This window comes from Mastacembelus armatus, chromosome 15 (assembly GCF_900324485.2).
Source record: "Mastacembelus armatus chromosome 15, fMasArm1.2, whole genome shotgun sequence".
In the NCBI taxonomy this organism is placed as follows: Eukaryota; Metazoa; Chordata; class Actinopteri; order Synbranchiformes; family Mastacembelidae; genus Mastacembelus; species Mastacembelus armatus.
In genome coordinates this window covers 17875000-17997479 of record NC_046647.1, presented here as the reverse complement: position 1 = coordinate 17997479, position 122480 = coordinate 17875000, and the positions used below count along the sequence as shown (strand labels likewise).

General features: G+C 41.2%; 3 protein-coding genes across 9 annotated transcripts; 2 read left to right on the top strand and 1 right to left on the bottom strand.

Annotated features, from left to right (window-relative positions):
- Nucleotides 1-1266: 1266 nt before the first annotated feature.
- On the top strand, nucleotides 1267-39717 carry sdccag8 (SHH signaling and ciliogenesis regulator sdccag8). Of its 2 annotated transcripts, XM_026309424.2 has the most exons (19): nucleotides 1267-1432; nucleotides 2103-2264; nucleotides 2416-2501; nucleotides 2614-2727; nucleotides 3713-3838; nucleotides 4035-4130; nucleotides 4408-4472; nucleotides 4622-4822; nucleotides 4926-5064; nucleotides 5255-5407; nucleotides 5503-5637; nucleotides 6379-6495; nucleotides 6888-7030; nucleotides 7892-8059; nucleotides 20545-20672; nucleotides 24887-24995; nucleotides 26378-26509; nucleotides 38731-38857; nucleotides 39144-39717. In XM_026309424.2, exons 1-19 carry the CDS (start codon nucleotides 1366-1368, stop codon nucleotides 39180-39182), a joined length of 2307 nt encoding a protein of 768 aa, XP_026165209.1. In that variant the 5' UTR covers nucleotides 1267-1365; the 3' UTR covers nucleotides 39183-39717. The 2 variants fall into 2 exon arrangements, with proteins under 2 accessions (XP_026165209.1, XP_026165210.1); XM_026309425.2 differs by lacking the exon at nucleotides 7892-8059.
- Nucleotides 39698-87696, bottom strand: akt3a (v-akt murine thymoma viral oncogene homolog 3a). Of its 4 annotated transcripts, XM_026309426.2 has the most exons (15): nucleotides 87441-87696; nucleotides 82891-83316; nucleotides 65056-65181; nucleotides 61923-61982; nucleotides 61688-61799; nucleotides 58480-58624; nucleotides 57783-57914; nucleotides 57546-57611; nucleotides 55285-55353; nucleotides 53252-53374; nucleotides 52363-52491; nucleotides 47141-47355; nucleotides 46518-46605; nucleotides 45319-45421; nucleotides 39698-44483 (listed from the first exon to the last, which is right to left on the bottom strand). In XM_026309426.2, the coding sequence occupies exons 2-15, from the start codon at nucleotides 82934-82936 to the stop codon at nucleotides 44398-44400; spliced, it is 1500 nt and encodes a 499-aa protein (XP_026165211.1). In that variant the 5' UTR covers nucleotides 82937-83316; nucleotides 87441-87696; the 3' UTR covers nucleotides 39698-44397. The 4 variants fall into 4 exon arrangements, with proteins under 4 accessions (XP_026165211.1, XP_026165212.1, XP_026165214.1 ...); XM_026309427.2 differs by lacking the exon at nucleotides 61923-61982; XM_026309429.2 differs by lacking the exons at nucleotides 82891-83316; nucleotides 87441-87696 and adding an exon at nucleotides 64822-64918 and having other exon boundaries at nucleotides 65056-65114.
- Nucleotides 87697-106904: 19208 nt separating this feature from the next.
- zbtb18 (zinc finger and BTB domain containing 18) lies at nucleotides 106905-116815 on the top strand. 3 transcript variants are annotated; one of them, XM_026308534.1, is made up of 3 exons: nucleotides 106905-107351; nucleotides 109471-109596; nucleotides 112317-116815. In XM_026308534.1, exons 2-3 carry the CDS (start codon nucleotides 109581-109583, stop codon nucleotides 114029-114031), a joined length of 1731 nt encoding a protein of 576 aa, XP_026164319.1. In that variant the 5' UTR covers nucleotides 106905-107351; nucleotides 109471-109580; the 3' UTR covers nucleotides 114032-116815. The 3 variants fall into 3 exon arrangements, with proteins under 3 accessions (XP_026164319.1, XP_026164320.1, XP_026164321.1); XM_026308535.1 differs by lacking the exon at nucleotides 109471-109596; XM_026308536.1 differs by lacking the exon at nucleotides 109471-109596 and having other exon boundaries at nucleotides 106905-107408.
- Nucleotides 116816-122480: the final 5665 nt, after the last annotated feature.

The following is a 122480-nucleotide window of genomic DNA, read 5'->3' as shown; positions in this document are numbered from 1 at the left end:
TTATCATGTCTTCTGTGGTGTGGTTATGGTCATTTGATATCCTGTTTTCCCATTAGAAAACCATTGTTGTTTTCTCTATGCTGTGTGATGGAGAGGTTTTTCTACAAGTAATACTTTACAATCCATACAGTAAAAAGAAATGCATATAACATATTACATAAATACAATAAATAATATTATTTTTTAATTAACATAATTCAAACGATCACAACTGTTACATGCTGACAATGTATCCTTATGTATCATTAGAATTATATTATAGTGTGCAATAAGCTATTTATTATTAATATTCTGCCTAGAAATGCAAATAGGGAGATTTAAATTAAAGTTTTATAAATTTCGACCCATGTGAAATGTCCACAATTTCACAATCCAATGGCTTATTTATGATTTAAAACTAGCTCTGAGTAATTCGAAGGTTTTTCACCAGTATTTTACAGTGATTTACTGGACTACCATGATAAGATAAGAAAAGTGAAAATGATGTAGGGCAAAAGCACAGCACATATGTGCTGAACACAATAAAACAGGACATCTGATGTAACCTTTCAACCTTTTACCTAACACTCTTTGTTTGTAGTCCTGTTCACAAACTATACGAGCCAGTTAAACTGCATAAATATCTCTCTTGGTGTATATATACTTGCAAGTATTGCATTCCTTGTGGCACAGCAAATTTTCCATAAAACTGTATAGTTGAGTGAAAATACTACTACCTTCTCTTTTTTCAATATTTTTCTTAAACCAGTAGTGGGACATTTATTACCACTAGGGGGCAGAGAAATGCGCTTAAATACAAACATGCAGTCTGAGATACAGTCTGTACTAACACTGAGGTTAGATACCCACTTTCCAGTTGACTCATAACTTGCACATCTAGCAGCCACATGAGCATAGAATAGTTTCTGATGAGCACATGACGGTAAGTCCAACATTCAGTGGGTTTTATAGCTTCAAGCCATTAAAGCATATAGACCTACCTATCACATTAATACGTATTGTATTATAATTATTTGATTTTATTGCAGCTCAAAAAATCTAATGGTATTTTGATCAGCATACGTTTTGAATCTAATAATTATAATTTGAAAGGTAAAATTTGAAGGTAAAATAAAAAATACTTCAAAACTGTACTTCATCACATAACTTCACCGAATACACTCATCTCTAGGGCGGTGCTTCAGCTCCTTTAATATACGACTCGAGATCACCGCCCTCCGGGTACGGAGGTGTATCAAAACAAACACACCAAACGTTAGCCTGACCGTTATGACGTATGAGATGTGATGGCTGCGTGTCGATGTTGTATTTAGCTTAGCATGTTTAGTTAGCACCACAGCGTGAATTAACGTGGGTTTTACAACAATGAAGCCAATAGACTCAGACGAGGAGGAGGAAGAGCAGCTAAATGCTTATCAGAAGTTACTGAGGCGTAAGTTAAAGGTTTACTGTGCTAAATTTGCTAACGACGTAACTTCGCAGCTAAGTAGAGAGGCGTTACGTTATATGGCTAGAGTTAGCCGACTTACAGCAGCCTAACGTTATATCTGTGTGTCTTAGACGGATTTGCTTTCACGTTTGTTATATCCGTGTCTGTGTAATTATTTATGCCACTGACACCAGGATAGAGTCGTATTACTGGCACTTGTTGCTGGTTTTCCAGTCCAGTTGATGAATGAGTAATTATAATAGGTAAACATCTTGGAAGACAGGTTAGTTAACTGGTTTAGCTAATGCTGCATTTCCAGAAATTATCTGGCATGCTCTAATTCTCCAGATGCATTAAAATATTAAAAAGAGGGTCTAAAAGTAATGAAACTGCTCAATCACAAATTCCTTTTAGGCTTCATGTTATGCATTGTGTAATCAAAAGTCCAAAACCTGAAGATAATCCCTTGCTGTCATACAAGAAAACAAAGTTTTCAGCACAGTTAAAGAATAATTCTCTCTCTTTCTCTCTTAATTAATCAGCTAGTGCAGCTCTAGAATGAACTATAAGGTTCATTTTGGTGTAAAAGCATGGCATCATCATTTCAGTGCTCTGATAATTACTGCTTATGATGTCTGTGGAACTAGTTTCTGTGTGTGTCTGTTGGTTTCAGAGCGGGCCAACCAGAGCATTCAGCAGCTGAGCAGTGCTCTGGAACAGCTGCACCCTGATGGAGATGAGGTGGATGAAGTCAGAGGCAGGGCTAGCAGCCCCTTCCCGACCATGGCAGAAGAGGACAACGCAGCGTGGAGTCAAAAGTCACAGAGCGAAGCAGGTGACTTAGTGAATATATGTTTGATGACTGTCTGACATTACAGTGCATCACCTGGATCTTTACCTGCTTGTAAGCTTGTTGAAAGATGATGGATACAAAATAATATGTATTGTGTGTGTATATTTTTACATTTGTTTTACTGTTATTGCAGTTATTCGGATGAGGAACCTTCTGCTGAAGCAGTGCAGAGAAACCCTCACTCCTCTCTCTCCTTCAAAGAAGCAGTCTCCATCCAAGGTATAGTACACAGCTTTGTTACTAAGAAAAGCTTAATACATAATCTTTCTATAATGTGAATGTTTCGCTGCATTTTGTCTCATGTTTGATTGTTACTGTATTCCCCTGTTAGAGAGGGCAGCAGGAGGGAAGGTCAAGTTTACCTGCCTTTCAGGATTTGGTCCCAATGATTCACAACCAGCCAGAGTACATCCAGCACCTGGAAGCTGAAGTTAAATTCTGCAAGGTATGGGCACAAGTGTGTGTGTGTGTGTGCGCGCGCGATGGTGTGTATTAATATTTTCAGTACTTTTTACTAGAGGTGGACCGATCGATCGGCCGAGCCGATTAATTGGCCGTTTTTTTTACACATTTTAATTAATCGGCATCTGCCCATTTCACTGCACATTAGGCCGATTTATAGGCATGCACATCTGTGACCAGCTAAGCTGATGTCCCCGTCTGCTGAAAAGTGTCCAAAAACGGTAGGAAAGTACTTAGCTTTCGTTTTTTATTTAGCCTTATACGTTTCATTGGTTAAATATGAAGCTACTTTTGGAGAACGATTGCGAGTAACTTTTTGGGTCTGTATTGTTAGCGAACTGTAGCTGTAGGCATGGGCCCCAAAACATGCTAACAAGCCATCCATCCATCCATTTTCTATACCCGCTTATTCCTTAACCAGGGTCCCTGGTTAGCCTAGCGGCTAAATTATTATAGTAGCATGCATTGTATGGATAAACTCATATGTTATTAATTCTGTTTCTGTACCGGAGAGTTTCTCTCCCTGCGCGTGAGAGACGGAGCAACGCACACACTGTACCCTGTTTACATTTTACACACACGGCTTCAGCTAATGATGGCAGGGGAAAACCATTCGTTTCGAACGCGTAATTACATTGTAGCGTATTAGAATTGATGCTGATCATGCTTATCATGTGTGCAACAAATCTGAAAGTAGAAACACGTGCAATTCAGACATATGTTCTTGCTAAAACACGCAGGATAACTTTCCTCAATAAATGTGTCTGTGTGTCCGACACACAGGAAAGAGATGAAGGGGGGAAATTAAAATCGGCCATAAGAATCGGCATCATATATCGGCCATCGGCTGCCCTGATTTCTAAATGTCGGCATCGGCCAGAGAAAACCCATATTGGTCAACCTCTACTTTTTACTGCTGTCCTGGTTTGGATGGGTTGGGACTCATTTCTCTTTGTATATAATTTCAGGAAGAGCTGGAGGGGATGAAACAGCGGATCAGAGTAGTAGTGGTGGAGAATGAGAAGCTGCATTCAGAGCTTAAATCTAAAGCTGTGGACGAATCTCTGAAAGATTTTACAATCCGCAACTCTATGGTAGCTTGTGTGAAAATTGTGATTTTATGTTTGTAATATTAATTTAAAAAGTATATTATATTGCCACAGTTTATATATGCTATGTGAGATATTGGAGCTACCTGTTGTTTAGTCATTACATTTAGTATGCATTGTATACTATATAACATAATAGAAATAAACTAACAGACAGCGTCTTCCATGACGTGTTCCTCAGGTGAATGACAGTATGACAGACAACATCTACAGAGCCTCTAATACAGACCACAGCATGCTGCCGAGAGCAGAAGACATCACGTGGAAGAAAGAGCTGGTAGGGATAGATCTGCTTTCTCCTTTCTTCCACTTTCCTCTATTTCTGCGTTTTTGTAGTTTTTTTTTTTTTTTTTTTTTTGTCTGTTTCAAAACAGTCTTTTGGAAATGAATCAAAGCAAAAACAACAATATATTTCTGAAGCTCAAACAAGATAAATATTTACTTGTAAGTTTATATCATCCTATTCTATCCAGTTTAATACCACCTGTGTTTCAAAGGTAAACACATAATCTGCTCATCTTAAAGATTCCTTCTATCTGCTTTTTATTTATCAGGAACAGTTAAAAGTGATCTATCAAGCCCAGATTGAAAGCTTGGAGGCTCAAGTCATCTCCCTCAGGTCAGTTTATACTCTAGCTGTGTAGCCATTAGCTGTAGTAGCCTTTCTCTTATTTTTTTTAAATGAAGTGTTTAAAACAGCAACACCCATTCTCTTTCCTGCCCCCTTTCTCTCTTTCTCCAAATCTCATCTTTTGCTTCCATCATTAGGAGGGATCTGTCTGTCAGTCAGAAGGAGTGTGAGGAGATGAAGGTTCGTCTGAGACACAGGGAGAAGCAGGCTGCAAATGCATTAAGGGCTGATGGAGCTCCCCATGTGGCAGGGTTGTGTCTGAAGTGTGCACAGCATGAAGCTGTATTGGCTGGGACTCACACAAATTTGCATGTCCAGGCTATTGACAGGCTCACCAAGTTAGTTTCACCCAAATAGTTTCTGTGAATCAGTCACTAGAGGACTACAGCAGGACTACTCATACTCTGTAGATTAAAGTTTAAGTGTCTGTTGATCTTATAGGGAGCGTGATGAGTTACTGGTGGCTCTGCGTGCCGTGCGGGCTAGTCAGCAGGAGGCGCAACAGAGGGAATGGTCTGCCTGTCTCCAGGTGAAACAGGCTGTGGAGATGGCGGAAGAAGCAAATCTGCACAAAGCTAGGGTCAGAGAATCCTATGTAATTTTCCATTATTTGTGTTGTCATGCACACACCATTCCAATTCTCTCGTGTGAAACAGCATTTTTTATTAGCAAACTAACGGAGCTAAAAAAATTGCTTTTTTTGGTCCTCTGAATCTGTGTTACCTCAGTCTACTTTAGCTGATAAACCTTGCCTATCTGCATGCATGCAGGTGGAAGTGCAGTTTGAGCAGTTGTCCAAAGAGCTGGTTCGACAGAGGGAACAGTTGCAACAAGAAGCACAGTCGTTGCAGAAGAGATTGGCTGAGGCCAGAGAGGAGGGCCGGGCTGAAGCCCGCTACAAAAAGGATGAGTTGGCACATACAGTAAGTCCTATTTTCAATTTATTATTGAAAATAAATTTGCTGTAAGAGCAGACACTATTTTTAATGAAATTTCATTTTAAAAATGTGTGTACCAGGTGTCCAGTCTCTCCCAGCATGTTGCTGAGTTGGAAGGGCAGCTGGACAAAGCTCACAGAGATAAGAATTCACTGACCAATCAGCTGGAGGACACTCTTTGCAAACTTACCACTCAGGAGCAAGACAATACAAAGGTATACTGGGTGCTTTGTGCAAGATGATATTAATTCAACATGTGCTGTATGTATTGTTACTTTTCATTCTTGCATGTTCAGCTCACAGTGTGAACTGAGCTGTTTGAATCAGATAACTAGTAAGGCTGTTTGAGCTTTAGAAAAATACAGCTGCAGTGTTAAAATGAATAATCAAAATGCACTTTTGCTGCTAGTCCAGCACCTTAAAATATTGTTTGAAAGAAAAACTAGAGATAAAGAAATAGTCCTGATACTCAGATGCAGTTTACTTGTAATGCTTTTTTAAATCCACTGGTTGGCAGCAGAGGTTTATTTATTTTAGTATATATTTTCTGTCTACGGGGAAGAGCAATTTCAAAGTGAATGCATAAATAAACTCAAGGTAAATAATGTAAAAAAAAAAAAAAAAAAAGAACTAAAACATAACAGTAGCTTTTAGTGTAGTAATTTTAAACATGCAAAATGTAGGAACAGTAGACAGAACTGAATGTGATTTTATTCCCCTATATGTGTGCTTTTAGGAGGAGAGATAAGTGAAATAGAACAGTATTATACAGTACTGAGGTTAGGTTCTGTGGCAGGGTCTCACGATTAAATTGAATAACCTTCCAAGATATGAATAGGTTAAATTGGTAAAAGGAAAATCAATAATTGGCACCTGATGAAGAAATTACCATGAACTCAGACGTAATATTTTAATCACATCATGGACCTTGTTTTTAATGAGTTCTTGTCACTTAGGTATGTGTGGATCTGCGATATCAGCTCAACCAGGCCCAGCTGAAGAAAGAGGAGGCAGAGAGAGAGCTCAGAGAGCTCAACAGCAAGAGCAGCAGACAGATGGAAAAGGCCACACAGGTATGTCTGATCATCACTTCATTAGTTTTCATTACATGAATTAGAATAGGTTAGTAGTCATTAAGTCAGGCAATAGTCAGTGTACTTTAAAATTCAGTAAGCACTGATCATGTTTTGAGGAAGCTGTTTTGAAGTGTAAGTGGCAAAATTAAGAATTCCTCAAATATTTGTATGAATTTCCATTCTTTTTTTTTTTTTTTTTTTTTTTTGAATCCTAAATCATTAGTAAAAGCAACAGCTATCCATAATACCTAATGGAAGTAACGATCAAGTATACCGTGCAACCTTAAACAACCTTAAACATTGTGTTTGTTTTAGGGGCATAAGGTGGGTTATTGTAAAAAAATTTCCTCACCTCCTCTTTCCTCTTTCCTTCCATCTCTGCGGGACAGGAAGTGGAAAGGCTGAGCTCAGAGCTGGTTGGCTGTCGGCAGCATCTGGAGGCAGTCCAAAAGGATGGGAGCCAATGGCAGGCCGAAGCCCTGAGCCTAGCAGAACAGCTGGCAAATGCCCAGCGCCAACTGCACCTCACCAGGTAGTACCTAATCCTATTATACATGCCACCACACTCACACACACACATACACACAGCACTCCCCTCTGCCCAGCTCCTGCCCAGCTCCTGCCTAACTTGCCCATGCCCAGCCCAGCCCAGTCCAGTTCAGACCAGCACACCAACTGTACCACACCAGGTAACAGTTAATCCTATTATACAAACCACACACACATAAACACACATACTTGCTGCTGTGCCATGGTCCCGGTACCAACTGGACCTCACCAGGTCACCTCTAATCCTGTTAAGCATGCCACAACATAATGCATCACACACACATATGCATACATACGCATGCACATGCACACAGACAAACACACTACTCACTCTGTGCTACCAGGCCAGTGTCCAGCCCAGCAACAGCTCCTGCAGAGCCAAAATGGCACCCAAACCTTTCTTCTGTCCATGGTGTTTACGCACACACACCACACACATACACACACACACACACACACACACACACACACAAAACACAAACAAACATGCGGCTGATGGTCACTGGACAGCCTGGCCTTAGTGCCACCTGCCAGTGCCCTGCACCCGTTCTCACGACAGGCGCTACCGGCTCCCCTCCCTCACCTCATCTTCTGTCTTTCCCTCTTTCTGCATATTTCTGTCCAATCTTTCTTGCCTCTCTGTATCATTTCCTCTGCTGTTCTTATATCCATTTATGCACCTATCCACCCATACAATACCTGCCAGTACACCAATTGGCATCTATCCTTTTTCTACATCAAGCTGTTTTGTCATAGCTGTTCTTACTTGCCACCCTCTATACCTCACCTTATCTCTTTTATCATCCTCCCTTTCTACTTATTTTCTTTTCATCCATCCCTCCAGTCATACTCCTGCTGCTGTTCCCTTCCACTCCATCCACTGCCAGGACCATGCCAGCCCATGCCAGCCGCCCAGGGCACTTTCTCACCCCTGCTGCCCACAGCCGAGGTGTCTGAGATGGGCACAGATGTGGCGGTGGTGCCCTGTGGTGCTGGAGGCTGAGAGATACAAGTTTGTGTAATCTGTGTTGTGTGTGTGCGCGCGCGTGTGTGTTCCCGTGTGTGTGTGTCTGTGTGTCCGTGTGTGTCCACTGCTGCTCCTGGCTCTGATCTGTGTTTAAGTGTGTTCGTCTGTCAGCTGGCCAGTGCTAACACACTGGCTGCATAGCTGGCTGTCATGTGTTTAAAGAATGAGGCAAAGAGTGTGTGTGTTCATTTTGCAGCCAGCTGTGGCGAATGACATGCATATTAATGTGACAACATTATGACTTTGACCCGTACTTGACGAGCCACTGGACTAAACCATTTTATTGCCATGTGTGTGGGTGTATGTGCATGAGAGAGTTTATAGTTTTATCTATCCGCAGATGCATACTAGATGTTTGACAGCTGTTGCCTTGGCTGAGCATGTAGCCATTCAAATTCAATTTTGGTCATTAGCTCTGAAAGCCACTCTTGATACAGTTTTAATGTGGAATAATTTTTTTTCCTGAAGTATGTGAGATTTGGATTACGTTATATAGGAGGAATATTATCAGATGAAACCCATCACAGATATGACATATATACCCATGATACAGATTATTTACATCTAGTGTTTAAACGTGTGTATAGATGTATAGATATGCAGTATTTTTGAAATATGTGTTAGATGTAGGGGTGTGGGGGCAAAATGGCATTATGTTGGACTAAGGACTATAGAGGACTGAGAGTGTGAACTATTTACATCCACATAGAAGAAGACTGCACTTATAAGCCTTATATGAAATCAGTAACACTAAATTGCATGGAGGCATCTTTTATAAGAGTAAAATGGGGGGGATGAGAATATGAGGTCAAGCTGACCCAGTATAAAAAGGCCTGTGATGGATGGTAGGATGTTGTGGAGACAAAGCCCAGGAGAGTTGGTAGGAGATGGAACTAAGATAAATTTGAAATAGAGCAGTCACATTGGGGAAAATGAGTGAAAAGGTTTTAGTATGACATTATATGCCCTAATTGTGGATGGAAAAGTTCTATGAGCAGCAATATGAGTATGAGTAATATGAGGGGGGATGCATGCAGTTTGTGGTGTCAAGACTCAAGAGGAAAAAAAAAAAAACACTAAAAGGATATCTAACAAAGAAAGCTGGAAACTTTTCAGATACAGCTCCACAGACATTCACTTGTCACATACACACCAGGTGAAATTTGGTTACACTTCAGGCCTGCCCTGTATTTTCCCCTTTTGTCTTTTTCTCTTTTTTTCACCACTTGTCATGTCCTCTATTGTTTTGGTTTTTTTCATGCTCTTCCAAAGTACACAAATAAACCTCAAGCAATTGTATCCGTCCTCTCGCTGTCTGTACCTCTGTATTTTTCTGTTTCTGTCCATCTGTGGGCCTTCTAGCCTTGTGCTTGCCCTTTCTTGTTGTTCACTACACAGCCATGCTTGAGTCTTTGTAGCTGGTTGGTGCATCTGTCTTTGTGTGTGTTGGTAGAGAATAAGTGTGAGATTTACAGTAGCAAGGCTCAAAGATATTTGTATGACCACCCCTCAAATGTAGCTCTTTCAATCTCTCTCTTTGCAACTCCCTGTTTTCATTCTGTCATCCTCTCATGGCCTAAATGATCACAGCCCATCTTCAAACTTGGGACATGAAGCACAGACAGCCTGTTTTGATTTTTGATAGCAGTACCTTTCTTTCTCATAAACATATATGTATTTGTACAACTGCATGTCTGAAAAAGCGCATGCTGATACGCACATCAGTTCAATCCACATGCCTATACACACACACACACACAGATGCATGCACGCATCCACAAGTCTCAAGGCGACTGGTGCGCTGTGCTGCGCTCCAGGATTGGATCATCAGCCAGCTGTGCGTTGGACAGCCCAGGATCTGTCCTAATCCCCGCCACTCTGTTCACATCGCCTCACATATACACACACACACACTCCAGTCTCAGCCCCAGCCCAGCAGAGGGCTTTGTGAAGTTTGTTTTGTTTGTTTGCTCCTGTCTTTCTTCACTTTTTTTCCTTTATTTTTTCCTTGTCTCAATCCAGCCTTCTCTCTCCCTGTGTTGTGAACGCAGATCCCAAAGGCTGTAGTGAAAACTGCCCAGCATAACTTCTGTTTCCACAGATAGGCATGAATAGATAGCTGTGTGTTTGCATGTGATAGTCTGTCCTTGGGTAGTTGAGACCTGCGTGTCTGCTTTGTTTTGGATGAGTCAAATGTCTGCAAGGCCCCAAATCTTCCACCAGTTTTGTTATCCCCATGAAATCAAGCATTCATGTTCATGAGGGTGCTTGCTTAGGACTGTAAATGGGCCTGAAACCAAAAAGACTTCAGGAAGTTTATTTGCCAACACTTTATCACCTTAAACTTTGAACTGTGGATTCTTGGGCCAAAAGAATGTCCAGACATGCCTGTTCATATAATTTGATCTGCATTTGTATGTCATGAACATGAAATGTCCTGCTGGTGAATTTCATCAGTAGTTGGTGAGGCTGGCAGACAGATCTGGAGTGAAGGTCACCTGAGAACGTCTTAAACTCCCACTTGTGGGGAAAAAAGTATCTTGCCTCTTTTCCTTAGTATGTATCTTGACATTTGGGGACATTCTCATAGCCTCCCATACTAGCAGTTGCTGAGAGTTACAACTGGAAGGTCATGCCTGCTTGCAGTGGCAGCAACCCAAGAACTCATTGGTGGAAAGCAGGAGTGGAGGAAGCTGTGAGCTCAAAGGGGGCTTTCTGCTTTTTGGATAGCACATGAAACTGAAGTGTCTGGCCTTTGAAGCAAAACTCGGGATATAAGAGGAGTTTGGCGTGGGCATGGGGAAGTACGTTTAGTTTTCCACAAACTGTATGTTGAAACTGTCAGGTGATTCATTGCTCAGAGATTATTGGTGAGAGATGTTTTTGGATTTGCTCATTCGATCCGACTTAGTAATCGTTTCCTGGGATGGTCAATGCTTTTGTTTGTGTAAAGATTTGTCTGTGTTTGGTTTTGTTCTTTTGTAGTTAAACTATGCAAATGAATATTGTAAGAAGCCTTGTGAGGCTTCTGATTACAGTTAACTACATTTCCCCCTGGCTCATGTGTGACAGAATAAATTAATAAAAGTAGCTTGTTGATATGGGTGTGGATTGTTCTTAGCGAGGAGAAGAACTACTGTCTATGCATTACTTTTTTTTTTTTTTTTAGCTGGTAAACCACTTCATGAACAATGTGAAGACTCCGGGCTTACTCTGCCAATCTCTGATACTCAGAAAACTCAGAAATTGTGTTTGTAAAGTAAAGGACAAAATGAGGCACTTGGGTGCCACTGGTTCATCAAAACAAAAAGTTCTAGGTCAAGTGGTATGGTCAGAATGCTTTTCTTTTGGAAATATTCAGAAAATATTCAGCAGGGAGGTGTATACTTACAAAGTAGTTGCTGAAACAGACATGCAAAGCTAGAAAGAGATAGGTGTAGACACAGATATTGTTTCTGTTTTAAGGCCACAGTCTCCTTTCTGTGACCCTGAAATCAGAGCATGGATGCTGAGAGGAGACTTGCAGACCAACTGCTGTGACTCTTCTACACAAAGTTCTGCAAACTCTATTAAACATGTCACGCTGCTGCTCTTGCTGTACCTCTTTCTAGTTGTCTTTTTTTTTTTTTTTTTTCTCCCTTCACTTGTACATCGTGATAGCAAGGTCTGGAAAGGCGGTGAACAGAACTGTATGTGTGTGAGGGCGGAGAAGTGTAAATGAGGAAGGTGAGGCAGCAGATGCCATGTCCCGCCAGAGGCTCGCTTCGAGCAGCGAGTGAAATCTGGGCACGACAAAACTGCTGCAAACCAACTCGGCAGGAGGCCCTTGTCCAATCACAACCCGGAATAAAAAGGCCGGGGCGCTACGCGGTTTGCAGTCGCTCAGGAGAGGTGGGGGCCATAATGAACCCTCAAGCGCTGCCAGCGAGCACACACACACACACTTGAGCACAGCATCTTTCTTTTTACCTGGCAATAACAATGCCTAACCACTGTCAGCACACACATGCAGGCTCACAACCTTTACAGCAACTGTGTGCAGGAACACGTGCTTGAAATATCCTTGTTTCGTGGTGTGTGTTGACTTGTCTGTGAGCATGCAATTAGATGAGTCTGTGTGCATGCCTTTGTGCAAATGTTAAGTGTTGATACCTTTGGGCTACACCTGTGTCTGTGAAGTTTGATGTGTCTCTGTGTGACAGCAGTGGGGCAGTGCCAGGTATGAAGCTTGCTGTGTGTTCTTGTGTGTTTGTGTGCGTGTGTGTACGTGTGCCTCTCTGGTCGGCAGCCATGTTGTTGGGTAGCAGATGGCACCATGGTTGGCAGGGGAGGGGCTGCTTAGCACAACTAATCAGACAGTTACGGATAGGGCAGCTGGGAGGGCCGTCGGCCAGCCGTGTGTGCGTGTGTGTGTACCACAGAGTGTCATGATGTTGACAGTGGTGGGCCCGTTGGCCTGGTGACGAGACCTTGCTGCGTTCTTCTCTCCTCACTGTCGGACTGCCCTATCTGCCATCCTGCCTTCTCACCTCTCTTTCCTGCGCTCTCTGTCTCTTGCTCAGTCTGTTGAGACCTACTTGGTCTTTTATCTTTCAGTTTCTTCACTCTTCATCTCCTTTTGTTTTTCTGTTACACCCTCTTACTTTCTGCCGCTGCTTCTTTTCTCTGGGTTGTAAGAGTTACGATAATCTGTGTTCATTCACTTAATGTGACAGAAATTACGACTGAATGTGTGTTTTTGTCAATGTGGATACTAATAAATGACAATGTTAACTATTTAATTTTGTAAGATTAGTACCAGACTTGTAAAAAATTGCCCTTGAACAAGAACATTTCATCTTTCCGAACCTTAAACCTATCCTTTTCTGAAAAATTCCAAAACCTTTCCATATTGTACAGATTATTGCCTTCTGAGCTGGGGTAGGCTTTTTCTCAGCTTTCTTTCTTGTGAGTCATTCCACTTCTTCATGATTTTTTTCTTATCTCTAGCATTATTTTCTCTGCTACTCACTCTCCTAGGAGGCATATCTCTGCTTCTACACAGCTCAATCTATTATCAATCTTTCATCCATAGGGTAAATCATACCAGGAGACCCTGTAAGCAGGACCAACTAACTCTAACTCTGTAACTGCATCAACTTATGTGCACTAGGAATATCAACACTGAGTTATAACTATTAGAAATTGAGCAGTGAAAAACCACACATTATAAGTATCAGGATTATTAAGCAGAGCTGTAATCTGTCCATCCTGCGGGGCTGGGAATCGGTACAATAGACAGATCGCTGACTGAGAGACCTCAGGCAAGATGGAGGCAAATCTGTCGGCTACAACTGTTGTCACCCCAGCCAAGTGTGCCCTGGGACACTGGCCTACATACACACGCTACTGCTGGAGGACAGAGAACGAAAGGGAGTGCACCAGTCCTCTGCCATCCATCCACCATCCAGTCTTCACCTCATTCTGTCTTCTCTTGCCTACCCTCTGATGCAGCGATACATAAAAACAACCACTTCAAATTATGGATTTATATGATTTTTTTAATAGAATATCTTGAAAGGGCCTGAAAAAAATAATCCCTAGGTATGCGTTTGCTAAAAAGGGCGTAGGTGGTGTGTGCGTCCTGAACAAATTTTATGTTGCGTACATGTGTGTTTGTCATCTGGTCAACATTGAGCCTTCACATACCCCTACTGTGAGGGTGGCACCAGCAGTGACTCTACACGGTGCCTGCTGCCCAGTAGGCATCACTTTCATCCAACATGACAGAACCTCTCTGCTCTTCTTTTCCGCTTATTTCTCTCTTTCCCCTCTGTCACTCTCTTTCACCTGATTGATCGACCGTTTTATCTTTTCATCCTCTTCATTTTTATCCTTCATATCGCTGCTTTGTTCTCTTTTCCTTCTGCCTTCAATCTAGCCCTGTTATCCTTTGTGGGCACACATGTGCAAAGTAGTCAGGCATGTGTAGTCAGGCAGTGCCCCCCCCCCCCCCGCAGATTGTCACAAAGACAGGAGCAAGAGATAGGAGAGAAGAGAAGTGGAAAAGACTGTAGAAAGGTAGCAGCTGAGTGGAGATATTCTGGGAGATACAAGAGAAGGGATACTGGCAGAGAATACAGTGGCAATGAGTTATGAGGGTGTAGTTAAAAGGAAGCAGCAGAAAGGATGATGCTTCTGCAAACACATCTGGCGCTGGATGTGAGACACTGCCTTCAACCATAGGAGGAACGTCTTTGTTGAAATCAATTAAGGCTGTTTCACTGTTAGGGCCACCTTCATGCTGCACCTGAAAAAAGCCTCTAAACTAAATGAATAATTGCAGACAGAGATCAAGTTTTAGGTGGCAGGCATATATATATATGTGTCCCTACATAAGCCAATAAAATGTTAATTAATGTTTTTTGTTTTTTTTCCCAGTGACATGATTGATATAAACAATGATAAAATGGGGGCAATCCACGTAGGTCGTTGCTGTGTTTCTACTTTGTTTGTTTAATATTCATGCACATTGTGAAATATGCCAAAAATACCAAAGCCATATTTATGTTTATTATTGTACTCCCCATTGCAAACAAAGAATTTGTGAGCCAGGTTGAAAACCCCTTTGACACGACCCTGATGATTAAACTGTTTAGTGCAGTCTGTTAGTAATGAGAAATCGAAACACTGGATTAAAAATGCAAAAGATGACACTGGCAACGGGGCTGGAAATAAAGAGTAAATAAAGGTAGTTTTGGATGAGAATGAAAAAATATAGCAGATATGGAATTTGAGTGGAGAAGAGAGTTAAGTAGTGTGTTTATCATGGTGGGCAAAAGCCCCCCTACAGTGCCATCTCCAACCCTAGTCCCCCCACTGAGTTTAGAAAAAAGCTCTGTTTGTTTTCCACCTCAATGGCCACTGCTTCCTCACTAGGCATCTGATCTAATGAACCAGGGTTATAGAAAGGAGAGAAGTTTGTAGAAGGAGTGAGAGAATAGAGATGAGGAACTGAAGAATTGAATAGAAAAAAAAAAAAGAGTTAACTGAGGAGAGTCAGGTGGCGTATGTTTCTTCCTGCCAGTTGCCCCCAAGCTTATAACCAGGTGGAAGTAAAGGCAGGAGGGTGAGGGGTGTTTGAAACGACATCAGGTATGTCTCAGGTGTGAAGTGAATTCCAACATAGGTAGATTGTACTCACACCGGGAGAAGACACCCCATGTGGTACAAACCTTTAGTTTGCACATCTTTGTCTCTCACTGTTGTTTTTTTTAAATTTGTAACTCTTGTTAATGTTCTTTACCATCACAATTTTTTTTGAAAGATCCCTTATATAGAGGTTTAATAGTGAACATCAGTTGAAAAAAATACACACATAAACCAGTTCAACTTTATCTTAATATATTTATATAGCACTCTTATAATGTAGCATGTATTATAGATAACAAATATCTAATGAGAAGTATCTTGAAGACGATGCCCTTATTGAAATAATTAATTTTAGGCAATCATTTACCATCTCAACTGAAATTGATTTGACCCTCAGTCCTACCACATATGCTACCCACAACTATTTCTTTAGGGCACAGATTTGACACTGACGTTGAGTCCTTGGTTTCTGGATTGGGTCAGTATGGGAGCATATTGTACGTATGCTGTGTGTTTATTTTTAAAAATCACAGATGCCTGCGCTGCCAGTCCGCTCTTCCTGTGTTAAGACCACCAGTCATCTGTGCCAATTAGGACTTTTAAACTTCTCTCGCTCTGTTTTGTGAGCAGATAAATGATGACAGAGGCCAATCAGCAGCTAATTGCTTCAGTCTAGAGCTGTTTTTTTTTTTTTTTTCCTCTGAGGGAATGTTTACTGTAACAACAAATGTTTGTTTCATTGAGGATGATGTGTATTTTTGCTTGTATGTGTCTGTATGAACGCATTTATTCTTAGGCACAAGAAAGTGAAATACAGTGGATACAAGAGGTGCATAATTTAATGGTTGACAGTTATTGTCTGCTTATGTACATATGTCTGTTGGAAGGCATATTTAATTTTTTTTTTTTTTTGGCTAATTTCACAGTTGCCGTTTTCTGTTTTTTCGGGCACGTTTGGCTCGCCACTGACCTTGGTGGTGGTGGTGGGGCTTTAGCACTCCTTGAAGAAGAAAAGAGGCTTGGGCCGCCCGCTGTAAACAAAGTTGACTTGCCGACAGATGGATTGAATGACAGAGAGGCTAACCGAGCCAGGAACAGGCCTGGCAGCATTGCGCTGAGCAGAGAGAGAGAAAGAGAGGGAGGGAGAGAGAGAAAGAGAGGGAGGGAGAGAGAGAAAGAGAGGGAGGGAGAAGGAGGGAGGAGGGAGGGAGGGAGGGAGGGAGGTAGAAGAGAGAAGAGGTGGCCAACAGGAGAGGAGGTGTGAACAGGTGCAGGGCCGCTGAAGGAAGAACCAGCAGATGGAGAGAGACACAGCCAGTTTAGTTACAGGAAAAAAAGGGTGGGAGGGAAAAGAGGAGGGAGAGATAGAAACAGCAGAAAAAAGAATCGGAGCAGAGATGAGAATGCTCTGGACGGAGAGATGGACAGATAGAATTTAGGGATGGGCACAGAGTGAATGAAGGTGAGAGTGCATTAATCTGCTTCTGTGTTTGGTGTTTTGTTTCTTAAAGTAGAACAGTGAGATGAAGGGACGGGTGTCAGAAGGAAAATATTGGAGCAGAGTGATTGACTTACATCACCCCAAGGTTTAATGAAAATGTGCTAAAACACATTGAGGTGTGTGATTTAAAAAAAATTGTGTGACACTGTGTGTCATCTGCTACAGTACACAAAACAATTCAGATGTTTATTGTATGCAGCATCATCGATTAGCAGCACAGCAAATGCTCAATATGTCACTTTATTTTCTCTGGGGTGCTCTCATCCATTGTTGGCAGTATCCATTAGAAAGGCCTACACAAGGCCTCTGTTTCACGTCTGTGTCACACATATAAACAAGCATGCCCGCACATAAGCAGAAATCATCTTTGTACTTCTGCATATCACACTGTTGAATATTAATGTAGTCTGATTGATGGAGTCTATCATAAATAGCTGTGGATTCACTGGACTTCCTCCAGCACGTGAATCATCATAAGTGTCACCATTTTGAGATGCTGGGATATGAGCAAATAGTTAACAGTTGTAAATTTATAGTACAGTATCAGTTCATTTCAGTAAAATCAAATCAAGTCTCAGGTAACTGAAGCACTGGGCGCTTTAGTTGAAAGAACTGATTTGAACATTTATGTATCTTGGTGTATATTTCAAACTCAAACTCTTTAATGACCACCAATTCCTTGCAACAGACATTCTTTGTTACTAACAAAATGTGTGTGTTTGCAGATTTGTGCTATAGGCAGAGCTCACAATCTGTTCACCTGTATGTGAGTTTCACACCTGTTATTTTGCCACAGAGGAGCATCGAAGAGCATAAATATGAATATACCCCAATTTGAGGAATTGCCCTCTTTAGTTTTCCATTAGTTTATATATATATTTAATATACATTATTTGTCCTTACCCTCCCAAAAAATAGCTTCATCTATCATGTCAGTTTTTAACATATCACAATACAGTCATATTTTGCATATTATACATATACACAATGATTTTGATGCTTACTCATACTGGAACAATATATGTGTGTAACTTCAATTTGTAGTTATGTGTATCTGAGTGACATTGTGTTTACTGGGAGAAAATATAGTTTTTTGTTTTTTTTTTTTTGCTTTAGTCCAAACAGCGGCCAGTGGTGTCTGGCGTTGGCGAATTTTTCCAATTCCTCCAAGTCCACCGTCTGACTCCAATTTGAGCTTGTTCTCTGATAAACCGCGGCATTTGGTGGTCCTGGCATGGGATGCCAGCTGCACCATGGGGTGCTGCAAACTCTGCGCTTGGTCAGGCCCTGGCACCCCACATCTAATGGGCAACAGCTTGAATAGTGCCCACTTAGGCAGACAGTGTGGACTGGGCCCCCTCTTCTTCCTCGCCACTCCAGCCAGCTAGCCGGCCAGCCACCGCCTCTGCCACCTCCCACTTACCCAGCAGCCACTGTACCTGGCTGCAGCCCCAGAGCCATTCCAGCCTACCTTAGGCCCCTGGCCCAAGCAGCTCTCGCCATACTTATCAAGCTGTCCTACAGTGCATCAGGCCAGGCATATACAAACAGGCCCAGCTATCCACTAACTGAACATTCAGTCTGTTGCCTCCTAGGCCCAAACACGAGTCCCTGCCACAGGCAGAATCCCAGAGCCCATTCACCAATTAGCTGGAAGGCAGATTATTGTCCAGGGAGAATTCTCCAGCTCCAGTACCACATATTCAGCCTCTGCTCTAGCCATTGCCCTTAACGCTTGCTCCAGGGCTTGGCTCTCTACTGATTCCTTTCTTTGCTTTCTGTTTTTTATGCTTTAATTTGACAGTGCTCATCAGCAGCCATTTTGTGAAAGCACTTTGTAAATAAACATGCATTTGATTGGGGTACAAAATGGCGTAGGGGAAGGAATGTCATAACTCAGAGCGATTTGCCAGCTTTAACTTAATCGTTGATGGGGCTTTCAGGCCTTTGTCTCTGGGATATGAATTCTCAGCTCTGCAAACTTCTCATTCTTCCCATTCTTAAGGTTGCTGTACTCCCAAGCCGAAGTTTGAAGTTCTGAGTCTACTTTTGTGTGCATGTTCATTAGGTGTGACTTGTAAAATGTTCGTTCAGTAGATCAGAAAGCCAAGTGTGTATCTGTGTCTGTTTGCTTAGCTATGTTTTTTTTGTTTGTTTTTTTAAAATCACCCTCCTCTTCCTCACCACTCTTTTGCTGACTGCTGGAACTTTTTGGCGGTCTGTCTGATGCTAATTGGTCGGTAAACAGGTCTGGTGCGAGTACCCCCCCCCCTTCCTCCGGTCGCACACAAACACACAGACACATAGACATACAGAAATATACACGGCCCCCTGGAACCTCTTGCAGGACCAAATGGCTGGCAACGCCTGCCCGCCATCTCCCGCTGAGCCCTGGTGTGCGCTTTGGTGGCTCAGGCTGCTGTTCAAGCCCAGCGGGGGTTCATTCACTCACACACACTTTCTCTCACTCACACACACTCATACGCATACAGACACACAGTCTCCTTGTGTCCCCTGCACACCCGCCACCCGCTTTCACACCCCAGACAGCAGGACAGCAGGAGAACACACACACACACAGGCAGGAACAGACAGACGCGGTCACTTTAGAGATGCAGGCCAAACGCTGTAGGGGAGAAAAGTTTTCACTTAAACTGGAGAATTCTCTCTTCATTAGCGCCTTTGGACTTCAGGAAGAGTTCTGCTTATTTGTTCGTTTTTTTTTTTTTCTGTCTTTGTAGTTTTTCTTTTCTTTCCTTCTTTGTCTGTCACTCTGTTGTATTGCTACATTTGGGCTTAGTTGAGTTGGAAAGTTTGGTTCAAACAGGAATAAATGCAGCGTTTGTTCAAAGTACCTTCGTACCTGCTCATGTTTTGATATTGAGACAAATGAAAGTGGGAATTAAAGTGATTTGATCACTACAAAATATGTTGGTGCTGCAGTGTGTACTATGGAGTCACTCATTTATTTCTCTGTAGACCTTGTGTAAGTACAGTTCTCTTGTGAAAGTAAAATAAAATTAATCATCTGCTACCTAAGAAAAGATACTATATATTTTATTAATCCCTAAAGGCCAATTTAAGACCTTGTGTGCTGATAGTTATGTGTTTTCTTCATTAGTGAGGCTAGACTGAGTTACATTGATTGAAGTTGTACAGGAAATGCAAAGGATGACAAGCAGCACACATCACAGAGGAGATCAGTCTTTTCTTTAACATTTGTGTGGTCTTGTTCAGAACTTCATCACTTTTATCCAGTCAGAGGATAAAGCTTTTATTCTGTTTTATTCTGTCTTCTATCAGTCTTTTATTTTCCACATCATTGTTCACCTGCACACCAGTAGAGAGGTCAGTGCTTCCTTTTCCTCTCTTGTATCAGAAACATTTGTCAATTAATTTATTAGGAATGCACTGATCCTAAACAATACATTCTGAACAGAACACTGGTATTTGCCAGATAACTGACCCTGATAAAGGTGAAGACATACATTAGTGAAAACTACATTAGAGATTTTCTAATAGCCTGTATACTTGTACATCACTTGAAGACACATCTGTGATGCGAAAGTAGAGAAAAGCTGAGACCAGAAGACTGAAACCTGAACACTGCTTGACATGTCTATCAATGCATTGAGTACTAATTAATGTAAGGTTATTCCCATCAGTACTGCTGGTAAAATTTAAATAAAAAATTAAATAAATTTAAAAAAGGATGGAGTTGTAGCCTACGTTATGTTTTAATGTGTCAGTTATGAGTCATCTCAGTTCATTCCTTCTATCCATAATATATAGGACTATTGTTTAAATATTTTTCTAACATCCCACTTCTTTTCTCTAGACAGGACAAAGAGAGTGCAGAACGGGCTCATGAGGAGAAACTGGCATCTGTGACACTTTTAGTGCGAGAAAGGGAGCGGGAGACGGCCGTGCTACTGGAGCAAACAGAGGCTCAACACGAACGGAGAGGTCAGTGCTTCCACCCGCAGCAGCAGCAACCCTGGACCTAACAAAAAATATCTGTCTCCTTCCTGCTTCTCTGACTTTATCAAATGCATCTGAACTAGTTCCAAGATACCCCTGCAAAATCCCATCTTTCCTTTACATTCTATATTGTATTCATAAAATAACATCTTCAATGTAAGTTGTATGCGGTGGAGCCACATTCTAAATGTCCAATGGTTGTGATGGCATGCTTTGTTATTCTATGCGGTAGTTCAGATGTTAACAGGAAGTATTTCAGAGGCAGATCGTCTTCAAGTAGTCCGTCTTTCACATTTTGTTTAGAGTTGCTTTGCCCATATTGAATACACATTTACTGCTTATTCATGATCACCATAGCAATTTATAAGCCACTACATATTAAACATCTGTGAGTAAAATATCAGTCAATCTTCACTATACTGGGATGCTTCATTTATGCATCTGGTAACCATTGGGTGCACCAGCTACAATGGCAATACCTATGATAGGGCCACGTCAGGACACTAGGTGGCAGTTTTCTCAGCTCTCAGCATTGAAAGCGAGAACATCTTTAAAGGAGCTACACAACAGCAAATACTGAAATTTTCAATGTCAGCAGGTTTACTGTACTGTAGGTCATTGCAGTACACAGGCATACTTACTGTTTTACAGAGGGGTGATGTGAGCAGCAAAGACCTGAACAGGAATGAATAGTGTGAGACAGAATCCAGAACTGCAACAAGCAGGCAGCAGAGTTGGTCAGGGTCAGCTACAGAATCATAGCCCTTCAGCTGGTTTCACTCTCTTTCTCAAGGATGCTTTAGCAGCTTTGCTGGAACAAATTTTGCATCTTCCAGTTGAAGGATGGTTTTCCTTGATTTTGTGCCACCTTGCTCCCCTCTAGCACAGCAGGGCCAAAGTGGGAATGGATGAATAGGGACAGAGATCATTTGAGCAGAACAACACTGATCTTAAGTGACCTCAGAGGAGCAGAAAAGACCAAAAAGAGCAAATCAGAAGCCATAAGAAGAGAAGAGAGAATAGCAGGGCAGAGCAAAGGAAAGGTGATGGAAGCAGTGCAGAGAGACCCAGCTCCCTTTCTGTCTGCACAGCAGAGCTGCTGCTGCTAGCACATCTGTTGCACCATCTGGATCTGTCCCCCCCAACCCTCCACCCACCCTCAACCACTCTCTCTCGCTCCCTACACTTCTTCCATCTTTTTATTTACCTGTGGTTCCCTTCAACAACCAGGGAGCCTGCTGGTACGCAGAACAAAGATGGAGGGTATAGAGGGAGGAAGGGATGGAGGGGGGGGGGTAAACAAAGGGTTTGTTTCTGGCGCGTGTCGGCAGCACACATGTTGTCTAAAGAGAGCTGACATCAGAGCACAGCAGGAAACTGTGGAAGGGGAGGGGATGGAGGGGTGGACGTCCTTTAGTAGCTCGCATCACTTCCTCTCCCTGTGCAACCCAACAGACGAGCTGGATAATTAGCTTTCTTGCTCTCCAAATCCCGCCTCTATGTCCATCCGTTTGTCCTTCCATCCATCCATTCCCCTCTCCCTTCATCTCCACTCCCTCCCACCTTTTTTCAGATTTTTTTTTCATGTTTCTTTTTTGAGTAAATGCGTACAGAGCAGCCTCTAGATGATATCAGATATTTGTTTCTCTCTGTCCCTCCCTCCCTGCCACGCTTCTTCCCTCCATTCCTCCCTCCCTCATTTTTCCTCTGTTTGTTTCCAGTGCCAGTTCTGCTGTGTTTCTGTGTCCCAGGGTTCTTTTTGGCCTACGCATGGCCAGACGCATTCAAAGCCTGTTCAGCTAATTAGCATTCTTCATACAACTTTTCAGCATTGACCAAACTTTGAGTGTACGTGTGTGTGCATGTCTGTGAGTTTGTGTAGTTTAGTTTCATGCTCTGTAGCATCCAATTTTTGCCCCCCATGTCTTACAGTATCTATGGCAGTGATTTGATAACAGAGACTGTAGGACTGTATAGAGTAGACTAAAAAAAGTCAGTGGTAACTCATTTTAGATGCACACTGTGCAGTGTGCAGCCAGTAAAAAGTGAATCAGACATGAGAGAATATTGGACTTTGTATCTCTCTGAGTCATGAATTTCTCTTTTCTGTTTTAATTACATTTCTGTAGCACAATGAGAGAAGAGAGAGATGACAAAAGTGTAGAGTCAAATTTCAGGATGCAGGTAAATGTATGCATCATAGTACAGAGATCTACCATCATGCTCTTTCATTACTTTTTTTCTATCTTTCTTTTCTCCACATTATCTACTACTGTATGAAAAGAAAAAAACTCCTCACAAGTCTGAGCTAGTTTTCAAAGACTGAGAGTCCTTGGTGTTTTTGGTTTTCGTTGACTGTAACAGAATGCTGGAGCAGGTGGATCATTCTCTCAATCCAAACGGCAGCCATTGTTATTTTAAAAGAGCAGACATATGTTGGAGAGCGGAACGTGGATCATTTCAAAGCAATGATGAAAGCCCAGTGTTGGATTGTTCAGAAAGAGGCCCCCATGAGCGGATGAGGACGTGGCAGAAAGGGTAGAAAGGAGAAAGAAAGCGCTTTCAAACAATCCCCTCTCTTTCTCTTTCCCATTTTACCCTCTCACATACTTTATATTTCCCTTCTCTATGCTCTGTATGTCTGTTTCTCTCTACATCTCCTGTTGTTTGAATAGTTTTGATTCTAATGTGAATGTCGACAAAAGCTTTTTTGGGAATACATTCAAAGAGACATATGTATTTTGCTGCTACAGTATTTATTAGAATATATTTGATGTGCTCAGTGTAGATGTTTTCTTCTATTGTGCCGGGCTGTTTTGATGACCTGGTCTTAGAAATATGTTGTATGTTCTAATTTAGAAGTAGTCATGATGCGAGTTAACCCCATGGATTTTTAAACTTGGATTTCTTCAGTGTTGTATTGTTGTAATGTATTGTTGCTTAAATTAAATAAAAGCATAATCAAAATGAAATCCTCATTTCAGTCAGCTCAGTGAGGTAGCTTACTTACTCTTGTGAAACTTACTCTTAAAATTTTGAGCTTTATTTAGTAATTTAAAATAATCTTATCCTTAAACTTACATTCATCTTGCAACTTGATTAGATGTGTGAATTTGAAACAATCATAGCTCAACAGTTTATTCTAGAAACTATGTAGGATCAGTCAAATCTGAGCCAAAGCTTTGGTCTTCCCATTGTGACAAAGAAACTCTTCTGGCACTTTGTTACAGTCCTGTGGTATACTCCAACTGCTAACACCTTTGTGTCATGTCAGTTTTTTTTTATAGCTGCTATTTCACTGTGTGGGTCTTGTCAGCTACCAGTATTTTTTGTCCACATTTACACTTTATTTGACTTGGTTTTCTTATAACGCAACTTTCTAGATTTTATGAGGGGAAAAAATGAGAGAATATTATACACATATACTGGACTTGATGATTTCTTCTCTCATGTTAATGCCATTTACAGGGTCTGTTTTGCTACTCACTATTCCTAGCACTTTGTTTATTCCTTCAGACTTAACTCCAGTCTTAAGAAATTCTAGTTTGAATCCCCTAGACTTGGAACTCACGTTTATTATGAAGGCTTAATATGTTTTTATCAGAGCTTTTGTTTTATCATCATTTCATAATGCCAGGTTTGAGCTAGCACTTATCACTCAGTGTCTTCTTAATGAAGTTGTTTTTCGGGTGGAACAGCATTTAATTTTAAAAATACATTCATTACTGATTAGGTGAGAAGAAGCCATAGCTAACAAATGCCACCACAGTTTAAGCTCAGAAAGATTAAAATGGTGCTCAAAGGTGTTTAGAAATAGTTTGTTTACTTAGGGCTTGACCTTGTGTTTTGGGTCAGGGTGAAGAATTACTGGGGACAGAAGAATATAGATACACATATTTGTTTTATACTATACTATGTAATACGCATGTAGCATTCATCTGATTTAACAAATATATTCATTTGTGCTAGTGAACCATATGCTAAGAGCAACTGTGTATATTGTAACCATAGCTTTTTTATTAGAGAAGGGTGCTGTTGTCCAGTGACTAGGCAGCTTTTTGAGTTTGCCGTCTGAACTGTGTCTGCATGTACTGCTTGAACGTCTGTCTCTATGCAGCTCGGATATGTGAAGAACACATGAAATCTTTTATGATGGTTGACCTCACTGTAACTGATAGCTTTCTCATGATTGATTGCAGCTGAAGAGTTGGATGGTCTACTCAGTTCCCAGAATTCCCTGATCAGGAAGCTGAAGGAGGAGTGCTGCAAACTGGGGGTGAAACTGGGAGAGCTAACAGAGAACAGCAGGTCATTCTTTGACTCTTTTCTGATATTTACACTGTTTGAACACCCACTATGATTTCATTTACTTTCATCCTATTATTTGTTTGCTTTTTACTGTAACTAAATGGGCTTCATCCCAACTATTCATTTATATATTTTTCCCATGAACACATTTTATATCATTAATTAAAATTGACTTGATTCTCTTTTCCATTTGGTTATTCCCTTGCTCAGTTGTTTATTGTTTCTATCTGTTGGACATCCATGTCATCATTTCATGAAACATCATCTATACAGGCTGTTTGGACAGAGTATGTCAACATACTGCTTTCCATTTTGACCTGTTTTTTTGTTAACCTGATGCTACAGTAGTCACAGCAGGCCTGCACAGCTCTCCATCTGGACTGCCTGTCTGTGTGTTTGTGTACTTGTGTATGTGTGTGTTTATGAGAGTGACCCTGGGCCCAGTGTCCTGTCAGCTGTTGGAGCTGTGCTGCACATTAGTCACATGACAGCCCCCAATCTGGTCCTGCCAGACCACACTGGCCTCACCAGCCACAGGACATGTACACACAATACACACACCAAAGTGTCCTGTATAGTTTTTTCTTTTATGGATGCACATCAGTAGAAAATGCACCTCAGCCACACAGTAATGACAACCCCCTTGAATGTGTTTTTATAGGTAGGATTTTACATACAGTCTTCACTGACACACCGGTGTGATGGTTCATACCCTGTATCTTCTACATGTGTGTATTATGCAGTTTAGCAGCAGTTTTGTGCCGCAGGTTCTTTGAGCTCCTGGAGTTTAAGCCCAGTGTAGCGGGTAAAGTCCTGCTGGACAGCCTCCATCAGGCTAAGTGAGGTTACACAGAGATAGTAGCAGCAAGATGAATAAGAAAACTCTAAATAGTTTTCAACAGTGATTCTCACTCACTATGACTTGTAGAGTTTCAGGCCTGAGAGGTTGATGAAAGTTTATGAGACAGAAAATGAGGCCAAGGTTATCTGGTAAACTAGTGGTTAAGGTCTAAATATGTTTGTCTCTATTCAGTTTTTTTTTTTTTTTGTGCTTAATATGAAGTGATGTCTGATCATCAAACGGGCTATACAGTTGTGATCATAAATGCACATACCCCTGGCACAATGTGAGAAATACTGACCATTATTAAAAGATATAAATAATCACACAGAAAACTTTTGTTTTTAAGGAAAATGGTCAGATAGTATTTTTAGTAATTGTGGTTGTCATTGTTATGAACACACATGTTCTGCATGTTCAGCTATAATTTCCAAAGAACTATATCAACAATATTCCAAGTGTGTACATGGAATATGGATAAGATACATTTTCAACTTTATAGTATCTGAATTAACTGTGCTGATGTTTGTTGTGTGTGCAGAAGTGGGCTGGAGCAGCTGTCCCTGGAGAAGCAGCACCTAGAGGAGACTGTAAAGAGCCTGAGAGCTCGCTGCTCTGACATGGAGGAACAGTGTGTCCAGCATGGTCGCATGCACCAGCGAATGAAGGGCAGGTACGCAAACACATATAAAACACAAAACTACATATGGTCTACACACAATAGAGTGAAAATACTTTTGGCCATTTTCAGCAACTTTTATATGATGTTTATACAGCTATGATCTATATAATCACAACTATGATGAGGTTTGTGTAATATGTTTGAACTTTTTACCCTTTTCTATTTCAAGAAAAAACTGGTGCCTATACCGTATTCATTATTCTAATAGAATTATGGTATTCATCACAGCATGTTTTTTTTTTTAATCTATTTTTTCATCATAAGATCAAAACCTCTTTTATTGTTAATATAACTGCAGCCTTGGTGGAGTTTGTGCTCTAGAAGTACATTTTTGCTTTAATGTCGATCCATTTGTGAAGCATGTCAACAAGCCTTACATGAAAAGTACAGTAGCTTTCTGGAGTTTTACAAACTTGATGAATTAACTGACAACATAGACCATAGACCAGTTTATTCTGTTATCAGCACATTGAGATTTCAGATTGAGTAGTTGAGCAAACAACAAACAGGCTAGTTAACAATGGGGATAATAAATGGTTGCAGCCCAAAAGTAATGCTCATGTTTTTGGTACCACTTTTTTTGTTTTATTCTGGACATTTCTGAGGGCAGTATAAACTATAGTACATGCATTTTACAGTATGAATTTCGGTGGAAAAAAGTAAATGTAGTGTCTGTATGTGAAAGGGAGTGATTTTTAGAAACGATGAGTTAAGCTGCAGTTAAAACTGGTTCCATCTTTGGCTTATGCTGTAGTATCTGTGTGAAGAGTGTGTATGTGTGATGCGGGGGTCTCTTCCTCCCTGAGTGTGGAGCCCAGTTGGTGCGTGTCTCCAAAGGGTGCCTGGCATACAGCCTGGTTCTGCCAAAGTGGGCGAGGGTGTGTGGGTGTTGTTGCCCCACTCAGCAGGATCTCTACCCCAGTGCCCTCCCACCCAACTCCACTTTTGTCTTACACACAGCTAAACCCACAAACTCACTCACTCTTTTCTTCTGCTCCATCAATGACACTACATATTGTCTACCACCCACCGGTGTTAACCTGTCGATAGTGAGATGCTGCCAAAAAAACAAAGTTTACCATGTCACAGCTGTCTCCTGGTTGTGTCTGACTCGTTCTGTGTTTCATAGAAAGAAAAATATTCTAACTTGTCAAAGAGTGTGAATTATGAATATTCTGTATGTTTCTGCGCATATGTTATGGTGGTATTTTTGTGTGTGTGTGTATGTGTGCGCATGTATGGGTTGTTATTGCATGTTCTCAGGAGGTTTAGCAGAGCAGGAATCTGGCTGCCAAAAGTGGATTGGCTGGGAAGTTGGCAACTAACTTCTCTCTTCTCCCAACTGAACCACGATAATCACTCTTGGCATTTAGTGAGTTTTATTTTCTGCTTTGACACTTAGTTGTTGATGAATCCTCCCGATATTTAAAAATCTCTTGAGTTCAGTTCTACATGAGGTCACTTTTGGAGTGACTGTTAAGCCGCTTGACCACACTTTTGTATGTTATTTTCAGAGACAATTCTACTGGTAGAAAGTGTTCATGTTTGGGAATGCATTCATAAGTTTTTAGCGGTAAATATATGTACAGTACTTTGGGCATTTTGTATTATTTTTATAAGGATATACCGTATAGAGATGATGGAATGACAGGGAGATGAGAAAGGTATGACTCAAATTTGTGAGGGGCTATGTTTGCAGCCTACACTTTGTGTTTCTCTGTATGATTGTGTTTCTGGTACTTCAGGGGCAAAAGTAGGAAATGTGAAACTGCCACAAATATATTCTTATTATATTGTTTTGGCTTTAACAAATAGAGATTCATAGTACTTATCAGGACTTTACTGCAGTCATGTCCTGCCGTTCGTGGTGTCTAATTTAAGCTGTAGAGGGATGGCTAAAGCTTGTACATCTCGATTTTGTTTGTGTATAAGTGGGTATGTCAGTCTCTGCATATGGTGCTGTTCTCATCCTGAATATAATGTGTTCTCGTGATCATCAGTGTGTCTGCGTGTGTGTGTCCATACATTGTGTATATGTTAGTTGGTCCCTGCAGGCCCTGAGCGTTCAGTAGGCACCCTGCCGTGCCGCTCGGGGGTTAAGGTGTACGTGTTAACAAGCTGGTGCAAGTGGGTTTAATATCCAGTGCCCCGCCCCTCCCCACAGCCTCTCCATCGGCCTGCAATCTGTGCTGCGAAGAGCAGCAACAGCGCACCACGCACAAAACATTTGGAAAATCAGCTTGATTTATTTTTATATGGGCACGCTGATTGCCAAACTACACAGGGGTTTTAGCACACAATGTTTTGCTGCATCATTTAATTATTTATTTCACTATTTCTGTGTTGTTGTCTTCTTTTTTTTCTGGAAATGAAGTGATAGAACGGAGAGTGGAGAGATGGTGCAGGAGAGCAGTGAGTTAGTACAGATATATGTTGATTTTATGGACGTTCTGATTCAAGGAAAACACATTTTTGGTTTATGAAGTATACATGTATGTTAATGTGAAAATGAGCCCAACTGAAAATATTTGCAGCATAAATTTTAGTTTAACTCTTAAAAGGCATCTACAACTTTATTTTACATAATCTTTATTTGACAGTTTGATCTTCCCATTTAATGAAGTTATACTGAAATTTTTTTGGTACTTCTATATGTGGGGAAACAAACTAAATAATAATTCTCTAAACCTGATAGAAGCTTAAACAGATGACACCTTGTTTCTCAGTGAGGGCAGGTGATGTTTTGAGAAAGGTCAGAATACTTGGATGTTTGTAGTTTATCTAAAGTTTAGATCTTAACAGCAAAACTAAATAACAAATTTTTTTATTTTCACATGAATGTGACTGGTCTTTGTTATAATATTTAAGTAATTTGACATCTCAATAAAGAGAAAAGAGTTTAACATAAAAATCAGACAAATATTTGAAATTCCTGTGAAGGTTTATTACTGCTTGTGCACAGTTTGAGTCTTCACAATCAATTAAATTAAAAAAAAAAGATTTGTAAATATCTGGCTTTCACTAACAGTTTTTTGTGACGCAGCCACATTATTAAAATAAGAAAAAAGAAAAGATCCCAGAGTGAGACACAGTCAGAGTAATTGCACAACTACCCATGATGATTTTCTTGGGGTTCAGTTTAAAGAGTTTGCTTTTACATATAAAATATAACAAGAAGGAAAAACCCCAAACTCCAATACCACAGATATATTTATATTAATATATATATATTTCCCCCCCCATTGGGACTTTGCTGCTGTTTCTTTGTTCAAGCTTAAGATTTGCATTTTTCACCTGTTCCTGCTCTGCCCTCTGCCCTGTGTGTCACCCCAATTCTTCTCTTCTTGCCTCTGCTGTTTCTTCTCATTTTATCTCTCTTCACTTTCTTCTTTGGCCTTTTCTTATTCTCCAACTTTACTCCTTTCCTCTCCTCCTCCCCTCTGCTCTCTGTTCCAAACACCACGCAACCTTTTCTCACCCCACAGCTGTTCGCAGGCTGTTTCACCAATTATCACTACGCATGTACACACTTAGGGCACATACACAGACTCTCTGACACACACACACACACTCATACGACAGACAAACATAACACCAACGCTTGCTTAACCACACATAGTGATAGTGTAGAAAGTGTGTTTGCCAGCTCTGTGTGCATGTGCATGTATGGCAGTGTGGGGGTGTTTATGTGCGCACACAGCTCACTGTGCAGCCCTTTAAGGAGAGCAGTAACATATACGCAGATGTGCCTGTAGATCCACAGGCTTCACTGGGCCATATGGCCTCCACAAAGAAAGATGGTACGTGCGTCTGGAGGAGAGCAGAGGAGGGAGGGATTGAGCGAACGATGGAGGGGGGATGGAGGGCCATGTGTGGCATGAGCTGTGCAAGCAGTTGTTGAAGTATGTATGCCTGTGGATGTGTGTGTGTGTTTGCACCAGAGGCTCCAGGAGATTGGTTAATGGAACAAATGGTCGCGGCGGGCCGGGGAAGAAGGAACAGGCTTGATACGACTGCAGGCAGACAGCGAGCCCAGGGCGAGGGCTGCTTCATCTGGGCTCCTGCCACACACATACAAACCCACCCACCCTCTGTCAAACCTTCTTCTCTCCTAACCCCCCCCCCCCCCCCCCCCCCCCCCACCCCCAAACACACAGTGTGCTGCCATGCCCCAGAAGCAAAAGGACGCTCCTCAAAAACTTTTCATTTGCAAATTAAGTTGGCAGAGGCTGGGCAGAAGAAAACAGGACAGCTTTCATTTATATCATCTGTGCGTGCGTGCGTGCGTGCGTGCGTGCGTGTGTGTGTGTGTGTGTGTGTGTGTGTGTGTGTGTGTGTGTGTGTGCGTGTGTGTGTGCGCATCATGCATTGCGACTGTGTGTGTGATCTGAGATGTGTTGAGAGATGAAGGGTGATTAAAGAGTGTGCTGTGGAGAAATTAGGGGTTAGGTGAATGAAAAAGGTTAGAAGAGAAATGTAAAAATGTTCTGAGAACAGCAGCCCCTTCACTTGGTCTGGTTTTTCCTTAAAGATGGAAATATCTCAGCCCACTTCGCCCACTTTAAACTCTTAAAACACCACTGGACATCTGTTTATATCTTCTCAAAAAACTGTATTAATAAATTTATATTAGTATTTTTGTTTTGTGATATTTAAGTACAGAAATAGTTTTCATGTGTGAACTACTGAATGACTGCAAATGTGTGGACATCTCTTTATTTAGACTGAGAGGAATCATTGAGCCCACTATTGATACTTAATCTCTTTTAATTTTTCTCTCCCGCTCCTGTTCTGACCTCTTGATGGCGCTGATCAGACATCCTCCTTCCTCCTTCATCATCTTCTTTCTCTTCTCATAGTTTCTATCGCTGCATTGCCCAGCTGGCTTCTGTAGCCGGGAGCGACTGCAGGGCAGCCTGCTGAAAGAGCACTGTCAAACGGTGGCTTTACAGCTCTATTACACACACGCACACACACACTCACACACACAGACGTACAGATTTGCAGCTCAGATGTCAGGCTGTAGCCAGAGGCTTGCAAGCTGGAGCATTAACTGTGCAAAGCATCACATCTCAAGCCCCAGTCAGTGACACTCGCTAACACTAGTTCATAAAACTACAACTCGAAAACTTGTGCAGAAACACCTGCCCCTTCTTTAGGAATATGTTAAAAGTAACAACAGCTGAAACACTTCAATGCCAGGAAAGCAAACACTCAAACACGAGACTTAAAAAGCATCAGCAGGCCTCACGGCAGTAAACGCTTTGACTTTGAATAGATGGTACAACAGCCTGCAGCAGCACTGAAACCTCTGTTAATACAGTGACAAAATTAAAACGCAGCCAACTTCTGTGCTCATCCAGAGCCGTTTACAGCTTTGTTTTTTAAAGTCAGGTTATGAAAATATTTCTAACACCCCCCTCAAACGCTTTCCAAACCTGCTTTAATATAACTAACTACTTGCCAAGAGCATTTTATTTGACACTTTTTGATCTTTTGTAAATTGATATTGAGCTTGTCTTTAACTGTTGTGCCAAAAAAAGATGTATAAAGTTATTGTGGTTGTAAGAAGTTTTGTCTGACTAGAGACCAGTTTTAATCTGTGGTCTACATTTTAAACTGATCAATTGATTTTCCCTTTTATTATTATTTATATATCTTTATATTTTGTGAATGTTCTCTCCCCTTTATATATTTTTTTATTTAGACAGCAGGAAAAAACCTCTGCTGTACATGTAATCTGGATGATATATTATAATTATGACCAAGAGTATCAAAAGTATCAGAAGTAAGTAATTATATCAAATAAATTCTAATAAGTAGAGTGATATCAGTTGGTAGTTTTTAATAGGTCCTGAGCGATGTCTGCTTGTCCTAACAGCACATGCATTTGTCAGTTGGGCTAATTTAATCACTCGCTTACTGAGTCTGCTTGTGAAAGTTGAGATAATATACAAATTAACCGTTCAATAAAACATATTAATATTTTATACCTTCACTTTATAGATAAGTGTTAAGGGCCCAGTTTTTAGGTAATGAATCCTTTTAAGAATTGCTGTACTAATCATTATTAAAAAAAAAAAAAAAAAAAAAAAAACAAGCCCAGTGGTTTAGATTTTTAAATGTAATCAAAAGTTTAGTGTCTTCATGATGAGGGCGGTGCAGATGTGTTGCAGTGTTCATGCATCTGGGACACAACTAATAAGAAATAAAACACTTTTCTCCTTCTTGCCCCGGTGTTCACCACAGATTCGAACAGTCTGAGGATAATGTGCGGGAAAAAGTGTCTTAGTTGTCACACTGGCCACCCAGATGATTTTAAAATTAATTTCACGTTTAATGATTTGATTGTTTATCTGTTGGATACACCTGCTGTGGTGCAGCACTAGGTGATCACTCAGATCGAAACACCCAAACATTCTCCCATTAATTTCATCATCTGTTTGATCAAACTGTTCAAAGAATAAAAATTTGATGGAAATCCAGTAGGGACGATTATGGCCCAGATTTATTTATTATTATGTCATTTTATTCTATTTTCTTCAGTACCTCCCAGCAATACATACTAATTCACAGTTTATGTGACCTGGAAATGGAAAAACTAAATAAAATTAAAAGATTAAATAACTTAACATTAACTTCTTTTAAAGATGCACAGTTGGATGCAAAAACTAACATAATCATCTACGACAGGCAAGAAAAATATGTGACTTCTGTACATGAAATTTAAGACCTTTTAATACCTCCTAAGGCCTCTCTTTGTGGGAATAAATAAGATACTGCAGATACCCTGGTTATGTGGCCCTGATATAATTCAGAATCTCCTCATATGACAGATATTTTCACTTAGTATTATTATTATTGCCTTTTACTACATATTTTTCTATTGGGAAATTAGTGTGAATTTTAAGGAATGTGAATGATTTTTTTCTCAAAGCTATATATTGTAAAAAAAAAACAAACTGTCAATTTGATTTTTACCATGTGTATTTTTACCTGTATATTTAGATGTTTACTTGTTAATCTTGTGTGTGCTCATACTCGAGCTGGTACATTTGTAGAGTAAAGATCATGTTTGAACGGAACCAGTCAGAAGAAAATTACAGTAAACCGAATAATAGAAAAGGAACGGATGTCAGTCTCCTCCTGATCGAAACACGTAGTGTCACAAACCATGTTCCCGTGTCAAACGTACGTGTTAGCAAGAGCAAGAGCAACAACTGGCAGAACAGGTTGATGGAGAGGGGCATGGCCTTCAGGCACACACACATTCTTGAGTGCAGTTGTTTGACAGCCAAAATTTATCTAGAGCGCTGAGTGGTGGTGAGGGTGGTGATGGTGAGTCTGGGATTGGGCGAAATATCGTTATATATGTGTGTGTGTGTGTGTGTGTGTGTGTGGCAGATGCAGCCTTCATGCCCCTGGCAGTGATGCTGTAACCAGGCAAGCCAAGGCCGTCTGCCTGCATTCTTCACCACGAAGGCCCCCTGCAAGCTTTGCACACACACAGTTCATGTACTTAAATGTTTGTGTGCTTGTAATTATCTTTCAGAATTAACCTTGACTCTTACACTTGATTTCATAGGGTTCTATTTAATTTACCTCATTTTTTCTGTTTCTGCATCTGTGTGTTATCCTGTCTCTGTAATTATAGCAGGTTTGTCTTCACGCAGTTTTTCTGCAAATTCTTGATATTTTGTCATGTAATGTCCCACAGAGGAGTAGTCGTTTTTGAAATTACACACAGTTTATACAGCAAGATATTAGTTTAATCTGTGGCTTGTTTTCAAGTCATTTCGATACTGTATGCACTGTCCAGTAAATATTTTCTTAAAGTGACATGCTCCACTTGCTGATTTTACTAATAAAAACACACACATTCATGTGGGGCTTTTGAATGACAGACCTGAATGCGGCTTCCAGATCCTCTTTTTCTGTTACTGTCTCTCTGTTTCTCCAGCATGACGTTAGCACTTTCCCTTTGGACCATGCCTTTAGGAAATATGATCCCACCTGTAAATAAATATGCAAACACAGACAAACACACACACACACACAACAGAGAGACACTAGCTGTGGGCTACAACTGATGTATGCCACAGAGAGGCAACTGTGTCGGTGTGTGTGCGTTGTAATTAATCTCCTTAGTAGTACCAGTCAATAATGAGTGCGGCGGTTTGAGGTGCAGATTGTGAGCAGAGTTTGATTATTGGGCTGTCAGGGGAAATTACTGCAAACTGCCTCCCAGCAAAAGTTGCTTTTATTTTGTCTACTGAAGAGCAAAATACACACTTACTACCACGACTGATCTGGAAGCTGTTTCAGGTGTTTTTGGAGGAAACGAGAATTATTTCAGTGTAGGTGTGTGTGTAAGCATGGGATCCAGCAGGTGGTGTCCTTTCACCAGGTCAGTGGGGGAGACTCTTCCTTTTCAATCCTACCCCTAGCCCCCCCTTTAAACTACACACACATACACACACGCACGCACGCACAGCAGGGAGGTGATGGCTGGAGCCTTCAGCTCTTTGTTTCTTCATGGCTCCTCCAGTCCGTGGCGCACCTCACCCAGCAGCACAAAGTGTTGCCCCTCGTTTTTCAGTGACTGCAGTTCCTCCTCTCCCTCGTCATTTATCTGCCTCGCCGTCAGTCCTTTTATGAATCCGTCCAAGCATCCTTTCTTCCTCACCAGTTCCAGGAAGCAGGCAGAGGCGAGCCAGCCTGCTCTGTGTGTGTGTGTAGGTTAGTGTAGGGCAGTGCCCGAGCATTAAGCCGTATTAAGACCTAATTAATGAGTGTGCCAGTCGATAGAGGCCAGTTATTGGATTTGCTGCTTTAGCTGCTGGAAGGAGCGCTACGTTAATCACACACACACACACACACACACACTCACACTCACACTCACACTCACTCACTCACACACCCCCTCTGAGGCAGGGTATGCAAGGTGAGACGAGGTGGATTAGTGTGTGTGTGTGTGTGTGTGTGTGTGTGTTTGTGTTGTATAAGGAGACCAGAGGTTGACGGCCAGACAAACTGAGTGTGTGTGGTTGTTCGTGTGTTTGTGATTGTGTTTGCCAGGGGTCAATGCTTTACTTACTGCATTACATAAAGCCGTGGCTGCTCTCAACATCTCAGGCCACCACCTGACTGACTGATTTACTGGCTGCCTGTTCAGCTGACTTATTGTCAGGCTGTGCATCTGAAAGCCTGCTGGTATTTTGCAGCATTGTTGTATCTGCAGACGAGGCACATTCCTGTGGTTGACTTTGTACAGTCGCTGCCACTTCTTCTTGATAATTTTGGGTTTGTGACTTTCAACGTTGACATGAGTAACATTAGTTATTTTATTTTAGGGAGCTTACATGCTCTTACATTGTTCGGGGGAATTGGTTGTTAAAGTTGTTAATGTTGTTTTGGAAATGTAGCAGTCAGTCTCTGCTTTTTTGTCCTGAGTTTGATTAGTTGCAGGAAATGGGTGAAATGCTCTTTTAAGTGTCTGTCTTTTAAAAATTACAGATTTCATTTTACTTAAAATGTTGGCAATTAAAGGGTTAGTTCAGGCAAATTACAGACAGAAGATATACTTATCTACTCAACCTGATGGTTTAGGTTTTTTTTTTTGTTGCCCAGGGTTTGAGATAACTGTTCTGTGGTTAACGACTTTGAGACACATTGTTCATTTTTTTTAAAATCTTGGTTTTAAAAAAAAATACGGAACTGGCTGCATATTTCTAAACATAATTGAGAATCAAGTTGTTTTTGTGTGAATGATTCTTTAAAGTCATGGTACTATCAGATCACAAGTTTGAAGAATGAATCTCCAGAGATGGTAGATATTTTTACCTTATCATGATTTGCTCTGTCTGAAAGTTGTGGTTCACCTCAGAGAAATAACTTGATGTACTCTGAATAAGTCAATAAATGCTCTCAGCATCACATTTATCTTCACCAACACTCCAGGTGTAACACTGTATTTGGCAAACGCTGCTGATGCATCTCCTGCTTTACAAACCTGGAGTGGATTCCAGAGTGGACCAGTCATTGCCAAAAAATCTTTCAAAGACCTGCTCTATATTCTGTTTCTCAAGAAGATTCTTTAGATGTGTTTGGTCCTGCTACATGCACAAAGATCAGAAGTTGTGATGGGATAAGAATTGGCATTTTCTCGATGTGACTCAGATTGGTTCAGTGGTGTGGAGCTAAAGGCCTTCAGTCGACACATTCTCAACACTTCCCTCATCAAACATTTACAGCCTCAGAACAACAGGCTCTGTTTTTGACCTTTAGGTCCTCTGCTGTGTGTGTGTGGCTGATATCTCCTGCCTCTCGTCTTCGGTTGTGTCTGTACCTTGTGTGTTCGCTCACAGCAGGGCTCTTTCTGTGTGTTTGTGTGACGTGGCGGTGCCCTGCTGTGTTGAGCTGTGGTGCTGTGTGACAGCGTAGGAGGGAGCGGGAGTGTGGGAGGAGAGAGAGAGGGGGTGGCTGATCAGGACAGCTTGGCAGCCGGCTGTAGGAACACCAGGCAGGGAGGGGAATCATCACTGTTGGCCTCCAGGACTGGACAGACCCTCCAGGTCTGAGATTAACCCCCAGTGGGCCTTCAGATAGGATGGAGGAGACTGCAGAGGACAGGTTATTGCTGGGTGTATGCAGGCAGGACTGAGTCGCTTGATGATGAGGAGCAGGATCCCTAACAAAGACCAACGGTCAGGAGTGGGATTAAACCCCACAGTGGTAACCAAGACAGTGCAGCGAGGACAATGGTGGGGGAGAGCAGGGAGCAGATTGTGGAGAGTTGGGATGTTCGCCTCCCCCGTCTGTCTCACACAGGCAGCCCTGCCACTGCCAACAGGACCAGCAGGGCAGGGGCATCTGTCTCCCCCCAGCTCCCTCTCTCTGTCTCTGCCCCGAGCCACGACTCTGTTCATCCTCCTCTCTTTTATCACACACATCTGAGGCATTATTCCTGCCATACTTGTCGCCTTCTGAACGTGTTGAAACAGTCAGGTCCAGTGATAGATGTTTATTTTATGTTAATTTTTAGTGCAGCGGTTTTTTTTTTTCAAAGCTTGTGGCATGTGATATTTTATGTGCAAGTTACTTCTGCTTGTGATTGTCCTGATCCCTCCAGGTCGTGAACAAACTGTAGTGTACTGTACTTAGTCCTTTACTAAGTTTTGATATGGATGCCAAATGCTCCTAAGTACCTCATTTAATATCCTACTGATTTAGAGAAGAGAGCATTTCATTAAAGGAACTAAAAACAACTCAAACATAGAAACTTGATTTTTTTATAAAGGGTTTCATCCAAATTGAACGGGAACCACTGATTGGACTTTATTAATGTATGCTCATAGCATATTAAGTTTAAGTAAGTTCCCTTAATCACTTTCTCCATTGCTGAGAGATCAACATCTGAGTACTGCTTTTAAGTCCTTAAGTTGTCGAACGTTGTGTTTTCACGTTCATTATGTTTACTATTGTGTGTATGCAGGGAAATATGGACAAATTGTCATTGGCTGGTCAAGTATGCAAATGCTGACGGTGTTTTCTGTCTCATTATCAGGACGTGTGCACATGTGCACACAGTGTCTACTGAAAGAGTTCATTGTCTGCAGGATTGGCATGTCAGAGGGGGCACAGGAAGTGGGTTGTCCCAGTAATGATGAACATTTCAGACTAGATGGGAACTACAGGATCACAGTTTGATATAATGAAACAGAGTGTTACAGATCTGTTATGGAACTGGGGCTCAGTGCGTGTTTAACATGTCATTGTAATAGTTGTGAGAATCATAATTTGCCAAAATTCAGTCAGTGCTGTGACAGGTTTTTGCTTATACACTAGTGTTTACTTTTCAGTAGCAGCACACTGAGCTCATGCTTTTTCTAAACTCTGCATATCAACTGAAATAGTAACTTTGTAGTTTGACTGTTTGTAGCATTTTCTTGTTACAGTTGTTTGACAGTCACATCTGGATTCAGATGACTATTTTTCAGCCCCTGCCTCACAGCAGAAGACACACAGCTGACACACTGAAGTCAACAGCATTGATTATTTAATCAACACAAAGTCCAGTGATATTAAAAGCTCTCTGTGGATCTAGTTCTCTTTCAATATTTACAACATTTGGTTTTCTGTCAGCCAGGAGGGTATGTTCCTCTCAGTCAGTTTAAGTCAATACTGTGTGTGTGCGTGTGTGTGTGTTGCAGGCTGCAGCAGTTGGACCGTCACTGTCAGAGCAGCGCCCAGCAGGTGTGTGAGCTGCTGGCCAAACAGAACCAGCTGATGCAGGAGAGAAACACACTCACAGAGGAGATGCAGAACCTACGCATTGAGGTAAACACACACACACACACACACACACACAGAGAGGAGGTTGTGACTCACTGTTCTGTTGCTAAATTAATTTGCGATGGTGTCTTTTCTCTCCAGGAGCACATTATAGTCGTAGGTTTACTAAAATAAAATCAGTAAGAAGATGTTTGTCCCTTCATGACTAATGATTCTGTCTGGTTCTGGTTTTGCTGAAAAACATGCTGTCTGTATTCTGTGCCGATTTATTTTCAGAAACGTTCGACATTCAGACACTGGTTAAGTGCTCTGTGTTTTTCTTGTGTTGCAGTTCCCCAACACAAGACGACTTGATGCTCTGTCCACATGAGTGTGACCTGCCTGTTTCGTCCTCATCTTTTGTGTTTGGGTCTAGGTGTTGTCACTGTAAGTAGCCCCCTGTCAAACAACAGAAACTGTTGCTCTCTACTGAGGGTGATGTACAGGAACAGCAGAACAAATCGTAACCATGTATATTATATATATTTAAAACTATTTAAATGTACAGAGAATGTTTCTATAAATTATTTTCCATAACATTAGCATGTTAGTGGGACACATGTAAAGTGGTTAGAGGTACTATGATGATTTTTTTTTTTTTTTTTAAACAGTTTCATTTTTTAATTATCTTTTTTAACAAATTTTCAGAATTACTGCTACACTAATACCAGCTTTTGGAATAACTGCTTGTAAAAATCTTTAAAGCTGTTTTCTTATATAACAGAAACATAGTTGGAAAATATTTCTGGTTTGATGTTTCATTTTTATTTTGTAGCAGTTTAACAGAGCTGAAGGTCAGAAGATTATAAAAAGTATTTCTTTTTAGCCACAAAGCAAACAATCACAGCAGATTGACATAGTGCTTTATTGAAGCTGTCAGAAGGAAAATAATGTGCATCCCTATCATATACATTTTATGTGTAAAAATACTAAGGATGTACAGTGTAAAAAACAGCTTCATGTTGATGGTAATCTGTTGTTTTCACATCCCCGTGGCCTCGCTGGCCAGCAGCACTGCATCCTGACAGCATGAGGGACAGAAAAAGGCTGTTTGATCTGCTTTTCTGTGAATCTTTCTGGATCTGCTGAGTTTCCCTGACACTGTCTCAGAGTCAACATCAGCTCTGCTCCACTGACATGTCATGGAGCAGCGCTCACTACAGTGTTACAGTGCTTCAGGGAAACATGGTCCACTCTGCAAAGAGCTGGAAGCTGTCCAGAAATGTCTCACACAGATGTAAAGCTACAGTAGATAGACATGGACAAGAAATTAAAACATAGTTACACTTTGTAATATTAGCACGTTTGCAGTTTTTTGTTTGCTGTTTATAAATAAATGCATCACATGCTTGTTCGTGTTAATAACCATGATGATAGTAGACTAGTACCAGAGAGAACAGAGGGGAGGGATTTTGACGCAGACACGAGGTTGAATACTTTCAGAAATCCTTCCAAACACTTGAGCCATTTACTTGTCTGCATTAAACACCAGGCGGAGGGCGCTGTGCGGTTTTTGGCCTTTGCTGTCGGTTCAATAACAAGTGAGATCAATACAGAGCAGCTGAGGTCTTTGAAAGGATTTTACATTATCCAAATACTGTTGGAGTCGGATCTGTTGTGATAGATGTACAGTACAAATAGCAGCAACTTTAACAGCTTCCTGACACTGTCAGTGCAGCGCCAGATATTGATGTCGATTCACACCAGTCAATGGCACCAGTAAAGCTGAGAAACTGAATTTCAGCATCCAGTTCAAGAACCTCTGGTTGGTGACAACAACTCGAGTCCAGGTTACATTACTGACAGGTGCCCACAGCTGATTCATAGTCTTAAAAGGAAAACCAACATCGATGAGGAGGATTACTAAGCTCCACCTGCTCCACAACAGTAGTTGGAGGAAAATATTTTGCTAATGCTCTCTGACCTTTGAATCAGCCTATGGCATTGTTGCTGCCATTAAATGGACTTGATTCTTCAGATCAAACAAGGATAGTTGGAGGCTCACTGGAGGGAAACTTTGCAAAAAAACAGATGAGAGGGAGTCAGTGACATCCATGGAGCTGCAACGATTGCTCAGTGGATTCAGTTTCACTTTCCAGTGAACATTTTTTATGAACACTGACCAATTTATTGAAAATTTCCCCTGAACCTGGTACACAGCCGACTCTGCAGTGACAGCACTGACTCGTCTCTGGCATGTGGAACACAATCACCCAGGTCTTGCCAACTCTAGACATCAAAAACTACAAACTAGCACTTACATGTGGAGGGGAGATGTGCTTTAAAAATCCTCATTTTCTTAAAACCATAAAAAAGCTAAAAATCTTCCTTTAAAGCACGGCTGAATCAGATTCCTCTGAATCATATAAAAGTGATGGATGTGAAAGTGCTGTGGCCAAAGCTACAAAGCAGTATTTATGAACTCTGGTTTCTAATGATTTTGGCGTTAAGCGTGCTCATACAGCTAGAACTCCTCAGACGCTCACAGACCTGGGTCAAATCAAAGCTGAAATCCTTCCAAATACTTGGGAGTGTTGCTTGAGCCTGTCAAGGGTGCCAGCTGGGTGGGATTTGTACTCATTTTGAACTGTTGGGCTGCTTCAGCTGTGCCAGACAGGCTCAATCGATCACAGACAAGTGTTTTTCATAAGAGTTCTGAGTGCCACTTTGACTCAGGACTGGTGGTGCAGACAGAGGACTACAGCATGCAGGCCAACACCAACCTTTTATACTTTCTGCCATAAAGCGTCTTTGCGAGCTAATAGCATTTTAATGGATGTGCAAGAGTTAAGCATATGGAGCAGCGGAAAAACAGGTAATGTGTCATAAGAGATCTGTAAAGAAAAAAAAAAAAAGGAATGAAACATGGTGACACCTCCTTACTGCTAAGCTCAAAAACAAAATGACAAATAAATAGAAAACAAAATTCAAGTTATTAATCTGTGACAATAAAAACATTCAAATAAATATACTGCAATACGGTTTCCTATACCTAATAAGAGCACATCCCCTGGTGCTCTCATTTTGATGCGTGTCATCGAGATATCGAGGGTGATGTCTGCCATATGATGTTTTTTAGATGCTGTTGAGACTTCAAACAGCTGGTGATTTATTTTATTTTTTTTTTTACTCTGAAGTGCTGGATATCAACTTTTTTGACTTATTCTGAGTTGAACCATAAGGCTTGCTCGGCGTTTGAAGACAGAAATTGAGGGGATTTTAAATCTTGTTGGTCAGACTGGAAGACGTGACGACGCAACGATCGCAGACAAAGTCCAGACCAGAGAAATGACGGCACACATTAAAGAGGTTTAGTGGTCTGACTGATCTGTAATGTTAGTGGGGAAAAATGCTTTCTCATCTACAATCCAAACTGACAGGAAAACACTGACTGACCTTACAAACTCACAATATTCCTCTCATTCTACTTTCTCCTCTATCTTATCACACTTACAGTAAACAGTAGCACTTACAGTTCATTAGTGAGTCTTTTCCTTTCTTACCACTTCACATTCAGACTTCGGTGCCGCGCTTGTTCGGTCTGCTCAACCTCCACTTTGTCCTTCTCTCTGATCTCTGTCTAAGCCTTCGCCAACACACACCTGTGGTAAGATTAAATATGAGGCCAATTTGTGACAATATCCAAAGACATGACACAGGTCTTCATGGTAAGGATGTGGATAAAGTCTTGTACTAACTTTGTTTTCTTAGAACATACGGTAAACCATCAGTTGTCTTTAATGTGTCCCATCACCTCTCTGCTGTCACATTTTGGTCACAAAACACAAAAACATTTCAATAAACAATGGAGCAGGAAGGCTATCTGCTTTCCCTCCTACATTCTTCAGCCATTTTTTGTTTCTTGAGGTGCCTTATTTCCCTCTCAGCCCTAAGAAATAACTTTTTTTTTTTCTAGAATAATGTAATAATAGAAAAAAGTTAAATATAAAACTGATGAGTAGAACAATAAATAGAACACATATCATAGCCATTGCTGTAATTGGTGTAAACCCATAACAGTTGATGCATACCTCCTGCCAGACCAGTCTCTTTTAAAAAAAAAAAAAAAAATCCTTCAGATACTCTCAGGAAACAGGAGATCAGCTGTTACCTCAGTCATCAATACATCATAAATTATCACATTATAAATATTTCATATTGTATCATTCTTAGAGCTTTTAAATTGTACTCTGGCTCTCTTCTCCTTACAATGCCCAAACTACCATCTTGGACTTCTCTTTTCACTGGCGGATCTGTGCCCGCAGCAGTTTCTCTTTCCCGCACAAAGACAGAGGTACAGTCGTGTGGTTCCCAAAGCCATGATAACAATATGTCACAGTAAAGCTTTCTTTCCTCGACGCAAAGTACCGTTTCCGTTTGTTTTCCCTTTTGGGATCAAGAGATTGAAACTCAACTGAGAAAATAAATTATAAAGGGAGGGAGGGGGATGCAAACCAATGCTCTTCCTCTCATTTTCACCTCTGATGATGGATAGAGCAAACATCTTAACACTGCATTGTGGGTAATGTAGTAAAGCTCATGGTTTGTGAGCTTCAGCCTTCTGAACTGCTGTGCTTTGATGTGTGATCTAAAACACAAAACCATAATATTACCTCACACACACACAAACATGACACCCTCTCATCTCAATCTACAGAGTCGATGTGCAATAGCTGTACATTAGGAGGAGGAGCAAACCTGTTCTGCAGCTGTACAAGCAAAGGCGTTAATACAGGTGGTTGATGTGTCACTGGCGCCTGTATAATGACCTGCAGCATTAAGCTAGTAATGTAGCACCGGGTTTTAATAGTAGCAGTAGTATTATAGTAGTAGTAAGAGTCGTAGTACCTGTAGTTGTGGTAGTAGTTGAAATAGCAGCAACAATAATGAATTGCACTGAGCAAAACCTGAGTCAAATCCTGCTCGATAACATGAAGTGTATAGGATTCAGCTCACTGATGACAACTGTTTCCTCAATGCCAGGCAGCATCAATCCCAGAATTCTTTTAGCCGACGATTTCAAATCAGAGCCGAGCGTCAGAGTATCTGTTTGCAAAAGCCTGAGATACAACCAGTAACGGCAGTCTGGATTAGAATGAATTAAAAGGCTGTATCTCCTTTGTATAGAGAAGAAGCCACAAATACTAATCTGTAAAAATAAATCTGTTGCAACTGTTTAACAAGCTCAGAAGTGTTTTTAGTTTTGCAGGACAGACACATGTCAAAGCACAGCAGACCACCGGTGATGCTCCTGTCATTAAAGGGACATTATACAATAAATGACTGCATCACAGCTCAGATCGTCTGGGGCTGCAGTGCAGGATTAGAGGGTAATTTTATCTGGAAGTTCTTTCTAAAAATCAATTCACAAAAATCAAGAAAAATAGAGAGGTGGGCTGGAGAGGTGAAAAAGAGAGGAACAGGGGTGGAAGAGAAGGGTAAAATCCTTCAAGTCAGGGTTGTCCTGGGTCAGTCCAAAACTGTGGGTCTTTTTGTCCCACACCGATGACCTCAGAGACCAGCTGTGACAATGTCACATGAACAGTTCATTCCCGCCCACTGGCAGAGTAGGAGAACTGTGGGAAGTGCGGTCTTCTTTCATTGTCCAGACAGTCCATCCCATCCTCATCAACTAAAAAAAGAAAAGAGTATATTCAGGAGTAATTATAGCCTCACTGTTTACCATTAAAAGTCAGTTTAGTATAAGTCCATAAAATCAAAGAGCAAATTACAAGGTTGATTTTATGGTCTCAAATGTAACTGAACAATGCAAAGCTTTGTGTGTGTGTTGTACTGTAGATTTGAACTGAACATGATTCAATTAACAAGTGCGTCTTTGATGTGCGACCTACAAAACAAATGGAACCTCACATTAGTGCAGAGAAACACATCGGTTCAGCTCATGCATAATTCAGTGGTGAACATTTTGAAACCGGTATCTTTCTCAGAAGCCTGTGAAGTGTACGTGTCCCCAGGACTATTGTAGAGACAATTGAATAAACACACAACAGCACTTTTGAGCGTTTGTTCGCCTAGTTCATTCAAGTGGAAATGTCTTACCAGAAGAAAATAGATTGCACTGAATTGTTTAAACTGCAATTACCAAAGCAAGTAAAAAAAAAAAAAAAAAAGAAAAGCTAAATCTGATAATTATCAGCTGAGTTACAAATTCTATTTACTAAATATGCAGCCAATCAAACTATTTATTAACATCCTCCTCCACAGAAGTTATTCCAGGCGTATCAACTCATACAAAGTTCATACATTTGGGATGGGATGTGTGCTATTTTCATACTCCAAACCACTGAATGAACTTATGTCAGTCTTTTTATTCCCATATTTCTATATCCACTGAGAATATTTACAGCTATGAAAAAAATGAAAGTGAGACTTTGTCAAGTATTAATATGAGCATATGTTTGTGCATGCATGTGTGAGGAAAGAGCAAGAGATGCACAGAGACTCACATTTCTCTGGTGGAGTGATTGTGATGGTCTGCGCTGTGAACTCCTCGTCAAAGTATCTGGTGTCTGTCTCCGACGTCACCTGAGGCTTGAAAGGAGGGACCAGCTGAGACGAAGAGGTAAGGGCGACACAAAGATCAAAGATTAGACTGTATGCAACACTGGGTGCCGCTATTCCAAACTACAAAGCAGCTGTGTGAAGGACATCAAACTCTGGATCTCACACAATGTCCTGTAGACGAACAGAAAAAAAGCCACAAAAGCAGCAGGTTTGGATTTTCATCAGCAGGCTAGATGACCTTTAAGGCAACAGCTTTAAAGATCACTCTGTTCTGCAAACACTGATTACTGACTTTAAGATTCTGCTCCTAATCTATTCGCCAACTAATGAACTAAAATAATGAAAAAGATTTCCATGTTAGCTTTGTGTGTGTTTTTTTTTTTTTTAACCACAGGGGAGGTCAACTGGGAGAAGAGATGAGACAAAGATTGAAAAAAGGAGCAGAGAGATGAAGGGAACAGAACAAGGAAAAAGTGGAGACAAAAGGAGAAAAGAAAGGAAAGATGAGAAAAGGGCAGGAGAAAAGACGGGATAAGAAAGGAGAGAAATAAATGGAACAGGAAAAAGTGGGGACAAATGGACTGAAGGGGACAGGAAAATGAGGGAGGTGTTGAAGTGAGGACAAAAAACAGAAAGGATAGGAAAGAGAATGAAAAAGAAACTATAGGTGAAAGGAAAGGGAAATTATTGGAAAAAGAGGGAGGAGGAAAGGCATTGAAAGAAGAAGAAGAGGAAAATCGGACATGAAGAACAGGAAAGGTGGGTGAATGATCCTCAAAACAGAGAACAGACTACAGTGAGGGAGGGAAGATGCGATCGGTGTTGGCACAGGGGACCTGACTCTCACTCAGTGGTGTTATATGAGCAAACACATGCACAGACTGATAGAGCTCCAGAATAAAAGGTCACACCTCTCCATAATGCCTTGTGCTTTTTGCAACTGCCTGCGCTCATACACACATCTGTGATATGTGCATGAGTTAACCCTGACGCTGTATAATCACAACTCATCACACAAGCAATGCAAAAAAAAAAAAAAAAAAACTTCAACCCCAGAAAACCCAGGGAGTTAAGTGAATGACCTTCCACTAACCTATAGTATGCTTTATTTATGTGTGGTTTTACAGTGTTCGCTGCATACCTTTTTATCATACACATCCTGCCAGTCGATTCCAGAGAAGAAACTGTGTCTCATTATTTCTTTAGCGTCATCTGGTCCACCACCAAGCCTGGAGGAGAGGAACAAAACTAAGATCCCTGGAAGCAACATTTAATTTGCGCTAAAGAGCTAAACAGAAAGTAACTCCATCCATCATCTACTGCTTATCCTTTAGGGTTGTGGGTGGGCTGGAGCCAGTCCCAGCTGACATTGGGTGAGAGGCGGGTACGCCCTGGACAGATCACCAGTCTATCACAGGGGCTGACACATAAAGACAGACCAACACTCAGACTCACAGCTATGAGCATTTTAGAATCACCAATTAGCCTAACCCCTAAAAAAAAAAACCCCACACAGGCAAGTGTTCTTGCTATGAGGCAACAGCGCTTGGTAAGTAACTGGGCTTATAAAAGTTATCAGAAGAGATGAAAAGACATTGATCACTTCTTACAGTAATCAGTGGATAGAAGGAAAAAAATGCACTTATTTATATACCATACATACATAGTCACAGGGTAAATTATCAGATATACCAGCAGTAAGTGAGACATTTTCACATCTCTACAATTAACATCCAGTTTCATACATTAACCCCCAGTACACACCGTTTGTTGGGGTCTTTGATGAGCAGGCCGGACAGCAGGGACTTGGCATCGGATGACAGGGTGCGCGGGAACTTGATGTCCTCCATGAGGATGAGCTCAAACAGCTTTTCGTGGTCCTGGTTGTAGAACGGCAGGCGGCCACACATCATCTCATACGTCACCACACCCAAACCCCACCAGTCCACCGCCCGACCATAGTCGTTGTCCTCCAGGACCTGAAGAGAGACACAGATACACTTTTTTTTTTTTTTTTTTAATGGGACCATTACATTTATTGAACACCTGCTTTTATTCTGCATTCTTGCATTTATTTTATTGGACAACACAGAATGCCCAAGGTATTCGGTTAAGAGACAGATGAGCAAGGAAAGACGGCAAAGGAAAGTCAATATGCCATTTTGTTCAAGGGATAATTAAAAAGAAACCATTAAAAGTTGCCTGAGATGAGCAGAATTGCCTCTACAAGATAACAAGAGCTGAGGTGGTAGCCCCCTTCTCCCATTACCCACTAAGACACACACACACACACACACACACACACACACACACACAGAGGCAAACATGGGATGGCGGGTCTTCAGAAGCCCCTGTTACAGTAAAGGAGTCAGTGTGTTGGCATGGCCCACCAGATGCCCCCTCTGCTCCCTGCCAGCTCTCCCTGGCAAACTGACACTCTCCTGGCAGGGACAGACAAAAATGTCCCTGGATGGAAAAGGCAGGATCAGCTCACAGCACAGGTCAGGGCTACAGGAGTGGCTAGCTGGCTAGCACAGGTGCCGTACTGTGAGCAGCTGTGTTGTGTGTGAGAGTGTGTGTGGAAAGAGGTTCTGTGTCACCCCTGTATCCAAGTGTTGCATATGAGCTACCTTCTTACTCCAATTCCCCGCCCGCTCTCATTGCATTGGCCTCTCCATCCCTTCTTATCATACCTTCTCCGTTCTTTAATCATGTCTTCACTCACCTGCTCCTGTGCCTGTTTGCTCACCTCTGAAAGACTGAGGAAGAGGAGAAGAAAAAGGGAGCAAGATACAGGAGAAGAGATATTTCAGGTGCTGCTAAGGCCCTCATTAACATAATAAGCTTATTAACGCAACGAGTGTACGTGTGTGCAGGCGTGCTTATGTAGTGCATGTGTGACTGACAGACAGGCAGGGCTGGAGAGCAGCCAGAACAGCATATGTTGTACATCTTGCCAATATTAATAATAATAACATCTCACTCACAGTTAATAATCAACCAAGCAGAGTGGATGCGAGCACACACTAAGATACTAACACATGAATGCAAACATGCAAAAATATACACAAAAACATGTTTTTGCCATAACTTAAATTACATGGTAAAACTATACAGCAAATGGCAGGAACATACTGCATAATGAACTGGTATCTATCAGTATTAGAAATGAGATAGGTGGCAGGTGCAGACTGCACAGATGTCATAAATACATAAATGGCTTAGACTGCAGAAAATAAAAACACAATGTGATAAAAATGTACAGTTTTACAGTCGGGAACATCCAGGGGTGTGATATTTCCATATTGTTCTGTGAGATACTACTTCTGTCTGTCTGAGCCAAAAAAAAAAAAAAAATCAGTTTTGTCAAACTTATTAACAGTTCAAGAATCCTACATCATAAAGGCCACAATTCTGTGCAGGAGGTATTGTAGTTTACAGTTACACCTATACTATGAAGGGCTCTAAATGTAGGCAGAAAACTACTGTTCTTCTCTAATGTTCCTTCACCGTTTCTCCTAATAAGTGTCAGAAGAAGGTTGAGATGATGTAAATCTCGTTAAATGTCACTATGCATGCATATGTTGACTTGTACAGACTGCAGAGTTTCCACAGCAGCTCAGTACGACAGAAAGCTGGTCATTAACTGACTGAGCTCACACTCCCGACACTAAACTACTAATGATGCAGTCGGCTGCTTCAGTCTATATAAGTCAACATGTGCGTGGAATGAAAAAGAGCGCTATGAGTGCTATTTAATGTGTGAATGTGTGTGTGTTTGTGTATGCATTAAGATGGTCACCCTGTTGGCAGCTGCAGAGAAGAGCTGGGGGAACGAATCATGCCTCCAGCTTCAGATATACTATTGATTGGTACGGCTGGAGGGATAACACTGGCTTAGACTGCTGGGAGACTGTCAGACACACACACACACACAGCAGATGGAATATTTATCCGTCCTCATCAAATTCATAAAGTTTTGAGAGTGAGGCGAAGGAGATGTTTGGTGTTTCAGTCCCTGCAGTTTGAGGAAGGACACATATACACACACACCACACACACACATACATACTGCTCATGAAATTCAGAACAGCTCACAAGGCTGTTTTTTTATGCTGATCTACAGGCCTGTATATTCAGTCTTTGTACAAAAAGGTAAATAAATGTATACAAATGCAAACCTTCCAGTTGGACATGTATATGTATGTGCGCATCAGTGCAAGAGGGTGTGTGTGTTTTTGTTTGTGTGCGTCCTGGGACCAAAGAAAGTGGTGGCAGCTCGGTTGCAGGCAGGGAGCAGATTAAACCACAGAGCCAGAATGTTGCCCCACAGCCCTAAGCATGGAGGCATGGGTGTGTGTGTGTAGAATATGTTTGGTTGTGTGTGTATTTTTGAGAAAAAGACAGGACAAATAAATAGGCCAGGAGAGGAGAGGAGACGAGAGGAGAGGAGAGGAGACGAGAGGAAAAAAGAAGAGAAGAGGTTTTGTCCTATCTTGGTCCCTGTTGGGGCAGCCATGTGGCAGTTAGATGCTGCTCGCAGGACGAGGGCTTTGGCAGCTTGGACAGGACTAGATGGGACAAGACAGGCACATACAGCCTGTGGCAGTACCAGCCCAAATACCCAGCAGGGAACACAAACACACACACACACCTCATATACCAGGCACAGTGAACAAACACTCACTTCTTGCTGGTGTAATATAGAGACCTTCTATCTAAATGTCATCATCAGCTCTGATAATTTACAATGTTTTACTAAAGGCTGACACTGTATTTGTCAAACATTTTCTGCTATGGCAAAAAAAAAAAAAAAAAAAAAAAATCACAATATCTGACATACAATAGTCAAACAAAATACAAACAGGCGTAAATAAATGGAAAAAAAAGCCATCCCCTTCAACACTTTCGACAATAAAATAGCCACAACCAAATGTGTCAAAAACAAAAATATGAGAAAACAGAGAGAGAAAAAAAACTCCCCATGTGTTTTCTCTGATCCTGTTCCATCCCTTTACAAGGACCATGTACTGCTTATTGTTCATTAATCTCACATTAATCTTTTTTATTTTTGACTCTCCTTGGAACGAACACTAACAATTCAATCTATTGCTTTACAAGTTCAGATGAAGAATTATTCACTTTAGGCTGCTGTAGTATCTGTGTATCCTTCAGGCATCCAGCCGACACAAACCCTTTTTATTCACTTCTATTCTGCCCTTTTCACTGACAGTAAATGCACTAACTGCCTGAATTTCACTCCTGTAACCCTGAAATATTTTCTCCCTTCTCATCTTCCTCTGTCTTCAACCCCCACCTCCCCCTTTCTCTTTTTAATCCCGGCTACTTTGCATCTCTGTAACTTGGCTCCGAGCAAACTGTGTTATTTTTACATGCGGGCGGGCGAGCAGAGCGTGCGGGCGGGCGAATGGCGGCGGCGGTGGTGGTGTAGATTTCCAGGTTTTTTCCGAGCACCTTCCTCCAACCTCGCCCATCTGCCGCCATCTGCCTCGCTTTAGCCCGCACTTTCTACTGCAATCACACACACAGCGCACACGCGCACACACATAAATGCACACAGACGCACATCCTGTGAAAAATAACCAACAGCCTCCAATCAGCTTTTGGCACGCAAAGGAAGGGACGCTAAAAAAAAAGCACAAAATGCTGCGCCAAATTGTCCTCCATACTTTTTCAAGTGGGATATACACTATGCCTCTCCCCTCCTGCCTTCATCTCCACATCTCCATCGCTCTGCCTCTACCACCCACAGTCCTGAAAAGCTCTCTCCAGTTGATCTGCTGGCCTCTGAGTGAGACAGCACTGGTAGCTGGACAGTGGATGGCTGCAAAAAAAACAACTATTACAAGAATATAGTTGGGTGTGTGTGTGTGTGTGCGTGTGAGAGTGTGTTTTGCTATGCCCTTTTCCAATTTAACACCCTCATGCATATTTACTGCTCACCCTGATATTATGGAAAACAGTTTGCCTGTAAAATCTGCAGATGGAAATGTACATACATAGATTCCATTATAAGCAGGTTTCAAACATCCTTACAAAATGCAGGGGTTGCTAAAGAGTTAACAGGTTCATCACCTCAGCATGTTTTGTTCCCACAGGTCCTTCATGAAACAACCAATGTACGATCAGTAATAATCCGGGTAGTTAAACTAATCAGTCAGGACTGTTGTTAGATAAACAGGCACTGTGCAGAGGGTGAGACCCACAGTTCACAGGGGCCATCCTGTTGAAAACCCTGAACAGTGCAGAAATGCTGCCTAATGGATAGGCCGCCTGTGGATGTCACAGATGCTTTTATGTACTACAATCTGCTCAGTTTACAGGACTTAACATACAGTTCCTGAGATTTATGTCACCTGTGCAATGCAATTTACAACATACAGGGTCTACATTGTGCTGTTCTTTAACCAGAACACCTGCACTGTACATAATCATTTTCACTATCTATACACATTAAATTCAGCAGTCATGTCTTTTTATATCTATGATATACTGTAGTTAGAGATGAATATCAAGTAACAGATTATTCAAATTCAAGGTTTATTTTGTTTTATGTATGACTAATATTTATATTGACCTTGGTAAGCAGGTCTAAGCAGCTGTTGATTTGTTCAATCAATTACTCCTACTTCATTTTTTTCACCTGGGATTGTCACATAGACATAATTCATTGATATTATACTTTCTGCTGTGACAATATATTTTACATCATCTAAACAGGTTATTCTGCCATTGTACTCTTACTATCTAATAGGACCAACAACACTACAAAAATGTGGAAAGGTGGAAAAACAATAATGATGAATCACTTTAAGTTATGAAAGAAGATAAAGAGAAATAGGAAATTAATGATAATGGAGAGGTTCAAGGCAGGAGAGGGTGAAACTAAGAAAAAAAAAACTTCAATGACAACCAAAAACCAAACAAACAAACAAATAAAAACAATAAGGAAACAGAAGTGTTACCTCAGGGGCAAGGTACTCTGGGGTGCCACAGAAGGTCTTCATGGTAGCAGCATCTGTGATGCCCTCCTTGCAGAGGCCAAAATCAGTGATCTTGATATGACCATCTTTATCCAGCATTAGGTTTTCCAACTGGAAAGGAAACAAAACACACAGCAATTCTCACAATGCAACTTTCACCACTGGAATCTCAATACTAGTCAGAAATGGAAGAGAAAACTAATCTTGACAATGTATTTCTGAAGAACTAGCTTGAATTCATTGAATTTTATCAGCAGGTCTGAATAATATATTCACTTTCATTATTTGTGACTGAAAATCAACAGCCATATGTGCCTGCTTTGTTCAGTGACTAAAGTACTTTTTTTTGTACTGTGGAGTCAAGGTTTTTTCACTTTGAACAGGAGAGCAGAGGCAGACAGGTAGGGAAAACCATACTGTGTTGCACACAGGCACACAAACCCTGAGCAGCAAAGGGAAATAAACTTCAGGTGTGTGGTGGAGCCACTCAACCTTTTAATTGTAATGGCTGAAGTGTTTTTCTTGCTCTCTGTCTGCTTTTTCTCCTTCCTGTTTTCTTGGCTGCTGTGAGTAGGGCTGGGGCCAAGGCTGCTAGGCAGACACTCAGACAGAGCCATATACCTCTCTACCTCTGTGGCATCAGCACCCCCCTCTCTCCCTCCACCTCCCACACTTCTTTACTGCTTTATGTCAGTGTGAGCCTGTACCTGTCCCTGTCCCTCTCTTTAATTACCACACATCCTGAGCCACTCATCACCTCCTGCATGGAGAAAACAAAACAAAACAAAAATATGGAAAGCCAAAAGATGAGGGGCTAAAAAGTTTCCCTCAAATAACTGATCACCCACCTCCCCACTCTGCTTCTGTTTACCTTGAGGTCCCGATACACAATCTTGGCTGAATGGAGGTAGTCGAGAGCTGAGACGATCTCTGCACCGTAGAAGCGTGTGCGCTCCTCTGAGAACACCCGCTCTCTGGACAAATGGAAAAACAGCTGCAAGAGAAGGAGGGAAAAGAGGATGAGAGATGGAGTGAGAAAGGGGGGAGAGACAGCAGGGACGGCACAGCAATAATTACTGATTTATTGGAGGAAATTAGCACAACACAAACTGGCTGCCCGCACCATATTGAGATGATAGATAACGGAGGGGAGGGTGAACAGGGGGTGTGTGTGGAGAGGAGTTGGGTGGGGGGGTGGCGTCTCAGAGGAGGGCGGGTGGAGGCGCTCGGCAGCTGGCGCTTCATCTAGCAGCCCCCCTCACCACATACTCGCATACCTCTTCCACGTTACCCTCTGGGTTAGGCTGGCATGGAGTTTGGCAACAGGGGCCAAATCAAGAGTTTAATCAATACACCAGTCTAGTTAAAGACAGGCCGACCGCCACTGCTGCCACAGCCAAACACTCCCCCCACCCCCACCTCCTATCCCAACTGCCTGCAGTGCAGCACTCATTAATGGCCTAACTGGCCTTGCCCCCTGAGCCTCCATCTTCATTTACTCCATTCTCATATCCATCCTTCTCTGGTTCTGGCAAGAGGCTCATTTTCCTGCTTTAAAGAGTTTGACTTGTACACGAGTCGTTTATCTCTCAGATGGTTTGACCTGCTTCTCCTCTGTCACCTCACATTCCCTTCATCCTTCTTCTTCTCCTCTCTCTCTTTCTCTCCCTAGCTGTCAGTTGTCAAGTTGTCACTGTCAGATTGCTACACATGTGGCACCAAAATAACTCCAGCCTGCTGTGCGACACCAGTCAAGTCGTACAAATTACCCATGAGGCCAAGGGGCACACATCTCCCCATTAATTGTTCAGGGAGGTTTGCATATGGCCACTGGAGTGATGTGCGCATTCCACCTTGCCTGGTGTGTGTGGGTGTGTGTGTGTGTGTATGTGTGTGTATGTGTGTGTGTGTGTGTGTGTGTGGTGAGAGGGGATAACACGACAGGTGGGCCTTCATCAGTGTACTGGCAGCTGTGACTGTGGCAGGTTTGTAATGGGCTGTGTGTGTGTGTGTGTGTGTGTGTGTGTGTGCATATCTGTGTGGCATGTGTGGTCACGATTTGTCCGTTGAGGTAAAAATATGTTGTGTGTGTTTTTCTAAGTATGTATGTGCTGGTGTTTTCAATGTGTGTGTGTGTGTGTGAGTGTGTGTGTGTTTGCTCACGCCTGGCGCTGGCTGAACTGCTTAACTAACTGGGAGGGGAGCAGGTGACAGCTACACTCAGGGAATGAACCAAGATTGCAAAAACGGCCCGATTAAAAATCTGAGAAATGGAAAAGTGGGGGAATCCAAACTCATTTCGTCTCCGACTGTCATTCTGGCTATATCTGCCCCATAGGTGTGTTCATAAATAGACACAAGCAGGAGAGGGACAGAACAGAAAAGAAAGATGCGAAGGCAAGCGAGAGGCCAGTTGGTTGGCAAATTAACTGTGTTAGAAAGCAATTGAACAAAAAAAAACTTTAGCTACTTCTTGAGTGTTTGCATATCTAAACCTCCCTTTGCTGCATTACTGTTGCACAGTAATTACACTATATTGCTCATGTACAGTAAAACCATATATTCATTTGTGAGACCTTTATAGCCATTGAACTATAATTTGAAATAATACACTTATTCATCATACACAGTTTTAAATACTTGCAATTACCCTGATATACATGTAGTATTTAAGATGAATAATTATTCTTTAAAATTAAGACAAAAGAGCAGGGAAATGTGTCTTTATACATACTGTAAATATTCAACTGAGTTTTGAGCTTAGAATAGGTAAAGTGTCTAATCGGTGTCAGTTAGTGTGGCAGAGTTGTGGTTTAACTGGCTGCTTAAAGGAGTAACACTAAGATGCGCAACCACATACACACCAACCACCACACTGTGTGTGTGCCTGTGTGTTTGTCTGACCTCTCCTCCATTCACATACTCCATGACGAAACAGAGGCGGTCCTTTGTCTGGAATGAATACTTCAATGACTGAAATGAGAATCAGACACACACAAATATACATTGTGTCAAACATAATATCCACGATGTTTCATCCACGATGCAGTTAATGCATCGATGCAGTCTGTTATTTGTGTTTATTCAAAAATTGCCACTGCAGCTGTATTAAATTTACAGTACACAGTGGACTGTAATTACCTCATAGTGTCAGAGAAAAAGTATTCAAGTGATAGTTACCAAGCAAACACTAATTAGCCTGATGCATTTACTTTCACAACAGCTTTAGCCCTTGTATTAACACATTATGTACTTCTACAGTGCACACACTCCCTGTACTTTGAACTCTGAACTGAACAAGGGAACAATTTTGTACACAGTGAGAAGTCTGGTGCTATTTTAGCTAAAACAGCAGGAGCAACAAAACCCGATCATTCACGGTTTCAAACACTTTATGTCTGTCTTTGCTTATTCAAGGCAAGTATGTGTATGTATGTGTGTGTATGTGTGTTTTCTTTCGAGGGAGAAAGCTGCTAAACAAAAGAACAGTTGGTTGGAGTCTCTGTGGCTGCAGGTGTGACAGGGGTAAACTCAGATGTGAACTGTAATTGCTCTCACAACTGTGTGTGTGTGTGTGTGTGTCAACATAAATATGTGTGTGCGTTTCTAGGAAGTGCGATAGTAATGAGCAGGAGCTAATGTGTGTCTATATCAAAGAGTGCAAAGCTAATGGATGTGGTCATTAATGCATAGCAAATTGCTGTCTGACGCATAATTAGCCTCAAGGGACTCAGGTACGTATAGGATCAATATGCTGTGTGTTTGTGTGTGTGAACGTGACACACACTTACAGATGCTTATACATTTGCATACACACACACACTCTTACAGATGCTCATACATTTGCATACACACACACACACTCTTACAGATGCTCATACATTTGCATATACACATACAATGGCTTCTGGAATTACTCAGAACCCTTTTCTTTTGGACCACTTTGTGTAATACATTTAATTTTAAATAGAATTACCATGATTACCTATCAATCTATATTCAATAACTAATGATAAAGAGAAAATATCTGCAAATTTAGTAAATATTAGCAAATTGATATGCCTCTTTGCCCCAAATTGTGTTCAGGGGCATCCTGGGTTTATTTACCTTGAGATCTGCCTATAACTTAATCGAAGTCCACCTGTGGCAACTTAATTCACTGGACAAATAGCTATGAAGTCCAAAAAAACTCTATAGACCTCTGCAATAAAATGTTTTGGCAAGTCTGGAGTACAGGCATAGGGCAAGGATAAAAAAAAACATTTCCACGCTGGCCTCTATAAATACAAAAATGGACTATGCCTGGAACCACTAATACTCTTCCTAGATTTGGCCATTCAGCCAACTTGAGTGAGTGGGCACGAAGGGCAATGGTCAGCGTGTTGACCAGGCACCCACCAGCCACTCTAACAAAAGCTTTAGAAGTCCTCTGCAGAGATGGTAAACCTGAAGAAAGGACGACCATCTCAGCAGTCCTCCATCAGTGAAGCCTTTATGGCAGAGTAGCCAGACAGTAGCCAGGAAAGGTCAAACGACAGCCTGCTTGTAGTTTGACAAACAGGATTTAAAAGACTCCAAGAGGATGAGGATGATGGTGTCAGCATCACACTGTGGGAGTGGTTCTCAGCAGCAGGGACAGGGAGACTGGGCAGAATTAAGGAAAGGATACTATAATTCCAGCCACTACAGAGAGATCCTAGAAACAAAACTACTCCTGAGTGGCACAGCCTTTTACTAGGGCAATGGTTCACTTTTCAGCACAACAATGACCTGAAACATACAGCCAAGACAATGCTGGAGCAGCTACACTGACTGTCCTTGACTGGCTCAGCCAAACAGACTTAAGTACAGACTTAAACCTTTAAGAACATCTGTGGAGAGTCCTGAAGATGGCAGTTCATAAATCCTTCCCTTCTAATCTGCCAGCACGAATGGGATGAACTGCCAAAAATCAGGTAAGCAAAGCTTGACAAGACTTACACAAGAAGACCTGAAGCTCTAATTGCTGCTTCCACAAAGTGCTGAATTAGGAGTTTGAAAACTTTTGTAAAAGAGATTCCAATTTTTGATATTTAATGCATTTCTAAACCTGTTCTCACTTTATTCTTTATTCTAATTCATTATGGGTTATCGAGTATAGATTGATGGGCATATGAGGTACTTACAGTGAGAAACGGGTGTCTGGTGTTTTTCAGTACTCTGCTCTCTGTGAGTGTATGAGCCACTTCATCCTGAACAGACACAGAAAAACCAAATAAGAAGACGACTAAAAAGCACTGCAAAAACATCAGATACTGAAATAGAGAGAAAAATGGCTTTAATGTCAAAAACTTCACTTTATGTAGTCCATTACCAAATACAGTGAAAAGATTCAAAGATTGAACAGTCCATGCCAGACTGACCTTGGCTATGATGACTTCTTTTTTAAGGATTTTCATGGCATAATATTTTCCACTGGCCTTTTCTCGGACAAGAATCACTTTGCCAAAGGTTCCTTTTCCCAGCAGCTTCAGGTAGTCAAAGTCACTCATTGTCTGGGAGGGTGGAAAACATGACCAGTCAGAAATCAGGTAATCAGATCAACAACCTTATATTTCATTTAGTGCCATTAGCAAGTCAAAATTTCCCCTTGATCAATCCTTTGATTAATCACAATATAAATTAAAATGTATTTTTGCTGAGCCTCTGACATTTCTGAGAAACGTATTCATGCAAAATTACACCCCAAAAAATCTTTTCAGCGTGGGGTGTAATATTTTAGGCTGTTTAGTTAACTTGAAATACAATATAAATTTTCCTCAAGTGTAGAGCTTTGATACAATTACATTTACAAAGCTTACTTTACATGACTGCTGTTACTTGACGGAGCACTATAATTTGGGAAAACCAAATTACACCCTTTTTGTTAACGGTCATTAGCTCACACAAACCTGTGACTGAGGACAATTTGTAAAATTGTATGTTGTCAAAGCTAATAACCCATTATATGAACAGCAGTAGTACAATTCCAATAATTTCTGTATTTTGAGTATAGAGTGTGAATGTGAATATGTGTTGGTATGTCTGCGTGTTCATCAGCTGGTGCATCTGGTGTGTTACCTTGCGTTTGTGGTGTGTGGTGGAGATGTCCATCTCCTCCTCGACCATGTTGTCGATGTTGGAGGTGGGACTGCATTGAATCCTTTCCTCCTCTTGTCTCTGTAGTTTGTCAGCCACCATCTGGATGGCCTCTGTCCACTCATCTCTGAACACAAAACAAGATAAAGTTTAGAGTCGTGTACCAACCGCTGCTTCTGACACACTTTTTAACTAGATGATAATGACTATTTCCATTTCATGAAATCCACAGTTCTGCCATGTCTGAGAAATCATATTTAGAACCGTAACCATTAGTCACATATAGTAACTAATTAATCTGCAACTATTTTTATAATTGACTAAACCTTTTAGCAAGTTCGTAACCAAAAGTATCAAATAGTTACTGGTTCCAGCTTCAGTAATGTGTGAATCTGACTCATTATTTGTTTTGGTCGTATATGTAACAAACTAAATATCTTCAGGGTTTGGAATAGTGGTTAAAAAAAAAAAAAAAAAAGTCTGAATATGTCGTCTTGGATTTCAGGAAACTGTAACTGGTAGATGAATAAATGAATACATACAACAGTCTCAAAGTTGAACAGTGACCTTGATACCCTTGTTGAAAACATATTATATCGTATACCATGATAATTTACACCTGTTCCTGTTACCTCTGTGCCGTCTAGCTCTGGCCTGACTTTAAATGATCAACAGAAAAAACATAATACATACATACATAATGCAAAATATAACTGAAACCAGCCCCGGTGACATTATACATTACTCAGGTGTAAAATACGATATTGGTCATAGATTTTCCAACAGGATGGCTAATGCACATATTTAACTAGGTTTCTAAATGTGTTAAAGTGTTTTCAATTAACAAAAACACCTATTTGTCCAACAGAGAGGAAACATGGTCAACTAGAGAATCAACCAAATGAGCAATGACCATGGAGCAGAACTAATGCTTACCAGTCTGTGCATGGGTGACTGTGTGTGTGTGTGTGTGTCTATTTGAATGTATGTGTGAGGGTTGAATGCATGCACAAATGCACAGCCATGTATTAGAGGAAACAATGCATTGTTGTTTGCTAACATTGTTCCTCCCCATTGACTTTTCATTAGCAGTGTTGTTCAACATCTGTTGAGAGGAAGTATATGAGTTTGATATGGTGAGTGTAGCAGAAGGCCAGCTAGCATCAGGATGTGCAAATACAATAAGCGTATTTAGCAATGATGAATATAATTGTTTATGTACAGGGCAACCTTCTCTCTATTCTGGTGACCAAGAGAAGGGAAGAACTAGATAAAAATAGACTATTAAGTTATATAAAGGGTTTCATCCTGTCCTGTAATTGTAAACTGTTAAAAAAATGTGCAGAGAATTACATTGGTTTTCTGTAATATTTTGGAGCTAAAATATAAAAAGAAAATGCTGAACATGTAATTTTCTCAAGACTGAACTGGATGTTTTCCCACTGATCTTCAATCAAACAGTGTTAATCTAGTGCCACATGCAGGGGTTACATGTCAACAGAAAACACAGAGAACCTGAACTGAGGTGAACCAAAGATGATATTCAAATATTCAGAAATCCTCAGAACTCTGGAGAAACAAGTCAGGATTTACGAGTGTGCACTTTCAAATACACTTTCCCAGTCTGAACTGTGAGACGATCATAATAATGAAACCTGTGTGACTCCAGAACGACCACCCCTATGTCTTTTGTTTTGTTTTGAGTTAGATTACCATATGTTTCCATGAGGGATGTGGAAGAACATCCATCTGATCCTAAACAGAACAATGTGTTTTAAAGATCTGAATCCCTTTCTACTGCAAAGACTTCTGAGCATACCCTACACACTCAAAACAAGGGCAAATTCTATTTACCATCTACAACAATGGCCACCCATCATATGCGTGTTTGTGTTTGTGTTTGTGTGTGTGTGTGTGTGTGTGTGCGCGCGTGCATGTAGCTACATGAAAAGCAATGGGAACTCTCAAGGTCAGGAAGCAGATAAATACTCTCTCTCTTGGTTAGAGTGTTTTTTTGTACAGTATAATGAGTTTTTTTTGCTAATGAGTGATAATGGGCCTGCCTACAGTCGGGCACCACGCCAACATGTGCCACCCTCTCTACTCACGGCTGGGGCTGTGGTAGCTGGAGCCCTGCCAGCACTGGTACAGTACAACAGATACAGTAACACACACATACACACACGTCTCTTTCCAGCCCACTTAAAAGCCAAAGATGTGGAAACAAACACACCCATACAACAAACTGTACACACATCTGGAGTTTACTGTCACCCATTCTAGATTTGCACACTGTACGTACTTGGCTTTAAAAAACAGTCAAAAGAAAGTCATTACTTTTATGTTAACTGTGAAATGTTTGATTATCTGGAGGCAAAACTATAAGAAAGCAATATATACTGTAAAACAGACAAAGTTGGACAGACAGCTGCACCACTCACTCACACACACACACATACACATAAAAAAACACACACACTCAAAGGATGCACAGAAGCATCTGTGGTCTTCTGGGCAAAGCTGTTCATTTTCTGGAGATAAACACCTCAGCTCCTCAGAAAGGAACTGAGCAGCTGGAGAATTTATGCCGACGCTACTTGAAAGGTCTCCTTTCCACTCTGTCTCTCTCACCCTCACGCTTTTCCGGAGACATACACAAAAACCCACAAGCTCTCTATAGTACAAGCCTCCTCATACATACCACCACACTTGATGACACTTTTAGTTTAGTCTAAGGTTATGGTCTTATAAAACCTTTAAAGTGGCATGATTATTTTTTCTTCAACAAAAATTGCACATAATGTTTTCTTCTTGTATGTACAAAGTTCTAAAGTTGAACAAAGGGAGATCTAACAATCTCAGATGAAATATGGCTTCATAAATGCATCCTGCTGGAGTATTTCAAACAAACTGGGCAGGTTTTAACTAGGTTAAATGTGATGTTTTAGCCAAACAGCTGGTGTGTGTCCAGTAATATAGAAAGAGTGAAATTAATCACTTGTTTTGTCAGGGTCCTTTCAAATAAAATATATTTATCACTGCTTTAGTGATACTAGCTCATACATCCAGATGGACTCAGCCTATTGTAATATACTATATATGATTAAATATATTATAATAAAACAATGCTTGACATCCCAGAATGTTGACAAACCAATAGTGACTGAAGGATGTCCTTGTTGATACTGACCTCTCATCAGGTGAGTCCACATGGAAGGTCCTCTCGATGACAGTGGTCCACTGGAGGCAGCGTATGATGAAGGTGTTCGGCTTTGGCCTCTCCGTCTTCATCAGCTGACATTCTGCAGACAACCAGATGAACCGTGCTGTCTAGTCACTGTAATAAAACCAGCATTTCACCATTCACAAAGGTAAAGAAGAGAAATAAAAACAAGCTGGAAGAGGTAAGAGTTTTTAAATTGTACTTGGTGAGGTGCTTTTAGTCACTTTGGTCCTAATCCTGCTGGAACGAACTGCCTGATGACCTGAGATCAATCACAAGAGTCACAAGAGACAACAGTCAGGTGCCTGTCTGAATGCTGAAACAGTTTTTGCCTGCTGTTCTCATTTTGCTGGACATGAAGTGATCTGTCTCCAATGTGCTTCTAATATAATTGATGGGGGACAAATTCCACAGTGCTCATTTTAGGAATTTATTTTCTACAATAAAACCACTAACTCTGTGTTTGTTGGGACAGTGTTTCAAAGTTGAGTAACAAAAAGGGGAAGAAAGTATAAAGGTTCTGACTTTGGAGGATATCTGTTTGTTTTGTCTGACTGTCTAGTCCAAAAGGAGGACAGTGGATTTTATCATCACTTACATTAAGCAGGATCTTTTCATGGCCAGTACTGAGGCACATGACTATTCTGTTTTAATACAGAATTTAAAATTACAGTAATTCCTCTCACACTACGGAAACAATAGGGCTTTTTCAGGGAGGATATTTTTACGATTTCAAGAGGAACATCATGGTTCGCTTTTGTTTCAGGGTCCTGGTATTGCATGTGCTCTGTCACTTCCAACTCAGATACTTGAATTAGAATTAATGTTATTTGTAACACATGGGCTTTTCCTACTATGACAAGTCTAAATGTCTGCTGTGAAAAAAGCCTATAAGGAAATAATGCAGGCCTACCCATTACTAATAGTAGAGTATGTTTGGATACTTTGCAAACCAGACAAATTTACAAATTTCTATTGATTTACAAGCGTCCCTTAATATTATCATTAAGAAAACATGAAGCTGGAATTGAATTTGTTTTTAAGTTCTTTTTTTTTTTTTAACTTCACCAAACAATGACTCAAATGAAGGTGTTTTCCTGTGCCAAGGGATATTATGTGTTGCACCACATACGCATCTGGCGAATATCCGAAGAGACACATTTCTGTGAAAATGGGCAATACAGTAGGCCATTATTACACAAATGTATAATACAGTACACAAAAGCAGAAACGTATGCACACATAGCCAGATGGGGCTTTGAGCTCACTGTGGGAAGGAATGCATCTTCATTGTCCCCCAGCAGTCTCTGTGGTTATTGGGGACAAGAGCTGATATAAAAGAGGATAATGATCCATCTTCTGCCCTCTCATCTCCCCCACTTCTACATTCTGCATATATCACCTTCCATTTCCCTCTGCTGTTGCCTCTTCCCCTCTGTTCTCCTTTAGCTTGCTATCACTCTCTCCTCACCTTGTCTCCTCCACTTGTTTCCTCTCCTCAGCTCTTTCCTCTCACCCCGTGTCCTCAACTACCCCTTCTTCCAACTACTTTCTGTTTAAGTGTGGCACAACACAGCGTGTCATGGCTCAGCCTAAATATAGACAGGAAGGTTAATAACACCATGTCTACAGTTGTACACACATCGCTTCAATATAAACAGACACACACACACACACAAAGAACTTACTACCTGACTCGTGGATATGGTCTGCTGTGCTGCCAGAAAACAAGGTCATGCTATAGTGGATGGAAAACACCCACACCCATATATGGACACACACAAAAACACACACGTAAAAGTGATATTAAAGTTTGAATGTTATCTGAAATTGGGTTGTTTGCTACAGCAGGCAACTGTGTTGTGAAATCTGTGTAGCAGTTTAGTGAGTGCATGCATCAGTGTGCGTGTGTGTGTGTGTGCGACTGGCTTGTATGTATGAGTCCCTCTGCAGGGAACAGGCCTGTACCATCTCTGTTCCATCTGACCACTTCTGTTGTTCACAGACACATAAACACACACACAGAGGCACACACAAATAAACAAACACACACATACACACACACGCCACCTGGCCTCCCAGCTTTGGGCAACAGATGTGGCAGTGCCAGCGCTGTGCCAAGCAGCCGGGGCCGGATGTATGGCCTGGCTTGTCCTCCTCACAAACTCTTTTCCTCTCCCTCGTTTTCCTCATTCTCCAATCCTGTCTTCGTCTCCTCCTCCCTGTCTGTTCAGCGCTGCCGATCCTCCTCTCCACCCTCATCTACCCTTCCTCTCACCCATACCTCATCCACAAAAGCCTCACCCTCCAATTCCTCCATCCCTCATTCCAGCTCTCATCCATTGCTCTCCACCCTAATCGTCCTTCCATCTCTGTCCTCTCTTCTTCCTCTCTCCTCCCCATGTCTCCAATTTCCTCTTCTCCAATCAACTCCCATCGCTCATTCCCCACACTTGTCCTCCCTTCTAGACTCCTATCTTTCATTTTCCTTCTCCTCCCGTTTATGTAACATTCTTTATCATTTTCTCTGAGGTATCAGCTTGTATTCTACCATTCATCATAACTTGCTTTTCTGTTCTTGCCCTTATCACACACTTTCCCTGATTTCCAGTTTCATTTTGATTATATGTTAGTATAGTATTAGTACTGTACAGTTAGTAAAGTTAGTATTACCTATGAAATTTACCTTCTCCAAACTATTGTACTGCCAAATGCCAAAATCGCATTATACATAATGATTTACAGTAAAACTATCATGTTTACGATCCTCGTAACCCTACATCATCTCGAAAACACCAAGATTTACTGCCAATCTGCATTTATTACATGAACAATGTGAGGTGATTTTGGCGGTAATGAGACTAAGAGACATTGAAATTAATCTTGTTAACTCATTAGCTGGTTAATTAAACATGTCAACGATGCTGTGGAGCTTGTTAACCAGGTGCAGACAGATGATATACTGATAAATGGTTAATTAGAGTCCTTGGTGCTTTCTGTAAAGCATACCAACACTGAAGACTGATGCAGGACGAGATGTTTTGACACACCATGACAGAAACTGATGTAATAACTATTATAGGCTATTACATGTCCTTTACCTGGAAGACATGAGCTCATTTCCTTGCTGATGCATCCTGGGGCAAGACACTGATTCCCTCCCACCTCTGGAGGTTCTGATCTAAACCAAAATGTCCCCTACAGGGCTTAACAGTGTCAGAGTCTCAACATGGACTGTGTTGTGGTGTTCTGTATATACGCAACGTGAATATATGGGTATAGTAGAATTTAGAGGAAAATGGCAAGAGGATGTTTTGATAAGATGAATAACATACTTGCTACAGAGAAGTTATTTAGGGGGTAGGGCAAGTCTGCATCCTGTGGCTTTTCTTTGTAGCCGATGAAAGAGCCGTCTGTCTTCAACAGAAAGTAGCGTGGTCGCCAGTTCTTTATGTATTCACCTAAAGAAAGAGATGGATAGAAAGAGGAAAGCTTACGTCAAATCAATCAAACTCTTGGTGCAAACAAGTGAATTCAGCTCATGAGGGATGACAATGTTTCAGACATGCACTTAGAGTAATGACTATAATGCAACTACATGGAACACATTAATAAAAAAAATGGTGATAATGTGATTTTAAATACAGCTTTTATTCCCTAGACAGATAAAGAGCCTGTCCCCTCAACTCTCATCTGTCCAAAGGATATCACACACACATACACACTGTTTGAGTTCCACAGCGCTTGCCAGATTCAGATCGGATTATCATGTAAAAAATGACAAAAACATGTTTACCAGCACAACAGTCATACTATCCATGCCAGAAACATCATCTGGTTGATACATGGGCAGGTGTTGAGGTGATGACCCCTCAACCAAACACAAACACAAACACACACACACCACTGGTCACCAGCAAAGAGGGAAGAAAAGAAGGGTAAGACTGAATGAGATGAGTAGAGATGACCTGATATGAGATAACACAGAGAATACCCCTTCTTAGACACCAGCAACAAATAACATCTGCTGAGCAGCTGGTGGCAGAGTATTACCCAACTGGCTGGCACAGACTGGCACTAAGGTGGCACCATAGCTTTATCAGATGACCTGCTGCAGGATTACATGAGTGTGAAACATTTCCACACCACAGATGCAGCTAACACTTAGTGGAAACAGCATGGATACACATGGATTAAAGAATACACGTGTGCAAGTTCACATGTAGTTGGATAAGTACAATGAGTACAAATGAATGAAATGAATGGAATGAAACTGTGGGCACACATGCAGGAACATGCAATGTACAGCACATGTTTGATGTAAATACTGAGACACACAGCTCTAATAAAAGAATAACAATCTCAACACTTTCCAAAGCTGGGAGCAGTATAAACATTTCACTTTCTCATTTCACACAACTGAAAAAGGAAACACAGGACACTGATGTTCCCCACTTCTCAACCCCTTTTAATTAACCAGCCATTCCTTGACATGCACACACACACACATTCATACACCTTGTGAATACTAATAAACAAAAACATGCATATGTGCTTGCACACATAAGCGCACACATAAGCACACACACACGGATCTCAGTAACAGCTCTGATCACCTGTTTTAGGCTAATTCAGTGGGAAAGCAATGTGTGTGTGTGTGTGTGTGTGTGTGTGTTCCATTTGTGACATCGATTTAAAGCGGAAATGACAGCAGGCCGTGCTCGTTAACACGTCGCAGAAAAACACCTGCTCCGCCGATGGGACCATGCGACTGCAGGCCCTGTCGGTACCTCTGGGTGCTGCTGGTGGCATGTGTATCTTTGTGTTTGTGTGTGTGTGTGTGTGTGTGTGTATGGTGGGGAACAGCAGCTGATTTGAACTACCACACAGGGACAGAGAGACACAGATACACAGATATGAAAATGCTGTTGGGTGCCAGTGCGTCATCAGGATTACCAAATCACACCTCTCCTTTCCCCTCTCAGTCTCTATTTTTCTCTTTTTCACAAATCCACCCACTCTCCCATTTCCTTCTCCTGTTCTTTCAGAAACAAAGCATATTCTTTGGATCACTTGCTACTGATAAACAGAGTGCTGTGAGAGGGGCTGAGTGGGAGGGGTGGGAGGAGGGATGAAGAAAAACATAAGGCAGAGGATGAAAAAAAGAAAAACAAAAAGGGTTTGAGGAGAAGGAGGTTGTGAGTAAGTGGAAAGAGAATATCTCATCAACTATGTCCAAACCAAAATAGTATAATGTAAACATATGTACACGTATGTAAGTATGCATGTACAAACTTCAGGCAGTGGACATAACTCTAAAGCTCAGTCATAAAATATAAGGCAATAAAATAGATCTGAAATAAATCCAGTTTAATGTGTACCATTTTTGAAGAGATTGGATTATAATTCAACTTTAATGAAATATTTCAGCCTCTATGGTGAACTTGTATTGCACAGGTGCATTTGTGAATTGTGTTTAAATCCAGTGGGGTCACATCAGACAAAATATATGTAAATCTATGTGAGGACACTGGTTAAAAGGTTAGAGAAATTAAAGGTCACAGGTTTGTAAGCTCAAAAAATAATGATGAAAGATGTAAGTACCTGAACATTTGAAAAAGAGAAACATCAAACTGGAGAGGAGAAAAGAGATGTACTGACTCACAAAATGGATGAGGATAAAGAGAAAGTTAAACTGATAAAACTATTATAAACTGGCAGTGATGACTGGCTTGCTGGTCCAGGTCCAGTCATTTCTCTGAGTCAGTTTTGTGAGGAAGTGTCCAACCAATGGAAGCCTGTGGCTGGCCACTTCATCTCTCAGCTGTCCAGTACAACTGAAAACATTTAAGCAATCCTTCTGGCTGGGCCTAGACAGCGCGTACATGTGAGTCTGGAGTGTGTGTTTGCGTGTACATGTCCACTGGGGGGGGGGGGAGGGGGCAGCCAGGGGTGGCACAGACGGAGAGAGGAGATGGACAGTTGTCCACACACACCGTTCCAACAAACATGTGCACACAGATACGTGCACACACAAACTAACACAATTCTGTTTCAACTGTTCCAATCCACCGAATGATCCAATGGTGTTCTGTCAAGCTATCCCACATTGGCCCTGCCTGTAATGAGTCCAGCGAGCTCTCCCACTCTGGACAGCTTGTCTGGGGAGCCACATGTCTCTAGTTTGGACTGCTGGAGAAAACAGAACAGCCGGTCTCCTTCCCACACCATCTCTCTCGGACTCCTCACTTCAGTTTCATTTAGTTTCCTGCACAACTTTACTTTTCCCTTAAGGCCAATTAGTAAATACAACACTACACAATGCTTAAGACAACAGGAGTCTCTTGTTTCTTGTTAGAACGACAGGATATCGGTAATACAGGAGAACGTGGGTGATCTGAAAGATCTAATCTACAGAGAATATTTAGAAAGATAAGTCCATTTTGAAGGATACTTAAATTTTGCATTAAATTTGTTCAAAACACAAACATATACCTGTGCAGCTGTTCTAAACTGCTCTCTTGATACTGTCGCCCTTACTTATTGATAGGAAAGCAATAAAAGAACCCTAGTTCAAAAAAATCTTGAATAATGAAAGATACAGAAGTAATTGCATTTCAGCTACAGACAACCATATCCACTGGTAGAATGGGGTAAAGGTGGCCACCCTCCCCCAGTTGTGCGCCCCTGAAGACCTTTTATTTACAGCTTTTTTGTTATGAGACACAAACGAAGGATTAAAAACTAAACCCAACTTTTTAAAGTTTTGCTGGAACTTCTGGGAGAAATAAATCTTGTTGGCACATCTTCCAGTTGCAGCTTGTGGATTTAGCAGTAAGAGGCAGAGATGAATCAGCTGTGACTGTGTCTGTTCCAAGCTTTGTGATTGGACAATTACAACAACGCACTGACTAACTGTCAGTCAATTAGTGGACTGATTAACTATTCATTTCAGGACAGGGGGGAAAGGGGAGAGAATATGAGAGAGAAATGCAAAGGCATAAAACAGGAGACAGGTACAAATGGTAAAACTGAACTTCAGCCAGCAAGACAGAAATGAGTCACATTAACTTGTACAAACTTCACATTCTCTCTTGATCACTCTGTCTTACACTCATTCCTTCAGGACACCAGCATACCTCTACTCTCCTACTTCATTGGTTTCCACATTTCAGCAAAAGCAGGAAAAACCTTGATAACAATTAAATAAATAACTCTAACACTGAGCTCACCAGCCATTTGTTAATCAACCCAAACAGGGATTTAATTTAATGCTTTGGCCGAGGCAGGAGCTGATATGCAGATGGCGCAGAGACGGGGCTGTGCGACTGGCACTCTGGGAACTGGAGGGGTGGTGGGTGATAGTGTATAGAGGTACAGGGAGGCGGATTGAGACAGACATACACAGCAGCTCACCATTAAGAAGAGGAATGTGTTGTCTGGCCACATAACACACACATTCACCACACCTTTATGTGCTGAAATTATTTGAATAACTGCTATTATTGAATAATCATATGATCAGATCACCATCAAATCGTGGACCACAGTTTTCATAAAAGATCAGTCTTTTAAGTCACAAAACTAGCAAACATGCTAAGAATTCACCAGTCACAGCTACTAAAATGGATGGATTACCTGCTTTTCCCTGTTTTGTACCTTTGTAAATTTATCATTTTATGGTTTGAGTCTCCTTGGTGGACATTACAAGCAACCTGAGAATGTCACCCTGGGCTCTGCAACTTCAATCTTCATTATCTGACATTTCATTGGCCAGATTTTGACTCACTCAAAAAAAAAAAATCCTGATTAATCAACATTAAAAAAGAAATCTTCAATGTAGTGTTGCATGTTTAAACTGCATTAAAATACAACAGACTGTACAGTTAAGTTAAAGCAAACAGGCTGCAAATATTTGGTAAATGTAATAAAGCCCTTGTAAGCAGAGTTCAGTGAAATGCAAATATCTCATGCAGCAGTATAGAGCTACAGCAACAACAGGGTGGGCCTGAAATTAAATGAGTGACTGGCTACTGGAGGTGATCTTATGGACTAAGGTAAAGGCACCTCCAGAAAGGGTTTTGTGTTTGCGAGCATTAAGAGCTCATACTTGAATAAATGCAGTTATGCATTGGGAGGAAGGTGGGGGAGAGAGATTAGATGAACACCAGGCAGGTAACTAATGGGTAAAGGAAAGGGGGAGGTGACTGTGTGCAGCAGAGAGGATACGGAGGGTTAAGAAAGTGGGGAATTGCGTGTTAAGATGCTTAAAGAAGACATCTGTCAGTGTCTGTCCATGAGTGATAGAAGCAAACAGGAACCATGTTGGATAACTGCACAGAAAACATGCAGTCCAAGAGAAAGAGTGAAGAAAGATGGATATAAAAAGACCTTTAAATATGCTCTACAGAGTCTCTTTCATGTGTGTGTGTGTATAAGGATATGGCTGTGTGCATGATCCCACCCCAAGCAGTTCTAACTCCAGTCTGCTCAGACATCTTAAGGTGAATCCTGGCTCCTTACAGCCAATCTACTTACAGTGCATTATACTCATTACGACGCTGAGGCTGGACTGGTATTAGTATGTTTTTTTGTGTGTGCATGTGCATGAGTACTTTAAATTCAGTCACCATCAGACTACATAGAAGGGGAGAATGCTGTCTGTAAAAGTTCAAAAGCCATTTTCCACCTGTGTAACAATCATCCAATACTTAATGGGGGGAAAGATTTAAAGCATCAAAAAATAAATTCAGTTTGTAGGTTGAGCACTGGGTAATTATACAAGCCTGTGGCTCATTCTGCAGGATGAGGCTACAGCAGCCTAGAGATAAAGAAGATGCTAGAGTGAAGGACAAGGGAGAAGATGTGGGCAGAGCAAGAGACAGCAAGAAAAAGTGAATGAGAGAGTGTGTGGTTAAAACTGTGACAGTGACAGAGAGCTGGGACAGGGCAGGGCAGCCAGATTGAGTGGAAACCCATGGGAGTGTGCACATCCCTTGGGGGCTACATGAAAATTTCACCCAGCCAGCTGCACACAGCCAGAGCCTCCTGGTAAGCTGTGCTGGATGCACATACACACACCCATGAAAGCTGCCCTGGTACCCCTGTGCTCTCCCAGCTGGTACAGAAGGAGACATGCTCATACATGACATATTACAGGTTCACAATACTGCAAATACACCAAAAACTCAAATTCGGGGGGGGGGGACACAAAACTAAATTACTAAAATTAAACTTAAGACACAAAACAACCCATTTTTCTTTAAATTTTTCATTTTCTCTTAGACAGATTTTTATCCTGTTTTTTCGTGTTCTTTTGACTTTATCTTGCAGTACCACTACAGTCCAGTAGATGGTGGTGGCTCCCTGGAACACAGTGGCCACTGCTGTAATGCTGACGGAGCTGCAGAGTGACTGACGGATACACAGCAGCCACCTCTGATTCTAATTCCCCTCACAGCACTGAGGGAGTCAGCTTAAATCTGGATGTGTGTATGTGTTTATATATGAGTGGTTGTTCATGTGTGTTGCTGGGAAAGAGGCAGGGTCCGCTGCTTCCTAAAGCACCCTCGGATTAGTATGGTGTTAGCATATTACCATCTTAGCTGGAGGGCTGTTTCTCATGACCACCTGTGCCTGACAGGAGTCTATGGCTACTCAGTGACTCACCTACCAACACATACACATATACATACACAGACATACAGGCCACTTAGTTACAGTGACTCCAAGATTATTGTCTTTATTCATTACTGTTAACTACTTTTTGTCTCTGTACATGCTCAGGTCAACACCGGTCTTCTGTGATATTAGCAACTAAAGGGATAGAAAGCCAATTACACAGAAAACACTTTCACTGTATAATATCTCATTACAATAAAAGCAAACTATTTTCAAGGTATTAAAACACACCAGCAAGTACTGAAGAACTACCATTTTTGGACCATTTGATAGATCCCCCTAAACACATCATTTTGACTGAGAGACAGAGTTATCTCTATGTCTACAGAACCCAGAACGGTGTCATTTAGAAAGTGTAAAACTAAATATGTACAGGTAATACAAGGGATTTTGTAATGACCCTTCTGTCCTTTCATGCTCTTTGCTCTTCTGTTTGTATGGGACTGTCCTGTGAAGCAGGAACAGTTAGTGGCAGTACTGGGTCTGGTATGACCTCCAGTACAGTGCGTAAGGCTGGATCCACCTCCAGTCTAGTACCCACTCTTCATTTCGCACATTGCAGAGTGCTGGCTTCTGTTTTTGCTCTTGCAAATCAGCCCATTTGCACTCATCCACTTAACACAACACTGATTCCACAGACCTGCCAAACTGACTGGTTGTATTAATGTAAGGCATAGTTTGTTTATCCCAAAGAGAAGGGAGCACAGTTCAGTTAGATGCCATGCTCAACATGCCATTGTAAATACAAGGACTCATCTATTCGAGTGTCTTCTAGCCTGTCAAGAAGGTAGGAATACAATCGTAGCTAAGCAGTACAAAAAGCTCTTGCAGACAAACACCCAATAACATCAGGAATGCTATGCTATTTGAGTTGAGAATGCAGTGGATCTAATTTGATTGAGAAAGGCACACACAGCCAATGAACAGCCTAATCAAATTGCAGTGATTGCTGGTACATTGTCTGTCTCCGGACTATAGTACAACTTGAATTCTAACTTAAAAAGTACCATTACTTTCAACTATGGACATATATTTTTGCTTTTAAGCAGAACAATTTGTCTATGTGTATTTGACTACAAATAACCTAGTGTCAATTGATGGATATACAAGAATGGTACTGTTTTCATATTCACATGACTATAAAAATAATGGAACCTAACCAGTTATTAACCTCTTTTTATATTCAGTAATTTTTAGATTCATATTGTGTAATAATCATCTCGGGGAGGAGTGAGTTTCATTGAGGTTTTCCATTTAAACCTGACATTCATATTCAAACTCTATTCTTTTTGTTTGTCTCAATGTATGGAAGAACTATCCAATCGGACGAACAGAATAAGGCAGCTGGACCAATCGGTCAATGAGAATAGCTGTCAATCAGAAAAAGAAGAGGAGGTTCAAGCAACAGACACAGCTGTCTGCCTACCACAAACAGGCAATAAGGAGTGTGTGATTGTGTGTGTGGGTCTGTAGTAGGCTTAACCAGCCCAACCCTTCCCAGTTAAGCAGTGGTGAACAGGTGCAAAGCTTTGTGTGTGCATGGGTGTATAAGTCACCATTATTCCAGAGTGGTTGGCTCTGTATTATTAATTCAGAAATGCTGGGGCTGTGGGCAGCAGCTGGCGTTAATGTGTATATATTTGTGGTTGTGTACGTGGGTGTGGACACAGTATGTGGGTGTGGACACAGTAAGACCCTCTTGGTCTTTTGTGAGTCCCCCCCCAACCTCCTAGAGCAGCAAAAAACATTGTGCTGTATGTCGCCCTGTCTGCCTGTAAACCTATACACAAGCGCATGCTCACAATCAGTATACTCTGTCAACACAAGTGTATAAACACACACACGCGCACACACACACACACACACACACAATAGGGCACAATAGCCCAGCAGGCAAGAGTAAACAATCAAGTACTATACCCCAAGTACTGTCAAGTGCAACCCCTCCCCCCAAACGCCCTACACACAGACCTCCACACACATACACACCAGTCCAGCCTTGCCTCGCTGTAAAGGATCCATTCATGTGTTGCAGTGAAGGACCGACAGTAAGTGCTCTCAACCTCACTAACTGCTGCTCTCCGCTCTCCCTTCTGTCCTGCCAAGCTACCTGTCTATCAGTCTGCCTGCCCAAGTCTAAGCCCATCTGTCTGTCAAGGTGCATTCACACTGTGCATTCACATTTGGAGCAGCTGACAAACTCAGGATTATTTACACCTTAACTTTTATTTATGTGGACAGGTGAGAGCAATGCCAACAAGTAAGCAGAGTATGACACCTATATCTATTCAAACATTTCCCAGTAAAGGGTTTGTTGGAGGAGGCAACAAAGAAACACATAATCTTAAAATACAGATCAATAGAACTGTTATGGGTTTATGCTGCAGTTAATTATGCTTGTAAAGCAGAACATTACAAAACCAAACAAGGGCAAAGCACAGCCTTATCCAATTCCCTCACAGTCAGTCATGCTCCATCATGCATAACTAACATACCTAAGTTAGAAACTAGAATCATATTTATTTTGGCTCAACTGCTGCTAACCTCCCTGGTTTTTAAGAAGTTTACCAAAACACTGTCCAATAAAAGAGCTCCTTCCAAGCCCAGGTGACTTTTGCTTACAAGACACTGTTTGCTTGTGATTAGACAGTGAAACTTCATGAACTGCAGAGTCTGAAGTACCAAAATCACAGTGTGACTGCAATTAGTGACTGTTTGCCTGTCTGTCACACCCTGAGGTGACAGACAGCTCTATATGCCAGTCCATGTCAGACAAGCACGTCTCCTTCCCTGAGAGCTGGAGTTTGTCATGCTATAACGTCTGTCTTTCTAAGAGGCTGTTTTTGACAACGTCCAGGTCAGCTGGCTCTCATCAGTCATTTGAAGTTGTAAGAAAATTCAAAAGAATCTCTTATTCTTAGAATGTGCTAGTTTGCATTCCTTAGAAAAATAAGTTGCAACCAAAGCACATAGCAAATGCAGTTATAGATGTCCAGTGCTGCTATTATGGCCTCTTGGTCAAGATCAGTTAAATGCTTATTACAATACAGCATGAACATGTAACAGCAAAGTGAGGGATGTTCTGTTTTGAAAGATGATAAGTCTGAGGTTTTGAGCCTCACACAAGGCTAAAATATCTTTCTATCAACAAAGATCTTTTTTTTTTTTTTAGGGCTACTTTCTGCTTAATGAAGGTTGGACTAAAACCTGCTTCAGTCTATCCTTGTTATAAACAGTAATACATGCTATCTTCTTAAAATGCAGAAAAGAAAAAAAAAACTCAGTTTCAGTATTATCATTAAACTATACTTAAGTATATATGCAAAACTCCCAATATTGGTGCTCTCTAAACTTGCCAGATATTTAATGGGCCAGCCATGTTCCAGGTCTATTTAAACTCAAGCTTTGTGTAGAAACACTCAATCCACAAAGCAATATCTGAATATGGCAGATGTTCGTCCCATTTTCTTCTGTTCTCTCCCTCCACCTCCTCTCATACAACAGCCTGCCATTGGATCTCATGTTCCAGCTGCTATGCAGTGAGACATCTGCACCTGACTCACACATCTTTCTTTCTTTTCCATCTTATCTTTCCTCTGTCCACACAAACAAAAACTTGTTTTCATCCCTCATGTGGGAATCTTAGATTGACTTACAATAATTTTCTGGAGAAGTACCATAACCATAACCTTGCCTAAACCTAAACTCTAACCTTATACTGTTTTTAAACCAAATTGTCATCCTAAAAAATTATGTACATGATGGGGACCAGCATTTGGTCCCCACAAAGATGTTAAGTCCACAAAATGTGTGTGTGTAAACAGGTTTGGGTCCCCACAATGTGAGTAATACTAGGCACACAGCCACACAGTGACCCACAAAGACAGAACTCTTTTCTTGATGACAGATGGCAAGTCAACAATTGTACAGCGCCAGCCTCTCACCACACACACATATACACACACACACCACATGCACACACAAACACAGAAACACCAGCTCCTTGTCCTCCTGTCCCTTTGTGCCCAATCCCCTGTCAGATGTCTTGATTTGTTTCTTACAGCTGAGTGTTTGTGTTTGCGTTTGCGCGTGTGTGTGTGTGTGTGTGTCTCTTTACCTTGGTATATTAAGCAGTAGTTTAATGAGAGCTTGGTGAGGAGTGGGCCCCAGCCAGTGAACCATATGGGGGACATTTAGCCCCCTCAGAACACTGAGCCAAGCCTCACTGACATGATTACCACTGCTGTCCACTGCTCCACACTAGTGTCAGATTGAAAACAGGGAATTTTATCATGTACAGCTAATTAATGACTGGAAATTGGCAACCAGAGATGGAAGAGACTGAGGGAGGATGAAAAATTCTGTCACTGTTTGGTCTCTGAGACTCTGAAATGTGCATACACACAAGATGTGCATGCAACTACACAAAAACACAAACAAAAAACCATGTAAAATGATGAAATGCTTTTTTCAATGTGTGTGTGTGTGTGTGTGTGTGTGTGTGTGGCAAAGCAGGCTGCAGCTAGTGGCTTAGTTAATGATGTCAGGGCCAGATTACAGGTGAGAAGATATAAATAGACTGACTGTCCCTTTAACCTGATCATTGTGACAGACATGCAGCTAAACTATTAAATCTGACATAAAGGGAACAAACTCAAACTAAACCCACTAAAAGCAGTCCACAGTAGGCCATGTGAACAAAATGACCAAATGTTTCAACAGGTTGTCTCAGAAAACGAGCCTTCACAGGCTAAACTAACAGTAGTCTGCTTGATATTAATGGTTGCTGTGTCTTATTTGACAACCATCACACTAGGCAATCAATTCAGAAACACTAAAAATCACAAGTGCCTGCAGGAGCTTCAAAAGCTGCTGTCTTCAGGGTGTCCCCATAAGCCTCAATCTGTTCTACAAACAAGGCAACACAGTGATTTGTCCTACAGTAGCAGAGTGAGAAGGACTAACTGGTGTTTTAAAGCAACAGTGGTGGTCCAGTTTCCCTTGGCAACCAGATGCAGACCAATGTCCATTTATAGATTTGCCCCTGTTCATAACTATCCGTTTTGTGCCAAAAACTCACTATTTGTATCATTCTGCTCAGGAAAATGAGAGGTCAACAAGTTAAATTATGTGTTTAATTAAAAATTATTCAGTCAGCATCACAGAATAAATCTGTGCCAAAATAGCCAAAAGAACCAGTTTTTAGGGAAACTACATTTTGAAACACTGAGATGGTAAAATCCTACAAAAGACAGTAATCAGTTACAGTAAAAACTATTTCTGGAATATCATTCTAAAAACTTTGTAAGCAACATGCAGACAACTTGTACCTTGTTATCAGGCTAAAAATTATTTCTGAATCAATGTATCACACAGTGTTTATATATTTTTTTTTTAACCAAGACTGATATCACTGTATATTTGATTATCTATAGTGCTGCACCATGGGGACTCATGCCTCTAAACAGTATTTCTCAAAAATACATTGTACTCTTTTCTAGCATTTGAAAACAAATGCCATTTTAGGATCAATTCAGTGAGAACATTGTGAATCAACATTATAACTACTTCCACAGCCGAAGAAAAATCTTAAAATACCTTATCAAATGATCACACTCTGTCGTGTCAGTGCTGGCAACCAACACTTATACTAGCTGTTTGCCACTAGACATTAATCTACTGGCCTAAATCAACCAAACCAACCCCCACTCTAACCTGTCTCCTCTAATCAAACCAAAGCCTGTTCCAACCAGTCCACAATACCTCAGGATGTTAGTTACATATTACCCGTTTAGTCTAATCTCATTGCTAGAACACTTAAACATAGAATCGGATTTCAGTTTAAATGCAAATTGGTTTAAGTAAAGACAGAGTTGCTGTAGTCAATATATCAGTTGGAAGTACAACCAAAAAATCTAATAGTTTCCCATGAAATTGCAGTGGAGTTAGGTGGGCGTTTGGTAATAAAACAATGTTTATACCATAGAAATTCATAGTGCATCACCTGTTTGTTGTTGCATTTGGGTTACAACACTCAAAGGTTATAATAAGATCAAATAAGATTAGATTAAATTATGACATAGTATATTAATTAATTAAAAAAAAGAGATGTAGCATAACATTAAATGACATCATCCTCTGGGTGATAATGGCTATAATTAAATAATAATGGCAGCAATAATCTTCAAAAGTGTTGATGTGTGAATATATGCACATGTATCCATCCAATGACAAAATTTATGAGGTCAGCATTTCAATGGCTAATGGTCACAGACTAATCTCATTTAAACCTTTCTTGTCACTCCTTCTCTCTTCCTCTGTCCAAGTTTTTCCTCTGCAGTGATCGGCACTCCATTCATTGATCCATCCATTCTTTTACCCATGACTGCTTCACTCTACATTAGTTCATTCACTCAACCATCCATTAATCCATCTCTCTGTTTGCATGGCCTTTACAAGGATGCTTCCTACCACTTACACTGATCTTACTGGCTGACTTAGAGAGTTGTTTTGCTTCAGGGCACTGGATTTCACATTATATTTGAAGATTCTGAATTTTCTTTTTAAATACATAGCAGTTTAAGGAAGTCACAACATTCAAAATAGCAAGAAGATGGGAAATATGTGAAAAATATACCAGTTAGTTAGTCAATTAGTCACACTAATGCCAGCACAGCACATCCTGAAATGCATTGACCACATAAAGACATTCTTCTCTGCTGCAGCCTAAATTGGTGACTTTGTCACATAAGTTCAGATTCTTGACTAGTGCTAGAATTTTTGGACTTGAATTTATATTTAAGGTTTAATTATCTGAATACTCTACTGAATATGTCTGCAAAAGAAATCATATTCACTTAAACTCAAATGTGACCAGTTGCTGTCTTCTTATGTATGTTATCCAACTGTATTTCATTCAGTGTGTGTACCTGCTAGTTGCAGGTTATCTTCTGTACTGGCAAGTTGTCTGCCTCTGTTCTGTGCTGGCTGTATCTGTCACAGACTATTTGTCTCTCTGCCCGTCTTTCCTGTGCTGTTTGTCTGTAGGCTCTGCAGACTAGTCTGTCTGTTTACACCTTGCTGTTGGTCTGTCTGACTGTCTGGCTGACTGCCATTCTCTGCAGTGTAGAGTGAGTCATTCTTAGGACAATGGAGACAGTTTGTAAAGCCACACTGAAGCGTACACTTCCTCCGGATGTGCAAGAGGATGCCATTCATAACAAAGCTTGCACTGTCTGCTTGTCTGCTAATGCCCTGTATACTACATACCCTGTATGTGAGTTTGAGAAGCACAGGGGATACAAAGAGTACAGGGAGATACATTTACAGACAGAAAGAGAGTGAGAATTACAATAAAAGAGGCGAGTTGTGTTGACAGGCTCTACAGCAGCGGCAGGACAGACAAGGAGGAGAGTAGAAGGGCGACACAGCAGACAGTGGCGGCAGCAGCAGCAGCAGCGGCTGTTGATTGATATCAGAGATCTGGCACTGCCACCTGATCTAGCCAGCCAGCCAGTCTCCAGAAACACTGAACTCACTGAACTCACTGAGCCAAGATGGCTACCTCACTGCACTGCACCCAATGAATCCCACAGCAGTTTAACATATAGAGTATAGCACAAACTGTCCAAAAGGAATTAAGTTGTAGAGATAGTGAGCACATTTTATCTCAGTGTCTATCATACAATCATGGCAAGATGCACTGAATGACAGCTTGGGACAATATATTTTCACATATCTATATCAAAAATATAATGGAATCACTTCCTGACAGTCTCAATAGTAAAAGAACCCATACTGTGGGATTCTGCATTTTATGGATTTAATTTGGTAACAAATAACATATAGACATGAGGAGTAAGAGTAGAGCAGATCTCAAGATGCACATCCACAGTAAGGTATGCAAAGAAAACATTTCAATGTGTGGGATGGTGCAGTGTCATTTCTTACTTATGTAATTGAATAATGTCTGATGTAAAATCACATTAATATGAATTTGTAATGGTGTGAGGTGGTTAGCACTGTTGCCTCACAAAATTCAATTAAAGACAGCAACTTCCACTGCAGCTTCCAGAAAGAACAAAAGAACTACTCCCAATCCCCAACCTATGTAAATTTGTAGTGGATTTTCCAGTGTCTTTTACTGTATGGTCATGGCAGATTTGCATTAATAATACCATGTGTAAAGGGCTTTTAACCTCAAACATACTTTAAACCTTCATTAGAGCGGCCACAGAAGATTTTTTGTAAATTGGTGTAACCGATTTAACCTCAACTTTAACCTGAATGTGTGCACTGACCCATTGTAAGAACTGCTTTGTCAAAATTAAAACGATGCTTAGTTTTTCTCCACAACATAAGAAACACACAACTTGTTCGACAAATGCAATTGCGAACTGCTATAGCCTATTATCAAAACTTTGTGACATCGGGTATGGTTGATTGTTCAAAACCTACTGGGGATCAATATCATTGATCCTATGCAATTTCAAAAATTAAACTAATAAGACTTCTTCCATTGTGATTATATCTCAGCTGATTAGTAGCTTTGTAGAGAAACACTTCTGGGGGTTAGACGGTCTAAACGATGATGGTGTTCTCCCTGTCTCTCTCCTCCAGTGTTTCTCCTCCTCTCTGCCATCTGTTGTGCTGACTGCTGTGTGGGCTGATGCTGGTGGAGGAAACAGTATCCTCAGCTACACTGGCCGACTGTGACCTCTGCGGCCTCACATGGGTTGAGAGAAGGTAAACTGCTGACCTAGGCAAAAGTAAAGTTCACTTCAAATTCTGGTTTTTAAGGTGCAGTAAAAAAATGTAACTTCTGCAGACTGAATGGAGAGCAACAGCTGATGTTCATCAACAAACAGCATTTAACACAGAACAATTACCCTTCAAGGCTGCCCCTGTAGCTCATGTCATCACCAGATTTTCGAACATCTTTCATCCAAAAATCTTTTGAATCATTTAGTGTTAATAATTCAGAACAGAATGACACATTTCAAAATATTGGTTAAAAATTTGGTGTGCTTCCAAGTCTGCTGCTTTTAAATGTTTATGCACTGTTCCTTATTCACAAAGATCCAGAAATGATGCTGCTAAACACACTCCCCTCTCTGATTTAATGAAAGGAGGAAGGAAATCATCACCACAGTACTGGGCAAGTGAGCAGTGAAAGAAAGGCTGGGTCATCTGAGGACACACTGTACTGTACTTTGCAGAGATGATCATCCTGAGGTTCGTCTCTGTGTTGCAGGATGAGGATTAACTGGTGGTAATGAGCAAACCTTGAGTTCATATAATAGGTAGAAATGTTTCCTCTATGTACAGCTCTTTTATACCTGAAAGATGTGTGAGCTGTACATCACACACAGCAAGTCCTGAACACCCAGTCCATCACCAGTAGAGCACATGTGAAATACATGTAAACACATATTGCCCTGGAAACAGAAACATTATTTTGCTTTTAAGTATATGGAAAGAAATGCTTAACAGCTGTTTCAGACAAAGATGTAACTAATTATTCCAACCTAAAATCAACTAACCAAAATGCAAACTGTTTTAACAAATATTCACCTGGATACACAAACAAGAATTGAAAAACTATATTACCATGACATATCCCATTACTAACATGAAAATAATCTGATATTTTACTGCTCATTTAAAATGCAAGGTTTAATAGGCAAACAACAGACAAGAACTTGGCAGTTATTTAGATAATTGCTGACATTCATTTTACATTTTTCAGTTTAGCTTGGAGGTATCTGAGAAACATGAATATGTCTTGTCCTGTCTTATCTTCCCAGCTATTTCACCAGCCTTTCTTTGTAATCTTCCACTCATTCAGTCTTTTTGTTTATTTTTTGAGTCACTGTTTTCATATTTCTCAATTGAAAACTATATGCATTTTTGTTAGAGGAGTTAGTAAAGGATCTTCCAGACAGTCAAATCAAAACTAAATATTTTCTCATCTGTACAAAGAGTTTGTATGTGTGTGTAGAGGTTTCACTACTGTTCTCACTCTCTCTCGCTGCTGCGATTCAGTAAAAAGCTGTCTAATGACTAAGACTGCAGTCTTTGCTGTATCACGACCTGGGCAGTGAGTCAGCACCCCGACCCTGCTCCTCTCTGCACACGCAACACAGGCAAAGATTTAGCATATGATGCAGACAAACATTCATATTCCTGACACAAACACCTCCCCGCCTTCCCTACAACCTCTATCTCTCTGACACACCAACGAATGCTGCTAGCACTGTGTCGTGACTGGGGGCGATGTGTTCCTCTTAATATGCACAGACGACTGTCTGAGGATCACACACGCATGCTGGCACACACAGACAAAAGACCCTGCCCTCTATTTCAGCATTACAGAGTGGTTACTGTTGGCATATGTGTCTGTGATAGTGAGAGTGCATCCACTGTACGTAGTAAGGAATACTCTGTAAATACAACATGTTCTCCTGCTGTGCCATAGTGTTTGCCTACACTACCCAGAAGCCTGCTCTCTGTTATGTATCGATGTCACTTCCTGTTCAACAGTTTGTGTTACACATTCCTAGACACCATCACACCGAAAGGAAGATGATGCTCATTGGCTTAAAGTCTGGAAATCCCCCTTGTTCTACCCCTGAGGTGCACTCTAAAAACACACATTTAAATATACATGCACTTATACCTGGAGTAATCAGCAACAGCAGATATACAACCCCAGGAAATATCAATTTGTTAGAAAAAATATAAAGCCATAAAGAGCCTTACAGTTGGCAATATGTATATAGAGGTACAGGACTGTATATCATTTTGATAGCTTCTGGTTCAATTCAGCACTATGATACAAATTATTTTTCATCTTCCCTTTATGTACTTCTATGACTTTTTTTTTTTTTTTTTTTGCTAATTCCCATTCATTTGGCAAAAAACAGCATGTGCTATTGGTGTCCCTTAACTCCACCCAACCAAGCATTCAATGTCATGTCATATGACCAGTGACACCATTCATGATTTTCTACCAAGTTAAGACAACCACACTAAATAACACCTTAGAGAGACAGAGCGAACTTAATCCTATAGACCACTATTAACACTAGCTCCACAGAATACTATGCACCAGCAGGGTAACTACAGGCCTGGGAGATCTTATTAACCGAACACATGCAAATACATGTATATACTGATGCACACACTTTTTCCAGACACAACCTGACTAAAGTACATAGAGGCTTAGCAAACAAACAAGTCAGACAAGCTCCTAATAAGGAGACATATCCCTGTGAGGGCAAACTCACATATGTATACACTCGCACACTAAGCAATCAGACATCCATGTGATCATACACACTCAATCGCAAACACTCACATCCTCCCACTGGCACATGTGGACAGGCACGGCCAGGCCCTCAGTCTAGACAAGAGGCAGAGAAGAAGAGGATAGAAAACAGAGGCAGGAAGGAGGGGAGAAGAAGAAGAGATGTATTGAATGTACTTACCCCGTTTTTGGAGCCATCCCTCTCTAACGATGGTGACATCGCTCATGGTTCCTTCACGCCGAGTCTGATGCCGCTACACGCCTGCTCCACAGAGAGAGAGAGGGAGGAGGGGAGGAGAGGAGAGGAGCGAAAGAGAGGGAGAGGAGGAGAGGAGGGGGGGCCGGCTCTCCCAGCCTCCGCGTCACTCTCCCTCCCTTCCTTCCTTTCTCGTTCACCCTCTTATTCACGCAGTCTCTCTCTCTCACACACACACACACAGAAACGCTGTGTGTATGTGTACGTGTGTGTCGTTTTGCTTCCTGTTGTGGCTTATCTCCCTGCCTCCCTCCCTGCTTCTTCTTCTTCTTCTCCCCCTCCTCCTCCACTTCCTCCTCGTCCTCTCTCGTTCCCTCTCCAGACCTTCTGCCTCACCAGCAGTGAGTCAGCCTGTAAAGGAAGTAAAAGGAGAAAAAAAAATAAAGAAAGGCATGGGTTTATTTTTCTCCTCCTCTGCTGCTCCCTCTCTTTCCCTCTAAAGCTCTTTTATACAACCTGACAAGACAAACAACTAGTTATTGTGAGGACAAATGCTCCCTCCCCTCTCCCACCATCCAATCATACACACAGTTCCTCTTTCTATCTCTAGCACTTTCTCTAGTAAACAGGATGAATTATTGCCATGCTCTTGATAAAGCAAAAACTGACCTTGATTGCCAAACAAATATCTTTGAACTCTGCCTTTCATTCATTCATATACTTTTTCTGGTGATCAGGTTGTGCTATGCATAAAAGTCAGCCTACCTTTCTGTGCTCGGTATATTTCTGCATGCCAAATTATTTTGTCAACGTGTGTGTAGGCTGATTTGTCTGACTGTATGTGGGAGGTGGGAGAAGATCTCAGGACTGTGGAGTAGGGCTTGGCTATAAATAGCAACAACGGGAGTTAGGGATGCTCTCACACTCTTTCTCTCTGCCCAAATCTCTGCACCTCTCTGTCGTCTCACTCCCACTCTCCCTCCCCTCTCTCTCTCCCCTCTCTGCATAGCTGCCGCGTTCACCTCAAATGCACCCTACTACACTGTATTACACAACACGCAACAACGGCACACTGCTCAGCTTGAATGGAGATCAGCACTACAGCGGCTAGGTTAGCAGTCAAAGCTATCTAGCTGGAAATCAGTATTCAGATCAGCTAGTGTCTGCACTGGTGCCGACACTTGGAGGGACTGCAGAGTCATAACGAAGGCTGGAACAGACGCCCTCACACACAGACGCCCTCACACACACACAGACGCCCTCACACACACACAGACGCCCTCACACACACACAGACGCCCTCACACACACTCTCACACACACACACACACACACACACACACACACACACACACACACACACACACACACACACACACACACACCCCCTAGTAAATGGAATGAAGCTATTTTCAGTGTTGAGACAGCAAAGTAGTGACCAATCTGAAATCAGATGAACAAACGCAGACTACAACTCTACAGTTGTGCTTTTGGTTACAAGTGCACTTAGTTAAGATCTTTTTTTTTAATTTATGGTCTGTATGTGTGCCAAAATGATAATCTTGATTTCTCACATTTAATAAATTGATCTTTCCCCCATCCCAGCTCTAATACAAAAGCTTTCAGTTATTAACAAGATGTTTGTCTCTGATAAGGAAAAATCAAAAGAGGCTATCATATGCCTTTTCAGACCTCCAATATTGCTTATTCAGATTTTAAACATTTAAACTAGTTTTGGACTTTAATTTTTAGAGAAAGTTTGTTATATGACTACTTGTGTTTAGATCATACTTTCAGACTTCAAAAATGCATAATTGTAGTATGGACACTGAAACTTGGATGATGGATTTAGAGAAAAATTCAATGATACCAAGTCCTAGAAATTATGTCCAAGGTGATTAAAGTCTTTTTTTATAGGCAGTGTACAATTCTGGATTAAACCTTAACACTGATCTGCACTGATCACAATTAGTAGAGGAGAAAAGAGAAGATGACAGGATAAGATGGAGGAGGAGGGGATGAGAGGGGATGAGAGAGGAGAGGAGAGGAGAGGAGAGGAGAGGAGAGGAGAGGAGAGGAGAGGAGAGGAGAGGAGAGGAGAGGAGAGGAGAGGAGTGGATGGAAGGGGAGAGGAGGGGATGGGAGCAGAATGTCCAGACAGTGGCAACCCCTTTTCAGCAGGGCAGCTGTTGCTATGGAGATATCCACTGACATGATGAACCAACAAACCAGGGGAAGAACCTGCTAGACAACCTTTATTATACAATAACAAGGCAACAAGAAAGACAAAAAACAGATAGTGAGAAGGAAACACGGAATCACTGAAAACAATATCCAGAGAAAAAGAGATATTCAGAAATGAAAATTAGAAGGCAGCAACCAGACAGGGACCATTAAACAGTCTAGATGTATCAAGCAACACTGCAAGGCAGCAGAGCTGCCAAGTGGGAGGGCCCACTGGTTGTGAAAGTGTTTTTCCCAATACTGTATTGCCATTTCAGTTTTTCTTCAAACAACATCCTCAGTCTTACTGAACACAGAAAGACTGGAGACTCCCTGACAATGTAGCAATCCACTAGGTTTATGTGTGGCCACCTCCAGTCACGACAGCACATCTCACCTCACTTCACCTCTTCTCACTCCAAACTCTATCCTCACATAAACCCTGGCTAGCATCAGGAATCCACAGTTCGCTTCCTAAAAGGCAAGCCAAGGCTCAAGTATTACAATCCACTAACACAGAATGCATTTCGACCACATTTTCAGTTGTCCATCACCACGTCTGACAGAGCAAGTACACTTCTATCTTAATCAATATAGCTGTCTACACACACAGGCTAATGGAGTTAAGAGCCTGCAATTCACTAGCACTGTCCATACTAAAAATTCAAGTCTATTTTCCACGTTTTAAGCCATATATATAGTGACTGCCAAAACACAAGTGACCACAAAATACTGCAGGTGCTGAACACATCATGTGTACAAGGAGCTGCAGATATGCTACTTACACTACACAGCCTGAGTGGGCAGGGTGTAAGGATAGAGCAATAGAGTCATTTGAAAATCTTTGTGCTTCGGACTGGTATAATTTGAAATACCCTGATGCAGTACTTGTGAAAATACTTTTTGGTGCCTTACTTTAAGAAATTTAAATGTGTTTTCTGCAGCCATCCTTTCGTTTGACAAATAGAAATTATGTGAATAAGATTACAAAACCGACCAAACATTTGATCCCAGCTGTTAGTACTAAACAGATGTGATTAATCATTTCTGTCTGATTTAATACCAAAAAAGTACATTACTGAGGTGCAACAACCAGCCCTACTCACAGGAGCAGTCTTTCCTGAGTCTATCTAATTCATATCATTATCATTATATATCTCATTTTCTGTCATGAGCCTGACATACCCTCCGAATCACATCTGGCCACCTCACTTGTTCAGTCACAAACATAGACAGGCCTACTTTGCTGTCTATCCCTATTATAGTTATAAAACAATGACATAATATAAAGGGTGGGTAGATGGATCCCCAAAGCATCAGCACTACTGATATAAAATCTTGTTCTGAGTGTTGCATGTTGTGAGTTTTTTAACCTGTCAGAATTAATGTGACCTATAAATACTAGGACACACAGTTAGTAGTCGATGAGGTGTTGATGTCAATTATTTAAGTAAAAGTAATAACACCAGCATAAAAACACTGTTCTACAGAGAAATGTTTGTTCATAAGTTTGCTTAAATAGAAGTACACAGTTATTATAAGCAAAATGTTCTTAAAGTATCAAAAGTTAGTGTGAATTAATGATTCTTTTCTTGATTACTTCATTATTTAATTGGTTTGTAAAACTTCCAAAAATAGTGAAAAATGTCATCACTTACAGCCCAAAATGACATTTCACAATGTTTGTTTTGTCAAATAAACAGTCCAACGGTCATCATTATTAAAAATTATAGAAAATAATTTTTAAAAAAGCAAAAGCAGAAAATACTCATTTAAGAAACCATGAAATGCCTGTCATTTTTGCGTGAAAGCTGTCTTAAACAATTACCCAGAGTTAAGATTCCTGTAGATTGACAGAGGTAATTGATTAGTCACCTGTTTATTCGTTTTACATGAAAAAGTGTATCTAGCAACAGCTAACTTAGTGTGTAAAAGGCACATTATCCCTCTGAATGTAGTGGCATAGAAACATAAATTAATATGATAAGAAAACGCTCAAATAGAAAACAGGTGCCTTAAGCTGCACTAACTCTAATGTTAGGTTAATTCCGTTGCACCACTGCAGCGCTGCATCATCTAGCGTCACGTTGCTAAAACCGACGTTGCATGGCTGCAACCGACGTGTGGCAAACACAACAAAATTAATTTGAAAACATTAACGCTACGCTTAAACAAGACAGGGAGACAGACTGCGCTAACACCAAACACAGGACATCACTGACGTTATCTTAAACAGACATTCTCTAGCTTAGCTTAGCTTTAGCGGGTTTCATGTTTACTGTCACAACAGCGTGGCTACCTAACAGCATTACCTGTAGCGGCAGGTGCGTTGGTACTCCCGTGCACCGGCTGTTCATAAACCGCTAAGGTTATGATTTGTTTTGTTATTTTTGTTTTGTTTTTTCTTCCCCTCTGGGTAGTAGCTATACTGGACTGCAAGCCAAACCGTGGCTGTAACCGAAACAGTCGTTTAATGCATCAAACGGATTTCCGAGAAACTACGAAACGCAGCCGTTACCGCAGCCAACGGCTGATTTGACTTTCAGGGAGGCTTGTGACGTCACCCAGAGAAACGGCACCCCGCCCCCCCTTGCCGTCGCGCGCGCGCGTGCCCGCGCCCATACATGCACGCACGCACGCACGCATGCAAGCGCATAGATATACATTACCGTCTCTACCCGTCCTTCCGTTTTTCGGTTTTAAAGGACTCAGCTCGGAGTCTGGTTCTCCTCCACTCTCTCATCTTCCCATTCCAACATCCCGTTTGTCCCTGTCGGCTAATAAGCCAACCATCGCGAGATTCAGGTGAAGCTTTGAGCACAGGCAGTGAAGGTTTATGGACAGATGGATACAAGGTAAAGTTGCCAGGATGAAAAATGTTTTGTTCAACAACTTTATATTTTTTTTTTTCAGATTGGGGTATCAAATGTGAAATAACACAAGATTTTAGTAAGTTTAGCTCACTGCTTACCTGTCCGGCCCAACTTGTCACTCTTATGGTTCACTCACCACTGTCCTAGTTTCGTTTTCGACTACAGCAGGCAGCTGTTTTCAGTAGATAGAAAAATATTTCCTTCTTGAAATATAAATAGGCAATTTTCTGCGATCATAAACTCTAAAGAAGTTAGAATATTTTGGTTGGGGTTTCAGGGGACAATTATGAGCATTTTTCCCATTTTTGGTATTTTCCATTCTGAACACTCAATTGATTATGCAGAAAAATAAATGCCAGGCATACTGCTAATGAAAATAATTCTTGGTTACTGAATTACAGTTCTCCTATAATGAAATAACCCTACCTTATACAGCAGGTAAATTTGTAAAAGAAAATCCAGCTAATGCGCCCAAATATAAACCAGGAACATTGAGGCCCCTGGAGACTTGGGTTATAAAATACAATGCAGAAGAAACCAGTGGTTCCCCATTAAAAGTTAACAAAGCATGACTCTCCAGTAAATGGACCATTTAATATGATAAATAACCAAAACTCTCCATGTGTTTAATAACCTGGACTCAATTAATTTTCAGTTAATGGAATAACTCAGCACTTGTCAAAACTCTGACAATAATTCAATTCAATTCAATTCATTTGTATAGCACCAAATCACAATACAAATCATCTCAAGGCACTTTACAAAAACAAAAAAAAACCCAACAAATCCCTTATGAGCAAGCACTTGGCAACAGTGGAGAGGAAAAATTCCCTTTAACGGGAAAAAAGCTCTAGCAGAACCAGGCTCAGTTTGGGCGGCCATCTACCTCGACCGGTTGGGGTGAGTGGATAGAGCAGAGAGGTAAGAACAACAACAATAAACAACAAATAGACATTGCAGGTTAGTGGGGCCAGTAGCTGCACATCAGCGTTATACAGCTCCAGGACCGGGGACAACTGCAGAAGGTATAGTGAGAGAACAGAGAGAGACTAGGGGAGAGAGAGAGCACAAAGTTAGTGACATTCAATGGTGGAATATACATGTGAGTGGGGAGGAGAGGAAGAGAGGGGAAGGGAAGGGAGGGGAGTGTTAGGGTAGGGGAGCTCAGTGCACTGATGGTCCTTGGGCAGTCTAGGGCAGTATAACTAAGGGATGGTTCAGGTAACTATATGCTTTATCAAAATGGAAGGTTTTAAGTCTAGCCTTAAAAGTACAGAGAGTGTCTGCCTCCTGAACCCAGACTGGGAGCTGGTTCCACAGGAAAGGAGCTTGATAGCTAAAGGCTCTGCCTCCCATTCTCTGGGAGGCAGAAACTCTGGGAACTCTGGGAACCACAAGTATACCTGCACTCTGAGAGTGAAGTGGTCTATTGGGATAATATGGTACTATGAGGTCTTTAAGGTATGAAGGAGCTTGATCATGAAGGGATTTGTATGTGAGAAGAAGGATTTTAAATTCTATTCTGTACTTTACAGGGAGCCAATGAAGAGAAGCTAATATAGGAGAAATATGATCTCTCTTGCCAGTTCCTGTCAGGACTCTGGCTGCAGCATTCTGTATTAACTGGAAGCTTTTTATGGAGATACTGGGACATCCAGATAGTAATGAGTTACAGTAATCTAGCCTTGAGGTAACAAATACATGGACTAGTTTTTTTGCGTCATTTTGAGACAGGATGTTCCTAATTTTGGCAATGTTGTGCAAGTGAAAAAGGCAGTTCTAGAGATTTATTTTATGTGTGAGTTAAAGGACATGTCCTGGTCAAAAATAATTCCAAGGTTTTTCACAGTAGTGCTGGAGGACAAGCCTATGCCATCCAAAGTAGCTATAATTTTAGAAAAACTATTTCTGAAGTTTTTAGGCCCAAATACAATAACTTCTGTTTTCTCTGAATTTAAAAGTAGAAAGTTACTGGTCATCCAGGCCTTTATGTCAGTTAGACACGTTTGAAGTCTGGTTAACTGGTTTGTGTTAACAGGTTTCATAGATAGATACAGCTGAGTGTCATCTGCATACCAGTGGTAATTAATAGAGTGCTTCCTAATGACATTGCCTAAAGGAAGCATGTACAGGGTGAAGAGAATCGGTCTTAGCACAGAACCTTGTGGAACTCCGTAACTAACGTTTGTGCGTGTGGAAGGTTCATCATGGACATGAACAAACTGGAATCTGTCTGATAAATAGGATTGGAACCATTTTAATGCTGTTCCTCTGATACCAGTCATATGCTCCAAGCTCTATAATAAGATGTTATGGTCAATAGTGTCGAATGCAGCAGTAAGGTCTAGGAGGACAAATATAGAAACAAGCGCATTATCTAAGGCTAGATCGTTGGTGACTTAACAGTACTGTTTTCTGTACTATGATGTGCTCTAAATCCTGATTGAAAATATTCAAATAGTTCATTCCTGTGAAAGTGGTCTGATAGCTGCTTAGCAACAGCTTTTTCAAGGATTTTAGAAACAAATGGTAGGTTGGATATTGGTCTATAATTAGCCAAGACTCCTGGATCAAGACTAGGCTTTTTGAGTAAGGGTTTAATTAGGGAATAAGGCTTACAATTTTTATATTTTATTTCTATGTGAAGCAGTGAAGCAGTTGTGTTAGCCACAAGGATTCAGTAAAGGGTAATTAAGTTATTAAATATTCTTGGTTTTGTCTTTTTTCCTTAGTTCCTTATGTAGTTGTAAAAATATTTTTGAGCCTAACATGGTGCTCAATTAGGGTACCTCTTGGTACCCAGTTATCTAAGCCATCAGGGTCAACATCCTCCTCTAACATGTTTATATTTCAGTATCTTAAGTGGTCTTCACAGCCGGAAAGATCAGACAGCTGCATAACACATGACTGAAACCTCTGCTCAACAGCTGATCAGTCTAGTGTAAACCAAATAGTTCACTTGATATTTAAGGCTCAGATTGTTGATACAATGCATTTTTTAAGTTCTCTCTTCATTTCATGCCTGTATGGTCAGCTGCCATTCAAAAGCTGTGCTTTTCCTCCATTCCACTACCTATTATGTCAAATAATACACTATACTGTATATGTGTACTGTTCTGGCCTCTCTTAACACACATACACATATTGCCATCAGCTGGCCTTTTGCACACAAGCCTGCGTGCAAAGGGGGAGTATGGGCAGAAACCAGCAGCCCGGGAAGGTGCATGTGTGTATGTGTGTGTTTGTGCAGGGGATGCAGTGGAGGTGGGGGCAAAGAGACAGCTTGAAAAGGAAAAAAGCAAAACAGGGGAGACCTTCTGTTGCCATTGCTGTGGCCAGAAGTGTCCCTGTGACACACATGTACACATGCACATAGAAAAAACTTATAGTCAGTTTATCTATAAAAAATTATTCCTGCACTATCAAAATTAAAGTTAAGTGAAACCTGAAGCATAAGGATAACAGCCAGGGAAGCTCTAACAGTAGACAAGGTATCACTACAGATGATTAAGAGTTACAATAAGTGTGTACAACCAATCTAACAGCTCACTTGTGTTTCGAGCTAAATAGAGATGCTGATGTTTATAGTAGTTATAATATTTCCTGTTCACCATCTTAGCTTCATTCATGATGTGGTTGAGACATTTCTTTTTTGTACCAAAATTGTGGGCAGTCCAACTGACCAATTCCTCTAACACAGCAAAACATAGCCTCAAAACAGAGTGAAATTTGCAAAAGGTCTGCAAAAAGGTATTTATTCCTGTTACTATTTTGCCTTTCCTCTATTGTTTTTTGCGTTTCTGTTTTCTTGATTTATTTCCTTTGCTTTCTCATTTTCCATTACCTCATTATTTCTTCTTTCTTGGGACAAATCGTTGACATGTTGACTTTCTGAAAATTATAAGCTTCAGTAATGCATTTTCAAGCATTCCTGTTACAGTATTTTATGTTTTTTTTAATGTATTTCTGTTTATGTCTTTTCCATTAGAAGCCCCATACTGTGCGGCTCCTGGGCCCACAGTAGCATCAGTTCTCACCTAGCTGGCCTTCTGACTCCCTGTGGGTGAGATAGTCAGCTGGCAAGTAAATTACACACACCCCGACACCATAGCACAGGAGGTCTGCCCAGGTTGAATGGCACACACAAACCCCCCCCACACACACGCACACACACACCACACACACAGCTAAGCTTGCAATTTTGACCATAACAACATCCCTACTTCCATTCCCATACCTCCTGTCTCCACCCTCCTGCAATGATTGTGACTCCTTTCACCTCCTGCAACACATCCAACCCCGTTCTGCTCCTCCACTCTTCCGTTCCACCCCTCATAACCTTAACTCCAGCTCCCCAGCTCCCAAAACCCAGGGAAGCAGCAGCCATGCAGGCCAGCCGGGCACCCCGTGCCCCTTCGGCCCATTCCTGGTCTCTTTGAAGTGGCTTCAGGAGAGAGAGGTCAGACTTGCCCTGGAGACCCCATAGAGGTAGGGACAGCTGCGGTCAGACAGACCGTGTGCAGGCAATACATACACACAAGAACAGGCACACATGCTAAAACACATATGCCCACACGAGACAGGACAGAGCAGCTGCAGCCACAGTGTTGAAGGTGTGCTGTACAGCAGGACAGCTTGGGAGCCAGTATGGTCCAGCATGGCTCTGCTGTGCTATGTTCTGTTCTGGGTCACTTATTTTGCACTCAGGTGTGAAATGTAGTCTGTTGAGTATGGAGTCCAACCAGATAAAAGCAGCCTTAAGCCTAAAAGCAAAGTTTTTGTTGTATTATGCTATTGTTGTTTCAAATTTCATGTTGATATATCAAGAGAGAAAGAGTGGAGAATAAAGCGAACGTTTCTAGTGTTAGTATAGTTGCATCCTTAAAACATCACACTATGTATCACAAATGTGTAAGTAAGATCATGTATAAATAAGATCATCTTAAATATCACTGGTAGAGTGGCATCACTGCTTTGCCTGAAACATCAGTTAGTTTAGTTAAAATAACACCATCCTGAAAACAATGAAAAAATCTTTAAGAGTTCATATTTTGTTACTTACCAGCATTTCACTGCTCAACATTGTTAGATAATTTACAACTCTAACATCTCAGAGTCACTTCATGTTTTTAATTAAGGGGCTGCATGAAATAAATGTTGGTACAGGTTGATACAACACCACAAACTGTACCTTCACAAATTTCAGGCATAACAAATTGAACATTACAGCCACACTGCCTTTTAATACCAGCTTGGAAAGGGTGTAATTTATTGCAGGGCTGTTATTTTTTCCTACACCAGTATATGATGATGATGGTTTAGTTTTAAAAACATACTAGTTGAAGATGAGTTTTCGATATGATGAAGTTTAGAGTGAACATGTGCGTTCGTATTGAAGTTTCAGTTACATGTCTATGTGTGTTTGTTTGCAAGACTGTTTATGTATTTGTATCCACACATATGCTGTGTGCATGTGTGCGTGCGTTCGTGCGTGCACCTGTATGTATCTGGATACCTTCTGCTCACATGTAGACAGGTTGCACTCCCCCAAAAACACACTGTCCCCTGACCCTTCATCAAGCACACACAAACACACACACTGAAATTGTCCTGTATGCCCAGCCCCCCTTATATACCTCGAGGTTGAAGCAGTCTGGTTTCTCCGGTTGCTCTACAGTGTGCAGCTGCTCTGCCCTAAAATGAAGGCCTTGCGGCCAGCAGAGTAGAGACAGACTTAGTTTTACAAGAGTGGCAATAATACTGCAATAACTTCTTCATTAAAGTGATAATCTGCAAGCTACAATCAAAATTTTTGCCAAAAGGCAATGACAGCTAGCAGCAATAAGGTAAGTACAGTAAACTCAGATAAACACGTTACCGATATCATCTGTCAAACACTTTTATGTTTCACTATTTAGTACCAAAAACTTGCAAATGACAAATTTGTAATGTGCACTTCATTATAAGTACTGTCACTGCAGTTATCACCTCTTGTTTTGGACTACTTTTCATCTTTAGAAAGGAAATCCAGTCTTTTTTTCCTCTCACATTTTTTGCTGATAAAGCTGTCAGTCAACATTAAAACAGCTGTAAAAGGTTTTTTGCTGTTAGGTTGAATTACTGTTGTATGGTTTCTGCAGGCAATTCAATTGGACATTTATTTTATGAATCCCAGGTGTTACTGGATTGCATTTACATCTTACCCTGCCTACTTACACTCATTTACAGCTCCTATTATGCAGTTTTCACTTCTTAATCATGAAACCACTGAATTAAACTGCTTTAGGATATGAACCATAGAGGAAATATATTCAGTGAACTAAAGTAAGAATTAAATATATTCAAAGAGTAATAAATGCAAATAGGGCTTTTTATATATTAAAAATTCTGATTACTTGTTGATGATAAAGTTTAGTAAAACTGGGAAACATGTTTATTAAAATTATTTCTGAATAAATCTGTAATATTTCTTGTAATGATGACTCAGGAGGATGTTGGTTTGCAGTGTCTACACTGGTACGTTGTATTTTGAATTTCTGTGATAGCATGTGACTGTAGGATTATTTATGAGTGAGGATAAAAGCAATTATGTGATTGACCGCTGTTTAGCGGGAACTGCTGAAGTAATGTAGGAGTCATTTTGCACTATGATGATAAAGAGAGCTGAGCCACAAAGCAAAGGCTCTCGATTTACTGCCCAGGTTTGTTCTGACACTTCCTAATGTAATAAACCATCCTCAGTGACTGGACAAACTAAGAGGAGTCGGTTGAGGTGACTTGTCCAGTTTCTTATGTTGTGCCATATTATCATCTAATAGTCTCAGCAATGAGAATTGTTTTGAGTGAATATTAGGTGCATGGCTCTCAGTGTTTGAAGACAGATGTTACTGTACCTGCAGGAGGCAGTGGGAGCAGCCTCTATCCTACCTTCCGTGACACAAACATCTCCGGGCTGTATGACATGAACATGCATATGAATTCTTTGTCTCTGTTACACACACACATTCCTCTTTACATTACTTCAGAGGACTTTGCAGTGACTTACATTTATTTCTTGTAGACCTACCCTAACCATAATCACTGTTTGCTTAGGTCTAAACCTTACCCTCATTATAACCTAAACCTAACCTTAACCTAATTTTTCACCTTACAGTCTATAGATTTACATTATGTGCTCCTGCTTCTTGTCTCCAAAAGGAAGGCGAGACCCTGCAGTGTGACTACGGAAACTGATTTGTCCCCGCAACATTAGTAATACAATTACACACACATCCTTTCTCAGCACTCATCCAGCTGCATGCTGGAGTTCCACTGGGTGCCATCAGTGTAGATTCTGCTCAGCTGTCAAATCCAAGAAGCAGTGGGAGTATGATTTTATGAGTTTAAAACAACTTAAGATGTTTTTGGCACGCTTTAACTTTGATTATTGGCTGTTTAGTTATAAATATTTCATGTATTTAATACTTTAAGTCTGCACAAACTTGGTTAGGTATGTTGTCAGTCATTGATGTTTGAAACAATGTGATCACCTAACAGCTGCATAATAGGCCATTTTTCATGTACAACATTAGTAGGAATGCTGAAGTCTAGTAATCAGTCAGTCACTCATAGTACATGACAGGACAGGGTAGCATAGGATGGACAAGACAGGACAGGTTAGGAAAGCAAGGGATACGATAAAGACAAAACATGACAGGACACATTTTGAATAGACTGGATTAAATAGAACAGGACATGACAAATAGGTAGGATAGGATAGGTAGGTAGGATATGATTGGATATGACAGTGCAGGACAAAATAAAAACAACAGCTAAAAACCTAAATTTGAATCATTGTTGTATGGTTTCATATGCCTGGAATTTGTGAAGGTACAGTTTGTGGTGTTGCATCAACCTGTACCAACATTTATTTCATCCAACCCCTTAATTAAAAACATAAACTGAAGTGACTGAGATGTTAGAGTTGTAAACTATCTAACAATGTTCAGCGCTGAAATGCTGATAAGTAACAAAATATGATCGTACACAACATCAGTATCACCTCAACCTATGACAGGTGACAACTAAATACCCCACATTGCAAACCATTGCAGTGCACCTCCTGAATCCTCTTGTTTATGCACAGCTGCAAGTGTGCAGGAACCACTGCAGGCCACTAGGGAGAGCTGCATTAGTTATGGTTCTACTGGGGGTTCCAGCTCTTAGTATGTCTTTTTCTCCTGCTGTCTTTCTATGAGATCAGAGCATATGAAGTAAACACATCTGGATGAGGCAAATTTTGTGTGTTTTAGTTATTTATAGAACATCTGGAACAGCGCAGTTGACAGTGTTCCCTCAAGAGCGCAGCAGCTCACCACTGGGGCTGAGGTTGGTTTTAGGGAATATTGTGGAATTTGCTAAATGTCTCATGGAAGCAAGCAAGATTGTCTCTAGAGAGGATACAGGAAGGATATGTGTTACTGTCTCTCATGTGTGTGAGAGAGTTTCAGAGGAAGTCAGATTGTACACAGCACATCTGTCAACATCTGGGTGCACAGACTGTGTTTGGCTTTTCAACAACTGGGTGAGATCAACATCAAAAACACACAGAGTCTGAATACAGCCAGAGGATAGAGCAGCAGAAAGTCCCCCTCCCACACACACAAACACACACATATCTATCCACTTCCAAACCTTCTGATGGCCCCTGAGGACCTCCTGTTTCCAATCCTGCCACTTCCTATTTTTGGTCTGTGCCTCCTTTACTTCCTTTGTAAGGCACATTTCTCTCTTTGTCTTCCTTTCTCTTTTGTCTGCTCACACACGCTTGCTCACAGAGACACATTAACACTCCATGTGTAAATGTGATTTTCTCCAGGCTAGTCATTCCATGGGGAGGCATGGGAGGAACCGCCATCTTCTTCATAGAACAAACTGCTGTGTAACATCTGTCTGCAGGAAGAGAGACAGATGTGAGAAAGATATCTGTCATGAGAGGAGATGTCTCTCACTCGTATTTCTCTCTCAGTGATTTGCATTTCCCAAATGCTTTGTATGCTGTGTTTAAAACTGTCAGTGCGCACATGTAGAAGCTACAACCACTTCACAGCTACAGTTGTTTTCTTTTCAATAAACTGTAAAGAAAAGACCTTATATCCTTATTGTTATGCCACTGAAATCCAGCACAGTCGTATCAGTAACATTGATCCCTATCAGTCGTAGACATTTAATCTCTGTGAAATGATTTAGAAGTCAAATCTGTTTTGATAGTGTCAGTACATCAGAATGAAGTTTGTTGACAAAAATATTTTCAAAAAACATAAACAGATTTCGGGATATCACTGACCGAGGGAATTCATGTGAGAAATAGATTACACTGATGTCGTCTGTAGGTTTTCATCACAGGTTTAGTAGATAATAGCCTACCCCAAAATACATCATCATCCCATGTCCAGTTGTTGTTTACTTGGTCAGTCTGATTGCCGGCTGGAGGTCCCACACAGGGGAGGGTTGCTCTGTGTCGTCCCAGTGACAGCTCACCATATGGGGGGGAAGCAGACATTCTCTAAGCCCTGTGGAAGTATACACACATGGATCTGACAAACAGAGCTAAAGCACTCTGACAGATGCCACCTCTGTTGTTACCATAATGCATACGCACACACACATATACAGCGGAATCTGTCCTAACCTCACAGCTACACCCATCCAGATGATCAAGCTAATTGAGTCCTACTGTTCGATGGTGAATGAACATGGTGTGTTTTTACTCACCTAACTGCTCTCCTGTTTGCCAAAAGAATATTTTGAAGGGATATTGGCTTTTGGTGTTTTGGAAAATAGTGCTAACATGAAGAGAGAGGGTGACCTCTCAGTAATTGAATAATGATTTAGAAGGAACTGAAGTTTGTTTGAATATTTTAGTATGGTATGCATGTGGTGCTCCAGACGTTTCAAAAGCATACACTTACCACTGTATTGGTTGCTTCCTTACTGTCTGCATGTGTCTCTGTAAAGTGCTCTAGGCTTACAGCTGCATGTTTCAATATTTTCACATTAAATATGAATGACATGTCTATGTGTAATATGAACAAAGTTGCTTGTTGTGACAAACCCACAGAGAATTAACACTCAACTCTGCAGCTCCCCTCAACCCTAGAGAGTTTTAACATCATTTAGCATCACTTTTTCTTGCTCTCTTGTGTCTCTCATCGCTGTCATTTTTTAGGTCCACCTGTAAATAATAAAATACACTCTACACTATCTGCTCAGCACTGAACACCAGGCAGACAAAGTTAGTAACTATTTAATGAACATAGTGGAGCATTTAGCTGTATAAGAGCCAGATATTTCCCTTAGGAGCCAGTACAGACCAAAACAAAGCTGAAAGCAAAGCAAATATTGGATTTACATTAATCAGATGGCAGGAAATGAACGATCATATGTTTTTATCTTCATAGTTCTGGCCATAATTTCTATCAGTTGTGATTTATACTCATTAAAGAAATTGCCAGGTGTGGAAGCTTGATGATACACAAATTAAAAATTGTTTGTTAAAAAAACAGAAGGTTTGAGGTTGATTGTGAATGTTAAAATTTATAAAGGACAGGATTAGAATTTTACTGTGCGCTGTTATTTCCTCTGGGGAGGTTGTTAAATACCTATAGGACTTTCTGCAGCTTTATGTTTCTTGTCCGGTCTGACTTTTCCTACATGTATTCACAGGTAATTCATCAAAGTGACATTTAGTCTGAATTATTTATTACATTTCAATTGTTCTGTTAGTGCCACAAAGAGGCTTATAGTAACAATCACATTAAATAGCAAGTCTCTCCTTCATTTCTCTGGCTTTCTGTACCTCTGTCTTTCTCTTACTCCCCCTATTTTACTCTTTCATGATGTCTCTCTTTTCTCTTCTGTTAAAAAAGGCAGTTGCAATTTACTAGTCCTGAATAATGAGAGTGTGGCTCTCTCCATTTAGCCCGAGGCTTACAGAACTAACATCTGGGCTGTTTGGCAGGCTGGCTGCCATTGGCCTTGTTGGAAAGCCTCTTCAATGTTGCTCCAGATGCAGGCAAGGGAGGCCCAGCACACACAGATGGAGCCACACATACATGGCAGAGCTGCCCCCACACACGCACACACACACACTCACGTAGTGCACACAACATTGAGAACATCCATACATTCATTTACACATGGGCACCATGCACACTACACATGAGAGAAACTGTGCATTCATGCATGCAGATGCAAGCATAAATGCAGATGTGGGAAGAGTTACAGGTACAGTAAGTTACAGACAAATACACACACAAATCTAATCTTGTGCCCAGATGGAGACAGAGTGACAGCTGATGTGGTGGGCAGAGCCGGCACATTGTTGGCACAGGTTACATGTTCTCAACAGCTGGCGCAGGTTAGGCATTCCTGGGAATTGAAGCCACAAGGCAAATGTTCCCGCTGGCTTGGGGGCTGGCGCTGTGGCGGGCAGGCTGGCACACCATCACCTATACACACACTTTACACAAAATGGATTAATCCAGTGGAAAAAACACATGAAATATTGTCACATATATTAAATTAACTACATTGGTATGTTTTTATGGTGGTTTATGGACATGAACATGCAAAATTACAAACAAATACACAAAAAAATTTAATTGGCCTCACGAAAGAACAAACCTTTTGCATCATACCCTACACAGCTTTTGCATTGACTTTATTTTGAGTTAATCTTTGTGCGTGTGTGTGTGTGTGTTTACATGTGTTGTTTTGGTCTCTATCCTCTGTGGGGAAGTGTATTAGCCTTTTCACTGCCTGGGGGTTCATTTCCTGCCGCAGCTGTTGGCTAGTTTCTCTAACATCTGGGCTGAAGGGAGACAGGCAGGCAGACAGAACAGAGGCTACAGTAGCACACTTCATTTCAACATGAGCTCCGAGATCTTACAATAAAGATTTGAGGAGATCATACTGCTGTTTGTGCACTCTTGGCCTGGATTTGGTGGCTATGCATCAGCTGTGGCTCTATTTATTTAACACTCTGTCCATGTTAATGTTTCCCACTTACTTCTCAGTGTTTGTATGAGAATTGTGCCTGGACAGATCTAGCAGCTGCAGCAACCCTGACTATTTCTACATCTGGCTTAGGATATCAGATACTGTGATGTGTTGTAGGAGGACAACAATTTATAAAGTAAAATATACATGAATAAATAAAAATAAGATTGTTATTACTAGTTTTTTGGTTCTTTTCTGAAAAGCAGGTGCAGTGACAAGACTGTAACAAATCAGCAGCTTATCTCCATAGTCATTAAGGAACTCCTCATATGGAGGATGCAGGAAGTAGCGTCAGTCTATACGTACCTTCAGCACTCATAAGGCTCTCGTAGCCATGTTTTACCTCTTCCTTGTGGAAGATTTATGTAATGATTTATGTTTATATCTAAAAGTTAATACCTTAATACCCACATGTTGGGTCTTTATGGTGATTAAACCTGTTACATCACAATAAAGTACACTGCTGGGTATTAATGCTACAATAAATTATGGCAATATGGGTCTGTCTTATGCTTTCTTAAAGGGAATACACCTCATAACTTTGGTCATCCATCCATTAGGCTTTTATTTTTCCTAGACATTATTCTGTTACTCTTCTTGACCCTCTGACTGACTGCTCTTTTGTTTATATTCATCAGTATTTCTCCTTTATCAATGTATATGGTTTGTAATTAACTTTTTAATGTACTTTATTTTAGTGGCTCCAGGGATGACAGTGGCATCCTGGCCCTAAGTCTGTTGTTTCGTCACGTTCATCCATACTAAAATATTTTAACAATCAGATGGTTTCCCATGAAATTTGTTTGAGACACTCATAGTCCCCAGAGGATGAGCAAAATCCCCTTTATGGTCTCAAATACAGCAGCTGGCCTGCACACAAAAAGATTTGATTTGACTTACTCTTAAAATAATCCAAAAGATTAATAAGTAAGTGAAAGAAAAGACAAGAAATTGGAAAGGAAACCCCCCCTAAATGTCCAGCAGGGGTGGTTATGGCAAGATGGCTGGCCAGATGTAGAGACCCCCACCACTCCAGCATAGCCCCCAATCACACACACGCAGTTACACACAATCTTAGCTCAGCAAGGGGACGGCCGGCTGGCTGTTGGCTTGGAGGCGCCATTAACCAATTTAGCTTCCAGATGTCCATCACACAACCACAGCCAAAGCTGCACAGCTTCACACGCACGAGTGTGAACAGCCCACACTCACACACACATACACACACATACTGCTAACCTGTGATGTGCTGATGCTGGGACAAAAAAAGATACATATAGAATTTCCATAGGCTTCAGATGTATAAAGGACACATTCAGTTTAACACATCACACAGCAGAGCAGACTGTACCTGTATGTGTGTGAGAGTGATACTTGATTGACAAGCACAGAACCTGATAAAACTGAGATTCGCTTTTTGATCATTCTGAAACGATCCTCCACCATCTGGAGATAAGGAAGTTAAATACACAGTTGTTTCTCCTGATGTCTAGTCCCCTTGAGACATTAACACACCAACATACATCAGAATGTGTGCTCTCATACACACATGTATTTCTACAAAGGCACACATGCACACTGAAACACACATGCAAAAACTCCAGCATACACTCACTCAAACAAACACCAACTCACTTCCCTCAAATGGACAGATGCTGCACCTCTAGAGGCACAGAGACCCAGCAGCTGTTCCCCAGCCAGTCAGATGGGCTACCATTGATAGTTCATGAATATTTTACACTCAGTCAAAATGGCTGAATTCCAGACTGCTTACAACAGCAGCCACACAAGGCCTTATGATTAGATCATTAAACTATATGGATGGACTTCCTCCCTCTGTCAGCTAAAAAAAGTTTCTTGGATTCTTGAAGGTTTTGGTATAGACAAATGTTAGCGTTTGTATTTGTGGCCTGGATATACACATTGTTACACACACTACAAATATGAACTTAAGAGAACAGATGTATGTCCTTGTGTGTGTCTTATTTCACCTTTAACAGGCTGAAACACTTCTAAGCTGATAGATTTACTATTTTGTCTTTTTTACAGTGGCAGCTTAGGCCAGGGGTATTCAGGGTGCTTGGATCTATAATGGGTTTGAACATGCTGCTCACCTCAGCAAAAAAAAAGGAGGATCAGGATGTCTGGGATGCAAAGAGGAAAGACAGCAGCCAATTGCACTAATAGATATTGCTTGTATCTTTATCTCTGTTTCCATCTCTGCCTTGGAGGATGGATTAATCTCATCAGCCCCAGGGCTGAGATTCAAACATCTGTCTCCCTTTTTCCCTTCGTCTTCCTCTGTCAGACAGCCAGTGTCTCCCAGAGTCCCCTTTTGCATCCCTACATTACAAGCAATGATGAGAGGAGCGCTAGGACAATGTGGAGGACTACTGCAGGTTTGGGAAGGCTAATAAATTAATTGACAGTGAAGTGCAGGGGAGGGGTACAAAGTGGTCTCAGTATCCCTCAAACCACCAGACCTCTACAAGCAGGAGGACAGTTCAGTTGATTTTGGTAAACCACAAACAGGAGAATACCCTTTCTAAAAGAAAAAAATCTCCACTATTGCATTTATTTCTTGTCATTTCAGAGTAACTGTATTGTACTTGTATTAAAAGTGTTTCACTAATTGTACAACCAACCTAATTTATGTTATGTGCTTAAATCAGTACAAGCTGCCAAAGAAACTGTCAAAGATAGTGAGATAATGATTTTGGAAGCTATGTTCTCTGTTTACCCTGTGAGCTGTTTTTTGTGGGTTTAATTCATTATTTTGGCCCCCCGCTGCTTTGAAACTGAAATAAACAATTTACCAGACAGTATATCTCTGCAAATTAACATTTTCACTTACAACACTTAGCTCTTATTCATTTAGAGTAACTTACAACTTTCCACAAAGAGTGAAAATAAACCTAAACATCACCAGATTTACTAGTAACTTAAAGGTCAACGTCTCAGAAAATTGGTAACAGAAAGAGTAATATTTCTATGTCTATACAAAAAAATACACAAGCAATACATATACAAGAAAAATACACAAGAAAATAAAAAGTAAATAAAGAACCAAAAAGAAAAAGCAGTTTTCTCTTAAAATAACAGAAATAAAAAAATTAAGAATAACAAAATGCAAGAGACCATTAAATACTTATTTTAATTAAAGTATTTTGAAAAAATGCTGCATCAAGCATTCCTAAATGCCATTAATGCTGCAGTTAGTGGAAAAAATAAGGATCATCGACAGAATCCCTTTTCAGAGATGATGAATAGTTGCTTCCAAACATCTGTGTGTGATGAACACCTTTGAATATAAAAATCCATTGACAAGCAGAACATAATTAACGCTGGCAAGGAAAGGCAGAACCTGTGAAGCATATACAGTTGTAACATTTCATGGATGTCCAGAGGTTTTCTGTGAATCACTTCTTCTGCCAGATTCATGAAATACTTTTTCTCTGCTTCAGGTATAAAAAAAGAAAAGTGAAGGAAATGTTTCAGATACACTATTTTAACACACAATTTCCCCTTTCTATTTTTGGATTCTAAATACTTCTGTCTCAGTAATACTTGTTTCATTCTTTGCCCTGTACAGCACTGTTTTTTTTTATTGTTTTCATGATGCATATTTTATTGTTTGATAAATTTGCTTTGGCAACATATATTTTATTTAAAATATCATGTCAACAAAGCTTCATTGAACTGAATTAGAGTGTAAAATATGGGATCTACAGTGACCTCCAGAGGTAGAAAGTAGAAAATCTCATAAATACAATGTAAGCGCACATACTGTATAATTTATACTGAAATGAAACAAACAACAAACATATAGCTGCCATCACTGTGACAAGGTCTGAAGATCTAACAAGATGTGATTTCCCTCTGAATGTATGAGGCTATTTGTGGATGGCTACATTTAACTTCCTCTCAGTTTTAGGTAGAAAGCAAGAACTAAATCTAAACTTGTCTTTTGCGGCTTGAACACAAACTCTCCTTTGCTTATCCCTCTTTCTATGATTATTTTGTGCCTGCCTTCTGCTGTTTCTCTACTTTTCAGCTATACATGGATGAAATAGTAATACAGATCATTTCAAACAGCAGGCTGACTCTGCTTGTTTTGGCTCACACACACACACACACAGACACAGACGCACACGCACACGTACACACACACACACACACACAACAAATTTCAGTGTATTCAATGCTACCTATAGTGTATCCTTCTCTTCATACTATCCAGCACATAGGAGCTATATAAGATCATGTGACAGTGAGGTAGGTCTTCCACACAGCACATTTTACTGCACACTGAGAAATAATTATTCTAAAAAGAAGCTTAATATTCAGTGGAATCTGAAATTGCCCTAAAAATGGTTGGACTATTTTATATTTATTGGTCAAATTAGCTAATAGTTTTGAAAGTCTGTCCTTAAATCCAATTTTCTGTTCCGCTGAACTGTTCCTGCCTGTGGGCCTAATTGTATTTTTGTCCATGAACAAGGGGCTCATTGTAATACATTGGTAACGTGGCTCCCCAAATTGATAGACACATAACAGGGTCATCACTCATTTGCATTTTAACAAGTCCTTCAGCTATGACACCGGATCGTGTGAATTCATTACCATACAGGGCTGCAGTTCATCTAGCTATCTATTAGTAACGCCAATTAGTTTACTGGGACAGGTTTAGGGGATGCAAATAGACCCACAGACTCACTCAGGCAGCCAGAGCAGCCCAAACTTTTGATGTCGAGGCTCCCATGACAGACGTTTGATAAAGGTTTTTGTCCCAATGACCCAAATCTAAAAATTGTTAGACAAGATTTTAGAGCAGTAGAGTGAAACCTCTCATCACTGGTGATTTTTAAGTGTAACAAATTATTTATTTTGTATTTTTATTTTATGAAGGATTTTTTTCAATCAACTTGTTCATTGTGTTTCTGGGACCCCTTTAAATGAAGTCCCTTGGGTACCCTGTGTGCACCATGGTTTGAGTATTTGCACATCCCTTTACTAAACATGATAAACAAGCTGCCTTTTTCTGCACAGGGAGAAACACTGTTGCTGATGTTGCTTTGTGCCCTAGATTTGCTGTTGTGTTACCCTGGATGTCATGTAGAAAATCTACAACCTAAATGTCTCCAGCTCTGCAGGATTTCTGGCTGTGAAAGACATTCTTAATAAATTAGCTATAAAAATGATCCACAGGTCAGCTCACAGAAAGCAATAGATAAACTGTGGAGCTCCATTGAAAAACCACTCCAGTGACAATCAACATCTGATTCTTTGAAACTCAGTTGTGAGGGAAGCAACAAACTAGTCGATTGTGAACACATGCAACAACCTGTTTAATGTAAACTGGCACTTACAGGTTAAACTGGCCTGCCCACAGCCTTGGTGTTGCTTTAACAAGGAACAGTTACTCTTATATACTAGAACCTAACACCTTTAGGTCAGGAACCTATTTTATCCATCACAGGCCATTCTTTGTATTCAAGGGCAATGTCTGGCCTAATGCACATTACTCATTCCAAAAACAAATGAAATTGATTTCATTATTACTGCTTTTCTCTAAATCCATTTGCCAATGAGGGAGACCTTACGACTTATAGAGTTTAGGAAGCCAATAGCACTTTGCAAACTGAAAGCAGCTACACAGATAAGCTATCATGTCAAAGTTGTTGGACATCTTATGTTAACAAGACATTAAGTATCATGAGACAAAAAGGATGCCCTCACTTTCTTATTTAACTTCTGTATTCTGTGACTAGTGACTACATAACCTAATCTAACCTGAGATCTAACTAGTCACATTGCTTAACTTAAGATATTTGGTTTAAAATGAAGCAAAAACGAGAAAAGCAACTAAATTCACCAGAAAGACGACTCGAATGGATTGTCTGACCCTTTATTTTCTGAAAAGGGCTGCATGACAGCTGAAACAAAATCAATTTAGAAACTGCTTATTAACATTTACAAGTGCAGGCATTTATACATTTAGTGTTTGACTACAGTAACTGTAGCTATGTGAGAAAAAACCTAAAATTTGACAAATGTATCATTAATTATGAAATGTTGACGGTAAAGGCTGTTGTGTTTAATCACAGATCCTGTTCTGTTGCTTGAATAAAATAGTTTACAAATGGCATAACTGTCTGCTTCTTGTCCATAATAATGCATGTTATAAATGTAGGTAAATCATTGATAAGCACCTAAGATTTCACATTTTCTAATACCCTAAGTCTTTGTGAAGGTTAGTATGATGTTGATAAAGGGTCTTCGGTTATGCAATTTCTAATGAGCCATTAGCAAAACCCAGTCACCTGATGTTATAAATGTTAACAAACAACAGTTCCTGCAATCTGTCAGGTCTACAGCTGTAAATGTAAATAAGCAGTTTATAGATGGATAGATAGAGGAGGTCACAATAATGACTAACAACACAAACAAAATGCCACACTGGAGAAGGATTTTCCACCAGGCAACCTAAAGTATTGTTAAACTAGTCATTTACTATTTTTCAGTTCATTGTAATTGCTGTAAATGGTCAGAAATCAGAAAGTCTGTTTGAGGAATGACAAGGCACATGTAAATCAAACTGCAGCTTAAGCCTGAAGACTTTGGAGACCACGTTTGTTTTTTAAACCTCTGGAAGTGCTGCAGCCCTTAGACCAACTGTTCTTTACCATAAACAGAGTACAACCAAAGTGAGACTACTAGGTTATCTTGGACAGAGGGTTTGTTCCTGTCAAGGTGCTGCACCTGCTCACACCAGCTCCGCCTCCCTCCTACCCTCCCTCCACCCACACCCCCACCCCCCTGCTCCGGGCTTGACTACACTACCCAAGCCGCACCGCGCCGCTCTCTACTCGCTCGCTCTCCGCTGCGCCAGTCCACCTCAGTGACTCGCAAAACCAGTTGGTTTGGCCCAGCTTCTTCTTTCCTGCCTTCTCACTGTGTGTGCTGCTGTTGTCGTTGCCTGGTGTCAACCTACGTCGACGAGAGAAGAAGACATATCCCTCCCTCTCCTCTGTTAGAGGGCCGCTTCCAATTTGCCTTCACTTTCCTCCTCGCCGGCACCATTGGCTTCCGTGCCGTGCCAGTCAACTCGTCTCCTTTCCCAGCCCGAGTTGAGCAGCAACAGCTCGGAAACATCTGGCCGCCGCAGAGTGCTACACTCCCCGTCCCTCCGCCTGCTCGCCTCGGCAGCCTGTTATGGAAATTAGTCCAAAGTCGATCTAGTTTTGCCTGCGAAGGAAAAGAAAAGGGATTTGACGGAGGAAGCGGGGAAGACGTTGGACCTTGTTGTCTGTAAGTGCTGCCTCTAATACCGGAGTCCGATTAAAGGAGGCTGAGGAGAAAGACAGGGTGGGTTACGGAGGGGAAAAAGTAGCTAAACCTTCCTTAGCATGTCTGTGTTGTCTCGGCGCAGAAATAGTTGCTATGTTAGCGCCGTGGTGTTTTAGCGCTGTTGTCATAGCAGCGGGGCCTTCGCAACTACTGTAAATAGCCCGATATTGTAGCACGTTCGCGTTACTTTTGTTAGCCGTGATCGAGCTCTAGCTAGCTGCGTGGGTCACTGTGTCTCCGTGTGTGTCTCTTTCTGTCGGTGTGTTTGTTTGGCATGTCCTCTGATGAGAAATGAATTACACTCTGTCCTTGTTTTGTTTTGTTTTGTTTGGTCACATAACCTGTGAGCACTAACATTACTTTGGGTTTTATGCTAATTTCTCCGCCGGACAAAGCGAACAGACAGTCATTATCGCGCTTGGCAAATTTTTACGCCGCTTTAAATGAAGTTAAGGTGTGTGTTAGTGTAATTTGTAACACGCTTACTGATCATAGTGTTGAGTTGTGTGTCAGTATAGCGCTGTCACGATATTAAAATGCCTCAAAGCAAAACAGAAATTGAAATTGTGCATCAGTGGTGGCAGCGACCACTGTAATTACAGATGCAAACTGAAACTCCGATGGTGAGGTTAATGTAAGTTTAAGTCGGATTATTTTGTCTTTGAAAGCAGGGATTCGTTTTTTTACCTAAGCTTATTAAAGATTGTAAAAGTTGGAGTGAAGTAATTTGACTAAACTTTAAGGAAAAGTTAACTAATATTATCTAGTAATGTGTGCACTTGCGTGTTGCTTTTCCCTACGTATAAGATAAAGCAAAATAACTTTAAAGTACTTATCATTTAGTCCGCAATTTATGTGCACCTGTGATAAAAAGCTAATAAGTTTATAATAACAACTTTGCCTGTAATATGTTACCGTGTGAACCATACCTGTATTTTTTTTTAACTTTATTAAAGGTTTTTGGGGTGAACGGACACAAATTAAATTTGCAGATAAAAGTAGATCAAGTTCCTGAAATCGCATGTATTAAATATCTGCACATTATCAGTAAATCTAAAGCTCAATAAGGCTGTTGTAATAAGTGTCTCCCAAGACTATTAAAGGCTTGTATACCTTTTGTGTAGGATTTGCACTCATTAGGCTCTTTCTTTATGATTTGTTTCCATTGTTTTCTCACTTTATTTTTAGTCCTGTCAGTTGTACAAGGGGTTCGAGCAGGGAGGGGGGGCATATATGAATGAATGGGTGAGAGAGTGAATGAGCGAATGAATGAATAAATACAAGACCAGGCAGCAGCGCTGAACCGTAAAGAAGTGGAAAACAATATCAGCTGCATGCATCTGTCAGTTGCAAATGTGCTGTGTTGGCCTTTATTTATGGTTAGTTGAAGGAGACGTGGGTAAGGAGACAAAGGTGTTTATAAAAATTTCACCAAACTATAAAAATTTAGAATTTTTTTTTTTTACTTAGAACCTATGTATTTGCTTTGTAAACTTTATGTTTTGTTAGGAGTGCAGTTGTTGCAGCTTCATGAACCAAATCAGCATCCCACTGCATTTAGTTGATGTTTTTGTTTTTTGTTTTTTTTTTTGTCAGAGAGAAAAAGGGGAGAAAGACAGAGAGACAAAGTTGCGTGGTGTTGGTAGAATGAAAGAAGAGCCTGGTGGCAGGAGTGTAGAGTAGGCAGCATATGGCTGTAGAAAGAGCACAGCTGGAGGTAGCATCTCCATCTGAGGATGATGTCAGAGCAGCTGACAGGCTGCCATCCACCCCACCTCCTCCTCTTCCATCCCTCCACCGCCTCCACCCCTCCCCAGTCCTTTATTGTGAGTCTCAGCGGCAGCCTGGGAGAGTTAGTGCTGTGTGTGTGCACGCTGTGTGTGTGTGTGTGTGTGTGTGTTTGTGGCTGCCGATCAGCGCCAGTTAGGAGGAGGAGGAGGAGGAGGAGGGAGGTGGTATCTCGTTCCCCCTCCAACATCTCCTCCACTTTGCATCTGTCCCTCGCAGTTTGAACAGCGTGGTTTTTTTTTTTGCCTGCCTCCCTCTTCTCCTCTCTTCTTCTACCCACTCATTGATTCAGAGAAAGCGAGCAAGGAAGAGAAAGAGCAAGAAAGAAAGAGAAAGATACACAGCCATTCCCAGCCAGCCAGAGAGCCCAGCTATTCTGCTACAGTGGAGTTAATCAAGTTGATGCATACTGCTGCAGGTATCGTTCTGTGTGTGTGCATGTGTGTATGAGACAGAGTGAATAGAGTAGCAGAGTCCGGGGTAGTCGAGTAGTTATTTTGTTTTGTTGTGGGGATCTCCAGTGTGTCAAACCACTGTGAGCGCTGTGTGAAACTGCTGGTGAGAGCTTCACTAGTAAACTCATGTTGGTGCTGCCTGTCTGAGGGGTAATTGCAGTCCAGGAAAACACTGCTGTGTTTATAGTTTGTAGTCTAGAGAGTTGCATTTAAAACTCAGCTATTGTTTCTGTTTATCTGTTTCCTATTTGTGCTGCCAGACAGTTTGTTCAGACATTCATTGAGAAGGGTTACAACTGAGAAATCAGTCTTTTCAGCTGAGTTTAGTTAATTTATTAGAATGCAATTGAAATGATTAAAATATTTTTTTCAACAAACTTTAAATGAAAAAGATATATAAGATAGTACATTTTTAATTAGTTAAATTTGAGGAAAGAAAAATTAAATATTTTTTTTGTTAAGAAAATTAAAAAATGTAAGTCTTAAAGCAAAACAGAAAATATGCAGTTATTTAATCTTAATCATTTTACCTGTTTTTCTTCCAGTTAAATCTAACTCCCTGTAAAATTACTTGAAAGCATATGCCCACTTTTTTCCCCTCCTGTCGGCTGGAGTACAGGAGACTAATTTAGAAGTTGCAGATTTGAGCTGCCTGAATTGGCTAGACAGCTGTAATCGCACTCCCTCCTAGTCTTAATCTCTTTATCTGGCTAGCAGCTGCCATATGGCCCCCGTCAGCTGGATCAGATGTGGGTAAGCCTCCCTCCCTGGCTGTCCCAGCCTCTCCCTCACCCTCTCCCTCCCTGCCCCTCTGTGTCTCTCTCCCAGACCACTGCCTGAGCTGGCTGGCCAGGTCGAGCGGGCTGGGTGATGGGCTGCTGCCCTTCTGAGCCTCCGCCGACGGCTCCCTCCTCACCGCCGTCTTTATTTTTAGCCATCTTTAAGGATTAGGATTGATGCTGTGACGAGCAGGGCACTTACAGTGATTGTATTGTAAATCTTCTCTTCTGGGTGGTGGTTGAAGGTGGTGGGGGGGGTTAAAGAAGAGGGCAGTTTCTACTATGGGACGGATGTGCAGGGTTTTTCTTGTAAGATTCAGATGGGAAGGAGTGTGCGTGAGTGTGTTGAAGGAGGAGGTGGCAGAGGGGTTTGGCTGGACAGTTGGGGGGGGGGGGAGGTGGGAGGTGGTACACCCTTGTCCCCATAAGCTCCCTCATTAAAAGCGATCTGAACGAGCCGGAGGGCGAGCACACAGACACGCAGACACACATACACAAGTCTAGCACACCCTGACATTCTTGGTTTAGCTTCATTCAAATGAGGTGATTTAACTGCTTTGGTTAACACAGTGCAGAGCGGGACCCATGTATTTTCTCAGGCAGGACAAATTGACTTGGTTAACAGGTGGGACTTACTGATTTTACAAATTTTCTTCTTGTTTTTGTCTTCTGTTGTCTGAGATTTTGCTTAATTAGTTAATTTTAATCAGCCTAATAAATTCTCTTTTAAGAACACGTAAAGAGCATTTCTGTAACTTTTCTGTCTTTTTTTCTCCATGTCTAATCTTGCACCTAAAGCCGGTGCTCACAGGTTAAACAAGGGACAAGCTGTTTTGTTTTCGACAGTGCTATTTCAATTGGCAAGTTTTCCTGCTCGACTTAGCCTGTGGAGGTGGTTGGTAGGTAGGCTGCTACTAAGTGTGTGCGTTGTGTACGTGAGGACAGTGTGTGCAGCTGAAAGCCGGTTACCTAAAAGGGCTGGGCCAGGCCAGGCCAAAGTGGGTTAATAAAAATAACCAGCGTAGGAGCAGCGACAATCCAGGAGTGCAGGCAGAGGAGTTAGATACAGAGAGAAAACGGAAAGACAGAGTAGAAAAATCTCTCTCTGGTGGTTCACCTGACAAGTCTTTATCTTGGTAAAAGTGAATTAGTGACTGTTTTTTAAAATTGTAATTATTTTTTTAAAATGTCCCCTTTTCTTTCTATTTATATGAAAACAGAAAATTTGTAATCACTCAAAGGAATGTGAGCATGACTTTACAGTTATGTGAACAGAGTCTTGATTTTGAGCATAAAAGCAATTTTTATGTAACACCATAACTGTGCATAGGTTATTACCTTCTACAAAAGCTATAAGCACATTTTAAATATATAGGTTATCTTTGCTATGTGTTTTGTTCCATTTTTGTCTTATTTTTATTTACTTCTCATCTGTTAAAAAATTCTACTTCTTATGCTTCAATCAGTGTTTTTGTTCTCTTGATGTGTTTGCTTGCTCCTTTTCTTCTCAGTGGTTTGTTTTCAGCATGTTGTACCATATGTGTTGACATTTTTCTCTTGTATCTCTTTTTAATTTCATTTAAGCAAATTTTGTTTGCAGAAATTGCCATTAAACATAAAATGTGATGATACAAACAAAATGATCTCTATTTTTTAATTTTACCTTGATGTTTCATTTAGAAATGTAATAGTGTTTGTTGTGTTCCGTCTTCTGTGTATATCACTGTGATTTTTCTCTCGTGCATTTACCGTCACAATATTTCATTCATTAGTTTAGTTAGTTTATTAAACTTAGCAAAACTTTAAAAACCAATATTAATTTGTAAATTTGTAAAAGTCTGTCATGGAAACTGGGAGCTTTATCAGATGTATCTGATTTTTTCTGTGTCTGTGTGTGGCTGCAGGTTATGAGGACGGCAGGATGGAGTTCCCAGACCACAGCAGACATTTACTCCAGTGTCTGAGCGAGCAACGGCACCAGGGCTTCCTGTGCGACTCCACTGTGCTGGTGGGGGATGCCCAGTTTCGTGCCCACCGTGCTGTTTTGGCCTCCTGCAGCATGTACTTTCACCTCTTCTACAAGGACCAGCTGGACAAGAGAGACGTGGTGCACCTCAACAGTGACATTGTCACAGCCCCAGCCTTTTCCCTGCTCCTGGAGTTCATGTATGAGGGCAAGCTGCAGTTCCAGGACCTTCCCGTTGAGGATGTGCTGGCAGCAGCAAGCTACTTGCACATGTATGACATTGTCAAAGTGTGTAAGAAACGTTTGAAGCAGAAGGCCACAGCGGAAGCAGACAGCACGCGCAGAGAAGATGATGGTGGGTCTAGCTGCTCTGATAAGGCCGACAGTCTATCAGATGGTTCCACTGGCCGGCCGGCTACAGCCGACCTGCTGCACAGTGATGAAGAGGAGGAGGGCAAGGCTGAGGGAGGACCACTATGGTTGAGGCTGCCATCTGCAGACAGACCAGGGACACCAGCCATGGCTACAACCAGCCCAGGGCACGGCGAGGCAGAGACACAGGGTGGAGAAGGGCTGGGTGAGGGCGGAAAGCTGCTCTCTCCAGCCGGTAGCCCCACCAGCTCAACTGGGTCCATGTCCCAGAGGTCCCACCACTCCGTTAGCTCTCGTGGAGCCCACAGAGGCAGGAGGGTATCAAATGATGCGGCTGATTGTGTCCTGGACCTTTCAGTGAAGCCAATTGCTGGTAGCAATCACAGTAACCACCACCAGTCCTATTTCAGTGGAGCAGCTACGCCAGACAGCCTCCAAAGCCCATTGGGTGTGAGGGTGAAGGTGGAGAGGGGTGTGGCTTCAGATGAGGAAGAAGAACTGGGAGGAGGGGACTATGACATGGAACACAGCGGCATCACCAAGGCGACAGTTCCCACCACCAACGGGGGCCTGACCCACCACGGGGTCGGTGGGCCTCTGTCGGCCCAGAGGCGGCTCGGCCTGGAAGCGCATCTGTCCGCTCTGCGAGAAGCCTCTCTGGCCTCAGAGCTGGAGCGGGAGGAGAAACCTCCAACCACAGCAGAGGACGAGGACATACTGGGGGGTGAAAATGAGCGTGCCCAGGCTGAGGCGGCCAGCATGGATAATTCCTTGCTGCCCTATGTCTCCAACATGCTGTCAGCTCAACACACCCAGATCTTCATGTGCCCACTGTGTAACAAGGTTTTCCCCTCCCCACACATCCTCCAGCTTCACCTCAGCTCCCACTTCAGGGAGCAGGAGGGCATCCGCTCCAAGCCGGCCGGAGACGTCAACGTGCCCACCTGCACCATCTGCAGCAAGACCTTCTCCTGCATGTACACGCTGAAACGCCATGAGCGGACACACTCCGGTGAGAAACCCTACACCTGCACCACCTGCGGCAAGAGCTTCCAGTACTCACACAACCTCAGCCGCCATGCAGTGGTGCACACACGTGAGAAGCCGCATGCTTGCAAGTGGTGCGAACGGCGCTTCACGCAGTCCGGGGACCTCTATCGACACATACGCAAGTTCCATTGTGAACTAGTCAACTCACTGTCAGTGAAGAGTGAACCGCTGGCACTGCCCAATGTCAGGGATTGGGCGATTGAGGACAGCTCCCAGGAACTGTGGAAATAGAAACAGACTGCTGGGTTTGACAAAGGGAAAGAGAATGGAAAGTGGAAGAAGGGCAGAGAGGCTAGGGGAGGTGAAAGTGAGGTGGCAAAGTTTGATATTTGGGGTTTAAGTGAGTCATGTTCTTGTGTGTCCCAAAATCTCATTCAATTGCACTTTAATAGCACATGAAAATGTTACTACTGAGTTTTTTTGGTGTTGCTGTTTGGGGTAATTTTATTTTAGTCTGAACTCTTATTTTTATTTGGCATATACATTCTGTTTGGTGGTTTTCATTGCATCTAAGGACATGGGTTCCAGCGAGAATGTCTCGCTTTTTTGAAGAGTTTTCACTCTGTTTGTGTTTCATCTCAGAAACAGCACTCCGACGCTGGCCAGCGAATTGGTCCCAGTTCCACAGACAGCAGACACCATTGGAGGAGTTCAGGTCAAACACACTGAACTGAAAAAGCATTACAATACACTAAACGGGTACTGTGATCACCACGAGTCAATACCGCCACACACACAGCTTGAAGAAGCATGTGTGTGCGTGCGCGATACTGCACTACTCTGGCAAAAATTTCACCTGACGTGCGTGAGTGTGTATGAGTGTGTTTTGTGTGTATTAATTTATATTTCTACTGGCACGGAGGTGTTGTTAGCGAAGCGCTCCCCGCTTCTCTTGTTAAGCTCTTTGGTGTTGTGTTTTCAGGGGAAAGCTGACTGACTGACTGACAGACAAACTGATGGCACTCATGCAATGCACAGCCTCCTTTTTTCACTTCCAATCAATTTGAAGTATTTTCTAAACATGAAAAGACCATTACAAATTATTATAATTATTATTGTTATTAACAGATTTTTTTTAATCTAGCTGGCAGTCTTTAAAACATCTCTTGTTAAAAAGGTATTTAAGGTTGTTGTATATTGTTCTACTATACTTTTAAAACTTTAATCCTTTACATTTTTTTTAAATTAATTATTATTATTATTATAATTATTATTATTTTGTTACTTTTTTGACATGGGACCTGCTGTTGTTGCATGACGTCCAAACATGTATATTTTAAAATAAAATGTGAATTTGCTGTATTACTGTACACATTGTAATTGATCAAATATTTCACAACGGGCTTTCCTTTTCTTTTCTTTGTGAATACTACTCTGGGGTGCGGTCTGTTGAAAAACTGAATATTATTCTCACGACTATGGAAAAAAATGCATGAAAATTTAATTTTGTCTTAAGTTGTCGTTTTTGCATCGGGAAAATGTTTGAACATCACACTTCTCACAGTAAAATGGTGGATTTTTATACTCATAGGTCTGTCGCTGGGCTCCTAAAAGAAAGTTACAGAATGTGTTTCTGCCGGATGTTGAAGTGGTATGATGAAGCATTTTAAGCCTGTGTCTATATGCACTAATCTCTGCTGCGTGTGTGTCTGTGTGTGTGTCCATGTGTGTTTATAAGCATCTGACTGGGTTGGTCAGATATCAATTTAATCTACTGAAGATCTACGTCCACCGAGCACTTCCTTCCTTTTCCTGCTCCACCTCAGGCGTTACATTTCTTCACTGCTGTATGTTTCTTTTCCATCTCATGTGTCCGTCCTCTTGAGCTCCAGGTGCAGTTAAGCCATTTCTTTATTTGCGCTCAGGTCTGTTGAGTGCAGTTTTGTGGCTTTGACTTGGCTAAAGTGTGAAGGCTACAGAGAGAATGGAAGAAGGAGAGAGACTGAAACAGAGCTGTCTTGCTGAAAGTTGAAGGGTCAAATATCCTCATCACACTGTTGCGTCATGTTGAGACGAGCTGTGCTGAGCTGAGCAGGGCCGTGCTGATTCAGTGCAATAACCCACCCAACTCATTGCAGTGCATCTCACATCAGATGCAATGGCGTCAATGCGATAAGATGTATGTGTGTTTTCCACTTAGCGTAATCTTAATTTGAGATAGATGGGAGAGAATTGGCATGCATGAATGCACCTTTTTAAAGCTAAAAGACATGAAATCAGATTTTTGCTGAAAAGATGCCTTTATTAAAAAAATTTCTGACGCTATGGAAGTATTTGATACTGTAGAGAAATGAGAAATAGTTGTTTCAAATTGTGTGAATTCATGAAATTTATTAAATGTATCAGAAAATGATGTCTTACTATATTTTGATCACGTAATTGGAAAACGTTTTGTATATGAATGTTGTGTTTAGGTTGGGGCTACATCAGTTTAATAAGTTTTCCTTTTCATTAACCACTGTATTTCAAAAATTGAATATAATTTTCAAAATAATGGTCAAGTGTCTGAAAACATTGGACATAGAGATACTGAAAAGTGAATGCTCCATATTTCCCCTCATTCAGATGCGTCTGTGTGTGTATAAGTGTGTCTGCATGCTCCCGTTGTGGTGGGTGGGATGGGTGTATGTGCTGTCCTGTCATCTGGTGGCACCTACAGGCTTTGCCAATGCAACAGTGTGGGTGACATTGCGGCAGTTTGTACCGCATCGTCTCATTTTTTTTTTTTTTTCCCTCAAAACATTATTTCTTCACTGGCAGCATTTCTGCATATGGGCTCACTCCATCCTGCTGTTGTTTTCATCATTACCGATGTTTTTTTTTCCCGTTCTGTTCCTCTGGTTGTACTTGACCGCCTTAAACTGCTGTAGTCCTGCTGTGTTCTTATTTTATTTTATTTAAAGTGTGGGGTGGACTTGTGGGAGTGATGTCAACGACTCACGACGCTGTGAAGAATCCACCCTGATGAGGCATCTCCATCTTTTGCTGTGCTTACTTGAAAACAAAGGGGGAGATTTTTTTTAAAAGCAAGGTATAAAAATAAAATAGACAGTTTATGGGAAGAGGGGTTGGGGGGGGGGGGGGCGTGAATAGACTGATTTCTTTTGAAAAAGGACAATCATTGTCTGGAGAAAAAACAAACAGATTTTGATTGAGATATATTTGCTCCCCCTCGAGATTAATTTTTTTATTTAATTTTATTTTTTGCTTTTCCTTTTTCAGATTTAGTCATTTTTAGCTTTGACAATCATAGATTTTTTTGTTTTTCTCAAGGGGAGTAAATTCTAATTGTGTTTAGTTTTGTAATTTTTTGGTGTGCTGTTGTTGACATTTTTAAATTGTGTGCAAACTGCAATAAATTATAAGAATCTTGAAATTCAACTTATGTGTGAAGTTCTTTTTTTGTAATTGGACAAGATAAAAGCAGTTTTTGTACCCTAGCGTGTAATCATACGTGCAGTAAATCAGTTTTTTTGCTTGTATAAATGCTGCATTTCAACTCAGTTTCTCTACTGTCATTAAAATCAGTCACTGAATATTCAAGTCTAACCTTTTTGTCATCACATTTCTGTAACTGGTTCTTTGGAAGCTTAGGTCATTTATCATTAAACCATGGCTTATTTGCAGCTCACAGACACACACACAGAACACACTGTTAGAGGTCACAGAAGGGCCAGTGCAGGAGGTCTTGGCATCCAGTTATGTCTACCTGTGCGCATGCCTATGTGCACACGTTTCTGTGTATGAGAAGCTGTACAGCAAGCTGACACAGCATGAGGGCCTGAAACTTGCGTGTCTACTCTATGTGCTTTCGCCTGCCTGTACAAATCCTGACACTATATCTGCTGCTGAGGCTGAGGTGTAGGCTGCATTTGAGAAGAAAATGTGCAGCAGCTTGTTGAGATCCAACCCCTTGCCACACACACATATACACACACTTCTTCCAAAGCTCCTCAAGTGCAGTTTTCCAGTAAAGAAATCAGCTTTAGCTAATGTCTTGCTGCTCAGTAAACCTGTTCTTACAGATGCATTAAAAGCCCCTGCACTAAGAGGCCAAGGAGCAGTGTTCATTAGGCCACAGATGGTCTCCTCCATAAGCCCCCAACACACACGATAAGCTCACTTTGAATCTTTTCAACGTTGTCCTCTGTCTGATGAATGCCTGACACTAGTTCATGAAACTTAGAACTGAAAACCTAACATGTATTTTGCTAGGCCATTTGAAATCTATTTATTTATAGACATGTCACACATGTCGTATAAAGTCAGTGTCTTTGAGGAACCTGCTCTCAGCGCGGCTTTGAGTCATCATTGCAAACACACAGCAGACATTATGATAACTGCTGTAGCAACCTATCCTTTGGTTATGTGCTGCTTGGTGATCATTAATTGCAATCTGCAGTGTTGTAAGTGAACATCTGCTTGTAGACAACTGCTCGCTCTCTCCCTGCGAGGAGGCCGTGTGAGGTTTGCTGTGAATGTAGGTCATTAATTTGTTTCTGTCCTTTGTTTACTTAAGGAAGGGGGACAAAGGGGCAGCTGCAGAACCATTTGGCTGTGCCCAAGGCGGGCCAGCTCAACATGTTGGGAGGCTGAGACCAGCTTGGTCTCCTGTCTAGGGCCTGGGCCCCTGCACTCTGCTGCTTTGCGTGAGGGAGCGGCCTCTGCCAAGCTGCCACTGAGGGTTCCCGTACCATGGGAGGGAGGAGGAGATTAAAAAAAAAAAGAGTGTCATGTGGACTCAGAGCGTCCTGATGTTTGACTGTGGTCAAATTTTCAAACCACTTTCCAGCTCGTCTCTCTGAACTGACATCTGCAGGTTTGGCTGAGAAAATACTCTCCATAACTTTGTTGCAACTTCCAAAATGAGCTCAAGACAGATGTTTCCATCTGAAAACTAAAAAGAATACCAAACACATATGTGTCTACTTTCTTGTTTGTGTAAGACACATGGAAAAATAGTCAAGGTTGCAAATAAGATTACCTTTTTTTTTTTCTGCACATGAAAAATGAAGCAGGGTTAAATGTACAGTACGAACAAAGCTCTGTCACAAAGACCACAATAAACAGGATTTCAGCTTTTAGCCTTGACAAGACAGCCACTCTACAAAGCAATGCTAATAGCATTCATTCAAAGCTTTACACCTTACTAACGGGGAGAAAGGCCTTCTGTATCCTTTTTATGTCGGAGACTTGTTGATTCTCTGTGAAAAAGGAAACGCTTCCAGGCCAGGACTAGCAAGAACTGATGGAGAGGAGAAAGAGAAAAGCAGGAACAAATGCGTGTGCGTATGTGTGTCTGAGTGGGTGCAAGTGATCAAGGATTGTCTGCATATTTAAAAGAGCCTCTTTGTCAGGCACTCAGCACAGCAGGACAGAAGGCAAGCAACAAGCGGCCCGCCTGCAAGTAGACAATACAGTGGCACTACACTGGCTGGGGGAGGAAGGGCTGCAGAAGGAGGGAGGCAAAGGGAGTTTTTTTTTTTTTTTCTTTTTTGGAGGGAGGGAATTCAGGGGCACAGTGTCCCAGCAAGCCATCCATCCATCCATCCAGCCAGCCACCCACAGCACCCTCCTCCCCATTCTCGAAAACAAAAGGCGACGCAACTTGAACTTGAATATCTGCGTGACAGGGGTGGGGTGAGTGCAAATATTGTTTATCCATAACCCCCTTGCATACATACATACATCTATGTACATACATAAGACAAACTCAGATAAGAGTGTCATTCAGCAATCATACACCGTCAAGAGCACAGACTGTTGTTTCCCACACATGAAGAACACAGGTTTATATAACCTATCATCTAAAACATAGACACACACACACACACACAGACACACACACACACACACACACACACACACACACACACATACATACTCACTCATACACAAACAAAGGCCTCCAGCTGGTCTCTCTTTAGGGCTGGGCTACGATGGGATTAAACAGTACTTGTCCTTTGTGTGATTCTTGTATGGAAGGAGAGCAGCTATGAACTCTTAACATAAGAGAGAGAAGAAAAAGACAGAGACGGGGTAGAGAGACAAAATCAAAAAGATGCGTTTGAAGAAGAGGCATCTGAGATAAACAGCCAAATTAATTAAATCTGAGGTTAAAGTAACAATGAAGCTCCACAGAAAGAAATAAAACCTTCTCTGCCAGCCATACTTTTGGCTTTCTCTCCCAGCTGTGTGTGTGTCTGCCAGATAAGGGGCATTACCAGGGCGTGTTCGGGGTGTTGCTGGAAACTGCTGGCTCTGGGACACGTGCACGAATCAGCACTTTATCATCGCCATGGTGACCTGATGGGGTCACGCAGGGAGGGGTCCTTTAGTGTCACTAACTCAACCTGCAAGGCTGCTCCTGCTGTTGCTGCTGTGTAGATGGTAAAGGCGTTACTGTACATGAGTGTGTGTGTATTTGTGATGCTGGACATCTGCTTCACCTGCCTGCTGAGTTCTACACGAATACAAGCACAAACACACAAAACCACAAAGACACACACATGACAAGCAAGCAGCCAGTCGTGTTGTTGTGGAAAAGTCAAGTTCATTCTGCCTGTCATGTCTTTCCTTCTGCTGAAACACAGCGGAGACATGATGACAGGAGCACACACACAAACACAAACTGTATTCTGGGTAATAGCACACATCCCTGTTGCTGTGTGCTGCATCTTATGCTTAAAGTGTAAGAAATCAAAAAGCACAGTTTCAGTTTGATGTGTCAGAACACTGTCAAGATACAATACATTTTGAATTCAGCAAAAAATAAGCCGCAGTCTTCCATCCAAATGTTCGTTCATACTAACCTTTAATTTGACAGAATATTTGAAACTTCGGAAAATTTGGAGAAACATATCTTAGCAGCATTTCCAGTATGAAAATGATGAGATGTGGCAATTTACACAGGTATAATTTTATTTAAGGTGTACAGAAGCAAAACTGAATTTGATGAAAATTTACAGCACCAATATTGTAAAAAACTAAATTATGTTTGGTATATTGATACAATGAACAAGAAACAGACAAAGCTCAACTGAGATGAGTGTACTTTTACTGAGTTTGCTTAATGTATTTTATGCAGTGTATTACAGCACAGTATTTTACAATGCAGTACCATATGGTGCAGATCCATACTGTAATATGATGATATGATGTGACTTGTGCTGATTCTACTGTACAATTTGGTGCAGTATAATCCGTACAATACTATACAGTGGGCTATGACACACTAGTGCAATACTGTATATTATAATGTGATGCAACACATTTATTTCAGTAAAGTTCACATTTTGGCTCCTCAGACAAATATCAGAGTTTGCTTAAGATGCTGCATTCAATCAAAATGATTTTTATATAAATTTAAGCACATAAAAACACAACTGTTGCTGCTTTAATTCAGCGAACTCACCTCATATTTCAGGTCATACTGAGCTCAAACATAATATAAATTTGTAGGAAAACTTTTGGGAAATACTGATATGAAAGGATGAATTAGACTGAGCATACTGAACTATTATATTTGCCTGCCAACAGGGGATGATATAGGCAGAAGCACAAAATAAATTTATGCAAACAGTATGTTGAATCATGTCCACTGCACTATTTATTTGTCTATTTATCATTTGGTTGACATTTTCTTGACACAAGAAAGGACATTGAAAACACTCCTAACAGCACAGAATGTGCATGAGAGGAGTTAACTGGCGCACATGCATGTATGCATGCAGTTATTTGGTGTATTGTGTATTGTGTATTGTGTGTGTGTGTGTGTGTGTGTGTGTGTGTGTGTGTGTGCGTGCGTGCGTGCGTGTTCTCTCACCCTATGATGCCAACCTCTCCGCTCCCTCCCAGCTCTGGCCAGGCACGACCCATCTGTCACATTCCTCCTTCCATCCTTTCTTCCATCCCTCCCCCATCCACCGCACTCTGTCCATCCCTCCCTCTGTGTATCCATCCTTCTTTCCATCCCTTCTGCCTCTCTGTCTTCATCCCTAGATCTCTGCCTGCCTCTGTCACCCTCCATCCGCCCTCACCCTCTCCTTTACTCTGTTCCTTCGCATTTCGTCACTCCTTCCTACAAGCTTCTCATCTTTATCTCCATCCATCCATCCATCCATCCATCCATCCATGATCTATACCCGCTTAGGCCTATTTTAGGGTCACAGGGATCTGCTGGAGCCTATTTATTTCTCTTTTTCCATTTAAGAACTTCATTTTCTCATCTCCCAATTACCGCATTTCTTCCAAATCTCTGTTTTTATTGTCTACATCAGCTCCTATGTGCCTCTAGACAATCAGCCTTAAACTGATGAAAACAAAAACATGTGGCCACTCCAGCTTGTGTAGTATTAATAATAGTCACCATCAAACGATAACACAATCAAGCCCCAGAGCTTTTTTCCATTGTAGCCCCAGCTTCTTGAAGCCAACATGGGACCCTGCAGGCCCATGTAGAGCCCTAAGGCCCAGTGTCACTGCTCCATGCTGAACCAAACTGATTCAATCTGGGCTAGAGAGACAGGGGTCCTGCCTAGGGAACTGGCACTGTCTCTGTGTATATGTGTGTGTCTAGTGTAGCATCAGGGGTGTAGCCTGGGGTATACTGGCATGGCTGTGCATTGGATTATTGAAGGCAGCTTGGGACCATCTGTATGGTGGTGGGGAAGAAGTAAAG

What these genes read in the sequence shown, in the direction of transcription:
- sdccag8 (XM_026309424.2), top strand. Translation starts at nt 1,366, where the DNA reads ATGAAGCCAATAGACTCAGACGAGGAGGAGGAAGAGCAGCTAAATGCT. An exon ending in CAAATCTGCACAAAGCTAGG is followed by an intron (nt 5,065 to 5,254) that starts GTCAGAGAATCC and finishes GCATGCATGCAG; the next exon opens with GTGGAAGTGCAGTTTGAGCA. An exon ending in CGCCAACTGCACCTCACCAG is followed by an intron (nt 7,031 to 7,891) that starts GTAGTACCTAAT and finishes CCATCCCTCCAG; the next exon opens with TCATACTCCTGCTGCTGTTC.
- akt3a (XM_026309426.2), bottom strand. Translation starts at nt 82,936, where the DNA reads ATGAGCGATGTCACCATCGTTAGAGAGGGATGGCTCCAAAAACGGG. An exon ending in GTGGACTCACCTGATGAGAG is followed by an intron (nt 58,625 to 61,687) that starts GTCAGTATCAAC and finishes TTTTGTGTTCAG; the next exon opens with AGATGAGTGGACAGAGGCCA. An exon ending in AATCACTCCACCAGAGAAAT is followed by an intron (nt 44,484 to 45,318) that starts GTGAGTCTCTGT and finishes TTCTTTTTTTAG; the next exon opens with TTGATGAGGATGGGATGGAC.